The 143,744-nt window shown below is 42.0% G+C and overlaps 9 protein-coding genes across 9 annotated transcripts; 7 read left to right on the top strand and 2 right to left on the bottom strand.

Moving 5' to 3' along the window:
* Positions 1 to 16,112: 16,112 nt before the first annotated feature.
* On the top strand, positions 16,113 to 18,544 carry LOC134496905 (vomeronasal type-2 receptor 26-like). The gene is made up of 3 exons (XM_063302621.1): positions 16,113 to 16,181; positions 16,772 to 16,895; positions 17,634 to 18,544. Exons 1-3 carry the CDS (start codon positions 16,113 to 16,115, stop codon positions 18,542 to 18,544), a joined length of 1,104 nt encoding a protein of 367 aa, XP_063158691.1.
* A 3,333-nt stretch (positions 18,545 to 21,877) lies between these two features.
* On the bottom strand, positions 21,878 to 32,036 carry LOC134496904 (olfactory receptor 5AP2-like). The gene is made up of 4 exons (XM_063302620.1): positions 31,964 to 32,036; positions 29,385 to 29,428; positions 28,738 to 29,235; positions 21,878 to 22,819 (listed from the first exon to the last, which is right to left on the bottom strand). Exons 1-4 carry the CDS (start codon positions 32,034 to 32,036, stop codon positions 21,878 to 21,880), a joined length of 1,557 nt encoding a protein of 518 aa, XP_063158690.1.
* A 3,554-nt stretch (positions 32,037 to 35,590) lies between these two features.
* On the top strand, positions 35,591 to 39,267 carry LOC134496903 (vomeronasal type-2 receptor 26-like). Its single transcript, XM_063302619.1, has 3 exons — positions 35,591 to 36,022; positions 37,888 to 38,014; positions 38,357 to 39,267. The coding sequence occupies exons 1-3, from the start codon at positions 35,591 to 35,593 to the stop codon at positions 39,265 to 39,267; spliced, it is 1,470 nt and encodes a 489-aa protein (XP_063158689.1).
* A 10,618-nt stretch (positions 39,268 to 49,885) lies between these two features.
* On the top strand, positions 49,886 to 53,033 carry LOC134496902 (vomeronasal type-2 receptor 26-like). Its single transcript, XM_063302618.1, has 3 exons — positions 49,886 to 49,954; positions 50,585 to 50,711; positions 52,123 to 53,033. The coding sequence occupies exons 1-3, from the start codon at positions 49,886 to 49,888 to the stop codon at positions 53,031 to 53,033; spliced, it is 1,107 nt and encodes a 368-aa protein (XP_063158688.1).
* A 6,805-nt stretch (positions 53,034 to 59,838) lies between these two features.
* Positions 59,839 to 60,768, bottom strand: LOC134496901 (olfactory receptor 5AP2-like). The gene has a single exon (XM_063302617.1). It carries the CDS (start codon positions 60,766 to 60,768, stop codon positions 59,839 to 59,841), a length of 930 nt encoding a protein of 309 aa, XP_063158687.1.
* Positions 60,769 to 93,330: 32,562 nt separating this feature from the next.
* LOC134496900 (vomeronasal type-2 receptor 26-like) lies at positions 93,331 to 96,495 on the top strand. Its single transcript, XM_063302615.1, has 3 exons — positions 93,331 to 93,399; positions 94,031 to 94,157; positions 95,585 to 96,495. Exons 1-3 carry the CDS (start codon positions 93,331 to 93,333, stop codon positions 96,493 to 96,495), a joined length of 1,107 nt encoding a protein of 368 aa, XP_063158685.1.
* Positions 96,496 to 105,967: 9,472 nt separating this feature from the next.
* On the top strand, positions 105,968 to 114,190 carry LOC134496899 (vomeronasal type-2 receptor 26-like). Its single transcript, XM_063302614.1, has 3 exons — positions 105,968 to 106,186; positions 110,152 to 110,278; positions 113,280 to 114,190. Exons 1-3 carry the CDS (start codon positions 105,968 to 105,970, stop codon positions 114,188 to 114,190), a joined length of 1,257 nt encoding a protein of 418 aa, XP_063158684.1.
* Positions 114,191 to 119,683: 5,493 nt separating this feature from the next.
* On the top strand, positions 119,684 to 127,139 carry LOC134496898 (vomeronasal type-2 receptor 26-like). Its single transcript, XM_063302613.1, has 6 exons — positions 119,684 to 119,901; positions 120,534 to 120,825; positions 123,094 to 123,133; positions 123,497 to 123,834; positions 125,760 to 125,886; positions 126,229 to 127,139. Exons 1-6 carry the CDS (start codon positions 119,684 to 119,686, stop codon positions 127,137 to 127,139), a joined length of 1,926 nt encoding a protein of 641 aa, XP_063158683.1.
* A 12,640-nt stretch (positions 127,140 to 139,779) lies between these two features.
* On the top strand, positions 139,780 to 143,327 carry LOC134496896 (vomeronasal type-2 receptor 26-like). The gene is made up of 3 exons (XM_063302612.1): positions 139,780 to 139,848; positions 141,952 to 142,078; positions 142,417 to 143,327. Exons 1-3 carry the CDS (start codon positions 139,780 to 139,782, stop codon positions 143,325 to 143,327), a joined length of 1,107 nt encoding a protein of 368 aa, XP_063158682.1.
* Positions 143,328 to 143,744: the final 417 nt, after the last annotated feature.

Genomic DNA, 143,744 nt, shown 5'->3' with positions numbered 1-143,744 from the left:
AACTCAATTCTTGGTACAGTACATGACAGTAATATAATAATCAATTTATTAAGTAGAATCTTTAATATTTTCTTTAGTTGTTGGTCTAAATCGAATACCCTCTCTGACATCATGGAAGAAGTTATGCTCCGTTTTTTGGTCAAAATTCTTCTATATTTCTACTCTTTCTAGTTGGAAATTCTATTTAGAAAATAGTGGGACGGAAATATAATTTTAATCTTTATCACACAATAAACTTATTCTTTGAGGGAATGCCTGTTTGAAAAATGCAAGTAATTTTTAAAAATCCTTTGGCTCATAGGCACTAATATGTTAGATAGCCCTATTGCCAATCCAGTTTTTAAAACACCCCAGTTATTTCAAGATGAATTTTGATTGTCTAAAACTGTGCATTTCAGTATGTTGATCTGAACTATCTTCAGTCTCCCTATTTGCTATCTCAAACTCCCGAGTTACTATCAACACTGGAATGTGTTTTGGAGGTTTTAAACATAATTCAGTGACTCTTATCCTCTAAATGCATGAGTACCCTTTTAAAAATCAACAATAAGTGGCTTCATTTTCTGAAATTACTACCCAGAGGGATGGATACCAGAAGATTGTTGGGGCAAAATCATTTTCATAACCAGAAATTTACAAAGGGTATGAAAACCTCACTTATCACACTGCTCATTCAAATCAAAATGATTGCAATGCTATTTTATCACATTCACACGTAAAGATGTATATGATGCGACTTCTTTTCAACTGAATGACTGGTGACAGAGTATGTATTTCCCATTCCAGTGTCATGACTCCTGTCTACCAGCACATCTTGGCATTAGAATTTGCCATCAACGAGATCAATAGAAATCCCCATATTTTACCCAATCAGAGCCTTGGTTTTCAGATCTATAATACGTACTTGATTACAAGTTGGACATATCGTGCCTCACTGGAACTTTTCTCTCCAAAGGGCCAGTTCATCCCTAACTACAGCTGTGATATGCAGCACAGACCAATAGCAGTCATTGGAGGACCTACCTCTGATGTGTGTCTACACATGGCTACCATCCTGTCCATGTACAAGATGCCACAGGTATGAGCTTTGATGGGGCCCAGAACAAGTAGATAACCATCAAGGCACTGTTCCCTTCTTTTTATGGGAGTGTTTATCGCATAGGAAGGAGTTCTTTGTGCAGTAAAGAGATTATCCTAAACAAAACTGATGTCTTCTGGGGACCAGAAGGGAATTCTTAATCTTAATGGGAACTTTACACAATTAACATCTGATGCACTGTAGGAGGATGTCTTATTTAAGAGAAAATAATGACTAAAAATAAAGAGCATTCTCAGAACTATAAAAACAAAAATATTCTTGTATTCCCATGAAATACAAACTCTTAGGAAATTTTGGTACAACAATGTATCTTTGATCAAGTCTCCTGATGCAGCTCAGCCTTGGGAATGATGACTTAACAATAGCTTATGTGGCACACTCTGAAAATGTATGTGAAGTATAGGTGGATTCATAATATATGTGTTGTGTCTTAATTTCTGTGTTGTAAGCTGAAAGGCTAAATAATATAACTACACATTACCTTTAAAAAAAGGAGAGGATAAGTGTCTTGTTGCATATTTGCCTGTATTTTTCTCTTTTTTTAAGTTAATGTATGGTTCCACTACTGAAGGTAGTACAAAAAAAGAGGCTGTTCTATATCAACAAATGTTCCCAAATATGGACCGTCAATATCAGGGAATTTCTCTATTACTGCTGCATTTCAGATGGATGTGGATTGGGATCTTGTCTGTATATAATGAGAATGGTGAGAAGTTTATACAAGATGTGGTTCCCATATTTGCCCTGAGAGGGATCTGCTCAGCCTTCACTGAAACTTTTCCAATCATCGATGACTCAAGTAGCATTGCTGAGTTGGTAGAAATGGGACTTGAAATGTACATGGTGGTTATGAAAAGCACTGTTAATGTCGTAGTGGTTCATGGTGAAATTTATGGAATTATAATTCTGAGACTTCTTTCCAGCAATTTGAAAACTGAAGATGTACCATTATGGAGAAAGGGTAAAGTCTGGGTTATGACAGCTGAGATGGATTTCACCTCACTTCCCTTTCTAAGGAATAGTGACCTAGTCTTCCTCCACGGTGCTCTGTCTTTTGCAATTCACTCAGAGAAAGTGTTAGGATTCCAGCAATTTGTTCGGATGAGAAACCCTATCTTGGATAGAGAAGATATTTTTATCAAGCTCTTCTGGGAAAGTGCCTTTGAATGTTCCTTTTCCATCTCTGGAATGGAAGAGGAAAATGAGGATCGCTGCACTGGGAAGGAGAAACTGGAAGCTCTTCCTGCATCTGTGTTTGAAATGGACATGACTGGTCACAGCTACAGCATCTACAATGCCATCTATGTGGTGGCACATGCTTTGCATGACTTCCATTCATCGATGATGGAATACAGAGCTAGAGGACATGAAGCCAAAGTGAAACTTCTGGATCAAAAGCTCTGGAAGGTAACAGGTAACCCCTTGAGCAAACCAATTCCTAGCTGCTCACCATATCTGTAACCCTGATCCTAAACCTAAATTAAATTCATTATTTAAGGGGAATGTGTCTAAGGATATAGTTTTGCTAAATGTCATCTTCCCTCCAGCAGTAGTCCAAATAATGTGCCAGTCTCTACAATCAAATGTTTGGGGAAACATCTGATTGTGTTCGTCTGCAAAGGAACAGCCTGTTGACATGTGTCAGAAGAAGAGGGCATGGGGAAAATGTAACAGAGTGAAACGATTTTGTTTGGGTTTCAGATGGGAGTCAAGGACATTCTGTTGGAGAAATCTGTGGCTGGTAGTGTTGACCGTTGGAAGGAGGATGAGAAAGAAATACAGGGAGGGGAAATGCCTGTTATTGGAATGTTTTAATGGGGGATTTTGAGCAGGAATTTCCAATTGCAACTTTTTCTTTGTTCTGTGCACTTGTTCTCAATAAACCTGAATTCTGCTTAAGTCTATGGTGCATGAGTTAGGTGAATATTAGAACTGAGGGTGCCAGTTCTTACATAAAGCTGCAATTGACAAAAGTTGTGTCTTTACCCGGAGAGCCTCAAATCCTCCAAGGAAGGTTCATTGCACAGCCCTTCCATAGTCTGTTTACGACAGAATGGAGGGTGCAGCGGACAACACCAAGGAATCAGCGGCAGGTGACAGACAGGTACCTGGCCCCTCAGGAGAAACTGTCATTATCATGAGAAACAAGGGGGTGAAGCCCAAGACGGTGAGGGCATCAGATAAAGGAGTAAAAAAGAAAGCCAAGAAATTGAAAGGAAGCTGCCTGGTCTCCCCAGAGATGGAGGAGTTTTTGGAGAAGGACCTCCCCAGAGCAGCAAAGCCCAGGTTGTCCCTTGGAATTGGAGAAGGACAAGAGAGGACCCCAGTGAGGTGGGTGACCCTGCAGAAGGAAGCCTGTGGCCATGAGCTGATGAATGACCAGTGCCTAGCCAGGGTTGAGCTTGAAATTCAGCTCAGGATGGACAATGTGTCCAGTTTAGAGAAGCAGTGGAAGGTCTAATCAGCCACCTTCCCCAGAAGGAGCAGGAACCATGACCAGAGAGTACCCAATCCATGTCCGAAGAAGTTAAAGCCTTAGTCGAGTCCAGTTTGAGTGATGGGGAGGAATCGGCACCCACCAGAATTGAACCTGCCAAACAATGGGTCCATATCCAACCAGCCCCAAGAGTGGCAAGAACCAAAGAGGGGCCTATGGGAGTTTGTGAACTGAAGGTAAAGTTCAGGGGGGACCCAAGGTAACTGGCATGTTTCCTGATGCATGTGTATGGGTTCATGGAAGAGTTCGAGGGGTCCTTCCTTAATGATGAAACTAAGGTGAGATATGTGACAGCTTACCTGGAAAACGAGGCATCTGAATGGATGGTGGGATTACATGATTCTGATACTCCTGAACTCAGTGATTTTGATGAATTCACGAGTGCCCTGAGGGAAAGATTTGAAGACCCATTGGCCAAGATGAAAGCCAAAATGAGCCTTCAATATATCAACCAGGGAACACAATCAGTTTCTGAATATGCCATTGAGTTCAAAAGTTTGGTGGGGAAGCTACTTGACTGGCTGAGTTGTTAAAAGTGGAGTATTTCCAGATGGGGCTGCAACCCAAAATCTTAGAGGGATGCCTATCCAGAGGAGACCCAGAAACTTTGAAGGAGTGGATTTGTCTAGCCGGCATGGTGGAAACACCAAATTGTGCCTGGAAAAACAGAGGCATTTACAACTTCCCATCAAGAAAATGCCTCAGATGGCAACTGTGGGAGGAAAGCAACCCACCCAAAACTCTTGGGAAGAAGAAAGAGATCGATGCATGAAGAAGGGACTGTGTTTTAAATGCAGGAAAGAAGGTCATTGTGCAACCAGCTGCCCACACTCTGCTGCAACCACCCCTCCAAAACCAGGAATCAAACCAAGTAAGTCCCCATCCACCAAGTGTAAAGGTACTGTTGCCAGCAGGACAGTAAAGAAGGAAGAAGAGTCCTGTGTGTCATGGGGGGGCTCTACCAATGAGGCTTATTTGCTGGCAGGAAATGGTCAGTGCCTGCTTTGAAGGGTGCCAACAGGATCTGATGGTGAGTGAGGATTGTCCCACGTTAATGGTGGGGGCAATTAAAGACTTTAAAACCTGATCGGAGGGCTGATTTAGCAGCTATGTTAGACTCTGGGTGCACCAGATGCCTGATCCAGCAATAGTAACCAGACTTGGGCTAAACGTGAGGTTAAAGGAGACTAATTTTTACTCAGTTAAGATGGATCAGAAGCAAAAGAGGGTCCTGTGGAGTTTTATAAAGAAACAGTGGGAATGCAAGTGGGGACCCATCAAGAAACCTTAAGGTTCATAGTGGCTCCAATAGCTAATCATTCTTTGATTTTGGGACTGCCTTGGCTCAGGAACCAGAACCCTCAAATCGATTGGGTGTCTGGGAGCCTGAAATTTAATGATGGACTGTATCCTGGTTTTAAGAAGAATGGGGAGAAACCTGAATTGGGATTATTGGCAACTGTAGCTCAGGGAGATGAGCCAAAGAGAGGGCCTGATGAGGAATTGATTCCAGAACCATATTGTGACTTGAGAGATGTTTTTGGAGAAACTGAGTCTGACCAACCCCCCCACCCCCCACCCCCAGAAAACAGACTGTGCCATTGAGATTGAACCTGGGCCGAAATTGCCCAAACCAGAAATGTACTCCATGTCTCTCAGAGAACAGGAGGTTCTAAGTGAGTTCATTGATAAAAATTTGGCACAGGGTTTTATTTGACCTGCCAATTCACCAATGGCTGCACCTGTGTTGTTCAGAACAAAAAAGGATGGCTTAGTGCAATTGTGCACGAACTACTGACGATTAAATGCAATCTGCACAGCAAATCAGTATCCCGTTCTGCTAATGAAAGACATGTTAGCTCATCTATCCAAAGGGAAAATCTTCACAAAGTTAGATCTGAGAGAAGCTTACTTCCAAGTTTGTATTTGAGAAGAGGATGAATGGAAAACAGCTTTTAATTGCTCTCTGGGGTGTTATGAGTACTTTGTGATGCCCTTCAGATTGTGGGGAGGAGGGCAGGAGTGTTCATGCATTTGATTAATTAAGTGCTCCATGAACTTTTATATAAAGGTGTCTTAGTTTACCTAGACAATTTCCTAATCTGTTCAAAAAATGAGAAGGAATACATGAGTCTGGTCAGGAGGGTGTTAACCAAACTTAGAGATGCCCAATTATATGCCAAATTATCAAAATGCAAGTTCCATAATGAACAATTAAGACTATTTGGGCTACAGAGTATCCAGCAGAGGCATTGAGATGGATCCAGGGAAAATTCAGGACATTGTAGCATGGGAGCTGCCATGCACTCAGAGTTTCCTAGCATTTGCAAATTTCTATAGGCAATTTATTCCAAACTTTGCTCAGATTGCTCTTCCTCTGATGGACTTGTTGAAAACAAAGGGGAGGGGAGAGCTGAAGAAACCCAAAAGCCCTGGGGCATTGTTACAATGGATTGGAGAGTGCCAAACAGTGTTTGATAATTTGAAACTACTTTTCACTGCTGAACCCACCTTAAAACTCTCTGACCCATCAGAGCCCCTCATAATTCAAGATGACACCTCAGATGTTGTGGTGGGGGCTGTATTATTGCAAAAAGGCCAGAATGGGACATTGCACATAAGTTCACTGAAGCTGAGCGCTGGTGGCATATGTGGGAGAAGGAAGCATTTACGGTGACACTTATTGGAAGGGGCTCAGAAACTTTTTGAGGTTTGGACAGATCATAAAAACCTTGAGGCTTACAAAACCCCAAGGAAATTGAACACTAAATGGATTTGCTACGCTCAGTTTTCAGCGGTTTCAATTTCACTTTGAAATATCTGCCTGGGGAGAAAAAATTTCTGGCTGATGCTCTATCCCATTTACCAAAGCATAATAGTCCCTCTGGTGGGAGGAGATGAGTAGGCACAAATTTGATAAATAAATAAATAAATAGTCAGAGGGAGGAGGTGGTGGATACGGTGATCTCAACTAAGCAATTGGGGCTGGTCACAGTGATGTGGAGTCAGAAAATTGTGGAAAAGGCAGAGTCTCTGAGTGAGTTGCAGCAAGCTCTAAAATTAGAGTTACAAACTGACAAATGGCTACAAACTGATAAGGACTAATTATTGAAGAGAATGGACTGTGGTGGATGGGAAAACTATACTTCCCAGAAACTTTACAAAAAAGAATTTTGGAGCATTGTCATGATGCTAAGTCAGCTGGCCACTTTGGATTCATAAAAACTATGCACCTCCTATGTAGGCAATTTTGGTGGCCAACTATCAGGTGGGACTTAAAAGACTATGTGGCCAGTTGCCCTGTGTGTGCTATAGCAAAAAAGAAGGGGGGGAAACCCCAGGGTTTGTTGCAGCAGGTGGCCAAGCCCACAAAACCTTGGAAGCAAATTGCTATGGACTTTAGAGTTACCTGAAAGCAAAAAGAAAATGGTGGTTTGGGTTGTTACTTATTCTCAAAGCAACCACATTTTGTAATGCGCACTAGAATTCCTATGGCTAGCCAGCTTGCCAAGCTATTTATTCAACATATCTATCAATTACACGAAGTCCCTGATAGGGTGATCAGTGATCACAGAGTCCAGTTCACCTCTCAATTTTGGAAATCATTTTTAAAATTGATTGGTGCAGAGCAGGCTCTGAGTTCGAGTCATCACCCCCAGACAGACAGATTGAGTGAACAATTGTGTCATGAGTGCCGTTGAGCTAAAGTCATCAGCGCAATGGCACTCATGACAATGACAAGGAAATAGGTGAAGGGGTACAAGTTAAGTAGCCATCAACCTACAACGACTAACGGCCAACAAACAATAGCCAAAGGAATCACGGAGCCACCCAAACCATCAGCGGCAATACAACGGGGATCGCCCAGCTGAAAGCAATCAGCAGAAGAATGGAAACCTGATGATGGGCGATCCCGGAAACCCTCACCCACCGGCAGGGCAAAGCATGGGACAAAGGGGGGTGACGTGACCGTGAGCGAGGGGGCGCTGACCGGCGCGGGGTATTTAAACCCCGCACCGGCGCGCTCCTGTCACTCTCAGCTTTTTTCTACTAACACTGTACCTGCCCTGCAATAAACCAGAGCCTGATTCGCAAGCCAGTGTCTGATCGTTATTCAGGGGGAGGCAGCGCATGACATAAAGCTGAGAGTCATAAACTCAGCCTCGCCGAGCCCCACCGGACGACAACGAGCCGCGGGAGGAGTAGACGGCGAGAAGACCAGCAAGATGAGGCCGGAACGGCGCGGGCAAGGAGGGCGAGCCGCGCGGCAAGAGACAGAGGAGGACCGACCAAGGCCAGAGGCACCGCGGACTCCCGGAGCCATGGACGCCCACCCAACCCGACCCGAGCCTCAGCTCCAACCCCAAGGGGAGATGGCGACGGAGGCAACCCGACCGCGGGAGGGAGCAGCACGACTTCCGAAACCAGCGGAGGACCCCGCGCCCCACATCGCACCCCAGCAACGGGCGTGGAGCGACAGCCCCACGGCGCTCGACACGGAGGAGGACGACGGAGACACCCATCAGACGGCGGAGGAAGCGGACCCGCGGCAGAGGAACGATGAACCCCGCCGGCAACCCACCCCCGAGGACGCGCCAACGGAACCGGCCCCAGCGGCGGCGCGGGCTGTGGACGAGGAGGCACGAGCTGAACTCGCGGCCATGCGGGCTCAGCTGACGGAACTCCGGACCATGCTCCAGGCGCTTATGCCCCCCGCGCCACCCAACGACGTCCCCGCACAAGCCCACACCCCGAGCGAAGCATCGAACCCACACGGGCCAGCGGAGAGCCAGCAGACGGCACAGGCGGCCGACACCACACCCCGAGAAGCGAGAGGCGGGGCCGCACAAAACGCCCGGGCCCCAAAGGACTTCCCCATCTTCTTCGATGGGACCCCCACAAAACTCTCGTTTTTTGTGACCAACGCTAGGGAGTTCATGGGGAGGCACGGACACTCCTATGACTCCGAGGCCGACAAGATCGCCGCCGTGGCGATCAAACTCCAAGACAGGGTGGCGGACTGGTACGTCCAACTGTACGAGTCCAGCTCCCCCGCCCTCGCCACCTTCCCTGCTTTCATCAAAGAGATGAAAGACTACTTCGAAGACCCCCTAGCCAAAGTGCGGGCGAAAAGCGCACTCCAAAGACTTAAACAGGGCACCCGCACGGTCCCTGACTACGCCCTGGAGTTCAAAGCCCTCGCGGGGAAGGTCAGCGACTGGTCCGAGACCACCCTGCTGGAAATCTTCAAAAGGGGGCTCAACCGTGACGTTCTCCAATGGGCCCTCTACCGCGACGACCCAGAAACGTTACACGGGTGGATCCACCTCGCGGGGAAAGCCGAACACGCGCACCGCACCTTCCTCATGACAACCACGGAAGACACAAACGATGCCGGGAAAAAGGTACCCGCACCACACGGGGGGATGGCCGGCCCCATATACCCTAAAAAGAAGTTCAACCGGGAGCCCTGCGGGAGGTGTGGCAAATTAGGGCACAAGACGGCGGATTGCTTCGCCAACCGACCGCCGACCAGCGCGCCCAAGCCCACCCCGAAAATTAGCCCCAAACCACCCAACCCGGGGCCGCCGCCTCACCGCCGAATGACCGTAGCCACAGCGACACCGAAAGAGAGCTGGGACGCTTACTGGGGGGAAGAGGACAATACCGACCCCGATCAGCCGGCGGGAAATGCTCCCCGCCTGCTCTGAGACGCGTGGCGAGGCAGGCGGTGGGACAGCAACGCGGACCACCTCAACGAAACGACAAAAGCTCCGTAATATTGGCAGCAATTCAACTCTCCACCGGAAACGGAGCCACCACGGCCGCGGCACTAGTGGACTCGGGGTGCTCAAAAAACCTCATCCACCCCGACCTAGTCGCCAAACTCGACCTCCGCTGCTTCCCCCTCCCCACGCCGCTGGCATTCCACCAGCTGGACGGCTCTACAGCGGGAGGGAAACCAGCCACGCTACAAACCGAGCCGGTCACCCTGCAAATGGGCACTCACACTGAGCGCACATCGTTCGTAGTCACGCACATCGGACGGCCCATTGCAGTCCTGGGGATGCCATGGCTCGCGAAAAACAACCCGCGGATCAACTGGGCGACCCACACCTTCACATTCGGCGACGGCGAGTATCGAGCACCAGTTCCAGCCGGCAAAAGCAACCCCACGGTAGGACGAGCGGAGGCGACCACACAAGACAACGCCGCTAACCCAGCAGACCTACCAGAACAATACGCCGACTTCTCCGAGGTCTTCGGAGAGGCAGAGGCTGACCAACTACCCCCCCACCGCAAGACGGATTGCCGGATCGACCTACTGCCCGACGTCCCCTTACCTCGACCAAAAATCTATTCGATGACCCCGAAGGAGATGGCAACCCTCCGGGAGTTCATCGATAAAAACCTAGACAGGGGATTCATAGAGCCAGCATGCTCACCGGTCGGAGCCCCCGTCTTATTCCGGGAGAAGAAAGACGGGACCCTACGGCTCTGTACCGACTACCGGGGCCTAAACGCGGCTTCCCTGTCCAACAAATATCCCTTACCCCTGGTGAAGGACATGCTCGCCCACCTGTCCACGGGCAAAGTCTTTTCCAAATTGGACCTTCGCGAGGCGTACTATCGCATCCGAATCAGGGAGGGGGACGAATGGAAGACGGCGTTTAACTGCCCCCTAGGTGCTTTCCAGTACAAGGTACTGCCCTTCGGACTCGCGGGGGCCCCTGGGGTGTTCATGCAGCTCATCAATGAGGTACTGCATGAACATCTGTTTAAAGGGGTCCTGGTCTACATCGACGACGTCCTTATTTACACAAAAACACACGAGGAACACGTAACCTTAGTCAGGCAAGTCCTCGACAAGCTCAGAAGGGCGCAGCTCTATGCGAAGCCTACAAAGTGCGAGTTTCACAAAGAGCGCCTAGACTATTTGGGGTATCGAATCTCCGGGGACGGCATCGAAATGGACCCCGCAAAAGTCGAAGCGGTGCTAAACTGGGAGCGGCCCCGCAACAGACGGCAACTACAGAGCTTCCTGGGATTCGCGAATTTCTACAGGTCATTCGCCCGGGGGTTCGCTGAGATAGCCCTCCCCTTAACGGACCTCCTCAAAACCAAAGGGGTGGGGGACACCCGACGCGCCAAGAACCCAGGCACAGTGCTGAATTGGACTCCCGCGTGCCAGACCGCATTCGACAAGCTGAAAGCGCTGTTCACTACGGAGCCAATCCTCGCGCACCCGGACCCAGAACGGCCGTTCGTGGTCCAAGCCGACGCCTCAGACTTCTCCCTGGGAGCCATCCTACTACAGAAAGACTCCACGGGGCTCCTGAAACCATGCGCCTACCTGTCAAGGAAGTTCTCCGAGACAGAGAGGCGATGGCACGTCTGGGAGAAAGAAGCCTTCGCGGTGAAATCGGCACTAGAGACATGGCGACACCTACTCGAGGGAGCCACCCAACCATTCGAGGTCTGGACGGACCACCGGAACCTCGAGGCCCTACGAACGCCTAGACGCCTTAGCCCAAAACAGGTCCGATGGGCCCAATTCTTCAGCCGCTTTGATTTCCAGCTGAAGTTCATGCCGGGCAAGAAGAACTTCCTGGCCGACGCCCTCTCCCGACTGCCCCAAGACGAAGAGCCCGCCCCAGACACCATTGGGACGGTCCTATCCGCCTCGCAACTGGGGATGGCCGTGACCACCCGAAGCGGCGCACGGAGGCAGCTCGACGCTACGGCGCAGCCGACGGCGGGACAACCGGCGACGGAAAGAAGCCAACCACAACTACCAGGGGGAATGCGCACGGACCTCGCCGCCGCCCTCAAAACCGACCCCTGGTTCCTGGCGAACCCCGACAAGGTAACGATGGCGCAAGACCTGGCATGGGGGGAAGGCAGAATCTACGTCCCGGACTCGCAGCGCCAGGCGATCTTGCATAGGTCACACGACGCCAAGCAAGCGGGACACTTTGGGTTCCTCAAGACCCTACACCTAACACGGCGCCAATTCTGGTGGCCCGCGCTCAGGCGAGACGTAAAAACCTACGTGGCGTCCTGCCCAACGTGCGCTAGGGCCAAACGGGCACCAGGCAAACCCGCGGGGCTATTGCAACGGGTGGCAGAACCCTCCCGCCCATGGGAGGAAATCTCTATGGATTTTATAGTGGACCTCCCACCCAGCCAGAAGAAAACGGCCATTTGGGTGGTGAAGGACTACTTCTCAAAGCAGGCCCACTTCATCCCCTGCACGTCGGTCCCATCCTCACAACAACTAGCCAAACTCTTCCTCATCCACGTGTACAGGCTACACGGATGTCCCGCACGTGTGGTGACCGACAGGGGCACACAGTTCACCTCCAAATTCTGGCGGGCCTTCCTGAAGCTGACGGGGACCCAACAGGCCCTATCTACGGCTTGGCATCCGCAGACGGACGGAGCCACTGAGGTTCTTAATGCCACCTTAGAGCAATTTATACGATCATATACGAACTACCACCAAGACGACTGGGCTGAACTGCTCCCGTTCGCCGAAGTCGCATACAACAACGCCGTCCACACGAGCACGGGGAAAACTCCGTTCGAAGTAGTCTCGGGGCGCGACTTCGTCCCCATACCGGAGCTACCTCAACCCCCGGAACCACAGGTGGACGCCAGCGACTGGGGACGGAAGATCGCGGAAGCATGGCCAGTAATCACGGCGGCGCTGAACGAGGCACAGGCTGCTTACAAAGAGCAGGCCGACAAGCACCGGCGCCAACAACCGACGTTCCAGGCGGGGGATATGGCCTATCTATCCACCAAGTTCCTAAAGTCAACCCAACCCTCGAAAAAACTGGGGCCTAAGTACATCGGGCCGTTCCGAGTCACGCAAATAGTGAACCCGGTAGCAATACGCCTGGACCTGCCACACAACCTCCGGAGGCTCCACCCGGTGTTCCACACCAGCCTCCTAAAACCGGCAACCACCTCCCGATGGCACCCAAGCACGCCACAGCCCGCACCACTTATGATCGACGGGCAACACCACTTCGAGATAAGGGACATCCTCGACTCCTGCAAGCAACGAGGAACTCTACACTATCTGGTCAGGTGGAAACACTTCCCCCACCCGGAATGGGTGGCGGCGCACAACGTTAACGCGCCTGACCTGACCAGAGCATTTCACCGGGCATACCCCGACAAACCGCAACCAAGGTCAGCAAAACCAAACCCCCCCCCCCGCAGGCCTCCCCCCGCCTCCCGTGCCCCAAGGGAAAGGGCCCCCCCCAAGCCCGCGACTTGGGTGGACCTTCCCCCCCCGGGACTCACTCCCCCCGCCCCGGGCCCACGGGGTGGTGACAAACGATCGCCAGCACCCTCCCCCCGCCCCCCGGCCGCGGGGGAGTGGCAAGCAAGTCAACAGGGCAACCTGGGGGCAACGCCCAGGAGACACAACAAAGGCGACGCACTCTAAATAAGAAAAGAAGGGCCCTACCTGGAGCTGAGAAGCACCCGACCAGCCACGCCTCTCGCCTCGCCGAACTGAGCCAAACAAACAGGGTGTGGTTGGAGCATGCGCACGCCAGGTCAGAACCCGAGCATGCGCACCATGGACACACCCTGGGAAGGCACGTGGTAGAGGGAGGAGCAAAGGGAGGGGCGACAACTACTCCGGCGGGAACTTTGAAAAAAAAAAAAAAAAAAAAGTGGCGTTTTGACAGCTCCACGGGGAAAACCCAGAAACCCGAGGGAGAACACTATTCGGAAAGGGGGCAGTATGTCATGAGTGCCGTTGAGCTAAAGTCATCAGCGCAATGGCACTCATGACAATGACAAGGAAATAGGTGAAGGGGTACAAGTTAAGTAGCCATCAACCTACAACGACTAACGGCCAACAAACAATAGCCAAAGGAATCACGGAGCCACCCAAACCATCAGCGGCAATACAACGGGGATCGCCCAGCTGAAAGCAATCAGCAGAAGAATGGAAACCTGATGATGGGCGATCCCGGAAACCCTCACCCACCGGCAGGGCAAAGCATGGGACAAAGGGGGGTGACGTGACCATGAGCGAGGGGGCGCTGACCGGCGCGGGGTATTTAAACCCCGCACCGGCGCGCTCCTGTCACTCTCAGCTTTTTTCTACTAACGCTGTACCTGCCCTGCAATAAACCAGAGCCTGATTCGCAAGCCAGTGTCTGATCGTTATTCAGGGGGAGGCAGCGCATGACAAATTGAACTCCACACTTGAACAATTCCTAAGAAGTTACATTAATTACCAACAAAATGGGTAGACCTCTTGCCTTTTGCTGAAGTTGCTTACAACAACTCTGTGCATCAGAGTACCAGGTTCTCCCCATTTCAAGTTGTGAATGGCCAGGAATTCATGGCCATCCCTGAATTACCTCAGGGACAAGGTGGAACTAACTCACTGAATGATTGGATTAATCAAATAGCTGACACATGGCCTGTAATTCAAAAAGCCTTAACTGAGACGAGGGAAAGTTACAAAAAGTATGCAGATCACAAGCAAACTCAGGAGTGGCCTTTGAAAGTGGGAGAAAAAGTGTACCTATCCACTAAATTCCTTAAATCCATTCAGCCATCAAAGAAACTGGGGCCAAAATTTGTGGGACCTTTCCCTATCGTCAAAATAATCTCCCCAGTGACTATGCAATTACAACTTCCAAAAAATCTGAAAAGAATCCACCCTGTATTTCATTGCAGCCTCTTGAAACCACTACGAGAGTCATCTCGCTGGCATCCCAAGCCATCACCTCCAGTTCCCACCATGATAGGAGAACAATGTTTTGAAGGCAAAGAAATTTTAGATGCATGCAGGTTTAGAGAACTTCAGTATCTAATTCACTGGAAGCATTTTCTTGACAATGAATGGGTGGCTAGTCAACGTTTGTGCACCAGCATTAATTAAGCAATTCTGTGCCAAGTATCCTAACAAGCCTAGAGACTAATTTGCCTTTCTCTTCTTTCTTCACAGACTATCGTAATCATATTGTTCTGCATATGTATTTTGTTGCATTTTTTTTTCAAGGGGGGCAGTTAGTCAGTCTCCACAATCAAACGTTTAAGAAAATGTATGATTGTGTTCGTCTGCAAAGGGACAGCCAGTCGACACGTGTCAGAAGAAGAGAGGGGCGGGGGAAAATGCAAGAGTGTGAAACAATTTTGTTTGGGTTTCAGATGGGAGTCAAGGACATACTGTTGGAGACATCTGTGGCTGGCAGTGTTGGCCATTGGAAGGGAGATGAGAAAGAAGTAAGGCGAGGGGAAATGCCTGGTACTGGAATGTTTTAATGGGGGATTTTGAGCAGGAATTTCCAACTGCAGCTTTTTCTTTGTTCTGTGCACTTGTTCTCAATAAACCTGAATTCTGCATAAGTCTATAGTGCATGAGTTAGGTGAATATTAGAACTGAGGGTGCCAGGTCTTACATAATGTCTTTATAAATTATTATATCTGCATATTCATTAGAACAAGGTTTTACAATTTGCCATCCCCTTCATCTTTTATTAATGGCATTTTCTATGTCTTTTCTGAACTTCCACATTTCAATGACTTTCTCAGGTTGCAGCAGTTATTTCAGATGCAATTTGTTTCAAAGGAAGTCCATGAATTTTATTTGTGCAGTTGATGTCTGCAGTGCAGATATATGAAGGCTAAAGTCAAAAGGAGGGCTCTCATCATTAGATTCCTAACAAATTTTTGTTGCTGTAAGTTATTGAAGGACTCCATATAACTTGATATATCCTGCACACAGATTGTATAACTTGATATATTCCTGCAGACAGATTGACTCCACTTAATCACAGTGCCAGTTCTTGTTATAGACAGCAGAATCCTCCTTTTGATAAATGGAGGAAAAAAGACAAATTATTTCCACAGATTATCTTTCTGCCCTTTCCATCCTTGAAATGAAGCAAAAACTACCATCTGCCAGGTATGCAGAGGTATCATCTCAGGGCACCCATTCTGATAGAGAACCTTCTCTGAGGAATTTCTGATTTTGAATGGGAACTTGACATATTGATAATCCACAAAGCCTATATCGACACTACATCTAATCAGTTATTGCAATACCATTCAAATGTACAAAAAAAGATCTTTCATTTTCTCTTTCATTCTTCCTGATATTTGGGTCCGTTACACATTTTAATTGCTTTATTTTCTCTTGGTTTAATGGTTTATAAGATGAAGTATTTACTAATGCTATTATTGTATTGCCTACAATCCTCCTAGAAATTTTGAAAAAAAAATATTACTGATATCTTTGAAAGGGGGAATGAATCTTTTCACCTTGGGCTACCTGATATATAGTATATATCTCTTCTCCTGGCTTCTTTTCCAATGTAGCTCAACCAAATTATGAGAGGGGTCTCATTCAATAATAGTGCTGGACAAAAAATTTCTTTCCAACAAAATGGAGAATTTGAGACTGGTTTGGATATTATGAATTGGATCACATTCCCAAATCTATCTTTTCTGAGAGTCAGAGTTGGAGGGGTGGACCCCATGGGTTCCCAAGAAGCATTGTTCAGCATTGAAGAGGATGATATTGTATGGCCAGAGAGGTTTAACCAGGTATGGGCCAGTTCCATTTTGGCTTGTAACCAAATATCTTTCTGCCATTCTTGGAGTTCCCTTAAATCCAAAAATCTCACACAGCAATGACATTCAGGTATAGAATGTTTCAAATACTCTAAGATTCCTAAATGCTCTCCATACAGTCTCGGGACACTTGCAAAGTCACTCCACCTTATGAACACTTGGGTGTCTTCTAGGTTAGATGTGTGAATGGAGGGATGGTGGTATTTAAGAAAGCGAGCTGATGATTCTTGGCATACTTGATATAAAGGAGTATGTTTTCCCATTCAGTAAGAGCCACTCAGATGTGCAAAAGGAAGGATGTGCCAACGATATTGCAGACATTTTGGATTTTGTAGAAACACCAAAGAATAATGGTCTATCTAGCTTCTAAACATACCTGCTTACCTACCCCATAATACTTATTTAATGCTAGATAGTGCTGACTGATTTTATGGCTAAGCATTTTCTCTAACTGAAGTCATCCCTCTCTTTTGTCATTAAACTGAAGGCACAGAGGCAAAGCATTATGACACTCCTTAGTGCTGTGTAACAAATAAGTACAAATTCCTTTCCTTCATGAACAGCTCCAACCTGTATCTTGGTGTAATAGCAAATGCCAGTCAGGTTATACTAGAAGCAAGATAGAAGGGAAGCCGTTTTGTTGCTATGATTGTCTGCGATGTCCACATGGGAAGATTTCCAACCAAGGTGAGTCCTTGCATATGTTAGCCTCATCCTACCATTACTGTATAAATATTCAAGGCACCCAGGACAATTTTACACCTCCCTGCTGCTGTCAGATACCAACCCTGATACAACATACAATGTTGCCAGCTTTCGCACAGCTGCACTTAAAATTTGCCAGATGATGACCAATGCCATAAATGAGCATTTATTTTATCATACTAGTGTACTGTATTTTCAGATATAATAACCTTTATGCTCCCCTATACCCATCTAACGCTCCTATCCCTCTCTCTAGGTTTTTCTTTCTTTCTTTTCCTCTAGACATCTGTGTTTAACTTTATATATCTGATTTTAAAGTATCTTCTGTGCTTTTAACTGACTGTACCCCACCTTCCTTATGCTGGTCTTTGACTGTAATAAGGATTTGATTGATGGATACTAGAAAATATATCAAAATCAAATGGTGAGCCAGAGCCGCAATGGAAATTTTAGAATAATGCTCTAGATTAGTGGTTCCATGTGATCGAAGAATGTAGTAAAACATTGGAAATTGACCACCTTTCAGTTTATTGAATGGATTTCAACAGTGATACCAAGTAGTGTGTCTTGGAGCAAAGGGTGTTTCAAATAAAACTTGATTGGAAGACTACCAATGTATTTAATTTTCACATGTTAAACAAGAGGTCTTTTTTTCTTTATATGTAGTAATCAGTATTGATTAGTTCAATGCCTTTGGTAAGTTGCTCATTTATTTTCCAGACATGGATGATTGTTTTCCGTGTCCAGAAGATCAGTACGCAAACATGAACCACAATTTGTGTCTTCCAAAGATTGCAACATTTTTGATGTACGAAGAAACTCTGGGGATCGTTTTGGCCAGTTCTGCTCTTTTCTTCTCTTTGATCACCGTTGGAATCCTTGGGATCTTTATTAAGCATCAGGACACTCCCATAGTCAAAGCCAACAACCGGAATCTCACCTACACTCTCCTTGTTGCTCTCCTGTTGTCTTTTCTTTGTTCTTTGTTATTCCTTGGAAAACCAGGCAAGGTGACCTGTCTCCTTCGTCAAACTGCCTTTGGTATCATCTTCTCTGTGGCCATTTCTTGTGTGTTGGCCAAAACCATCATTGTGGTTCTGGCTTTCATGGCCACCAAGCCTGGGTCTAAGATATCCAAATGGGTGGGGAAAAGACTTGCTATTTTCATTGTTTTGGGCTGTTGCTTTATTCAAGGTATTATTTGTGCGATGTGGTTGACAACCTCTCCCCCATTCCCAGATGCTGACACAAATTCAATGGAAGGAGAAATCTTTCTGGAATGTAATGAAGGATCTGCCTCCATGTTCTACTGTGTCTTGGGCTATATGGGCCTCCTTGCCTTTATCAGCTTCTCGGTGGCTTTCTTAGCAAGAAAATTGCCTGATGTTTTCAACGAAGCCAAGTTTATCACCTTCAGCATGTTGGTCTTCTGCAGTGTTTGGGTGTCCTTTGTTCCAACATACCTGAGCACAAAGGGGAAGTATCTGGTTGCCGTGGAGATCTTCTCCATTATAGCTTCCAGTGTTGGGTTACTGATTTGTATTTTTTTCCCTAAATGCTACATCATTGTGTTTAGGCCTGCTCTAAACAACAAAGAACAGCTAAGAAGACAAAACCACAGAAAAACATAAAATTACATGTTTCATTATTTCAGATTATTTATCTTTCCATGTGATTATTGGCATTAACAGAAAATTATTCTCAAAAGTGTTTTGGAGTAAAGGGAGCTCTTGGAGTTCACTTTGGCCACTGATAAAACTCTTCTTTATCTCTATCTATCTATCCACATATAAAATATAAAAGAAATAAGTAGAAAAAGAAAAATGGTCTGAAAAAAAATGGGATTATAGTCCTGATAGTTTGTTTTCCAGCAATTTGAAGCCAGAAAATTAATTATAATAAAAGGTATTATCTAAATAATGCTTATTTAATTTTATCACAAATGAATCATACTGTTCTTATACCACAATTAAAATCCCCATGTCAATTATTAGGAGGCAGCAATGGCAAACCTCTTCTGAAAAGCCTTGCCATGAAACCTGCAGGGACTTTTCCAGGCAGTCTCCAAAAATTGGACATGATTGAACAGATTAAAAAAAAAAGTTAATTCTAGTGTATCTCAATCTGTGCTTTCCTATTGGAAGATAAAGAATCAATGTATTTCCACGTGAAATATTTCAGTATTTGGCAAACTCGTGAGGTTTGCTGATTAAAAAATAATCCTAATTAATGTTGAGGTTTAGTGAGTCCCAGATGGGATTTCACTAAATCTCATTTCTGTGCATTTGGTAGATGAAGTGCTTTCTTTGATGTAGGTTTTAACCAAGGAACCTTTTGAAGTGCTTCCTTGAAAAGACCTGACAACCTGCTTATAACAGGAGCTTCACGTGTCAACAGAAGTCCCAAAGCTACTACTGTCAAAGCAAAGCAGTTGACTGGGACATAGTGGTTCTGCCTAGACCCTTTCAAACAAGTGTGGAGTTACCCTCATTTTGCATCCATCATCTTGGTAGAGTAAAAGCAGCACGTTCAGGCATGTGGAAAGTGGATTTTTTAAGCTTTGTGAAACTGACAATATGCCTGAATGCATCTTGGTTGGAACTGGTTCCAAGCACTTGAAATGATTTAAGCGGGAATCATTGCTCAAAAGTGGTGTTAGATGTGTTGCAACCTGAACACCCACAAGTTGCTACCTTGTGTTCCTCATTGCCAGGATTGCAGAATCACCATTAGTAGACACTTATGCAATGCTGATTTTATTTGGGTCCTTACCAGAGTTATTTTGGTTCATGTTAGGCAATGAACTCAAACCTGATTAATTCCACAGGATTCCCATAATAACTTCTCTCTGAACTAGAATCTCAGTTAATAACATTAGCAGCAATTTCAATTTAAGTTTTGTGCCTTCCTGACTAACATTTGCTTCTGTCACCCTACTACTAACATACTAGCTTCAGAGCTGGTTTCTTGGACCTAAACATCTCACCATCTGCCTTCTTCCCTTCCATGAACTTTCTCTTTGAGTCTGAATCTAGCATAGATTTCCTTCTGTGAGCTCTATTTCAGAAAGAATAAATATATCCCTCTCCACTACCCACACACCAACACATATACAAATTTCTGTGTTTTTTTTCCTGGCTAGTGGTAGCCCAACTTTGGATGATCTCAAAAAGCTAAATACATGGACATATCAACGTCAAGCTCACCTCAAGAGAAATTTTATTACGGTATATATTTGCATATAAGCCCCTCCATGGATAAGACCCTCAAATTTTTAACCAAAATTCCATGAAAAATGTGCCACCTGCAGATAGGTTGACTCACATTTTTCATGGTATTTTGGTTCATTTTGGGGATCTGCTTATCTGTGGATGGGTTTATATCCAAGTATATATGGGAAATATGGGTACTTTAAAAGAAGTATTACTGTATATACTCTTGGATAAGCCCAACTGTGGATAAGCTGAACCCAATTTTCGGGGTGCATTTTGGCTCCTATAATTCTCAGCTTATCCATGAGTATACATATGTAGTAAGTCTATTTTTGAACCTAATTTAAAACAATATACTATACTACACTATTTTTAAAATACAACTTATACTGAGGTTCTGTTTTTACAGCATGATTAATCAGGTCAATGGAGGGTAGGGTGTTGTGGGAACATCAAAAAGGAGATAATTAAACTAGTTAGTGAATTCCTAGGAGATTACATTCAACTCAGAACAGTTAGTCATGCATAGCATTAAAGTGGCTTTACCTGATGGATTATGTTGTGAGAATATATGAAAGCAGCCAAGTGAATGTTTTTTACCACTAGCCCTCCAAGAGAAAAGGAGCATCTGGAAAATCAACTCATTCATTACAAAACTCACAGCTAAGATTTCACAGCACAAAGCACACTTCCTAAACCCTGATTGGTGCAGCAGCTCTGTCCTAACAGTCTGGAACCACGCTAAGATGAAGAATAAGTCTCTAGTGTTTTATTACTGCTACATTAGGCAGAAAATCCTAACAAACTGAAGAAGTGTGAGAAAACCCATACAGATAAACCCCAAAAGTCAAGGCAGGTCTGTTCTGTGTCTCTTTGAATGACTGCTCAACTCCTCACTACTACGCATGCATTTCCCCCCCTGGATAGGGGCCCCTTCCTGCTCACCATCAGTGCTCATGACAGGCTCACTCACACCTGTTGTCTGCTCAATAGGGAAGAGGCCATGAAGCCATGCTAGTGCAGGGGCTAATGTGATACCAGCTACCAGAGAGTAGTAGAGATTCTGAATCCTTGATATTTATTTATTTATTTGTCAAATTTCTCTGCCACCCATCTCCTGTACAACTCTATTACATATTACGTGATGTGGGAACATCAAAAAGGAGATAATTAAACTAGTTAGTGAATCCCCAGGAGATTACATTTAACTCAGAACAGTTAGTCATGCATAACATTAAAGTGGCTTTACCTGCTCAATTCTGTTGTAAGAATATATGAAAGCAGCCAAGTGAATGTTTTTTACTACCTAGCCCTCCAAGAGAAAAGGAGCGTTGTATCGTGTACAACAATATCTATTAATCCAGTTCCTATGACTCTGCTTTCAGAACCACAAGCCACCAGATCCATCTTGGTTAGAGGCTGAATTAAACCTGTTCTAGGAACAAGGCCATTATATAGAATCATTACAAAATACTATACCTAGGTTCCCCAGTTACGTGGAGGACTATGTCGTGTTAAGGTAGAAGCGAGTACAATGATTCAATCCAAGAAGACTGCAGGATGTAACCTTTCCTGAGGCACATGGAGTTATTCCCAGGCTGAAGAAACCTCACACTTTTTTAGAATTTCTGGGAGTTGAAGTCTCGAAACATCTGAAGGATACCAGGTGAAAGAAAATTGAACTAGATCAATTAAAACATTAACTGACTCTTGGTTTTTTGTTGTTGTTTTGTATTTGGTTTTCTCTTGTCCTCAGGGTCTTCTTTGTAGCATTTTGGCCACTGCCCTGTGGATATCCTTGTTCCTCAGCGTATAAATGATAGGGTTGAGCAGGGGGGTGACCACAGTGTAAAAGACAGCAATTTGTTTGTTACGATTGGGAGCTGCATCAGTCTGTGATTTCAGGTACATAGAGATGAGGGTGCCATAGAACAAGGTAACCACTGCCAAGTGGGAGGCACATGTGGAAAAAGCCTTCTGCCATCTAGCAGTTGACCTCATCTGGAACACCATGTATAGGATGAGTGCATAGGAGGTCAAGACAACTGAAAGGGGACCAAGGATAACCAGCACCGATGTCCAAAACAGAATAACTTCTGTTACATGGGTGTCACCACATGCAAGCTTCACTACCAAGGGCAGCTCACAGAAAAAGTGGTTGATATGGTTGGGGCCACAGAAGGAGTGCTGAAAAGTCAAACTTATATTCACAGCTGCAATTAGGAAACACACTGCCCAGGAAGCAGTTGTCAGCCTCCATTGGCGCCCCTTGTCCATAGTTATGGCATAGATCAAGGGATGACAGATGGCCAAGTAGCGGTCATAGGCCATGACGGCCAGCAGAAAGCATTCTGTGCCACCGAAGGTTGTGGTTATGTACACCTGGATTGCACAGCGGGTAGAGGAGATGGCTCCATTACCTGACAGGAGGTGAACCAACATTTGGGGCACAGTGCTGGAGGTGTAACAGATCTCCAGAAATGAGAGGTGGCTCAGAAAGAAGTACATCGGAGTGTGGAGGTTGGAGTTGACCCATACCAGCATGATGACTGCCAGATTCCCCCAAAGGGTAAGAGAATAGATGAGGAGGATTGTGGCAAAGAGCATCATCCGGGTTTTGTGGTGGGTGGAAAGGCCCAACAAGAGGAACTCCCTGATCAAGGTGAGATTCTCAACCTCCATCCTGACTCCTACCTGCACAAAAAAATACAACAAGGAGGAACAATGAGTGTGAGACAAGCCAAGGGCAAATCAGTCTTCGATCCATGAAAAGGCATTGTAAGCACCCACATGTAACCACCAAGCTCTTAGGTCATGTAGAAGCCAAAACTTCTCCTTGACTAATGAACATTCTGTTACCCCCAAAGAATTTACATGGGCATAAAAGACAGAAAATTAATTCTAGTAATAAAATTATTGTCTAAATAATAAAGCTTATTTAATTTGCTCACAGATGAATCAACCTGCTCTTATTTATTTATTTGCCAAATTTTTGTTCCCGTCCATCTCCCCCACTCGGGGGACCCTGGGCGGTTCACAATAAAACAGTGTAAAATTCAGTAAAATTATACCACAATTAAACTTCCCTAGTTAATTATAATGTAACTGTTTTTAGTAGCAATAATTCCTTCTGAATACGATAGATTCTTATGGAAAGTTATTGGACTGATAGTAACAACAGAAGACAACTGTGCCATAGCCTTTTTCTCAAATAACAGACATATTGAGAAAAAGGCTATGAAAAATCTCAACAAAATACAAAAGTGCAGTGGCATCACTCTGATAACAAAGGTACAGTACATAGTGTCACGGCTGTGGTTTTCCCATTTGTACTGTATGGCTGTGAAAGCCGGATCATCAGAAAAGCTGAACAAAGAACCATAGATGCTGTTGGATGGTGATGCTGGAGACAATGGTCAGAAATAACTCATCCAAAATTTTGGCAGTCTGAAGTAAAACCAGGTTGCTCAGTGGAAGCCCTAAAAATGAAGCTAGAGTTTAGATATTTTGGACACAGGATATGAAGGCTAGAGACATCAGAGGAGACTTGGAAAAATGGAACAAGAGGACAACCGGGGACAAGATGGCTAGATACTGTTACCGATGGTCCAAGCAGGACCTTCCAAGAACTCAAACAGTCATTAAGAGGCAATCCTGGTCTCCATCATTTCACAAAACTCAGAAGTGGTCAAATGACTGAAAAACAAAGGTTCCCAAGCTTACTAGATAAATTATAAGTTAAGCAATTCATTGGAATCTTCAGGCCTGTCTAGAGAAGGAGAAAATTGTAGGTGAGCAGAATGTTCTCCTATGGGCCAGGCCTTGCTTTTACAACATGTCACTGAAAATGACTCTAGTCCAATGGTCCTGATTTCTCTAACGATTTTTATGGAGTAAATTCAGGCTGAAAAGGGACTATATTGGCAAGTTGACTTATGTTCTCTCCCTAGAGTTTTGGCAGTTTTTGGCTATGATCAAGCGAGCCTGGATGCTGAATGGCAAAATGAGTTAAATCCAGTCTCCAGCAGCATTCACTTCTGAAGAATGAATCTGAACCTGCAGCCAGCTAAGTATTTTATTGCCTTGAAGCTGCCTAACCATTGCTTAACTTTCTCCCAAGCTTGATTGAACATCCTTCCATCTGCTCTCCTCTAAGGCACCTAGACCAAGACCCCAATGATGAGCATACCTACTCTTGGGTGGTTGAAATATTGTGGCATGTCCTGCTATATTATTAATTTTTATAGCAAAAGAGGTATTCTCCATTGCTAGTACACTTTCTGAGCCACCCATAATTCCCTCTCACCTGTTTACTTGCAGATGGGTAGCTTGTTATGGCCAGTAAGATAGGGAAACAAGGTGGAACAATAGCCTGTAGACTACAGCACAGCTACTGGGGAGATGTCAGAAAAGCTAGTAATGCATTCCTCTCTCCATCAATAGCATATAATCCACAGTTAATTTTCTGGTACTCTTCCTTTTCTTATGCATTGAATTATTGTCTCAATGTTTTGTTTTATAGCCTGTTTTATACTGCTGGCCTCTGGCTGGAGTAATGAATTTCTTACTTACAAGCTGTCATTCTTATCTCGACCGGCTGGAATGAAAATAATTCATAGAGCCTAATGCCAGCGAGATAATAACAGCTGGGGAAATCCAACATCCAAGCGGTCTCTCAACAGAAGGGATGGCACTTTTCTCCTTCTCCTTTCTGCTTTGTATCCTGATGTCCTGAAGATTGTCTGAAATTAGGGATGGGCTGTTGGAACCCAAGCACAGACGAAATACAGGGATGAGGTGTATTTATTAGCTCGCAACTTGCTATTTCCTTTCAGCACTAAAAGTTAGATTGTGCAGAAATGAGACAACAAAATCATGATCCTCAGAATTAGCTAAGAGGTTGGCTGACTCATATTCCAATCCATAAAACTCCGTAACACACGCAATCAGAAAAGAAGTAAAAAGTGTTCCTTGTTAAGATAAAATAAACTGTTGGGGGGGATTAAAAAGAGATTAGCTAAATTAAAAGAATTAAATAAATTCTCTTTCTTTTCTCTTTAATTTTTTTTTGTTTGTTTGTTAGTGATTATTTAAGGTTTTTTTGTTTTTGTTTTTCTTTTCAGGAATAATTCAATTAATATTATTATGAAGAAAAAACAAAACAAACATAGTATTTGTTTCTGTTATCAACTGTTTTTCAAGGAAATCTAACTTTTTTTTAAAAAAAATTCAAAAATAATGTTTTGAAAAGTTCCTTTTTAAAATTGCTTCTTGGGTGGCCATTTTATATTGCCTTCACTTGTTTTTATTGATGCATTTGATTATATACATATAACCATAGATTGATAGACTGGATCAGGAGGATTAACATAAATAAAAAGATGCATACAAGAATTTTTGCTAAAATATTATTAGGGATAAAAAAATGTTAAGACTAACAAGTCAGAATGATGTAAGAGTAAATGTAAAAATGAAAGTAAAAAGCTGAGGTAGACATCACCTTAGTATTATCTTTATTATCTCGAAAGAGATATTTTGGAGTTTCTGCACTGTTATATAGTTCTAGGGGATCAGTAGCTAAGTCACTACTAGCAAACTGGGAGCAAATTTGTAGAAAGTGTGTAGTAGCTAGCTGCTCTGTAACTAAATCATCATGTTGCATGGACTTTTTTCCTCTGCAAGACATACTGGTTGGAAAGATGTTACAATGCTCTGTTAGTTTGGTGGAGATCTGCTGTAATAAGGGTGGAAAGGTCCAGTAAGTGGAAAATGTTCATTTGCCACTTGAGGAGACACTTCAAAGCAGTCAAGGAACTGTAGCAGATTTTCAGTTCTCATTACATAATCTGGGAGATTATTTTGGGATTAAACTCTGGAGGATGGTCTGATTTGAGGGACCACTATGATAAGCTGAGCCTATTAGTCACTTGGGCCAAGCGCAGACCTGCACAGTTTGCTTCCAGGTTGTTTGATCCAGTTCTGGACTGACGTGGTGGAGATGATGTGTGTAGATGTGTGTTTTGTCATCAGGGCCAAATATGGAATTTTAGTCTCCCCCTATCAATATATATGCCAGCAGCGAGTAATCATTAAGAAAGCAGCCCACCGTTCTTGATTTCATACTTCCATTTCAATAAAAAAAGATTGTATGTTTGTGTATGTACGTGTGTGTGTGTGTGTATACACATACATACATACATATGTATGTATACATAGATATATACATACATACAGGCTACTATTAAGATTCAGGATCCTGACTGCCATTCTGTTTCTTTTTCCGTACATTATGGGGGCTTTAAAAAAAGAGAGGGCAGTTTTTTTAACCCCTTAATAACTGGGCAGAAAATGACAGATATCCAAATTTATGTGCCAGGGATGACAACCAGGCTGGGACAGTATTTAGGAAAAGAAAAAAACCCTTGAAGACTTCTGTTAGAATTTCCGGCAAGATGGCAGAGAGAGCAGGTGCCTGGAGGGTTTCTCCCCTCAGTTCAATGGTTGAATTACTTTCTTTTTGATCAGACTAAAGAGATTAGGGAAAACCCACAGATCAGCTAGATATGAGCTCACTAATATTCCTAAGGAATATGCAGTGGAGGTGAAGAATAGATTTAAGGGACTGGACTTAGTAGATAGGGTCCCGGAAGAACTATGGACAGAAGTTCGCAACATTGTTCAGGAGGCAGCAACAAAATACATCCCAAAGAAAGAGAAAACCAAGAAGGCAAAGTGGCTGTCTGCTGAGACACTAGAAGTAGCCCAAGAAAGAAGGAAAGCAAAAGGCAACAGTGATAGGGGGAGATATGCCTAATTAAATGCAAAATTCCAGTGGTTAGCCAGAAGAGATAAGGAATTATTTTTAAACAAACAATGCGTGGAAGTGGAAGAAGACAATAGAATAGGAAGGACAAGAGACCTCTTCCAGAAAATTAGAAACATTGGAGGTAAATTCCAGGCAAAAATGGGTATGATCAAAAACAAAGATGGCAAGGACCTAACAGAAGAAGAGATCAAGAAAAGGTGGCAAGAATATACAAAAGACCTGTATAGGAAGGATAACAATATCGGGCATAGCTTTGACGGTGTGGTCAGTGAGCTAGAGCCAGACATCCTGAAGAGTGAGGTTGAGTGGGCCTTAAGAAGCATTGCTAATAAGAAGGCAGCAGGAGACGACGGCATCCCAGCTGAACTGTTCAAAATCTTGCAAGATGATGCTGTCAAGGTAATGCATGCTATATACCAGCAGATTTGGAAAACACAAGAATGGCCATCAGACTGGAAAAAATCAACTTATATCTCCATACCAAAAAAGGGAAACAATAAAGAATGTTCAAACTATCGAACAGTGGCACTCATTTCACATGCCAGTAAGGTAATGCTCAAGATCCTGCAAGGTAGACTTCAGCAATTCAGGGAGCGAGAATTGCCAGATGTACAAGCTGGGTTTAGAAAAGGCAGGGGAACTAGGGACCAAATTGCCAATATCCACTGGATAATGGAAAAAGCCAGGGAGTTTCAGAAAAACATCTATTTCTGTTTTATTGACTATTCTAAAGCCTTTGACTGTGTGGACCATAACAAATTGTGGCAAGTTCTTAGCGGTATGGGGATACCAAGTCATCTTGTCTGCCTCCTGAAGAATCTGTATAACGACCAAGTAGCAACAGTAAGAACAGACAATGGAGCAACGGACTGGTTTAAGATTGGGAAAGGAGTATGGCAGGGCTGTATACTCTCACCCTACCTATTCAACTTGTACGCAGAACACATCATGAGACATGCTGGACTTGAGGAATCCAAGGCTGGAGTTAAAATCTCTGGAAGAAACATTAACAATCTCAGATATGCAGATGATACCACTTTGATGGCTGAAAGTGAAGAGGAACTGAGGAGCCTTATGATGAAGGTGAAAGAAGAAAGTGCAAAAGCTGGCCTGCAGCTAAACCTCAAAAAAACCAAGATTATGGCAACCAGCTCGATTGATAACTGGCAAATAGAGGGAGAAAACGTAAAGGCAGTGAAAGACTTTGTATTCCTAGGTGCAAAGATTACTGCAGATGCTGACTGCAGTCAGGAAATCAGAAGACGCTTAATCCTTGGGAGAAGAGCAATGACAAATCTCGATAAAATAGTTAAGAGCAGAGACCTCACACTGACAACAAAGGTCCGCATAGTTAAAGCAATGGTGTTCCCTGTAGTAACATGGCTGCGAGAGCTGGACCATAAGGAAGGCTGAGGGAAGGAAGATCGATGCTTTTGAACTGTGGTGTTGGAGGAAAATCCTGAGAGTGCCTTGGACTGCAAGAAGATCAAACCAGTCCATCCTCCAGGAAATAAAGCCAGACTGCTCACTTGAGGGAATGATATTAAAGGCAAAACTGAAATACTTTGGCCACACAATGAGAAGACAGGACACCCTGGAGAAGATGCTGATGCTGGGGAGAGTGGAGGGCAAAAGGAAGAGGGACCGACCAAGGGCAAGGTGGATGGATGATATTCTAGAGGTGACCGACTCATCCCTGGGGGAGCTGGGGGTGTTGGCGATCGACAGGAAGCTCTGAAGTCACGAAGAGTCGGAAGCGACTAAACGAATAAACGAACAACAACACCTGGACTGATGCCGGACTTGGACCTTCGCCTCTATTTTCCCTTTCTCGGAGGAGCTGCTGCTGTTGGCCGCGCCGGCGGCGTTCGCCCGCGGTTGTGGCGTTTCTCACGCCCACAGACCTGGTGCCGGCCGCGCTTGGGGTCGGGCGGCTGGAGGAGCGGGCCGGAGGATGCGCGTCTCCCTCTCTTTGGCTTGGAAGCTGGAGGGGTCGGAAGAGCCGGAGGACTCGGAGGGTGGCCCGCGTGCGCTGCCGGCCGCGTTCGCCCGTGATGGGGCGTTTATCGCGCCCATAGACCTGGCGCGGACCGCGCTTGGGGCTCGGAGGCTGAAGGAGCGAGCCGGAGGAGCGGGCAGGAGGAGGGGTCGGGGGAGAGGCCGGCCGGCTGCGTTTACAATTAAGGCCGCGCCGGCTCTGTTTGCCGTGCTGGGCGCTTCTGCGCCCTGGCGCCGTTTGTGCTGTCTGTAACTTGTCGCGCTTGTCGTGCCTGCGGGCCTGGCGCTAGCCGGAGAAGAAGCGGGCGGGGACTGGCTGCATTTACGGCCCTCTTGCTGCGTCTGCAGCCCGGCTTGCTGCCGGTTTCTCTATCTGCGTGAGCTTGTTGGCTGCTGCCAGGAACTGTCCGGAGCTACATTCTGGCAGCTTCTTACCTGAGAGGCCTGTTGGAACTCTGGAACTCTGGAGGTGGCGGCGGCTGTTGGGGTGGGGAGTGAAGGATAGCAGCAGAGAGGCAGACGACCGGACCCGCCCCGCTACAGAGACTATTCGCCTTTCCCTCAGCTACTGCCAGAGAGGGAGAAGACAGGCTCTTCTTGGCTGATTCCATCCGCTCCTTAGGTGCTTGACGGTGGGTTGTTGGTTTTCCCACTGAGTGCTGATCCCCTCCTCTGGGTGAGAGCCGGGGTGGGGTGGGGGATTGGTGAGGTTGGGTGCATGGAAGGGAACCCCGAAGAGAGGCTGGCCTCATCCTTTTTCACTTTTCCAGAAGTCCCTCAAGACCTGGTTATGTCGTCAAGCCTGGAGACCTCAAGGGACTGGTGAAAGACTGAGATGGCTCCAGTGTTATTAATACCTACTCTTTGCCTATTTTTGTTTTGTTTTGTGCCTTTTATAATTTTAAAATTAATAATAATAATAATACTTGTTTGTATACATAGTTTTTAGCTTTCTTGTACAGGCCCAGAGTCACTTGTCTGTGAGATGGGCAGCCATGTAAATATGATGAATGAATGAATGAATGAATGAATGAATGAATGAATGAATGAATGAATGATACAATTGTTGTAAACCGCCCAGAGTTCCTCTGGTGAGAGGAGATGGGCAGTGACAAATTTGATAAATAAATAAAAATAAATAAATTTCAGAAATGTCTGTCACAATGCACACTCCACACCTTTCTTACATGGATTGTGATGTTACATGCACTTGCAAAATTCCATGCTCAGTGCATCTATTCAGTCGTTTGCGTTGTCCAACTCTAAGCCTTCCTGGGAGGTATTGTTCTAAACTGGTTCATCTCCTTCCTCAGTGGATGGTTGCACTGTTACGGTGGGAGAAGAGAAGTCAGTTTGGTAGCCCTGACTTCCAGGGTGCCACAGTGATTGGTCCTCTTTCCCCTGCTCTTTAACTTCCATATGAAAGTGCTGGGGGAGAGGATCCAATAGTTTGGGGGGCAGTGACATCAGTATGCTGATGGTTCCCAGTTATACATCACCACCCAGGCTCTAGGGAACAAGCTGTCAATATTTCTTCCCAGTGCCAGGAGGCTGTAAGAAACTGGATGTGAGAACAGGCTAAAGTTGATCTCCAGCAAGACAGAGTTGGTTTCTATATTGGGGTGTGCCATCAATAGCAGTGTTGCCTCTGGATGGGCAGGCACTACTTGTGAAAAAGCAGGTTGGCCATTTGGAGGTCTTTCTGGACTCACGGCACCTGCTTCTGAACAGCAGGTAGAAACCACAACTAAAAAGGCCCAGCTTCAGCTGGTGCCCAACTGCAGCTTTACCTGACACAAGAGGACCTGGCCAGGGTAACTTAAAGGTACATCCTCATTATCACCTAGATAAACTACTGCAATGTTCTTTATATAGGGCTGCATTTAAAGACTATCCAGAAAATACAACTTGTCCAGAATGCAGCAATCTCTGTGTTAATGGATGCCTATAGAACCATCTATCTATAGCTGGTTTGAATTGACAACTTGAACCAAATCATAGTGTCTTCATGATTCAAAAGACAAATATTGGGGACAGCTTTCCCATCAAGCATTTAGCTGTCCCCTTTTGATTTCTGTCTTTAGGGAAGGGTGGGCAGTCAGAAGCTTCAAGACAAAGAAAAGAAATCAACAATGTTAGAAGGATCATCTACCAGAGGAGGAGGAGGAGGGCATCCCTTTTTTAGCTCTTCAACTATTTTTAGGTATTTTCTCTTACTTTCCATGTGATTCCAGACATTAACAGAGAATTATTCTCAAAAGGGACCGAAGGGCTTCCAAAATGGGTTTGACTTCACCTTGGCCCCTGATATAACCCTTCTGTGAATGAATATTAAGCTGTTTTTGTTTTAACATTTCAGGGGAATGAACTCTCTTCCTGGCCTTCTACAAATGCAGGAAAAGGTTATGAAGATCTCATTGCAGTTAGGATTCATCTCTTACTCTGAATAATTACAAGCATCTGTATCTCTTGCCACCACACTGTAGACTACTAAATCTCTACTAAGATGACAAAAACATGTTTTCTTGTTCAAGGTTTCCCAAGACTTTGATTCTGAAATTGTTGACTTTTCTACTGCAATTATCACTGCCTATATAATCATTGTAGCTTCACCTCTAAGTCCTGGGGGGGTGGCTGAGCCATTAGCTGCAGCTGAATTATACTTAATGAAAGAGAATGTTGGGTCAGAGAAATGTTGGTTTACAGAAAAAATGCCTGTGTTGAAAATGGTGATATCTGCAGTATTGGTTATTGTGCCTTTACCTCAAGTGCTATGCAAGATTTGCAGTGCTAAATGCAGCATCAGTGACCCTCTGCCTTTTCTTCACAAGAAACATCAGTCAGGAGACTTCATTGTTGTGAATATGCTCTCTCAGATCTATATCTTCCACACAATGATAGACTTCACCAGACGTCCCTCTAAGGAGCTCTTTGAGGACACTGTGTAAGATTTTACAGACAGAAAACAAATTAATTTGAACTGGGAGATATTTTCATATTCATATTAGCCTCACTTCTAATGATTGGCATGAAATCATTTTGGTGGATGGCACCATCTTCATCCTCCCCCTCATCCTCCTTTTCCATCATCATCATTTTCTCCTCCTGTTCCTTTTCATATTCCTCATCCACAATCCATAATAGTTATGTAATGATTATATCCTGCAGAAAAAAATGTTTTATGTTTGTTTTTAAGTTTTCCATAATTATGTGAAGGTATTCAAGTATTCCACACAAATAAAAAATTGTATTAAGGAACATACATAATACTAAAATGTGGAGAAAGGAGGAGGAAAATCTTAGCCAAGCTGTATGATGGAAAGGTATTCCTAGGGTAGAATGAACCTCATGTAGAATTTTTTCCAAGAAATGTTTGTAATATTCATATACTCCTGAAGTTGAAAGGGGTGATGTTCAATACTGAGTTGAGCTCCATGCTTAGTGTATGAATCCAGTCTCTTGCAGTGGTTACTTCCCTGGGAAATGGATCGTGGAATGTGTTTTGGAAGTTTTAAAGAAAATTGTATGACTTTTGTCCTCCAAAATACATCAGTACCATTTTGAAAATCAACAATACAAGTCCTCAGTTTCTGAAATTAATATCTAGAGGAATAGTGGAAGACTGTTTGGGGCAAAAAGTCATTTTTATAACCAATAGTTGTCAAAGCCTATGAAAACCTCACTTACGACACTGCTCATTAAAATCAAAACGGTTGCAATGCCATTTTATCACACACACTTGTAAGATGTGTATTATGTGCATTCTTTTGAATTGAATGTATGGTGATAAAATATGTAATTCCCATTCCAGGGTCATGACTCCAATCTATCAGCACATCTTGGCCTTAGAATTTGCCATCAAGGAAGTAAATAGTAATCCCTATGTTTTACCCAATCACACCCTCGGTTTTCAGATCTATAATACCTATTTCATGACAAGTTGGACGTATCGAGCCTCACTGGAACTTTTCTATGTGAAGGGCCAGTTCGTCCCTAACTACACCTGTGATAAGCAACACAGACCAATAGCAGTCATTGGAGGACCTACCACTGAAGTGTGCCTACACATGGCTACCATCCTGTCCGTGTACAAGATGCCACAGGTATGAGCTTTTTTTAAATAAGAATTTTATTAAGTTTCAAGCAATTGTAAAACCTACAGAAAAACAAAAATCTACAAAGAAAAAAAGAAAAACTAAAAGAGTGTAGAAACACAAGATATTTTTTTTTTTCCAAAATTACAAAAAGAAGTGACTTCCAACTTTTAACAGCAAGGATATACAACAATTTTCCATAATCAATCCCTTACTCTGTATTAAACCAAAATCACATTATTTCTGTATATCATTCCATTGGCACATTATAAAAATCATTAAATACAGTTGCTCCCTCCCCTTATATTAAAATAAAAGAAAAAAATATAAACCTTCTAATCAACTCCCCCGCAAAGATAACATTTATTTAATTATCTCCTTCCTACTACTATTCTATACATTCCTGTCTGCTATAATGAAGTTCAGACTAAAAAAAAACATATAAAATGTCTGCCATTGTACTTGATAATAGAACAATTTTAATAATCTAAATCATATTAAACCCCAAACCAGACATTTATTATTATTTTTATTATACCTTAATAATCTTAATCCAAATCATTAAAGATAAATTTAATCAGCCAAACTCTAAAAGCAATCCAGATAAATATTCTTAGACCCTTATCCCACTTCAAAGTAAAGCAGAGCATTTACATATCCCCACGATGTGCAACGATAGGTATGAACTTTGTTGGGGCCCTAACCAAGTAGATAACCATCAATGCGCTGTTCCCTTCTTTTTATGGAAGTATTTATGGCATAGGTGGGAAGGAGTTCTTGCAATAAAGAGATTTTCCTTAACAAAACTGATGTCTCCTGGGGACTACAAGGGAATTCTGCTGTATATCCCCAGTGTAAGGAATGCCTAAGACCAAATAAAAGACTCAGACTCTAAATCAAGTTTAAGCTCTGGCTTTTATTTAGAATAGGATGCACACCAGTAAAAAGCTGAGAGTGAGGGAAGCGCGCCAAAAGTTGAATTAAATAGTCTCACGCCAAACAGCGCTCCACCCCCACACTCCCCGGGTGTGCCCCATGAGTTCCACGGGGTGACAGGCCATCAAGACTTGATAGGTGAGAGGTCATCCAGCCCCATTCGCCCCGGGCATCGCCCTGTTTATCTTCCTGCGAGGTAATGGTCCATTACCGGGCGATTAGACCTCGATATTCCTCGAAAGCCCAGACGCGCCCTTCCGAACCTCGCCCTGATCCTTTCTTTATCAGGGGCGTCAATGGCCGATTACCAGGCGATGGGACCTTGTTTGTTCAGTAGATCTCCCAACCCCATTACCTACTTTGTCTGGTTTATCGCCCGCACCTCTCCAGCCATTGACACGCATCCGCGCTTTGTCATGCGAGCCGTTACGATGTCGCAAACATCGCAACGGTGATCATGACACCCAGGCCTGTGGCCGGAATTCTTCTGACCTTTTATTAGGACCTAAAAGACTAATTAGTATGCTATACCTTCCCAAGGATTAATTCTCCATGAATGCCTTATTTAAGAGAAGCAATGACTAAAAATATAGAGCGTTCTCAGAACTATAAAAACAGAAACAGCACTGTATTTTAAGGGGCAATCTAACAATTTATGGTTTCCGGTTCCACATACTGAAGGAAAAGATAGGACTGAGGGAGGAAGTGAGGAAAAGTAAATTATAGAAAATGACAGAAATTGGGGCAATTGAGATGGAGAAATGAGATTAATCCAGATGGGAATTTTACATCAATAACATCTGATATATTCTAGGAAAATGCCTTTATTAAGCGAAACAATGACTAAAAATATAGAGCATTCTCAACACTGTAACAACAGAAGAATACTTCTATTTCCATGAAGTACAAACTGTTTGGAAATTTTGGTACAATAATGTATCCTTGATTAAGTTTGCTGATTGAGCTCAGACTTTGGAATAATGACTTAAAAATCTCCATGTAGCATGCTCTGAAAATGTATGTAAAGTATAAGTGAATTCAATATATGAATTACGTGTTAAGCCTTAATATCTATGCTATATCTTAAAAGGGTAAGTTATATCACTACACACTGTCTTGAAAAAACATGAAGAGAATACTTGTCCTGTTGCTATTTGTCGGTATTTTCTTTTCTTTTTTAAGTTGATGTATGGTTCCACCACTGAAGGTAGTACAAAAAAAGAGGCTGTTCTATATCAACAAATGTTCCCAAATATGGACCGTCAATATCAGGGAATTTCTCTATTACTGCTGCATTTCAGATGGACGTGGATTGGGATCTTGTCCGTGAAAAATGAGAATGGTGAGAAGTTTATACAAGATGTGGTTCCCATATTTGCCCTGAGAGGGATCTGCTCAGCCTTCACTGAAACTTTTCCAATCATCGATGACTCAAGTAGCATTGCTGAGTTGGTAGAAATGGGGCTTGAAATGTACATGGTGGTTATGAAAAGCACTGTTAATGTCGTAGTGGTTCATGGTGAAATTTATGGAATTATAGTTTTGAGACTTCTTTCCAGCAATTTGAAAACTGAAGATGTACCATTATGGAGAAAGGGTAAAGTCTGGGTCATGACAGCTGTGATGGATTTTACGTCACTTCCCTTTCTAAGGAATAGTGACCTAGTCTTCCTCCACGGTGCTCTGTCTTTTGCAATTCACTCAGAGAAGGTGTTTGGATTCCGGCAATTTGTCCAGATGAGGAACCCTATCTTGGATAGAGAAGATATTTTTATCAAGCTCTTCTGGGAAAGTGCCTTTGAATGTTCCTTCCCCATCTCTGGAATGGAAGCAGAAAATGAGGATCCCTGCACTGGGAAGGAGAAACTGGAAGCTCTTCCTGCATCTGTGTTGGAAATGGACATGACTGGCCACAGCTACAGCATCTACAATGCCATCTATGTGGTGGCACATGCTTTGCATGACTTCCATTCATTGATGATGGTATACAGAGCTAGAGGGCATGAAGACAAACTGAAACGTCTGGATCAAAAGCTGTGGAAGGTAACCCCTCGAGCAGACCAATTCCTGGTGGCTTACTGTATCTGCAACCCCAATCTTAAACCTAAATTAAATTCTTTCTTCCAAGGGGAATGCATCTAAGCATATATTTTTGCTAAATGTCCTCTTCCTTCTAGCTGTAGTCCAAATAATTTATTTATGAATGACTATATCTGCATATTCATCAGGACAAGGGTGTACAATTTGTTATGCTTTTCATTTTATGCTAATGGAGTTCTTTATCTGGCCTCACAATATCTAGGATTTCTATATATTCCCTGAATTTCCAAATTTCAAGAACGTTCTCAGGTTGCAGCATTCATTTCAGATCCAGTTTGTTTCAAAGGAAGTCCATGAAGACTTATTTTATTTCTGTAATTGATGACTTTAGCATACATATATGAAGGCTGAAGTTAAAAGGTGACTCCTTGTCATTAGCATTTTAACAAATTTCTGTTGCTGTAAGTTATTGACGAACTCGATATAAATTGATGTTTCCTACAGCACAGAGTTCAGGTGTTGACTCCAGTTTAATCACAGATTTAGTTCTTCTTCTAGACATCAGAAACCTCCTTTTGATACATCAGGGAAATAAGACAAATTATTTCTGTGGATTATCTATCTGCCCTTTCCATCCTGAACTAAAACAAGGGCTATCATTTGCCAGCTCTGCAGAGGTATCATCTCAGGGCTCCCATTCTTATAGAAAACCTTCTCTACCTGAAGAATTTCTGACTTTGAAAGGGAACTGGAGATATTGATCAATCCAAAAACTAATATTAAAACTTATTGTTATACTTTCCAAATGTAATGAAAAAAATATTTTTCTTTTCTTTTCTATTTTATTCTTGCTGGTATTTGGGTCAGTTCTACATTTTAGTTGCTTAATTGTCTCTTTGTGCTCTAAAGAATGCATAAATTTAATGATGGTTTATAAGATGACATATTTACTAATGCTGTTATTCTATTCCCTACTCCCTACTCTCCTCGCTTAAACTTTGAAAAAATTACTATTGATATTTTTGAAATGGGGATGAATCTTATCACCCTGGGCTACCTGATTCTTCCCTCCCTCCCTCCCTCTCTCCCTTCGATGTTTTCCAATATAGCTGAACCAATTTATGAGAGGGGTCTCATTCAATAATAGTGCTGGACAAAAAATTTCTTTCAACCAAAATGGAGAATTGGACACTGGACTGGATATCATGAATTGGATCACATTCCCAAATCTATCTTTCCTGAGAGTCAGAGTTGGAGGGGTGGACCCCATGGGTTCCCAAGAAGCATTGTTCACCATTGATAAGGATGATATTGTATGGCCAGAGAGATTTAACCAGGTATGGGCCAGTTAGATTTTGCCTTGCAGCCAAGCATTTTTCTGCCATTCTTGGAGTTTTCTTAGATCCGAGATCCCACACAGTAATTCGATTCAGGCGCAGAATATGTCCATACTCCAATGCTCTCCTGACAAAACTCGGGACCCTTACAAGTCACTCCACTAGGTAAACCTTTGGGTGTTTTCTAAGTTAGAAGTGTTATTGGAGAGATGGGGGTATTTGGGAAGGTGAGTTGAGGTTTCTTGGCTTCTTGAAATTAAAGAGTATGTTTTCCAATTCAGTAAGTGCCACCCATTTCATGCCAAAGGAGGGATGTGCCAAGGATATTGCAGACATTGTACATTTTGTAGAAAAAAGAAATGTAATAATGGTCTATCTAGCTTTCAAATATACCTAACTACCAACCCTATCATCCTTCTTTAATGCTTCATAGTGCTGAATGGTTGTATGGATTATTATCCTTAGCACTTTGTAATCACTGAGTACAGATCTGTCAGAGGCAAAGCATTCTCTCCTTTCCTTCATGAACAGGTCCATCCTTTATCCTTGTGTAATAGCAAGTGTCTTTCAGGTTATAGTAAGAGCAAGATTGAAGGGAAGCCATTTTGTTGCTATGATTGTTTGCAGTGTCCACATGGGAAGATTTCCAACCAAGTAGGTGAGTTCTTGCATATGTTATCCTAGAGAACATACCTAAATCAAACTGTGAGTCAGAACAGCAATGAAAAATTTAGAATAATACTCTAGATTAATGCTTCCAATTGATAGAGGATAGAGTAAATCAGTGGAAATTGACCAGCATTCAGTTTATTTAATGGATTTCAACAGTGATACCATCTAGTGTGTCTTGGAGCAAAGGGTGTTTCAACTAAAACTTGATTGGAAGACTACCGATGTATTTAATTTTCACATGTTAAACAAGAGGTCTTTTTTTCTTTACATGTAGTAATCAGTATTGATTAGTTCGATGCCTTTGGTAAGTTGCTCATTTATTTTCCAGACATGGATGATTGCTGTCCATGTCCAGAAGATCAGTATGCAAACGTGAACCACAATTTGTGTCTTCCAAAGATTACAACATTTTTGATGTACGAAGAAACTTTGGGGATCGTTTTGGCCAGTTCTGCTCTTTTCTTCTCTTTGATCACCGTTGGAACCCTTGGGATCTTTATTAAGCATCAGGACACTCCCATAGTCAAAGCCAACAACCAGAATCTCACCTACACTCTCCTTGTTGCTCTCCTGTTGTCTTTTCTTTGTTCTTTGCTATTCCTTGGAAAACCAGGCAAGGTGACGTGTCTCCTTCGTCAAACTGCCTTTGGTATCATCTTCTCCATGGCCATTTCTTGCGTGTTGGCCAAAACCATCATTGTGGTTCTGGCTTTCATGGCCACCAAGCCTGGGTCTAAGATGTCCAAATGGGTGGGGAAAAGATTAGGCATGTCCATCGTGTTGGGCTGTTGCTTTATTCAAGGTATTATTTGTGTGATGTGGTTGACAACCTCCCCCCCATTCCCAGATGCTGACACAAATTCAGTGGCAGAAGAAATCTTTCTGGAGTGTAACGAAGGGTCTGCATTCATGTTCTACTGTGTCTTGGGCTATATGGGCCTCCTTGCCTTTATCAGCTTCTCGGTGGCTTTCTTAGCGAGAAAATTGCCTGATGTTTTCAATGAAGCCAAGTTCATCACATTCAGCATGTTGGTGTTCTGCAGTGTTTGGGTGTCCTTTGTTCCAACATACCTGAGCACAAAGGGAAAGTATATGGTTGCCGTGGAGATCTTCTCCATTATAGCTTCCAGTGTTGGGTTACTGATTTGTATTTTCTTCCCTAAATGCTACATCATTGTGTTGAGGCCTGCTCTAAACAACAGAGAACAGCTAAGAAGACAAAACCACAGAAAAACATAGAATTATGTTTTCTTTTTTAATTTCAGATTGTCTATAGGAAAACAGAATCATGTAAAGTTCTAGTCCAGTATCACTTACCTAGAATTAAGCCCTTTCAAATATTCAGGTTTCATTCTCAGTTTATATGTAAAATAAAATATTGCCATTTACATACCATCTATTTTATTTGTGTTGACCAGTCTTTTTTTTTTTCAAAAAAACCCCTCTTTGATTGAGATCTATGCCTCTGTTCCTTTATTTATCGCTTGCTCACATAGTAAGATTTCAACAGAGAAGGCATGTGTTCCAACCGTGACCTTGTCAGATGTGTGAATTGAGGAATGGGTGAGAGGCCATTAAGATTGGATTGGTAAAAATATATCCAAACATTCAAATTCCAAATAATCTTTTAGGACCCTAAACCCCTGCAGTTCATTTTTTTTTAAAAAAAATGGCATTATGGTAGGTTAGAATCCTGAATAATAATATGAGAGGATTGTAAGCAAAATGCTGGAGGCTTTGAATTGAACTATAGCAATTACTGAAGATATGGATCAGGGAGGTGAATCAAGATGGCACCAGTACAGCAGGGTTGGAACTCCTCAGACTGTAAGAGGCATTAGCTTTCTCTTGGGTCTTGCAACATATACACATTTTGATGCCCAAAACAAGTATGCTTGGTTGCCCAAAAGAGGCACACTTGGGTATGGATTTATCCTAAAGATGGCAGAGCTCATGCTACAGATCACATTGTATACATTCCAGATTCCAGAGAATCCCACGTTCTGTTCTAAGATGTCACCTGACTAACATCACATGCCTCTTTGCCCAATTGGCATCCAGATTGGAAGGACTAGGATTGATTTTATCTTCAGAGTAACTCAAGGAATCAAGCTGCGAACTCCCCTACTCTTTCCCAAACAAACCAAACCTTTAATGGCATTAAAAGAACAAGAGATACAAAACGCATTGACATATCATGAAATTAACCAAAGAGAAAGCCATGCTCATTGAGAGATTTGTTTACGTTTGCTTTTAAGTACTTCATCCAAGAATTTAGGAACAATTCTGGTAGTTTCAGGTACAACAACTCTCAATAGATATTGGCAAATCATACAGTATTTACAGAGTTTAGCAGATATTTACCCTGTAAACGTTTTAAAACTAATTCATAACAAAGGGACTCAAATAAGTGGCAGTTAAAAATTATGTGATTAATTGTATCAGGACTGCCCCAGGAACAAAGCCACTCATGGTTGGGAAAATGTTTATACCTTCCAAAAAGTGCCTCGGAAGGAAAAGAGTTTACTCTAGCTGAAAAGAAGGCCCTACACTGAGATGGAACCTCAAGATCATACAAATAATGTGCATGTTACCCAGATGATTTTGTATACCTAACATAGCAGGCAAACAAACACGGGGTTGAGCAGATGAATATACATAGATTTCATCTGATAAATATAAGTCATCAATCGCAATCCCAATTTGCCTAAGCTTAGACATAACTTGTCGAGACCAGAGCGAAATATAGTTATATCTTTTAAGATGTGATAACAGACTTCAAGGAGCAGCTCTAAATAAGCAGCTTTGGTTTCTATCAAACTTTGACCAGTTTCTAAGCACATTATAAAATAGGAGACACAGTTGGGGACCCCTAAAAGCTGCCTCAAAAAAGATGCCTGAATCCCCTCTACCTTGCAATTAAAAGCTCCCAACCAAATGGGGATACTAAATAATGTTTGAGAAAGAGGTTTGGCTTTAAATATTCTTATCGCTGCAGGTACAAATTGATTTCCTCTTGTAAAATAAAATTGTTTAATCTGAGCAGTTGAACAATTGGCTCAGGGAATTGTCTTATTGCGATAAGTAACCCAAGAGAGATTATAACTAAATGTGATGCCAAGATATTTAAAGGTTTTAACGTGTTCAATTTCTGTATTACCCATAAACCATCTCTGCAAGGACCGTCTTTTGCCTTTGATTTAGAAAAAAATGATACCCTTTCCCTAAAAGTCTTGGTGACGCTGAACAAAGCCACTGGGCAGAAACTGGAGACACAGTGTGAGCAGGGAAGTACACAGATCACAGATAGATTCAAATCTGTGCTTTTACCTGTCCTGAAATTCACAGGCATCTGTGAGGAAGTGAAGCTGGAACTGTTGTCTGCACTTGGGAGAAGCAGTTGTATCCAGGCAGAAATGCTTCTCACCCCTCTTCCCCAAGGCTCAGCAGAGATCATGTTTTTTCTCAAAGGGCTGTAAATGTTTGTTGCTATTGTTTATTTGTTTAGTCGCTTCCAACTCTTCGTGACTTCATGGACCAGCCCACGCCAGAGCTTCCTGTCGGTCGTCAATGCCCCCAGCTCCCCCAGGGATGAGTCCGTCACCTCTAGAATATCATCCATCCACCTTGCCCTTGGTCGGCCCCTCTTCCTTTTGCCTTCCACTCTCCCTAGCATCAGCATCTTCTCCAGGGTGTCCTGTCTTCTCATGATGTGGCCAAAGTATTTCAGTTTTGCCTTTAATATCATTCCCTCAAGTGAGCAGTCTGGCTTTATTTCCTGGAGGATGGACTGGTTTGATCTTCTTGCAGTCCAAGGCACTCTCAGAATTTTCCTCCAACATGTAAATGTTTAGAGCCTCAGAATCCTAAGAGATGGGCTCATTTTATTTATGTATTTATTTATTTTTCAAATTTAGTCACTGACCTTCTCACTCAATGACTCTGGGAAGTTTACAATAAATCAGAATAAATAGACATTAAAATGCAATAAAAACAATGTTCTTAAATAAAAAATATATAATCCAAGATATAGATGTTAAAAAGTTCTCAATTTAATTTATGGGAGCAGCTTCAGGGCACTAACCACCCTCAGAATTGGTTACCCTTTCACACCCCACACAAGATGGCAGAGCCAGGTCTTCACCCCCTTCTGGAAGAGTGGGATAATAGGGGCCTGCCTCACCTCTGGGAAAGAGTGTTCCATAGGGCAGGGGCAATGACAGAGAAGGCTCTCTTTCTGGGTCTTGCCAATCAACATTCTCTCATGGATGAGCTCCATAACATGCCCTCTCTGCCTGACTGGGTGGGACAGGTCTATGTAATTGGGGTGAAATGGTCCCTCAGGTAAGCTGGACCCATGCCATGTAGGGCTTTAAAGGTCATAACCAACACCTTGAATTTGACCTGGAAGCAAACTGGCACCCATTGCAGCTCCGGCAGCAAAGGTGTCACATGTGCCATCCTTGGGGCACCCAAAACTGCTCATGCAGCCACATTTTGAACCAATTGTAGCTTCTGGATGCTCTTCAAGGGTAGCCCCACGTACAGCGCATTGCAATAGTCTATATGGGAGATGATTAGGGCATGAGTGACTGATCAATCCAGGAAGGGGTGTAACTGGTGCAGAACACAAAGTTGAACAAAGGCCCTCCTAGCCACCACTGCCACCTGCTCCTCGAGCAGGAGTTGAGAGTCCAAAAGAACCCCCAGATTCTGCCCTGGAACTGAAAGGGGCAGTGCAAACCCATCCCAAACCAACGATGGTAAACTCCCAGCTACAGAGGAGCCCTCAACTTACAGCCACTCCATCTTGCCAGGGTTCAGCTGAAGCCTGCTGTTCCCCATCCAGATCCCTAAATCCTCCAGGCACTGAGAAAGGGTAGTCACAGCATCACTTAAATCACCCAGGATGGAGATGTATAATTGGCTATCATCTGCATATTGATGATACTTCATCCCATGGTGGCAGATGATCTCATCCAGTGGTTTCATGAAGAAGTTAAAAAGTAACAGGGAGAGTACCAAACCCTGTGGCACCCCACAAAGGAGGGGCCATGGGCCAGATCACTAGCTCCCTATCAACACTGATTGGGACTGGCCCCGGAGGAAGGAGGTGAACCAGCACAGAACATCCTAAGATGTCCCAAACCTAAGATATCCCAAAAGATACCATGGTCAATGGTATAGAAAACTTCTGAGAGGTCAAGAAGAGCAAGGATGGGTGCACTGTCCTCATCCTGCTCCCACCAGAAATCATCCAAAAGTATGACCAATGCTCTTTCCATCCCATATCTGGGCCTGAAACCCAGCTGAAAAGGGTCTGGCTAGAATATTGAGAATCTCTGTGTTAATGGATGTCTATAAAACCATCTATCTATAGTTGGCTTGAATTGTGTCAACTTGAACTAAAAGTTCAACTTTGAGAACTTGAACTAAATCATGGTGTTTTCATGATTCAAAAGATAAAAAAAAATGGAGCGAGCTTTCCCATCAAGCATTTACTGTAGCTATCCCCTTCTGATTTCTGTCTTTAGGGATGGGTGGACAGTCAGAAAAGCTTCAAGACATAGAAAAGAAATCAACAATACTAGCAGCAACATCTCCTGGAGGAGGAGGAGGAGGAGGAGGAGGAGGAGGAGGAGGAGGAGGAGGAATCCCTGTTTTTAGCTCCTCAACTATTTTTTAGGTCTTTTGTCTTACTTTCCATGTGATTCCAGGCATTAATAGAGAATTATTCTCAAAAGGGACTGAAGGGCTTCCAAAATGGGTTTTGGAGTAAAAGGAGCCCTTGGGCTTCACTTTGGCCCCTGATACAACTGTGAATGAGTATTAAGTTCTTTTTGTTTTAACATTTCAGAGAAATGAACTCTCTTCCTGGCCATCTACACATGCAGGAAAAAATTACAAAGTTCTCACTGCAATTAGTATTTGTCTCTTACTCTGAGTAATTACAAGCATCTGTATCTCTTGCTACCACACTGTAGACTACTAAAATTGATCTCTACTAAGATGAGAATAACATCTTTTCTTCTTCAGGGTTTCCCAAGACTTTGATTCTGAAACTGTTGACTTTTCTAGTGCAATTATCAATCCCTATATAATTATTACAACTTCACCTCTAGGTCCTGGGGGGGTGGCTGAGCCATTAGCTGCAGCTGAATTATACTTAATGAAAGAGAATGTTGGGTCAGAGAAATTGGCTTACAGAAAAAATGCCTGTGTTGAAGATGGTGATATTTGAGGTATTGGTTATTGTGCTTTTACCTCAAGTGGTGTGCAAGATTTGCAGTGCTAAATGCGTCATCAGTGACCCTCTACCTTTTCTTCACAAGAAATATCAGTCAGGAGACTTCATTGTTGTGAATATCCTCTCTCAGATCTATCTCTTCCAGACAATGATAGACTTCACCAGACGTCCCTCTAAGGAGCTCTTTGAGGACACTGTGTAAGATTTTACACACAGAAAACAATTTAATTTCAACTGGGAGGTCTTTTCATATTCATATTAGCCTCACGTCTAATGATTGGCATCAAATCTTCTTTGGTGGATGGCACCATTTTTATCCTCCCCCTCTTCCTCCTTTCCCATCATCATCTTCTCCTGTTCCTTTTCATAATCATTATGCATAATGTATTATTGTTATGTGTTGATTATATCCTGCAGGGAAAGAAATCTTTCCTGTTAGTTTTTGAATTTCCCCATAATTATGTGAAAATATTAAAGCATTCCAAACAAATAGATATTTGTATTAGGGAAAAAAAAAATATATAATACCAAATATGAGAAAAGAGGGAGAAAACCTTAGCCAAGCTTTATGATGGGAAGGTATTACTAGGGTACAATGACCCTCAAGTAAATCCTTTTCCAAGGAATGGTTGGAATATTCATATACTCCTGAAGTTGAAAAGGATGAGGTTCACTACTGAGTTGAGCTCCATGCTTAGTGCGTGAATCAGGTCTTTTGCTGGGGGTAACTCTAAGTGCTTCTCTGGGAAATGGAGGGGTTAAGATGTGTTCGCTCTTGCTCAGGTATGAGTAGGATTTTGCAAAGGGGGTGTTTTAGCAGACTGCACATTGGGTCATCCTGTGTTGTCCTAGAAGCCTTGCAGCTTCTCCAACAGTTTGTGTTTCCACTTACTGTGCATGCAGTGATTGAGGGTCTTTATAGGAACCTTCCTGAGAGTCATTGTCTCAAAATAATTTACACATAGAAAAGAAGGTATCCTGTCCTTCTCTGGATTTTTTAATTGAACAACCAAGTTCCCAAATAATAAATTATTGAAGTCTGAAATGTTTACATTAAAAAAAATTGAGGATTTCTTTTTCAAAGGTTTTCATGAACATTTTTCACTTCACTTTCATTCCAGCATTAAAAAAATTGCTAATTTTTACATACTCAGTTGTTGGTATAGTATCAGTATTAACCAATAACAGTTTATTAAGTAGAATCTTAAAGAGTTTCTTCTTTAATTATCAGATTAAATTAAATGCCCACTCTAACATCATGGAAGAAGTTATGCTCCATTTATTGATCAAAATTCTTCTGTATTTCTACTATTTCTACTTGCAAGTTTTATTTAGAAAATAGTGGGATGGAAGTATAATTTTAATCTTTATCACACAATAAACTTATTCTTTGAGGGAATGCCTGTTTGAAAAATGCAAGTAATTTTTAAAAAACCCTTTGGCTCATAGGCACTTATATGTTAGATCACACTATTGCCAATCCAGTTTTTTAAAAAACCCGAGTTATTCCAAGGTGAATTTGGATTGTCTAAACATGTGCATTATCAGTATATTGAGCTAAATCATCTTCTGTTTCCCTATTTGCTATAGCGCCATCAATACTGTCTCTAACTCCCAAATTACTATCCACAGAGGAATGTGTTTTGGAAGTTTTAGAGAAAATTGTGTGATTTGTATCCTCCAAAATGCATCCGTATGAATTAAAATCAACAATATGCGACCTCAGTTTCTGAAATTATTATCTGCAGGAATGAATACTGGAAGATTGTTGGGGCAAAAATAATTTTCATAACCAATGTTTTTCAAAGGCAATGAAAACCTCACTTATGACACTGCTCATTAAAATCAAAGTGGTTGCAGTGCAATTTTATCACATTCTCTTGTAAAGAGGAATATGATGTGCCTTCTTTTCAACTGAATGCATGATGATAGACTATGTAATTCCCATTCCAGGGTCATGACTCCAATCTACCAGCACATCTTGGCCTTAGAATTTGCCATCAAGGAGATCAATAGAAATCCCCATGTTTTGCCCAATCTCACCCTTGGTTTTCAGATCTATAATACTTACTTCATGCCCAGTTGGACGTATCGTGCCTCACTGGAAGTTTTCTCTACAAAGGGTCATCTAAACCCTAACTACAACTGTGATATGCAGCACAGACCAATAGCAGTCATTGGAGGACCTACCACTGAAGTGTGTCTACAGATAGCTACAATCCTGTCCATGTACAAAATGCCACAGGTATGATCTTTTCTTGAGGCCAAATCAAGTTGATAACCTTCAGTGCACTCTTCCTTTTATGGGAATGAAGGAAGGGATTCTCCTTCGAATAAAGACATTACCCTGAACAAACCTGTTGCCTCCTGGGGACTACAAGGGTATTCTGCTGTTGTGTATTAATGTCCCTGGGATTGTGACCATGATTCTTCTTAGCTTTTATTGTTTGAAGGAGCTAAAAGATTAACGAGTATACAACGCCTACCCAAGGATTAATTCTCCAACTTTCTGCCTTATTTAAGAGAAACAATTACTAAAACTGTAGGGAATTCTCAGAAATATAAAAATAGAAAAAGTATTTCAAGGAGCAGTCTTCCAATTTGCATTTCTCAGTTCTGGTTAATGATACTGAAGGAAAAGAAAGGCATGAAAGAGGAATTTGGTAAAATAAATTATAGAAAACTATAGCAATTGGGGCAACAGAGAGAGAGAAATGAGATCTCATGTACTATGGGAAAAAATCTTGTATTGTCTGCTCATATATAAATTACATCTCATTTCCATAAAATATAAAATGTTATGAAATTCTGGTTCAGCAATCTGTCTTTGATCAATTTTGCTGATGTTGCTTAGACTTTGGAATCATGGCATAGCGTGCTCTGAATATGTATGTGAGATATTGGTGGATGCAAAATATGAAATATGTAGTGAGTCTAAATAGCGACAGTATGTTGTAGCCTAAAAGGAGAGATTATGTTAGTAAACACAACATTTAAAAATAAATGTTTTGTTGCTAATTTCTGTGTATTTTTCTTTTTTTCTTTTCTTAAAGTTAATATATGGCTCCATTTCAGAAAGTTATACAAAAAAAGAGATTGATTTATATCAACAAATGTTCCCAAATATGGACCATCAGTATAAAGGAATTTTTAAAATACTGTTGCATTTCCAATGGACATGGATTGGAATCTTGTCTGGAAGTAATGTTAATGATGAGAAGTTTGTAGAAAATGTGGTTTCCATGTTTGCAGAGAGAGGGATTTGCTCAGCCTTCATTGAAAGATTTCCAATTGTTGAGTATTCAAACAGCATTGTTGAGCTGGTGGAAATGGGACTTGAAATGTACATGGTGGTTATGAATAGCACTGTTAATGTTGTAGTAGTTCATGGTGAAATTCATGATATTATGGTCCTGAGACTTCTTTCTAGCAATTTGAAATCTGAAGATTTATCGTTATGGAGAAAAGGTAAAGTCTGGGTCATGACAGCTGCGATGGATTTTACATCACTTCCCTTTCAAAGGAATAGTGACCTAGTCTTCCTCCATGGTGCACTATCTTTTGCAACTCACTCAGAGAAGGTGTTTGGATTCCAGCAATTTGTCCAGATGAGGAACCCTATCTTGGATAGAGAAGATATTTTTATCAAGCTCTTCTGGGAAAGTGCCTTTGAATGTTCCTTCCCCATCTCTGGAATGGAAGTGGAAAATGAGGTTCCCTGCAGTGGGAAGGAGAAACTGGAAGCTCTTCCTGCATCTGTGTTGGAAATGGACATGACTGGCCAAAGCTACAGCATCTACAATGCCATCTATGTGGTGGCACATGCTTTGCATGACTTCCATTCATCGATTGTGGAGTACAGAGCTAGAGGACATGAAGACAAACTGAAACGTCTGCATCAAAATCTATGGAAGGTAACCCCTCGAGCAAACCAATTCCTGGTGGCTCAGCATATCTGCAACCCCAATCTTAAACCTAAATTAAATTCTTTCTTCCAAGGGGAATGCATCTAAGCATGTACTTTTGCTAAATGTCCTCTTCCTTCTAGCTGTAGTCCAAATAATCTCTTTATAAATTATTATATCTGCATATTCATTAGGACAAGGATGTACAATTTGTTATGCTTTTCATTTTATGTTAACGGAGTTCTGTTTTTGGCCTTACAATATCTAGGTTGTCTATGTATTCCCTGAACTTTCATATTTCAAGAACATTCTCAGGTTGCAGCATTCATTTCAGATCCACTTCGCTTTAAAGGAAGTCCATGAAGACAGATTTTATTTCTGTAACTGACGACTTTAGTATACGTATATGAAGGCTAAAGATACCTCTTGTCATTAGCATTTTAACAAGTTTCCGTTGCTGTAAGTTATTGAAGGACTCTGTATAACTTGATGTTTCCTTTCTTTAATAAGAATGTTATTAACTTTCAAGCAAAGATAAAAGCTACAGAAAAGCAAAAAGCTACAAAGGAAAAAAAAAGGAAAACTAAAGAAGTATAGAAACACAAGAGAAAAATGTTCAAGATTACAAAAAGAGGTGACTTCTGACTTTTAACAGCAAGGATATACAACAATTTTCCATAATCAATCCCTTACTGTATATTAAACCAAAATCACATTATTTCTATAAATCATTCCATTGGCACATTATAAAAGTCACTAAACACAGTTGCTCCCTCCCCCAAATAGAGTTGACAGTTCTGCCCACTGAGCCGACGGGCACAGCTGTTCAGTCTGCCATGTCCCCACCAGAAGGCTAGATGTTTCCTACAGCACAGAGTTCAGTTGTTGACTCCAGCTTAATCAGAGATTCAGTTCTTCTTCTAGACATCAGAAACCTCCTTTTGATACATCAGGGAAATCAGACAAATTATTTCTATGGATTATCTATCTGCCCTTTCCATCCTGAACTAAAACAAGGGCTATCATTTGCCAGCTCTGCAGACGTACTATCTCAGGGCCCCCATTCTTATAGAAAACCTTCTCTAGCTGAAGAATTTCTGACTCTGAAAGGGAACTGGAGATATTGATCAATCCAAAAACTAATATTAAAACTTATTGCAATACTTTCCAAAATGTATGAAAAAAGTATTTTTCTTTTCTTTTCTATTTTATTCTTGCTGGTATTTGGGTCAGTTCTACATTTTAGTTGCTTAATTGTCTCTTTGTGCTCTAAAGGATGCATCATTATAATGATGGTTTACAAGTCGATGTATTTACCAATTTATTTATTTATTTTAAAAAATATTATATAGCTGCCCATCTCAGGATGACCTATTTACTAATGCTGTTATTCTATTTCCAACTATCCTCCCTTAAACTCAAAAAAATATTCATATTTGTGAAAAGGTGATGAATCTTATCACCTTGGGCTACCTGATATCTGTCTGCTGTCTGTCTGTCTGTTTGTCTGTGTATCTATCTTCTCTTGGCTTCTTTTCCAATGTAGCTCAAACAATTAATGAGAGGGGTCTCATTCAATAATAGCGCTGGACAAAAAATTTATTTCAACCAAAATGGAGAATTGGAGACTGGATTCGATATTATGAATTGGATCATATTCCCAAATCTATCTTTCCTGAGAGTCAGAGTTGGAGGGGTGGACCCCATGGGTTCCCAAGAAGCACTGTTCACCATTGAAGAGGATGATATTGTATGGCCAGAGAGGTTTAACCAGGTATGGGCCGGTTCCATTTTGGCTTGTAATCAAATATCTTTCTGCCATTCATGGAGTTCCCTTAAATCCAAAAATCTCACACAGCAATTACATTCAGGTACAGAATATTTTAAATACTCCAAGATTCCTAAATGCTCTCCATACACTCTCGGGACACTTGCAAAGTCACTCCACCTTATGAACACTTGGGTGTCTTCTAGGTTAGATGTGTGAATGGAGGGATGGTGGTATTTAAGAAAGCGAGCTGATGATTCTTGGCATACTTGATATAAAGGAATATGTTTTCCCATTCAGTAAGAACCACCCAGATGTGCAAAAAGAAGGATGTGCCAAGGATATTGCAGACATTTTGGATTTTGTAGAAAAACCATAGTTAATACAGGTCTATCTTTCAAACAGACCTACCTACCTACCTACCTTATAATCATTATTTAATACTACATATAACTCAATGGTTGTAGAGCTTAGCATTTTCTCCAATTGAAATCACCTTCTCTCTCATGATTAAACAAAAACAAAAGCTAACAACGTGCAAAAGAAGCAAAGCATGACGACATTCCTTAGTGCTGCGCAACCACTAAGTACAAATTTGTCAGAAGCAAAGCATTCTCTCCTTTCCTTCATGAACAGGTACAGCCTCTATCTTTGTGTAATAGCAAATGCCATTCAGGTTATAGCAGGAGCAAGATAGAAGGGAAGCCATTTTGTTGCTATCATTGTCTTCAATGTCCACATGGGAAGATTTCTAACCAGGAAGGTGAGTTTTTGCATATGTTATCCTAGAAAATATACCTAAATCAAACTGTGGATCACAACAACAGGTATCCTGCATCCCCTATGACATATTTAATGGAATTTGAAGGACCTAGCCATCGGAGGTGTCAGACTCTCTGATCAAAGGTTCACAGAACCCTCTTATCAGAGCATCTTCCATCTTTCTCTCACCGGTGTGAAGAGACTTCGTGTTGCCAGATGTGAGGGGGTGCCAGATTGGAGTGTGAACTGAATTGTTATGGCTAAGGGCTTATTGCATCAACCACCCCAAGGCCATGAAAGCAGGAAACATCAGAAGGGCCAACTGGCATGGGGAGAGGGGTGGCATGCTTTATTGGGAAGAGGGGTAGAGGGCAATTTAGAGAATGTAGTTTTAAATGTTAGTTTGAGCCAGAATTGGGCATTCAAAGCTTTCTTCTTGTGCCGGTCATTTCACTTCATTGAAGCAGTAGAAAGAGCCTGGTCTCCTGACTGTCATTGAATGAATGCTTGAATGTGCCAGTGCTTACAGGAGGGCCTTTACTCTGGCTCGATGTCACGCCCTCCCCTCAGCTGTCCTTGAAGTCTGATACAGGAAGATTCCCTACCTGGAGAGACAATGCCCCTGTGACTTTGGTCACACAGAAACAACAGAACTTGTGCTCCTCCAGTGCCTGTATTACAGAGACATTCACACTAGCCTCATCCTACCATTACTGTACAAATATCCAGGGCGCCCAGGACAATTTTACACCTCCGTGCTGCTGTCAGATACGAACCCTGCTACAACATACAACGTTGCCAGCTTTCGCACAGCTGCGCTTAAAATTCGCCAGATGATGACCAATGCCATATATGAGCATTTATTTTATCATACTAGCATACTGTATTTTCAGATATAATAACCTTTATGCTCCTCTATACCCATCTAATGCTCCTATCCCTCTCTCTAGATTTTTTCCTTTCTTTTCCTCTAGACATCTGTGTTTAACTTTTTATATCAGATTTTAAAGTATCTTCTGTGCTTTTAACTGACTGTACGCCACCTTCCTTATGCTGGTCTTTGACTGTAATAAGGATTTGATTGATGGATACTAGAAAATATACCAAAATCAAATGGTGAGCCAGAGCCGCAATGGAAATTTTAGAATAATGCTCTAGATTAGTGGTTCCATGTGATCGAAGAATGTAGTAAAACATTGGAAATTGACCACCTTTCAGTTTATTGAATGGATTTCAACAGTGATACCAAGTAGTGTGTCTTGGAGCAAAGGGTGTTTCAAATAAAACTTGATTGGAAGACTACCGATGTATTTAATTTTCACATGTTAAACAAGAGGTCTTTTTTTCTTTACATGTAGTAATCAGTATTGATTAGTTCAATGCCTTTGGTAAATTGTTCATTTATTTTCCAGACATGGATGATTGTTTTCTGTGTCCAGAAGATCAGTACGCAAACATGAACCACAATTTGTGTCTTCCAAAGATTGCAACATTTTTGATGTATGAAGAAACTTTGGGGATCGTTTTGGCCAGTTCTGCTCTTTTCTTTTCTTTGATCACCATTGGAACCCTTGGGATCTTTATTAAGCATCAGGACACTCCCATAGTCAAAGCCAACAACCGGAATCTCACCTACGCTCTCCTTGTTGCTCTCCTGTTGTCTTTTCTTTGTTCTTTGTTATTCCTTGGAAAACCAGGCAAGGTGACCTGTCTCCTTCGTCAAACTGCCTTTGGTATCATCTTCTCTGTGGCCATTTCTTGTGTGTTGGCCAAAACCATCATTGTGGTTCTGGCTTTCATGGCCACCAAGCCTGGGTCTAAGATGTCCAAATGGGTGGGGAAAAGACTTGCTATTTTCATTGTTTTGGGCTGTTGCTTTATTCAAGGTATTATTTGTGTGATGTGGTTGACAACCTCTCCCCCATTCCCAGATGCTGACACAAAGTCAGTGGAAGGAGAAATCTTTCTGGAATGTAATGAAGGATCTGCCTTCACATTCTACTGTGTCTTGGGCTATATGGGCCTCCTTGCCTTTGTTAGCTTCACGGTGGCTTTTCTAGCGAGAAAATTGCCTGATGTTTTCAACGAAGCCAAGTTTATCACCTTCAGCATGTTGGTCTTCTGCAGTGTTTGGGTGTCCTTTGTTCCAACATACCTGAGTACAAAGGGGAAGTATATGGTTGCTGTGGAGATCTTCTCCATTATAGCTTCCAGTGTTGGGTTACTGATTTGTATTTTCTTCCCTAAATGCTACATCATTGTGCTGAGGCCTGCCCTAAACAAGAAAGAACAGCTAAGAAGAGAAAAGCACAGAAAAACATAGAATTATATGTCTCTTTATTTCAGATTATCTATAGGAAAACAGAATCATGTAAATTTCTAATCCAGTATCACTTACCTAGAATTAAGCCCTTTCAAATATTCAGGTTTCATTCTCAGTTTATATGTAAAAGTATTGTATTGCCATTTACATATCATCTATTTCATTTGTGTTGACCAGTCTTTTTTTTTTAAATTGATTGAGATCTATGCCTCTATCCCTTTATTTATTGCTTGCTCACACAGTATGATTTCAACAGAGGAGGCATGTATTCCAACCATTACCTTGTCATAGGCCATTAAGATTGGATTGGTAAAAGCATATTCAAACATTCAAATTCCAAATAAAATTTTCAGTTTTGCCCCTAAACCTCTGCAATTTTAATTTAAAAAAATGGCATTAGGGTAGGTTAGAAACCTGAATAATACTGTTGGTGGATTCTATGCAAAATGGTAAATGCTGGACTATGGAGAAGGCACTAACAGAGCTATGGCAATTACAGAAGATATGGATCAGGGAGGTGAATCATGATGTACAGCAGGATGTCATCTCATATGTTGCTAGATCCAAGAGAGGCATTACCCTTCTCCTGGATCTAGCAACATATACACACTGTGATGCCCAAAACAGGCATACTTGGGTAAGGATCTATCCTAGAGATGGCAGAGCTCCTGCTACAGATCATGTTGTGTACATCCCAGATTCCAAAGAATCCCAACTTATGTTCTAAGATGTCACGGGACTCACCTCACATGCCTCTTTGCCCAATTGGCATCTGGAGTGGAAGGACTAGGATTGATTTTATGTGCAGAGGAACTCACGGAAAAGAGCTGTGAACTCTCCTGCCCTTTCCCAACAGTCTGGGTGCCACTGAACAAAGCCACTGGGCAGAAACTGGAGACACAGCATGAGCAGGGAAGTACAATAAGAACAATGTTCTTAAATAAAAAAAAAATATAATCCGAGATATAGATGTTAAAAAGTTCTTAATTTAATTTATGGGAGCAGCTTCAGGGCACTAACCACCCTCAGAATTGGATACCCTTTCACACCCCACGCAAGATGGCAGAGCCAGGTCTTCACCCCTTTCTGGAAGGCCAGGATAATGGGGGCCTGCTTCACCTCTGGGGAAGAGTGTTCCATAGGGTGGGGGCAATATCAGAGAAGGGTCTCTTCCTGGGCCCTGCCAATCAACATTCTTTCATGGATGGGGTCCGTAACATGGCCTCTCTGCCTGATCAGGTGGGATGTTTTGATGTAATGGGGTGAGACATGTGGCAGAGTGCTGGAAAGAGTTTGGTCCAAGAGATCAGAAACAACACACACCAGGCATTTCTATAAAAATAAATGAATTTACAGAAAGCATAAAACATAAGCAGGTTTCCATATCCAGAAATTCTGGATAGGCACAAAAAGCTTCTTGCATAAACATATTTACAAGCTCATGCATTCACACACAGAGCTGGGAGAATGTCATGAGTACTGATGGTGAGCAGGAGGGGGCCCCTATCCAGGGGGGAAAATGCATGCATAGTAGAGAGAGTTTGAGCTGTCATTCAAAGAGAATCAGAACAGACCCGCCTTGACTTTTGGGGTTTATCTGTCTGGGTTTTCCCATGCTTCTTCAATTTGGTAGGATTTTCTGTCTACTGCAGCAGTAATAAAACACTAGAAACTTATTCCTCGTCTTAGCGTAGTTCCTGCTAGTCAGGACAGAGAATGAGCTGCTGCTGGGCTAAAACAGAAACTAAAACCTTTCAGGTGGCAAGCTTCCCCCCAGGCAAATCAGCAGCTTTATCTTATATGGCCATCTTTTCACACCCCCAGATTCCACACCAGGTCTGTCTGGAGCAGTGCAACCCCATCCCAAACCAACGATGGTAAACTCCCAGATACAGAGGAGCCCTCCACCCACAGCCATTCCATCTTACCAGGGTTCAGCTGAAGCCTGTTGTTCCCCATCCAGATCCCTAAATCCTCCAGGCACCGAAAAAGGGCAGTCACCGCATCACTTACCTCACCCGGGATGGAGATGTATAATTGGGTATCATCTGCATATTGATGATACCTCATTCCATGGTGGCAGATGATCTCACCCAGTGGTTTCATGTAGAAGTTGAAAAGGAACAGGGAGAGTACCAAATCCTGTGGCACCCCACAAAGGGGGGGCCACCGGCCGGATCTCTTGCTCCCTATCAACACTGATTGGGACTGGCCCCGGAGGAAGGAGGTGAACCAGCACAGAACATCCTAAGATGTCCCAAACCTAAGATGTCCCAAAAGATACCATGGTCAATGGTATAGAAAACAGCTGAGTTGTCAAGAAGAGCAAGGATGGGTGCACTGTCCCCATCCTGCTCCCACCAGAAATCATCCAAAAGTGTGACCAATGCTCTTTCCATCCCATATCTGGGCCTGAGACCCAGGTGAAAAGGGTCCAGATTATCCGTTTCATCCAGATCCTCTGAAGCTGCAGTGCCACCTCTTTCTCAACCACCCTCCCTAAAAAGGGGAGGTGGGAGACAGAACAAAAGTTGTCTAGTACAGTGGGATCCAGCAATGGTTTCTTGAGGAGGGGGTGCACCAGTGCACCTTTCAAGGCAGCTGGGAACACTGCCTCTCTCAAGGATGAATTCACCATCGCCTGGACACACCCATACATCACTTCCTGAGCTGCCTTCACCAGCCAGGAGGGACATGGATCTACTGGTAGCATTTACAGTGCAGAGGACCCTGTCCACTTCCTTAGGCCCAAGAGGATCAAACCGTTCCCTCATAACAGGGTAAGTCCCCAAGCATCTCCACAGGCCATGCCACATGCTTGGAATCCAACTTGGAATGGGTCCAATCGATTTTATCCTCCAGATGTTCAGGAAACTCCTCAGCAAAGCTCTGTAGGTGGGTCAATGGGCTCCTTTTCCCCAAAGGAACTGAGTGATCTTAAACAGGGCCGCTGGGTGGCATTCTGCAGATGAAGTAAGAAATATTGATGTTTCGCTGCTCTTACTGCCACAAGATAGGCCTTAATAGTGGACCTCTGGTTCTCTGGTTAGTGGTCCCTCCATCCAGTCATGCATCAATAAACCACAGGGGGGGGGGTGGGCTCCCTAGCACTTCAGCTTCTGCTCTCAGTGCTATTGTAACCCAACCATCACCCCCACATCCACTGTGCCCCCTTCAATGGCCTCTCTCACTAGTTGGCAGGGGGCACTCCACCCACTTCTCCCTCCTTGATTCTCAGTCAAGGAGCAAGCGTCCTCACATGCACTCACACATCCACCCTTGGACTCCCCTCCCTGTCTCACCCCAGGGAGGGAATGCCCCACTCACAACACAAGAGGGAGACCAGCACAACTCTGCCCTCTCTAGCCAGGCCTCTCCATAGTCCATTTTGCTCACTGTGCTGCTCACTACAGCCTAGTCCTTACTGCACCACTTGCCACAGCCCAGAAGTCTCCTCAGGCCTTTCCTTGGGCCACTCGCATTGCGCCAAACAACCACACTGCTCACCACATCCCAGGGCCCTCCATGGGCTTCTCCACAGGACACTCACTGCTCGCTGCTCACTGTGCCGCCACTGTGGTTGTTCGGCTGCTCACTGGCCACCTGCCACGGGGGCCCTTCAGGTTGCTCGCCATCTGCTGCACCACTTGGCTCCTCATGGCACCACTCGCAGTGCCATTCAGCCACTTGCCACTGGGCTGCCCTGGGGGCTCACCAGTCCAGGGGGGCTTGCCGGCCACCCACTGCCAGGCTGTTCCAGGGGCTTGCCACCAGCCTTGCCACTTGGCTCCTTGCTGCTCTGGGCAGCTCGACATCTGCCATGCTGCTTGGCTGCCACACTGTGCCACTGTGCCACTCGCCACTGGGCTGCTCCAGGGAGCTCCACCCAGCTCCACCAGCCCCCACTGATGCATGCATGCATGCATTCATGCATGCATTCATTTACTCCCAAATTGACTCACAAGCATCCACTCCAGCTTTCCAGCTGCCTGGTTAATTAAGCCACCCCCTGGCACTTTTGTGGATGTGCCAATGTCCAGAGGCAGCCTCAGCCCACCCAGGCCCTTAGCTTACAAAAGCAAATGCTAAGAAGAGTGTGGGGGTGCATGTAGAAGAAAAAGAGATAAGAAAACAGCAAGCAGACAGGGAAGCGGAGGCAACATCTGGAGATTGACAGCTATTACAGGCAGGCAAGAGGACTATCAGTCAACTGCCAGGACCACAAGCTAGAGTAAGCACAATATGCTGGTAGGATTCCTGCCTGGAGCTTGGCTTGGGAGTGCAGCTGGAGTGCTCAGAAGCAACACTGCTTAAGAGCAAAGCTTGGAGCTTGGCCTGTTTGGCAGCAAATAGAAATGGAACAACCACACTGAGGCAGCACCAAATCCCAGCTAGTGCAAAACTTTGGAAGAAGGCAAAGGTTGTACGCTACTTTATAGATTCTGAGACTTTTGTTTGGACTGAGTATTACAAGACTGAGTATAAAGGACTGAGTATTAAAGATGCATTTATGTGGCAACAGCATCTTGCAAATCCTAGAAGGGTCGAGTTCACTCAGAGCAATAGCCTGTTGTTCAGGAAGGTGTATGTCACACTAAAGCATTTGCATACCTCAGATATGGCGTGGTGTGTCCAGTCCTTAGAAAGTAAAGAATCCTCTCAGCATTTTCTACTTCCTTTATTTCTCTTATCTCCTTTGAACACCAGGAAGATTTCATATATTGCTGAATTACATCTCCTGGGATCCTCCTCTGAAGATGTACAATATCTGAGAGGGAAGATGTTGGTGAATCCATGACTTAAAGTAATAGTGTAAGGTCTTTCTAATTTCCAGTCATGTTATAACAATTCAGGAAATAACAACAGATATGGCCTGGGGAGATGGACCAAGAGGGTCAGCAGTATTTCTGGATTCCTTATTCTTTTTATTTCCCTCAAATCAAACAGATCAACTTTTGTTCATTTGGAAGAGTTAATCTTTGGAGTTTCAGTCTAGGATATTTTTCCTGAATCCTTCAAAGCCCTTTGTGGCTGACCAGAGCCCTGCCTTTTGCATACAATTGTGTTTTAGAACTTTTTGAAAGTTCCTTCATTTCAGGAAAGAGAACCTGCCAGAACTGAGGCAAGTAATCTTTCACCCTGATAAAAGATTTGATGCTTTTTCCACCATTCCTGGCATGTTGAGATTTTCATTCCATATCTGGAAGGCTGGAAGAGGGTTGTCTAATGAGATGAATTCTCTGATGTTGACATGAGTAACTGGCCAATGAATTTGAGCAATATATTAAACTATGTGATAATCTAAGCAGTTCTGAGTACAATGCTAACTTTTCTTTTGATTACTTATAATAGTGGAATCCAACAAAAATAAGTTCAAGTCTGGTTAGAATATTCAGAAGAATGAACAAAATGAAGTTGGGGGAGGTTGTCACTTTGGAGTCCTTGACTTGGGGGTGGAGTAATGTTCCACATAGCTGCATTCCTTGACCATCACTTCAACAGTCCTGCTCACACAGAGCCAAATGGGAACTGTTGTAGAAAAGTGGCCAAGTGGATAATCCCCTAGGGAAGGGGCAGTACAGTGTCTGGTAAAGGTGGCCAACAGGGCTAGGTGATCCTACCTCATACCCATATTTCCCATATATACTTGCATATAAGCCCATCTGTGGATAAGCAGACCTTTGAATTTCTAACCAAGATACCATGAAAAACATGCCATCCACAGATAAGCTGACTCACATTTTTCATGGGAAATATACGCACATCTAAAAATTATTACACTATATACTTGTGGATAAGCCCATCTGCAGATAAGCTGAACCCAATTTGTTTGGTTGGATTTTGGCCCCTAAAATTCTCAGCTTATCTGTGAGTATATACAATAAGACTATTTTTAACATAGTTGAAAACAATATACTATGCTACACTATTTTTAAAGTACAATTTTACTAAGGCTCTGTTGGTCAATGGGAGGGTAGGGTGATGTGGAAACATCAAAAAGGGGGTAATTAAACCAGTTCATGAATCCCCAGGAGATTACCTTTAACTCAGAACAGTTAGTCATGCATAGCATTAAAGTCGCTTTACCTGCTGAATTCTGTTGTGAGAATGTATGAAACAGCTAAGTGATTTTTTTTTTTTTTGACTACCTAGCACTCTAAGAGAAAGGAGTATCTGGAAAAGCAACTCATTCATTACAAAATTCACAGCTAATATTTCACAGCACAGAACACACTTCCTAAACCCTGATTGGTGCAGTGGCTCACTCACACCTGTTGTCTGCTTGATAGGGAAGAGGCCATGAAGCCTTGCTGGTTCAGGAGCTAATGGGATACCAGCTACCAGAGAGGAGTAGAGGATTCTGAATCCTTGATATCTACTGACCCAGTTCCTATGGCTCTGCTTCCAGAGCCACAAGCCACCATATCCAGTTGGGTTAGAGGCTGAATTAAGCCTGTTCTAGGAATAAGACCAAGAAGGCCATTAAATGCAATCATCACAAAATACTGTACCTAGGTTCCCCAGTTACTTGAGGGACTACGATGTGTTAAGGTAGAAGCGAGTACAACTTCTGTTCAGAAAGAATGATTCAATCCAAGAAGACCACAGGTGTAGAAGATGTATCCTTTCCTGAGGCACATGGAGTTATGCCCAGGCTGGAGAAACCTCACACTTTTTGAGAATGTCTGGGAGTTGGTCTCGAGACATCTGAAGGATACCAGGTAGAGACTATTGAACTAGATCAATTAAAGTCATTAGGAATACCTCTCTTGTTTTTTTCTTTGTTTTTTGTTTTGTTTTGTCCTCAGAGCCTCCTTTGTAGCATTTTGGCCACCACCCTGTGGATATCCTTGTTCCTCAGTGTATAAATGATAGGGTTGAGCAGGGGAGTAACCACAATGTAAAAGACAGCAACTTGTTTGTCCCGATTGGGAGCTGCATCAGTCTGTGGTTTCAGGTACATAAAGATGAGGGTGCCATAGAACAAGGTAACCACTGCCAAGTGGGAGACACATGTGGAAAAGGCCTTCTGCCATCTAGCAGTTGACCTCATCCGGAACACCATGAACAGGATGAGTGCATAGGAGGCCAAGACAACTGAAAGGGGACCAAGGAGAACCAGCACCGATGTCCAAAACAGAATAACTTCTGTTACATGGGTGTCATCACATGCAAGCTTCACTACCAAAGGCAGCTCACAGAAAAAGTGGTTGATATGGTTGGGGCCACAGAAGGAGTGCTGAAAAGTCAAACTTATATTCACAGCTGCAATTAGGAAACACACTGCCCAGGAAGCAGTTGTCAGCCTCCATTGGCGCCCCTTGTCCATAGTTATGGCATAGATCAAGGGATGACAGATGGCCAAGTAGCGGTCATAGGCCATGACGGCCAGCAGAAAGCATTCTATGCCACCGAAGGTCATGGTTGTGTACATCTGGATTGCACAGCAGGTCGAGGAGATGGCTCCATTACCTGACAGGAGGTGAGCCAACATTTGGGGCACAGTGCTGGAGGTGTAGCAGATCTCCAGGAATGAGAGGTGGCTCAGAAAGAAGTACATCGGAGTGTGGAGGCTGGAGTTGACCCGTACCAGCATGATGACTGCCAGATTCCCCAAAAGGGTAAGAGAATAGATGAGGAGGATTGTGGCAAAGAGCATCATCCGGGTTTTGTGGTGGGTGGAAAGGCCCAACAAGAGGAACTCCCTGATCGAGGTGAGATTCTCAACCTCCATCCTGACTCCTACCTGCACAAAAAAATACAACAAGGAGGAACAGTGAGTGTGAGACAACCTAGGGCAAATCAGTCTTCGATCCATGAAAAGGCATTTTAAGCACCCACATGTAACCACCCAGCTCTGAGGTCATGTAGAAGCCAAAACTTCTCCTTGACTAACGAACATTCTGTTACCCAAAGAATTTACCTGGGCATAAAAGCCAGAAAATTAATCCTAGTCACAAAATACATTATAGCTTATTTAATCTGCTCACAGACGAATCAACCTGCTCTTATACCACAATTAAAATCCCCTAGTTAATTATAATGTAACTTTTTTTAGTAGCAGTAATGCTTCAGAATATGATAGATTCTTATGGAAAGTTTGAGAGCCAGTATGGCCTAGTGGTTAAGCCACAAGGCTAGAAACCAGGAGACTGTGAGTTCTAGTCCTGCCTGAGGCATGAAAGTGAGCTGGGTGACTTTGGGCCAGTCAGTCACTGTCTCTCAGCCCAACTCACCTCACAGGGTTGTTGTCATGGGGAAAATAGGAGGAAGGAGTATTAGTTATCTTCCCTGCCTCAACTTATTTGAAAAATAATAATGGCGGGATAACAAAATCTACAAAAATGTTATTTGACTGATAGTAACATCAGAAGACAACTGTGTCATGGTCTATATGGGGTATCAAAAGGGATTTTCCCACATTGGCTATGATGGAATTAAAACTTCAGATATGCTGATTGTTGACAGTGAAAGAAGAGAACACAAAAGCTTATGTTAACAGACAGGCTATGTCCAAAGACATTGCTAATCTTGTGCAAATGTCTTTGGACATAGTCTGTCATGTGTTGAGTTGCTTGTTGAGATGGGTGGCTATGGAAATCAAATAAATAAATAAATGGGCAGAGAAGAAGCTGAAGCAATAGCAGGTTTCCTCTTCCTAAGCTCAGTGATTCTCTATGAACTTGAGGCTGATTGAGTACAGAGTGGATGGGAAGATCTTCAACTGTAGGAGACTTTAAGCTATTACCAAAGTGAAGAAAATTGTTCTGAAAGACTTTCTCTTTGCTTATGACTACGCCCTGAATAGCAACGGTAAGAATAGACCACAGAACAACAGACTGGTTTAAGATTGGGAAAGGAGTACAGCAGGGTTGTATCCTCTCACCCTACTATTCAACTTGTATGCAGAACACATCATGCGACAAGCTGGGCTTGAGGAATCCAAGGCTGGGGTCAAAATCTCTGGAAGAAACATTAACAATCTCAGATATGCAGATGATACCACTTTGATGGCTGAAAGTGAAGAGGAGCTGAGGAGCCTTATGATGAAGGTGAAAGAAGAAAGTGCAAAAGCTGGCTTGCAGCTAAACCTCAAAAAAACCAAGATTATGGCAACCATCTTGATTGATAACTGGCAAATAGAGGGAGAAAATGTAGAGGCAATGAAAGACTTTGTATTTCTAGGTGCGAAGATTACTGAAGATGCTGAATGCAGTCAGGAAATCAGAAGACGTTTAATCCTTGGGAGACGAGCAATGACAAATCTCAATAAAATAGTTAAGAGCAGAGACATCACACTGACAACATAGGTCCACATAGTTAAAGCAATGGTGTTCCCCGTAGTAACATATGGCTGCCAGAGCTGGACCATAAGGAAGGCTGAGAGAAGGAAGATCGATGCTTTGGAACTGTGGTGTTGGAGGAAAATTCTGAGAGTGCCTTGGACTGCGAGAAGATCAAACCAGTCCATTCTCCAGGAAATAAAGCCAGACTGCTCCCTTGAGGGAATGATATTAAAGGCAAAACTGAAATATTTTGGCCACATAATGAGAAGACAGGACACCCTGGAGAAGATGCTGATGCTAGGGAAAGTGGAAGGCAAAAGGGAGAGGGGCCGACCAAGGGCAAGATGGATAGAAGATATTCTAGAGGTGACGGACTCGACCCTGGGGGAGCTGAGGGTGTTGACGACTGACAGGAAGCTCTGGCGTGGGCTGGTCCATGAAGTCACGAAGAGTTGGAAGCAACTGAATGAATAAACAACAACACGCCCTGAATGCGGGCTCAGAGCCAGAGATGCAAATACTTATGGAGACAACTTTGGATTCACCATCAGTATTCAAAATACAAGCCTGCTCCTCATGCACCTTACACAGAACCCAAAATCACAATCAAAGGGCAGAAACTACAGGCAGTGGACCAGTTCAATTACCTTGGCAGCACCCTCTCCTGAGTAGTGACCATTGATACGGAAGTTAACTGCAGCATAGCAAAGGCAAGTTCTGCTTTCAGCAGACTGCACTCTGCTGTGTGGGGGCATTGAGGTATTAGTCCAGCAACCAAACTGAAGGTCTGCAGAGCTGTGGTACTCACTACCCTTCTGTATGCCTGTGAAACGTGGACTGTGTAGCAAAGGCAAGCAAGACAGCTTAATCATTTCCACATGACTTGTCTTTGCAGACCGTTAGGCATCAGAATGCTGGATAAAGTACCAGACACTGAAGTTCTCTCTAGAGCAAGTCTACCATCAGTCCACACACTCCTGATGAGAGCACAGACCCAATGGGCATGTCACTTCATCTGCATGCCGGACGAGCGCATACCCAAGCAGCTCTTTTTGGGGGGGCTGGAGAATGCTCACATGGAGGGCGGAAGAAACATTACAAAGATATATTAAAGGCCTCCCTGAAGTTGCTTGACATAGACACAACCACCTGGGAAATGCTGGCACAAAATCACTCTACCTGGCATAGCCTCATCCATAAGGGCTGTCAAGCTTACTCTGTAAGGCGCACTGCGGAAGCACAACATAAGCATGAGCTGTGCAAGTCTAGAGCCATCAGTGCAACAACTTCAGTGTGTACACATCTTTGCCCAAAATGCTCCAGGACATTCCATGCCTGAATTGGCCTGACCAGTCATCGTTGGACACACCACATTTAGTTTTAAAGTGACTAATGGTGTTGAGGTATTCATCAACAACAATGGACAAACAACAATTCTCTATCATGACTGTAGCCATCAGATAAAGATATGTCTGCTCTTTGAGAAAAAAGCTATGGCAAATCTCAACAAAAGTTCAGTGGCATCACTCTGTTCACAAAGGTACATGTTGTCATGGCCATGGTTTTCCCATTTATAGCAGGTGGCTGTGAAAGCTGGATCATCAGAAAAGCTGAACAAAGAACCATAGATGCTGTTGGATGGTGATGCTGGAGACAATGGTCGGAAATAACTCATCCAAAATTTTGGCAGTCTGAAGTAAAACCAGGTTGCTCAGTGGAAGCCCTAAAAATGAAGCTGGAGTTTAGATATTTTGGACACAGGATATGAAGGCTAGAGACATCAGAGGAGACTTGGAGAAATGGAAAAAGAGGACAACCGGGGACAAGATGGCTAGATACTGTTACTGATGATCCAAGCAGGAGCTTCCAAGAACTCAAACAGCCATTAAGAGGCAATCCTGGTCTCCATAATTTCACAAAACTCAGAAGTGGCTAAATGACTGAAAAACAAAGGTTCCCAAGCTTACTAGATAAATTATAAAATAATTTGTAGATAAACAGAATCAGAATGTAAGGGTGAATTCCCAGATAGACTTGTAGTGATTTAATTAAGGAGGCTTGGATGGTGCTGCCTCTTCTCACATAAACTTCTCCCCTGCTTTTTTCCCCACTGTTATTCACAGGAGAAAGGATCCTTGCTCAGCATTCTATCAATAATAATTCTTTGATGACTAAGCAGAAGATGGATATACATTTCTGCCCATATCTTCAAGATAAGGATTTTCAAAAGCCAGGACACCATTATCAAGCAGATAAAATGCTTTAAGTAACAGCAGCAGCAGCAGCAGCAGCAGCAGGAGGGCCCCCAACCTATTTGAGCTGAAATTGCTGAAATGACTCTTAGATGGAGCTCCGTTATGTCCATTCTCCCTTTTTTCCCCCTGAGAAACAGTGCAATCCATATTCCTGAGGGCAATATATCAGCTCTCTGAGTGCATTCTATCACTGACTCAAAGTGGAGATGGGCTTGGCTGGAGACCATTCATCTCTGAATCTTGTCCAATGGTCCTGATTCCTGTAATGATTTTCATGGAGTAAATTCAGGCTGAGAAAGGACTCTATTGGACAAGATGACTTATGTTCTCTCCCTAGAGTTTTGGCAGTTTTTGGCTATGATCAAGTGAGCCTGGATGCTGAATGGCAAAATGAGTTAAATCCAGTCTCCAGCAGCGTTCACTTCTGAAGAATGAATCTGAACCTGCAGCCAGCTAAGTATTTTATTGCCTTGAAGCTGCCTAACCATTGCTTAACTTTCTCCCAAGCTTGATTGAACATCCTTCCATCTGCTCTCCTCTAAGGCACCTAGACCAAGACCCCAATGATGAGCATACCTACTCTTGGGTGGTTGAAATATTGTGGCATGTCCTGCTATATTATTAATTTTTATAGCAAAAGAGGTATTCTCCATTGCTAGTACACTTTCTGAGCCACCCATAATTCCCTCTCACCTGTTTACTTGCAGATGGGTAGCTTGTTATGGCCAGTAAGATAGGGAAACAAGGTGGAACAATAGCCTGTAGACTACAGCACAGCTACTGGGGAGATGTCAGAAAAGCTAGTAATGCATTCCTCTCTCCATCAATAGCATATAATCCACAGTTAATTTTCTGGTACTCTTTCTTTTCTTATACATTGAATTATTGTCTCAATGTTTTGTTTTATAGCCTGTTTTATACTGCTGGCCTCTGGCTGGAGTAATGAATTTCTTACTTACAAGCTGTCATTCTTATCTCGACCGGCTGGAATGAAAATAATTCATAGAGCCTAATGCCAGCGAGATAATAACAGCTGGGGAAATCCAACATCCAAGCAGTCTCTCAACAGAAGGGATGGCACTTTTCTCCTTCTCCTTTCTGCTTTGTATCCTGATGTCCTGAAGATTGTCTGAAATTAAGGATGGGCTGTTGGAACCCAAGCACAGACGAAATACAGGGATGAGGTGTATTTATTAGCTCGCAACTTGCTATTTCCTTTCAGCACTCAAAGTTAGATTGTGCAGAAATGAGACAACAAAATCATGATCCTCAGAATTAGCTAAGAGGTTGGCTGACTCATATTCCAATCCATAAAACTCCATAACACACGCAATCAGAAAAGAAGTAAAAAGTGTTCCTTGTTAAGATAAAATAAACTGTTGCGGGGGGTGGGGGGAATTAAAAAGAGGCAGTTTTTTACCTGCCCTCCTGGGAACGCCGAGCTTCATTTAGGCAAAACACACTCTGTGTTACTGAACCTGGTGCCTTAGTCTTTTGATGGGTTCTCCTCTAAATGAATATGATCTGCTTTGTTCAACTGCTTAACTGTTCTCTCCACCAGAAGATAGATAAATTTCCTTCCACCCCTAGTGACTTGCCAAAGCTTTGAGATTTGACAATATCATAAGAGAATAAAAAGCTAGGAATTGTCTACAGAGGTTATCTCAAACCCTCTGGGTCATTAGTTTCTTATTTGTTGGCTCCATTCTCTTCAGTGTTTGGAGATATGAATATAATATAGCAGATCTAAAAAAAATTAAACTGATAAACAAGAATGGAAGGCACAAGAAGAATTAACTATCATTTGGCCCAATTCCTCCTGGCTTTTAAGGAAGTTTTTCAAAGTATTAATATTTCAAAATAACATTACCATTCTACAGTTGAACACTTGTAATTACATTTTAATACGAATTTTAACTATTTTTCTCTTTCTCTTTTTCTCATTCTTTTCTCTCTTTTTTTCTTTTTAATGATATTTCTTTTTCTTTTTTAGTGTGTTTTGAAGTTGCTGTTGTTTGATTTTTCTTTTTAGGCATAATTTATTTCACATTATTCTGAAGAAAAAAAGTAGCATTTGTTACTGTTTTCAATAGGTGCTGTTTTTCGAGTTTTGAAAGCTCCTTTTTAATATTGCTTCTTGGGTGAAGGCCATTTTGTATTGCTTTTAATTGTTTTTATTGATGTATTTGAATATATGAGGCACATATAATCATAGACAGGCTGGATCAGAAGAATTAACATCAATAAATAGATACATAAAAGAAATTTTAGATAAAATACTAGTAGGAATAAAAAAAATGTTAAGACTAACAAGTCAGAATGATGTAAGAATAAACGTAAAAATAAAAGAAAAAAGCTGAAGTAGATGTCACCTTAGTATTATTTCGAAAGAGTTATTTTGGAGTTTCTGCACTGTTATATAGTTCTAGAGGATCAGTGGCTAAATCACTAGTAGCAAACTGGGAGCAAATTTGTAGAAAGTGTGTAGTAGTGAGTTGCTTTAGTTATTTATTTATTTTTCAAATTTCTATCACCGCCCATCTCTCCTGAAAAGGGGACTCTGGGTGGTTTATAATAAAATCACAATTAAAACATATAAACCACAATATAAATAGATCAGTAAAAAGATAAAATAGATATAAAATATAAAATCTAAGCAGTGCAGATCTTATTTGTTGGGGAGAGATCTACGATACTAGCCACCCCCAAGATGAACTGGTGCCCCTCCCACCCCAAGAGAGGCTGCAGAACCAGGTTTTCAGGTTCTTCCGGAAGACCGGGAGTGAAGGGGCCTGTCTCACCTCTGGGGGCAGAATGTTCCAGAGGGTGAGTGCCACTGCAGAGAAGGCCCACCTCTTGAACCCTGCCAGGTGGAATTCCCTTACTGGAGGGGTTCATAGTATGCCCTCTCTGCATGACCAGGTGGGATGGGTTGATGTTAGGGGGATGAGGTGGTCCCTCAGGTAACCTGGCCCCATGCCATGTAGGGCTTTAAAGGTCATAACCAACATCATGAATTGGACCCGGAAACAGACTGGCATCCAGTGCAGCTCACGCAGCAGTGGTTCACATGTGCCGATCTTGGGGCACCAATAACTGCTTGTGCAGCCACATTCTGGACCAGTTGAAGCTTCTGGATACTTTTCAAGGGTAGCCCCATGTAGAGCACATTGCAATAGTCTATGTGGGAGATGACCAGGTCATGAGTGACTGTTCGGAGGGCCTCTCGATCCAGGAAAGGGCGTAACTGGCACACAACACAAAGTTGCACAAAGGCCCTTCTGGCCACGACTGCCACCTGCTCTTCGAGCAGGAGTCGTGAGTCCAGGAGGACCCCCAAGTTACAGACCAGGTCTGAATGGGGCAGTGCAACTCCATCCAGAACTAAAGATGGTAACTTCCCAGATACAGAGGAGCCATCAACCCACAGCCACTCTATATTACAAAGGTTCAGTTGAAGCCTGTTGTTCCCCATCCAGACCCCCACAGCCCCCAGGCATTGAGAGAGGGCAGCTACCACATCTCTTACCTCACCTGGGATGGAGATATATAATTGAGTATCATCGGCATATTGATGATACCTCATCCCGTGGTGATGGATGATCTCACCCAGTGGTTTCATTTAGATGTTGAATAGGAGAGGAGAGAGAACTGAACCCTGCAGCACCCCGCAATGGAGGGGTGAAGGGGCAGATCTCTCCTCTCCTATCACCACTGATTGGAACTGGCCCTGGAAGAAGGAGATGAACCAGCGTAAGACTACGCCACCCACCCCCAACTCCCTGCGCTGACCCAAAAGGATACCATGGTCCATGGTATCGAAAGTGTCATGATCACCATTGTGATGCTCGTGACATCGCAACGGCTCGCATGACAATGCAGGGAAATGGGTACCGGGCGGATTAAGGGAAAAGGCAACTAGCTAACAAAAGAGAGCAGCAGGTGCTGGCAACAAAGTATCAACTCTAGCCAGAGGTGCAGAAGAGAGAGATACAATGTTGCAAAGAAGGTAATTGACAAGACCAGAACACGAGGCCCGCCCGAGCTGTCAAAGAGATTACGAACCTGATCACCCGGCAATAAACCATCACCGGCCAGGGAAGCAATTAAGGAAACACCCAGAGCATAGGAGGGGCTCCACGACCCCTCACCTACCAGCAACAGAACCAACAGGGCTCGGGGCACACCCGAAGTAAGAAGGGGTGGAGCGCTGACCAGCGCAGGCTATTTAAATCCTCTCACTCTCAGCTTTTCTTAAAGGGCACGCATACTGTTACTCAAATAAAACCAGAACCTAAGCCTACACTAGCGTCTGCGTTTTTACTGGGTAGAAGGCAGAGCCTGACATAAAGCTGAGAGTCACCAAACCAAAGTCACCAAGCTCCACTGGATGAAAATTTTCCACGGGAGAGATCGACTGGTGAAAACGGAACCGGGGACAGCAATGGAGCCAGCACTTCGCACCAGAGGCGTGAAGGACAGCCTGCAAGAGGCAGAGGCAACCCGACAGCTGCTGGAGGCGGCGCACCCAGAATGGGACACGGACACCCTCCCTGCCCACACCGCACCCCAGTTCCAGACCTGGAGCTCCAGCCCAGACGGGAGAGCCCTGACGGAAGACGAAGTCGGGGACCAGCAACTCCTCACATGGGCCGGTGGAGCAGGACCCTAGATGGGAACACCCTACTCCACATGGAGGCTCCGCTACCCCCAAATGCCTGAGCAGGAAGGCGCAAGACTACAGACCGGACAGTATCTGGCAGCACCGACGTCGGACGACCAGGGCATGCCAGACAGGGTCACGGCCCTGGAAGCCAGGGTACAATACCTTGAACACCTGTTCCTGTCTCCAACATCGGCAGACCGGAGCATGCCAGACAAGGACACGGCCCTGGAAGCCAAGGTACGAGACCTGGAACATATGCTCCAGTCCCTGGCAATGATCGTAGGTGAGCGCTCCAAGACTGAGGCGGCACAGGGGGCAAGAGGGGATCGAGGCACCATACCCACTCCGCCAACAACCCCAAGCGGAAGGGGCCAAGCACGAGACTCTGTCGCAGGGCTTCATGGCCCCAGGCCAGTGGGAGCCATCCCTCACCACCCACAGGTAGGGGACCCGCAAATTGGGAAGTTCGCCAAAGACTTCCCTGTACAATTTGATGGGAACCTTACGAAACTGTCCTTCTTCCTAACAAATGCATGGCCCAATACGGCCATTACTTCAGCACAGAAGCCACAAAAATCTCGGCAGTGGCCACCAAGCTCCAAGATAGGGCCGTGGACTGGTACATACAGATGTCTGAGTCCGGAGCCCCAGCCTTGGCCAATTTCCACAACTTCCTAGCCAAGCTGAAGCATTACTTTGAGGACCCCCTGGCGAAGGAAAGGGCCAAGTGCACACTTCAAGCGCTGCGCCAGGGAAGAAAAATGGTGGCCGACTACACCCTTGAGTTCAGGGTCCTCACAGGCAAAATCACAGAATGGTCTGAGGCCACCCTGATTGACATGTTCAAGCATGGCCTCAACCGGGAGGTGCTACAATGGGCACTCTACAGGGATGACCCAGCCTCCCTTCACGGGTGGATTTGCCTAGCTGGAAAAGCGGAGCACGCTCAGCGCACATTCCTGCTTGCAACTGCAGAGGACAAAATTCCTCCCAGCACCAGAGGACCAGTCCCACAGTCGGACCCGACCTGGCATGCAGACCAACAACGGAGGCTTGCCCGTGGGCAGTGTACCAGGTGTGGGACGATGGGCCACTGAGCGGTGGACTGTTACAAAAACAGGACAATGGATCACCCACCCAGACCCACACCGAAGACGCCGCACAAGCCATCCAACCCCCCCAGACACCTGACAGGAGCGTTAGCAACCCTGGCCGAGGACACGGACACCTACCTCACAGGGGATGCGATCGATGCCCAAGAACAGCTGGTGGAAAATGCTCCCCACCTGCTCTAAGCAGTGCCACTGGGCAGGTGGTGAAGAAGGGGCGCAACAACCCCAGGGTGAGTGACGATTGCTCCATCCTGGCAGGGACAATTAAACTCTCTTATGGCCCTAGAGCCATTACAGTCGAAGCTCTGGTGGATTCTGGGTGCTCCAGAAATCTGATCCACCCGGACATGGTCGCCGCACTAAAACTGCCCTGTTCCCCCCTCCCTAAACCACTGGCATTCCAACAACTAGATGGCTCTACAGCCGGGGGGGGGGGGGACCGGCCACCCAGAGGACCGGAATGGTCACCCTGACAATGGGCACCCACAAGGAATCCATAGACTTTGTGGAAACCCAGATAGGGAAACCCATAGTAGTGCTGGGGATCCCCTGGCTAGCACGCAACAACCCACACATAGACTGGAGGACACGCTCCATCAAGTTCAAAGATGGGGTCTACCAGGCACCGACACTGGACAAACCATCTGCTCCGACGGTGGGGAGGGCAGAAGTCGTCGACCATACCCACGACCCCCCCCCCCCAAGGACTGCCGGAGCAATATGCAGACTTTGCAGATGTCTTCGGAGAAGAGGAGGCGGACCAATTACCCCCCCACCGCAAGACAGATTGCACAATTGAACTGCTCCCAGATGTCCCATTACTCAAGCCCAAGATCTACCCCATGACCCAGAGAGAATTAGCGGTGCTGTGGGAATTCTTGGACAAAAACCTCTCCAGAGGCTTCATAGAACCAGAGAACTCGCCGGTTGGAGCACCTGCCCTATTTCGGGAAAAGAAGGACGGCACCCTGAGACTATGCACCAATTACCATGGATTAAATTCCGCTTCCCTATCCAACAAATACCCCCTACCCCTCGTAAAGGACATGCTAGCGCACCTGTCAAAGGGAAGGGTGTTTTCCAAACTCGACCTCCATGAGGCGTATTACAGAATTCGCATCAGGGAGGGGGACAAGTGGAAAATGGCATTCAACTGCCCCTTGGGCTCCTTCCAATACAAGGTACTGCCATTTGGTCTTGCGGGGGCCCCGGGGGTCTTCATGCAACTCATCAACGAGGTACTGCATGAACACCTATTCAAGGGCGTACTGGTTTACCTGGATGATGTCCTCATCTACACAAGGACACAGAGGGAACATGAGAGGTTAGTGAGGCAAGGCCTCACTAAGCTCTGGAAAGCCAAACTCTATGCTAAGCTGTCCAAGTGTGAATTCCACAAGTCACGCTTGGACTACCTAGGGTACAGAATCTCTGACAAAGGCATAGAGATGGACCCCACGAAGGTTCAGGCAGTCTTGAGCTGGGAACGCCCACGCACCAGGTGCCAGCTTCAAAGCTTCCTCGGGTTCGCGAATTTCTATAGGTCCTTTGCGAGGAAATCGCCCTACCCTTAACCGATTTGCTCAAGACCAAAGGGGTCAGGGAGATGCACAAGGTAAAACACCCGGGGGCTGTACTTAATTGGACTCCTGCCTGTCAAACCGCATTTGACAGGCTAAAAGCGCTGTTCACAGCGGAGCCAATTCTAGCTCATTCGGACCCCGAACAGCCTTTTGTGGTGCAGGTGGACGCCTCTGACTTCTCAATAGGTGCCATCCTGCTGCAAAAGGATTCCACTGGAATCCTGAAGCCATGCGCCTATCTCTCGAGGAAATTCTCGGAGACAGAGAGGCGCTGGCACGTGTGGGAAAAGGAAGCATTTTCAGTTAAAGCAGCACTGGAGGCTTGGTGTCACCTTTTGGAAGGGACGACTTGCCCATTTGAGGTCTGGACAGACCACCGCAACCTCGAGGCACTCCGTAACCCCAGCGCCTCAGTCCCAAGCAAATACGTTGGGCTCAGTTCTTCAGCTGGTTCAACTTCCAGCTGAAGTTCATAACAGGCAAAAAGAACTTCCTGGCAGACGCACTCTCCTGACTGCCTCAGGATGCGGAGCCTATCTCCGACATTGTAGGGATGGTGCTTTCTGATTCCCAGCTGGGTATGGCAGCGGTCACCCGGGGTCATGCTCAGGGACAGCCTGCCCCCCCCTCGCAAACAACTATGACGCAACCCACCCCTAGACGCAGGCAACCTCAAATGCCAGGTGGGCTACGGGCAGATTTCATAACGGCATTAAAATCTGACCCCTGGCTCCTCGCCAACCCCAACAAGGTCACTATGGACCAGGACCTAGCATGGGCAGAGGGAAGGTTATATGTACCCGACTCACAACGGCAGGCGATCCTCAACAGATCGCATGACAGCAAACAGGCTGGTCACTTCAGGTTCTTGAAAACCCTACACCTGACTCTGAGACAGTTTTGGTGGCCCTCGCTGAGGAAGGATGCCAAGACGTATGTGGCGTCCTGCCCAGTGTGCGCTATGGCTAAGCGACTGGCTGGCAAACCCCAGGGGCTGCTGCAACCTGTGGCTGAACCCTCCCGCCCTTGGGATGAGATCTCAATGGACTTCATAGTCAACTTACTGCCCAGCCAAAAGAAAATGGTCATTTGGGTGGTAAAAGACTACTTTTCAAAACAAGCACATTTTATCCCCTGCGCCTTGATCCCATCAGCCCAACAGCTGGCGAAACTGTTCCTAGTCCACATGTACCGCCTACACAGCTGCCCCTCCCGCTTGGTGACCGATAGGGGCACACAATTTACCTCGAGGTTTTGGCGGGCTTTTTTGAAACTGATAGGTACCCAGCAAGCCCTGTTGTCATGTTCTCATTTCAATGTCTGGTTAACATTGTAACGTTTCACATGTCTTTTTCTGTTCCGTGTTCCTTCACCCGGGGTTTTTCCATTCCTTTGCCCTTCATTGTTTTCAGGGCTTGGAATGCATGTTTGGGTTTGCGCTCCTGTTCAAGGTTACTTTCCCAGGCGCGTCTAACGGATTCTCGCACCTGGGAGGGGGAGCGTCCTGACGGGCGATGGGGCGGGACTTGATCGCAAGCAAGGCTTTTAAGTTTGTATTTGGCGCGCTTTTGCTCATTCTCAGCTTTCTCTGTATTTGCGTACTATTCCTTTTAATAAATCAGTTATCTTTAAGCCCGAGCTTGTGAGACTGAGTATTTGGGATTAGGCAATCATTACATAAAGCTGAGAATCATTTTATCCATTTGCCGCTAGCCCCATCCAATCCTTGGATAAGAGGGAACGCTAGCGATGACAGAACCTCAACTTCGCGCAAGTGAGGGAAGCGAAGAGGAGCGGGAGGCGGCCAAAAGCCGGCCAGCGCTAACATCGAGAGCGCAAAGAGCAGCTCGTCGGGAGTTGCGAGATATCCAATTGGACGAGCTGCTAATATCCATGCAGGAGAGTCTCAGGAGTGAACATAGAACTGTCATGGAAAGAGCACCGGGGAGGGGGTCTCCACAATTGTCCTGGGAGCACGAAGTCCCCTTGTCACCGAGGGTGGTGGTAACCAACCAACCCCAGGAGGAGCCGGTCACTCCGGCCCGTATGAGGGCATTGGAAGATAAAATGGATTTAATAGTGACGATCCTCAAGGATCTACCCAGAGAGGATCTACCCAGAGAAGCAGAGCCCACCCCGGAGGATTGGGAAGAAGAGCCGTCACAGTACCCCAGGCACAGTACCATGTCGACCCGGGGGAGAAGCAAGACTCGATCAGCACGTCAAGGGGGGGAGCGAGAGGCAAGACCCCCTAGGGATCGACCACCCATGGGGGCTCGGCGTACGCTGACATTCGCGGCACCGCCACAGCCAGCTGAGCCGGCAAGAACCTTCCCACCATTTGGAGTGAAGTTCGATGGGGATCCCACAACGCTCTCCTTCTTTATTACTAATGCCAAACATTACATAGAAGATTGGGGTCGAAACTTTCGGTCTGAACATGGCAAGATCAATTTCATTGCCAACAAGCTGAGAGGAAGGGCAGCGGATTGGTATGTGCAACTATGCCAAGCAGAGGCAAATGAGTTAGAGGACTTCGATGACTTTTTGTGGGCACTTAAGGAGCATTTCGAAGACCCCCTAGCTCAAGAAACGGCCAAAAATGACCTGCGGAAACTCTACCAAGGGTCCCTCTCAGTGGCCAAATATGCGTTGGAGTTTAAAGCTTTGGCAGGCAAAGTGGAAGACTGGTCTGAGCCAACAATCATCGAATTGTTCAAGCAGGGGCTAGAACCCGAAATCCTTCGATGGGCACTAGGCAGAGATGATCCCAAAACGCTATATGGGTGGATTCAGTTGGCGGGAAGCGCAGAAAATGCCCTACAAACCTATGCACATACCAAAGAGCTTAGACAAACACGTCTTGCTAGAGGAGCGCGCACATCTGGACTTGCCAGCCGCCCCAAACCAAAAACCTGGGAAGAGGAGAGGGAGCGACGGTTCTCCAAGGGTCAGTGCCTCAGATGTGGGAAAGAGGGGCATCGAGCCACGTCGTGCCCGAGACGCCGTCCAGAGGAACGACAGACGAAACCCACGGTAAAGTCGCCTGCTCCTGCTCCACCGCGAAAACTGAAGGCAGCCCTCGCGGAACTGGACCCTCCAGACCTACCCTTCGGAGAGGAGGAAGAAGAGTTGCAATTCGAGCAGCCGGCGGGAAAAGCCTACCACAAGCCCGAGCTTGTGAGACTGAGTATTTGGGATTAGGCAATCATTACACCTGTCAACCTCCTGGCATCCCCAGACGGACGGATCCACAGAGATCCTTAATGCCACACTGGAGCAATTCCTCTGCTCCTACTTCAACTATCACCAAGACGACTGGGTGGACCTCCTCCCATTTTCAGAGGTCACATACAACAACGCGATACACCAAAGCATGGGAAAAAACACGCTTTGGGGTGGTGTCGGATCGGGAGTTCGTCCCCATCCCTGAACTACCTCAGCCTCCATCCCCAACAGTGCCTCCATCCCCAACAGTGGCCGCCTGTGATTGGGGTGAGAAACTCGCAGATTCCTGGCCGGTCATCAAGGATGTGCTTAAAGAGGCACAAACGGTGTACAAATTACAAGCGGACAAACACCGGCGCCAGCAACCAACATTTCAGGTGGGGGACATGGTCTATCTATCCACCAAATTCATAAAATCACCGCAACCGTCGAAGAAGCTGGCCCCCAAGTTCATTGGACCATTCCAGGTGACACAAATCATGAACCCAGTCACGGTGCACTTGGACCTCCCCCATAATTTAAAGAGACTGCACCCGGTATTTCACTGCAGCTTACTCAAGCCGGCAAGTGATCCCTCCCAGTGGCACCCACGCACGCCCCCCCCCTCCACCAGTGATGATAGATGGGCAGGAACACTTTGAAGTAAAGGAGGTACTTGACTCCTGCAAGTGGCATGGCTCCCTCCAATACCTCGTAAAGTGGAAACACTTGGTACCCTTGGGGGCAGTATGTCATGATCACTGTTGCGATGCTTGTGACATCGCAATGGCTCACATGACAATGCAGGGAAATGGGTACCAGGCGGATTAAGGGAAAAGGCAACTAGCTAACAAAAGAGAGCAACAGGTGCTGGCAACAAAGTATCAACTCTAGCCAGAGGCGTGGAAGACAGAGATACAATGTTGCAAAGAAGGTAATTGACAAGACCAGACCACGAGGCGTGCCCAAGCTGTCAAAGAGATTACGAACCTGATCGCCCGGCAATGAACCATCACTGGCCAGGGAAGCAATCAAGGAAATGTCCGGAGCACAGGAGGGGCTCCACGACCCCTCACCTACAGCAACAGAACCGACGGGGCTCGGGGCGCACCCGAAGTAAGAAGGGGTGGAGTGCTGACCGGCGCGGGCTATTTAAATCCCGTTCCGGCATGCTCCACTCACTCTCAGCTTTTCTTAAAGGGCACGCATACTGTTACTCAAATAAAACCAGAACCTAAGCCTACACTAGCGTCTGCGTTTTTACTGGGTAGCAGGCAGAGCCTGACAGAAAGCCACTGAGAAGTCAAGAAGAGCCAGGATGGATGCACTCCCTCCATCCCACTCTCACCAGAGATCATTCATAAGTGCTACCAATGCAGCCTCTGTCCCATATCCTGGCCTGAAACCTGACAGGAAGGGGTCCAGATAATCCGTTTCCTCCAGAATCCTCTGGAGCTGCAATGCAACCACTTTCTCAACCACCTTTCCCAAAAAGGGAAGGTGGGAGTCAGGGCAAAAATTGCCCAGTATAGTAGGGTCCAGGGACAGCTTCTTGAGGAGAGGGTGTACCAGTGCCTCCTTGAAGGCAGCCGGCAACTTCCCCTCCCTCAAGGATGTATTAACCATCACCTGGACCCAATCACAAATCACCTCCCAGGCTGATTTTACCAGCCAGGAGAGGCAAGGGTCAAGATGGCATGTAGTTGCATTTGCAGTCCAGAGGATCCTGTCCACTTCCGCAGGCCCAACAGGATCAAACCGTTCCCAGATAACAGGGTAAGTACATCCCCTTGGCATCTCCCCAGACTGTGCCTCACACTTAGAGACCAACTCAGAATGAATCTGAGCGATTTTATCCTGCAGATGCTCAGAAAACTCCTCCACATGGCCCTGTAAGTGGATCACTGAATCCCCCTTACTCAAGAGGGACCTGGTAGTCCTAAACAGGGCCATCAGGCAGCATTCTGCATATGTAATAAGAGCAGAGAAATATTGAAGTTTTGCTGCTCTTACTGCCACAAGGTAGGCTTTAATAGCGGCTCTAGCTTGTGTTTGGTCAGATTCGGTCCTTGTCTTCCTCCAGTGGTGCTCTAGATGTCTCTTGATCCTCTTCAGAACCTGCAGCGCCTCCATAAACCATGGGAGGTGCTGGGTCAGATGAGGCAAGAGATGTTGCAAAGGCGCAATCCTGGCCAAGGCCCCGGCCGCCTCCCTATTCCAGGCTCTGGCTAGGGCCTCTGCTGGGCCATACAGTAGATCCTCAGGTATAACCCCTAGCTCTCTCTGAAACCCTACCAGGTCCATCAGTCGCCAGGGGCAGACCAATCGAATGGGTCCTGCCTCCCTGCGAAGTGGGGCAGCACCAGAGAATCTCAAGGCCACCAGGGCATGATCTGACCATGACAATGGGGACAGGTCTAACTCTCCCCTCAGATCACATTGCCAGTGCTCCGACAAGAAAACCAAGTCTGGGGTGAGGCCACTGTCTCGAGTCGGGTCCCGAATAATCTGGGATAGGCCCATGGCCGCCATGGTGGCAATGAACTCCCAAGCCACCTCTGAGGCACACCCCAGGGATGGCAGATTGAAGTCCCCCAGAACCATAATCCTGGGGTACTCCACCGCCAGCCCCGAGACTGCCTCCAGCAGCTCAGGCAAGGAGGTTGCCACGCAGCAGGGAGGCTGGTACAGCAGCAACACTCCCAACTGCTCTTGGGCACCCAACTTGAAGAACAGGATCTCACAACCGGCCACTTGTGGAGCAGGGCCCCTGAAGGCCGCTAGAGACTCTCAGATCACAACTGCTACCGCTTCTCCCCTGCCCCAGCATCTCAGCTGATGCCACACCTGAAACCCTGCTGGGCACATTTCTGAAAGGGGCACCCCCACTTCTGGGCCCAGCCAGGTCTCAGTAATACACGCCAGATTGGCCCCCTCCTCTGTGATTAAATCACACATGAGGGGGGCGTTGTTGTTAACTGACCTGGCGTTAAGCATCAACAGCCAGAAGCTCGGGCCTTCAAGGATCTGCTGACCAGGACCTGGGTCTGAATGCAGAGGGTCAGAACAAGCCACCGGTAACAAACACTGGGGGCTCCTTCCCTGAAGATGGCCTGCCCTCCAGTTCCTGCCATAGCATCCCTGGCCTGTTACCACCTTGATAGATGACCCACCCTACAGCCCCCAGAGTTTCCAAGCCCAGTTGCCTCCATTCCTGGACCTCCAGAAACCCTGTATTAAAACAAGGGCCCACTCCCCCGCACCCATCCTCCCCCACACAATCAGCCTCAAGTGATGGCAGGCCCTCCCAGCACACCAGCTCTCGCTCTTGGCACTGTTTGGGCCTAGACACCACACATACACATATACACACACTCACTGTGCCCCCCAACCTCTCTCACTGCTCACAGGGGCACCCCACCCACTCCTACCCACCCCTATCTCTCACTGAGTGGGGATACTCTTGCACAAATAAGAAACAATCCCAGGCTCCCCCCACATCTCTCACCTGATGGGGAGTACCCCACTCACACCAAGGGGACCCTAAAACCCTCTGCCCACCCAGTGATTGGGGGAGCAACCAGTCCTCCACTATAACTTTTGTTGAAAAGTCCATCATGCTACCATGCCCCACTCCTCAATGCTGGGACCCGACCATGTTGCATGGTCCTTTTTCCTCTGCAGGACATACTGGCTGGAAAGATGTTACAGTGCTCTGTTACTTTGGTGGAGATCTGCTGTAATAGGGGTGGAAAGGTCCAGTAAGTGGAAAATGTTCATTTGCCACTTGAGGAGAAACTTCAAAGCAGTCAAGGAACTGTAGCCAATTTTCAGTTCTCATTACATAATCTGGAAGATTATTTTGGGATTAAGCTCTGCAGAATGGTCTGATTTGAGGGACCACTATGATAGGCAGAGCCTATTAGTCACTTGGGCCAAGCGCAGACCTGCACAGTTTGCTTTCAGGTTCTTTGATTGCCATATGCATGGCAGGAGATCCAGTTCTGGACTGGCATGGTAGAGATGATGAGCATAGGCATGTGTTTTGTCATCAGGGCCAAATGTGGAATTAGAGTCTCCCTCTATCAATATATGTGCCAGCAGTGAGTAATCAATTAGAAAGCAGTCCAGCTTCTTTCATAAGTTCTTGATTCCGTGCTTCCATTTGAATAATAAAAGATTATACTTCCATTTCAATAAAAAAAGATCATATGTGTGAGTGTGTGTGTGTGTGTGTGTACAGTATATTCACATGTATGCTTGAGGGAGCTGGGCTGAGAGAAAGAAACTGGCCCAAGGTCACTCATCTGGCTTTCATCCCCAAGGCAGGACTAGAACTCACGGTCTCCTGGTTTCTACTGTAGTCTGTTGCCTTGACCACTAGACCAAACTAATCTAGTCATGCAGAGAGGGCATGTTATGGACCCCATCTGTAAGAGAACTTCATTTGGCGTGGTCCAGGAAGCGGGCCTTCTCTGCAGTAGCACCCACCCTGTGGAACATGCTGCCCTCACAGGTGAGATTAGCCCCATTGCTCCTGGCCTTCTGGAGAAGGCTGAAGACCTGGCTCTGCCACCTCAATTGAGGCAGAGAGGTAAGTAGTTCCACATGGGGATTGCTGGTATCTTAGACCACTCCTCTGCCACTTGGATTTTACTCTGATTTTTATTTTTACTCTTATTTTTATATCTATTTATTAAGAGTAATTATATATTTATATATTGTATTTTATATTATATGTTTGTTGTTTTAACTCATTATTTATTGTAAACCACCCAGAGTCCCCTGATGGGAGGAGATGGGCAGGGGAAAATTACTTAAATAAATAAATAAATAAATAAATAAATAAATAAATAAATAAATAAACTGGCTCTCACAATTTTGTTGTTTATTCGTTCAGTCGCTTCCGACTCTTCGTGACTTCATGGACCAGCCCACGCCAGAGCTTCCTGCCAGTCGTCAACACCCCCAGCTCCCCCAGGGACGGGTCCGTCACCCCTAGAATATCATCTATTCATCTTGCCCTTGGTCGGCCCCTCTTCCTTTTGTCTTCTACTCCCCCTAGCATCAGCATCTTCTCCAGGGTGTCCTGTCTTCTCATTATGTGGCCAAAGTATTTCAGTTTTGCCTTTAATATCATTCCCCCAAGTGAGCAGTCTGGCTTTATTTCCTGGAGGATGGACTGGTTTGATCTTCTTGCAGTCCAAGGCACTCTCAGAATTTTCCTCCAACACCACAGTTCAAAAGCATTGATCTTCCTTCTCTCAGCCTTCCTTATGGTCCAGCTCTCACAGCCATATGTTACTACGGGGAAGACCATTGCTTTAACTATGCGGACCTTTGTTGTCAGTGTAATGTCTCTGCTCTTAACTATTTTATTGAGATTTGTCATTGCTCTTCTCCCAAGGATTAAGTATCTTCTGATTTCCTGACTGCAGTCAGCATCTGCAGTAATCTTCGCACCTAGAAATACAAAGTTTTTCACTGCCTCTACATTTTATCCCTCTATTTGCCAGTTATCAATCAAGCTGGTTGCCATAATCTTGGTTTTTTTGAGGTTTAGCTGCAAGCCAGCTCTTGCACTTTCTTCTTTCACCTTCATCATAAGGCTCCTCAGTTCCTCTTCACTTTCAGCCATCAAAGTGGTATCATCTGCATATCTGAGATTGTTAATGTTTCTTCCAGTGATTTTAACACCAGCCTTGGATTCCTCAGGCCCAGCATGTCGCATGATGTGTTCTGCATACAAGTTGAATAGGTAGGGTGAGAGTATACAGCCCTGCAGTACTCCTTTCCGAATCTTAAACCAGTCCGTTGTTCCGTGGTCTGTTCTTACTGTTGCTACTTGGTCGTAATACAGATTCTTTAGGAGGCAGACAAGATGACTTGGTATCCCCATACCGCTAAGAATTTGCCACAATTTGTTATGGTCCACACAGTCAAAGGCTTTAGAATAGTCAATAAAACAGAAATAGATGTTTTTCTGAAACTCCCTGGCTTTTTCCATTATCCAGCGGATATTGGCAATTTGGTCCCTAGTTCCTCTGCCTTTTCTAAATCCAGCTTGAACATCTGGCAATTCTCACTCCATGAATTACTGAAGTCTACCTTGCAGGATCTGGAGCATTACCTTACTGGCATGTGAAATGAGTGCCACTGTTCGATAGTTTGAACATTCTTTAGTGTTTCCCTTTTTTGGTATGGGGATATAAGTTGATTTTTTCCAGTCTGATGGCCATTCTTGTGTTTTCCAAATTTTCTGGCATATAGCATGCATTACCTTGACAGCATCATCTTGCCAGATTTTGAACAGTTCAGCTGGGATGCCGTCGTCTCCTGCTGCCTTGTTATTACCAAGGCTTCTTAAGGCCCATTCAACCTCACTCTTCCGGATGTCTGGCTCTAGCTCACTGACCACATGGCCAAACTATTCCCAATATTGTAATCCTTCCTATACAGGTCTTCTGTATATTCTTGCCACCTTTTCTTGATCTCTTCTTCTTCTGTTAGGTCTTTGCCATCTTTGGTTTTGATCATACCCATTTTGGCCTGGAATTTACCTCCGATGTTTCTAATTTTCTGGAAGAGGTCTCTTGTCCTTCCTATTCTATTGTCTTCTTCCACCTCTGTGCATTGCTTGTTTAACAATAATTCCTTATCTCTTCTGGCTAACCTCTGGAATTTTGCATTTAATTGGGCATATCTCCCCCTATCACTGTTGCCTTTTGCTTTCCTTCTTTCTTGGGCTACTTCTAGTGTCTCAGCAGACAGCCATTTTGCCTTCTTGGTGTTCTCTTTCTTTGGGATGTATTTTGTTGCCGCCTCCTGAACAATGTTGCGAACTTCTGTCCACAGTTCTTCTGGGACCATATCTACTAAGTCCAGTCCCTTAAATCTATTCTTCACCTCCACTGCATATTCCTTAGGAATATTAGTGAGCTCATATCTAGCTGATCTGTGGGTCTTCCCTGATCTCTTTAGTCTGATCCTAAATTGTGCAAGAAGAAGTTCGTGATCTGAACTACAGTCAGCTCCAGGTCTTGTTTTTACCGACTGTATAGATGTCCGCCATCTTTGGCTGCAAAGGATGTCATCAGCTTGATTTCATTGTTGTCCATCTGGTGAAGTCCATGTATAAAGGCGTCTCTTAGGTTGTTGGAAGAGAGTGTTTGTTCTGCAGAGTGAGTTGTCTTTGCAAAATTCTATCAGCCTATGTCCTGCTTCACTTTGTTCTCCCAGGCCATGCTTACCTGTAATTCCAGGTGTCATTTGACTGCCCACCTTAGCATTCCAGTCTCCTGTGATGAAAAGAACATCTCTTTTAGATGTGTTGTCCAGTAGGTGCTCAGATCCTCACAGAACTGCTCTACTTCAGCTTCTTCAGCATCTGTGGTTGGAGTGTATATTTGGATCACTGTGATGTTAGCTGGCTTGCCCTGAATTCGAATTGAGATCATTCTGTCGTTTTTGGGATTGTATCCAAGCACTGCTTTAGCCACTTTACTATTAATTATGAAGGCTACTCCATTTCTTCTGTGGTCCTCTTGTCCACAGTAGTAGATCTGGTGGTCATTTGATGTGAAGTGGCCCATTCCAGTCCATTTCAGTTCACTGACGCCCAAAATGTCGATCTTTAATCTTGACATCTCACCAATAACCACATCCAATTTGCCCTGGCTCATAGATCTTACATTCCAGGTTCCAATGGTGTGTTGATCCTTAGAACATCGGATTCGCCGTTCACCACCAGCACCGTCGGCCACTGGCCGTCCTTTCGGCTTTGAACTAGCTGCGTCATCACGTCTGGGGCTAGTTGAACTCATCCTCTGTTCCTCCCCAGTAGCATTTTGACCATCTTCCGACCTGGGGGTCTCATCTTCCGATGGTATACCGACATATCTCTGGTTGTACTGATCCATTTAGTTTTCACAACAAGAATACTGGGGTGGGTTGCCATTACCTTCCCCAGGGATCGCATTTAGTCTGACTTCTCTGTCATGACCTTCCTGTCTTGGGTGGCCCTTCACCATTTAGCTCATGGCATCATTGAGGTGCTCAAGCTCCAGCACCATGACAAGGTAACATATACACAATACAATACACAGAAAGGGAAAGAGAGAAAGAAAAAGAATGGCAGTCAGGATCCTGAATCTTAATAGTAGCCTGTGTGTGTGTGTGTCTGTGTGTGTGTGTGCATACACACACACATATATAATATAGTATAGTATAGTATAGTATAGTATAGTATAGTATAGTATAGTATAGTATAGTATAGTATAGTATAGTATAATATAATATAATATAATATAATAATATATACGTATACATATACATACATACATACATAGTACTATTAAGATTCAGGATCCTGACTGGCATTCTATTTGTTTTTCTGTACATTATGGGGGCTTTGAAAAAAGACAGGGCTATTTTTTTAACCCCTTAATAACTGGGCAGAAAATGACACATATCCAAATGTATGTGCTTAGGATGACAACCAGGTTCGTACAGTATTTATCCTCATTTATGTCCATCACCATGCAAACTCCACACCTCTTCTTCAAGCATTGTGATGTTGCATGCACTGAAAACAATTCTATACTCAGTGCATACATTTAAACTTTTCCACTATGTAACTCTTAACAGTTTTCCTGGGAAATGGATAAATTATGCTACATCAGCGATTGCTCAGGAGTGTGTCAGAAAAAATGCCTGGAGTGCTGTTGGGAAAAGTCTAATGGTGAATCTAACCAAGCACAGATAGGTGTTCAAGTTCAAGCCTACATTCTGGCAATAACTTATGTGAAGCAAGCTTACTTCTCTCCCCACCACCTCCACCTTCAATTCATTGGTGGGCAGCCTTGTTTAGGGTAACCAATTCATCCAGCAGCCTTGTTTAGCGTAACCAATTCTCTTTTAGGGAGCAATTATAGAGATCTCTTTCCTGGATGCTATGATTAATTTGCACAGCATTTTCCTGACCAAATTACTCAGATTCACCACAGTTTTGACTCTTTATGGGCAGTCTTTGAGGATAACTAGTACACTCTCTTGAATATTATCTGGGACTCCTTTTGGGGTGTTACCTAGGAGAAAGTAGACATGGTACTGTTTGGATGGCCTTCTGCCACCCATACTTTGAACCTTGACCATCGTGGCTGCAGTGAAACCCAAGTGGAAAAGTGACCAGCTGGATCTGTGAGACTGTGAATGCCTCTCTACATGAGGGGGAACTGCCAGGAGCTCTGAAGGAGACTGTGATGTGCCCCCTTCTGGAAAAAAACATCTATGCATCCTGTGGTCCTGGATAACTATCAGCCAGTCTCCAAACTCCCCTTCTTGGAGATAAGACATTAAGAGAGTGCTGGAAGATGAGCTATGCTGCTCCCTAAAAGAAATGGATTATCTGGACTCATTTCAGTGAGGGTCCAGACTTGGGCGTATGATTAAGACAGCTTTGGTTAGTTTCTTGGGTGACTTTGTGAAGACCCAAATGGAGATAGTGCACCATTCTTGATCCTTTTAGACCTCCTGGTGGCTTCGAACTATGGTATCTTCCTGGGCTGCTGCAAAGGCTAGGGATAGAAGATACTGTTTTAAAGTGGTCCCTGTTCTTCCTCAGCGGATGGTCGCAGTGTTGTTGTGGGAGAAGGGGAGTGAATTTGGTAGCCCTGACTTCCAGGGTGCCACAGTGATTGGTCCTCTTTCCCCTGCTCTTTAACACCTATAGGAATCTTCTGGGGGAGATCATGCAATCGTTTGGGGTGCAGTGTCACCATTATGCTGATGTTTCCCAGTTATCCATCACCAGGCTCTAGGGGAGAAACTGTCAATCTTCTATCCCTGCACCAGGAGGCTGTAAGAATCTGCATGGGGGAAATGGCTAAATTATTGGGGTGTGTCATCAATAGCAGTGTTGCCTTTGGATGGGCAGGCACTACCTGTGAAAAAGCAGGTGGGCAATTTGGGTGTCTTTCTGGACTCACGGCACCTGGTTCGGAGCAGCAGGTAGAAACCATGACTAAAGTGGCCCAGCCTCAGTTAGTGCCCAACTGCAACTTTGCCTGGTGCAAGAGGACCTGGCCACAGTAACTTACAGGTAAATCCACGTTATTACCTAGATAAGCTACTGCATCTATAGTTGGCTTGAATTGTGTCAACCTGTCTTTGAGAATTTGAATCAAATCATCATGTTTTCAAGATTCAAACGATAAAAATTGGGGAGCGCTTCCCTCCCAATCATTTAGCTGTCTCCTTTTGATTCTTTTCTGTAGAGAATGGTGGATAGTCAGAGAAGCTTCAAAGCATAGAAAAGAAATCAACAATACTAGCAGGACCATCTAGAGGGGGAGGAGGTTGAGGAGGAGGAGGAGGAGGAGGAGGAAGTGGTTCTCCCTGTTTTTAGCTCTCTTCAAATATCTTCAAAACCGCACCTGGTTCGGAGCAGCAGGTAGAAACCATGACTAAAATGGCCCAGCCTCAGCTAGTGCCCAACTGCAGCTTTTTCTAGTGCAAGAGGACCTGGCCACAGTAACTTACAGGTAAATCCTCATTATCACTAGATAAGCTGCTGCAATTAAAGACTGTCTGGAAAATACAACTTGTCCAGAATGCAGCAGTCTCTGTGTTAATGGACGCCTATAGGACCACCTGATGGGACGCGGTGGCGCTGCGGGTTAAACCGCTGAGCTGTCGATCGGAAGGTCGGCGGTTCGAAACCGCGCGGCGGGGTGAGCTCCCGTTGCTCGTCCCAGCTTCTGCACACCAAGCAGTTCGAAAACATGCAAATGTGAGTAGATTAATTGGTACCGCTTCGGCGGGAAGGTAACGGCGTTCCGTGAGTCATACTGGCCACATGACCCGGAAGTGTCTATGACAACGCCGGCTCCAAGGCTTTGAAACGGAGATGAGCACCGCCCCCTAGAGTCGGACACGACTGGACTTTACGTCAAGGGAAACCTTTACCTTTACCTATAGGACCACCTATCTATAGTTGGCTTGAATTGCATCAACCTCTCTTTGAGAAGTTCAACCAAATCATGGTGTTTTCATAATTCAAAAGATAAATGTTGGGGAGAGCTTTTCCCCCAATCATTTCGCTGCCCCCTTTTGATTCCTTTATATAGGGAAGGGTGGGTAGTCAGAGAAGGTTCAAGATAAGACCAAAAAAGAAATCAATAATACTAGCAGGATCATCTAGAGGAGGAGGAGGAGGAGGTGGAGGAGGAGGAGGAAGCTGCCTCTTTCTGTGGGAAGCAAACTCTCAAGAATTTGCAAAAGAAAATGCTGAAATGTTGAACAAACTCTTGTTCCATCAACAATGTTGGGATGGGCTATTGTGTACTACAGCAGCCTTGTGTGAATACAGCAATAATCTGATACTGAAATCAGTCTGCAATGACTTTGATTAGACTTTTATCCAAAAATAGAGTGTGTTTTGGGGAAAGGGCATCCGTGTTTTTGCTCTCTTCAACAGTTTTCTGGGACTTTTGTCATACTTCCCATGTGATTCCAGGCATTAACAGAATTATTCTCAGAAGGGGCTGAAGGGCTTCCGGAATGGGTTTTGGAGTAAAAGAAGCCCTTTGGCTTCACTTTGGCCCCTGATATAACCCTTCTGTGAATGAATATTAAGCTTTTTTTTAATGTTTCAGAGAAATGAACTCTCTCCCTGGCCTTCTACAAATGCAGGAAAAGATTATGAAGTTCTCATTAGAGTTAGGATTCTTCTCTTACTCTGAATAATTACAAGCATCTGTATCTCTTGCCACCACACTGTAGACTACTAAAATTAATCTCTACTAAGATGACAAAAATATGTTTTCTTGTTCAAGGTTTCCCAAGACTTTGATTCTGAAACTGTTGACTTTTCTACTGCACTTATCAATCCCTATATAATTATTAGAACTTCAGCTCTAAGTCCTGGGGGGTGGCTGAGCCATTAGCTGCAGCTGAATTATACTTAATGAAAGGGAATGTTGGGTCAGAGAAATTGCTTACAGAAAAAAATGCTTCTGTTGAAGATGGTGATATTTGCAGTATTGGTTATTGTGCCTTTACCTCAAGTGGTGTGCAGGATTCACAGGGCTAAATGCAGCATCAGTGACCCTCTGCCTTTACTTCACAAGAAATATCAGTCAGGAGACTTCATTGTTGTGAATTTACTCTCTCAGATCTATGTCTTCCAAACAATGATAGACTTCACCAGACGTCCCTCTAAGGAGGTCCTCGAAGACAGTGTGTAAGATTTTCTACACAGAAAACAAACTAATTTGTACTGGGAAGTCTTTTCAGAATCATATTAGCCTCACTTCCAATGACTGACATAACATCTTTGGTGGATGGCATCACATTCATCCTCCCACTCTTCCTCCTTTTCATCATCATCTTCTCCTTCTCTTCCTTTACATAATCCTCAACCACAATCCATAATCGTTATCTGATTATTATAATCTACAGAAAAAAAATTATTTAGATTTTTTTTTTTCAAATGTAGAAAAAGGAGGAGGAAAAGCTTAGCCAAACTGTATGATGGAAGATATTACTAGGGTAGAATGAATCTCATGGGGAATACCTTTCCAAGGAATGGTTGGAATATTCATATACTCCTGAAGTTGAAAGGCTGAGTTTAGCTCCATGCTTAGGGCATGAATCTGGTCCCTTGCAGTGGGTAGCTCTAAGTGCTTTCCTGGCATATGGTTGGTTTACAATTTATTAGCTCTTGCTCAGGTGTGAGTTGGATTTTGCAAAGGGGATGTTTTAGCAAACTGCACAATGGGTCATTGTCCTAGAAGACTTAAAGCTTCTCCAACTGTTTTTGTTTCCACTCTTTATGCATACACTGATTGAGATTCTTTATAGGAATTTTCCTGTGAGTCCTCATCTCCAAATCATTTATGCACAGAAGAGAAAGTATCATGTCCATCTGTGGATTCTTTATTGAACAGACTTACTGAAGTACTTTTTTTTTTTTTAACTGCGGGTTTCTTTTTCAAAATTGTCACAGGAAGTTTCACTTTGCCTTTGTTCCAGCATTAAAAAATTGCTAGTTTTTACAAACTCAATTCCTGGTACAGTACATGACTGTAATATAATAACCAATTTATTAAGTAGAATCTTAAATGTTTTATTCTTTATTTATCAGACTAAATTAAATGCCCTCTCTGACATCATGGAAGAAGTTATGCTCCTTTTACTGGTCAAAATTCTTCTATATTTCTACTGTTTATAGTTGGAAGTTCTACTGTGGAAATAGTAAGATGGAAGTATAATCTGATCTTTATCACATAATAAATGTATGGTTTGGGAAAATGGCTGTTTGAAAACTGGAAATTTTTTCTTTTAGTCCATCAGCTAATCAGTAACAATATGTTAGATCACCCTATTGCCAATCCAGTTTTTAAAACACCAAAGTTATTTCAAGATGAATTGAGCTAAACTATCTTTTGTTTCCCTATTTGCTGTACAGCCATCCATATTGTCTCAACCTCCCAAATTACTATCAACAGTAGAATGGGTTTTGGAGGTTTTAAAGAAAATTGAGTGACTCTTTAAAATGTATCAGTGCCTTTTTGAAAATCAACAATAAGTGACTTCCACTTCTTAAATTATTTCCCAGAGGGTTGAATACTGAAAGAATGTTGAGGCAAAAATAATTTTCATAATATATTTCAAAGGCTATGAAAACCTCACTTATGACACTGCTCATTAAAATCAAAATGGTTGCAATGCTATTTTATCATACTCACTTGTAAAGAAGTATATGATGTGCCTTCTTTTCAATGGAATGCTGGTAATAGAGTATGTATTTCCCATTCCAGGGTCATGACTCCAATCTATCAGCACATCTTGGCCTTAGAATTTGCCATCAAGGAGATCAATAGAAATCCCCATCTTTTATCCAATCACACCCTTGGTTTTCAGATCTATAATACCTACTTCATGCCAAGTTGGACTTATCATGCCTCACTGGAAGTTTTCTCTCCAAAGGGCCAGTTCATCCCTAACTACAGCTGTGATATGCAGCACAGACCAATAGCAGTCATTGGAGGACCTATCACTGAAGTGTGTCTACATATAGCTACCATCCTGTCCAGGTACAAGATGCCACAGGTATGAGCTTTGATGGAGCCCAGATCAAGTCATCTTTTCCCTTGTTTTTATAGGAGTGTTTATGGCATAGAAAGGAAGGGATTCTTCTTCCAATAAAGAGATAAACTGAACAAACCTGTTGTCTTCTGGGGAATATGAGGGAATTATGCTGTGGTATGCTAATGTCCCTGGGATTGTGACCATAATTCTTCTGACCTTTTTTTCTTTGGAAGAGCTAAAGGATTAATGAATGTACAATGGCTACCCAAGGATTAATTTTCCAACTTTATGCTTTAAGAGAAACAATGACTAAAACAGTAGATAATTCTCAGAAATAGAAAAATAGAAAAAGTATTCTAAGGAGCAGTCTTCCAATTTATAGATTCTAGTTCTCCTTAATGATACTGAAAGAAAAGAAAGGAATGAGAGACGAATTAGGAAAAATAAGCTATAGAAAATGACAGTAATTGGGGCAACAGAGTGAGAGAAAGATCTCATGTACTGTAAGACAACTTCTTGTATTGTCTGTTGGAATATTAAATCATGTCTCATTTTGATAAAATACAAACTGTTAAGAAGTTCTGGTGCAACAATTTGTCTGATCAATTTTGCTGATATAGCTCAATCTTCGGAATTATGATATAGTAGCCATCATATGGCATGCTCTGTATATGTAGGTGAATTCAAACTATGAAATATGTGTTGAGCCTTAATATCTCTGTTGTAGCCTAAAAGGATAAATTGTATCACTAAATACAACCTTTAAAAAAATAAATAAGTGGTTTCTTGCTAATTCTTTTAATTTTCTTTTTTAAAAGTTGATATATGGTTCCATTACGGAAAGTTATACAAAAAAGGAGATTGCTTTATATCAACAAATGTTCCCAAATATGGACCATCAATATAAAGGGATTTTAAAATTACTGTTGCATTTCCAATGGACATGGATTGGGATCTTGTCTGGAAGTAATGATAATGATGAGAAGTTTTTACTAAATGTGGTTCCCAGGTTTGCCCAGAGGGGGGTCTGCTCAGCCTTCATTAAAAGATTTCCGATCATGGATTATTCAAACAGCATTGTTGAGCTGGTGGAAATGGGACTTGAGATGTACAAGGTGGTTATGAAAAGCACTGTTAATGTTGTAGTAGTTCATGGTGAAATTCATGATATTATGGTTCTGAGACTTCTTTCCAGCAATTTGAAATCTGAAGATTTATCGTTATGGAGAAAAGGTAAAGTCTGGGTTATGACAGCTAAGATGGATTTCACGTCACTTCCCTTTCTAAGAAATGGTGATTTAGTCTTCCTCCATGGTGCTCTATCTTTTGCAATTCACTCAGAGAAGGTGTTAGGATTCCAGCAATTTGTCCAGTTGAGGAACCCTATTTTGGAAAAGGCAGATAGTTTTATTAAGATCTTCTGGGAAAGTGCCTTTGAATGTTCCTTCTCCATCTCTGGAATGGAGGCAGAAAATGAGGTTGCCTGCACTGGAAAGGAGAAACTGGAAGCTCTTCCTACATCTGTGTTGGAAATGGACATGACTGGCCACAGCTACAGCATCTACAATGCCATCTATGTGGTGGCACATGCTTTGCATGACTTCCATTCATTGATGATGGAATATAGAGCTAGAGGGCATGAAGACAAAGTGAAGCTTCTGGATCAAAAGCTGTGGAAGGTAAACCCTTGAGCAAACCGATTCCTGGCTGTTCACAAAATCTGCAACCCTCAACCCTCAACCTAAACTGAATTCATTCTTCCAAGCGGGATTTATCTAAGCATGTTGTTTTGCAGAATGTCATCTTCTCTCTAGCTGTAGTCCAAATAATGCCTTTATACATTATTACAATATCTGCAAATTCATTAGGACAAGGGTATACAATTTGTTATGCCCTTCATTTTACATTAATGGAGTTCTTTATTTGACCTTACAGTATCTAGGTTTTCTGTGGGTTCCCTGAACTTTCACATTTCAAGAACTTTCTCAGGTTGCAGCATTTATTCCAGATACAATTTATTTCAAAAGAAGTCCTTGAAGACTGATGTTATTTTTTAATTGATGTGTTTAGTACTTACGTGAAGAAGATAAAAGCAAGGATCTTGTCATTAGCATTTTAACAAGCTTCTGTTTTTTGTAAGTTATTGAAGGACACCCTATAACTCGATGTTTCCTACAGCACAGAGTTCAGTTGTTGACTCCAGCTTAATCACAGGTCCAGTTCCTGTTCTAGACATCAGAATCCTCCTTTTGATACATGGAAGAAAAAAGACAAATTCTTTCTGTGGATTATCTATCTGCCTTTTCCATCCTTGAAATAAAATGAGGGCCCTCATCTGCCAGGTCTGCAGAGGTTTCATCTCAGGGCACCCATTCTGATAGAAAACATTCCCTGACTGAACAATTTCCGACTTGGAAAAGGAATTTGACATATTGGTCAACAACCAAACCTTATATTTTTTTCCCCATTTGTTAAACTTTATGAATTTTTTTTCATATAGTTAAAACTAAAAATCATGAACCACAAAAACCTACAAAGAAAAGAGGAGAAAACTGAAATGTGTAAAAACACAAAGAAGTCTACTACAGAGTGACTTCCAAGTTTCTAGAGCAAAGCTATACAGAAATCAATATCAATCTCTTACTCCAATTTAAACTAAAGAAACATTATTTCTATATGGCATTTCAATTCTCAAAACAACTTTCCATTCTAAAACAAATTCTCCTTCCCACTTAGAAAACATAAAAAGTCCCCTTCAAATGTAGTTTTTCACATAATATGCAAATATTATCCTTCTTCACTATAATTTAGTCCTATCTGTCAACTAAACTAACAAAAAAATCTTATTACAAATATATATAAAAAACAGTAACTTTATTAATACCCTTTTACCAAAAATAAAAGTGTTATCCAAAAAAACAAAAACATCCCTCTAAACCCTTAAAAAGCCATCCTGATAAACATATTTAAACAAGTATCAAAGTAGACCAAAGTATTTTAATTAACATAAAAGAACATGCCAACATCTTATTACTGTTATATATTTAAAAAAGCAACTTTGTTTATCAAAAATGAAAGTGTTATCGAAAAAGCCAAAGCATCCATCTAAACCCTTAAAAAACCATCCTGATAAACACATCTTTAATTCTCAGCGCTACACTTTGTATATAAGGAAAACCAAATTTCCAAATTAATAAATCCCCAAAATAAAGAAAATCACCAAGACATTCTGCATTTCTTTGTTGTAGAAATCCTCTCTTATGTAACCAACATACAAAGAAAACTGAAAACCCTTGGGTTTTTAGAAATGGGGTGGCCAGATTTAGTTTCTGTTTTCCAGCATCGGCACAGCCCCAGACTTGATGACAGCCCTGCCTCCCAGCAGTCTTAGTCATGGATTGATGGCAGGAACTCCGTTCCATGACTACCCCCTACCAGAAACTGCTATCTGGAGAACAAAACGGGTAATTTCCTGGATTCACCTTACCCCCAGAGAATTCTTCGGGCTTCAGGGGTCCAGCCTGCACCCAGAAAATGCTGTATTACCATCACTGCTTAAAAATGCAGTACCCATCAGTCTGCCATATGCCACCGGAAGTCAACCAAAATTGACATCAATACTTCATACAATCACTTATTTCAATAATTCCCAAATATAAATAAAGGTTTTCTTTTATTTTCCATTTATTCTTCCTGGTATTTGGGTCAGTTATGCATTTTATTTGCTTTATTGTCTCTTGGTGCTCTATATAATGCATCCATATAATGATGGTTTACAAGATGAATTCTTTACTAATGCTGTTATGGCATGGCCTACTATCCTCCCTTAAGCTTTGAAAAAGAAATATTACTGATATCTCTGAAAGGGGGAATGAAGCTTATCACCATGAGCTAGCTGATATACATATCTATTATCTTGGCTTCTTTTCCAATGTAGCTCAACCAATTTATGAGAGGGGTCTTATTCAATAATAGTGCTGGACAAAAAATTTCTTTCAGCCAAAATGGAGAATTGGAGACTGGATTGGACATTATGAATTGGATCACATTCCCAAATCTATCTTTCCTGAGAGTCAGAGTTGGAGGGGTGGACCCCATGGGTTCCCAAGAAGCATTGTTCACCATTGAAGAGGATGATATTGTATGGCCAGAGAGGTTTAACCAGGTATGGGCCAGTTCCATTTTGGCTTGTAGACTAATGTCTTTCCACCATTCTTGGAGTTCTCTTAGATCCAAAATCCCACACAGCAATTACATTCAGGTACAGAATATGTCAAATACTCCAAGATTCCTTTATGCTCTCCAGACAAACCTGGGGACCTTACAAAGTCCCTATACCTGGTGAACCCTTGGGTGACTAGTAAGTTAGATGTGTGACTGGAGGAATGTAGGTATTTAAGAAGGGAGCTGATGTTTCTTGCATATTGACATAAAGGAGTATTTTCTTCCATGTACTAAGAGCCACCCAGATGTGCAAAGTAACAATGTGCTGAGGATATTGCAGACATTTTGTCTTTTATAGAATACCAGAGGTAATAATGGGAATGGTCTATCTAGCTTTCAAACATACTTATCCACCCACAGTATAATTCTTATTCAATACTATATAGTGCTGAATGGTTGTATGGCTGAGCACTTTCTCCAACTGAAATCATCCTTCTGAATTGTGATTAAACTAAACAGAAGCTAACCACATATGAAGGCAGAGTAGCAAAGCATTATTATCCTTAGCACTTTGTAATCACTAAGTACAGATCTGTCAAAGGCAAAGCATTATCTCCTTTTTTCATCAACAGGTCCAACCTCTATCTTTGTGTAATAGCAAGTGCCAATCCGGTTATACAAGGAGCAAGGTAGAAGGGAAGCCATTTTGCTGCTATGATTGTCTACGATGTCCACATGGGAAAATTTCCAACCAAGAAGGTGAGTTCTTCCCTATGTTATCCTAGAACAGCAATCAAAGTATTTGAAACCAAGCCAATAGCACAACTCCCTATGGTGCCTGACTTGGCCCTTTTTCCAATTTTGTACCACTGGAACTTGTGCAGTCCAAATTTCTAAGATCAGCCCTTCAAGTCTCAAAATGTGTGATATCACCCTGAGACTAGAGACAGGCCTCATGAAAACGAAGGCTAGGGTGTGGGTGGTGATACTCAACTATTGGCTCAGATTATCCATTTTTCCCCCTGGCCTTGCCCCATTAACAATGAGGGATGATTTTCAGTCTATATGGAAGCAGGCAGTGGCATCTAAAATCTCCTCCCTGGGCTTCTCTGCAGGTCTGCTCTTCAGCAGGGGTTATGATCAAGCCAAAGCACTCATTAAACAGCAGACATAGAGCAACCCATCCTTTATTGTCAGTGAATCCAGCAGGTATCCTGCCTCACCTATGACATACTTAATGGAACTCGAGGCACCTAACCATTGGAGGGCCTTTAGTCTGACACAATGTCACACCCTCCCCTCAGCTGTCCTTGAAGGCCAATACAGGAAGATACAGCTGTCCTTGAAGGCTGATACTCTCCTTACCTGGAGAGACAATGCCCCTGTGACTCTGGCCACATAGAAACAACAGAGCATGTGCTCCTCCAGTGCCTGTATTACAGAGTCATTCACACTAGCCTCGTCCTTCCATTACTGTATAAATACCCAGGGCGCCCAGGACAATTTTACAACTCCCTTCTGCTGTCAGATAACAACCCTGCTTCAACATGCAATGTTGCCGGCTTCCGCACAGCAGGCCTTAAAATTTGCCATTTCATGACCAGTGTAATAAATGAAACATAATGAACATCTAATTCATCACATTAGAGTACTGTATTTACAGATATACCATTCTTTATGCTCCTCTACATCCATCTAATGTCCCTACCTGCCCTTTAGATTTTTTTTTCCTTTTCCTTTAGATGCATTTGGTATCTCTATTTCTATCTCTATCATCTGTCTATCATCTCTTTATATTAGATTTAATGTATTTTCTATGCTTTTAACTGACCGTACCCCACTCTCCTTATGCTGGACTTTGACTGTAATAAAGATTTGATGGATGGAATACTAGAAAACATACCAAAATTAAATGGTGAGTCAGAATAGCAATGGAAATTTTAGGATAATGCTCTACATTAATGGTTCCATGTGACTGATGGATGTAGTAAAACATTGGAAATTGAACAATGGATTTCAACAATGATACCAAGTAGAGTGTCTTGGAGGAAAGGGTTTGTCAAATATCACTGTAAAGGTGGTCTACTGGCATATTAAATTTTCACATGCTAAACTTTTTTCTTAAGATGTAGTGTCCAGTTTTGATTCATTCAATGACCTTGGTAAGTTGCTAATTTATTTTCCAGACATGGATGATTGTTTTCAGTGTCCAGAAGATCAGTACACAAATGTGAACCAGGATTTGTGTCTTCCAAAGATTGCAACATTTTTGATGTACGAAGAAACTTTGGGGGTTGTTTTGGCCAGCTCTGCTCTTTTCTTCTCTTTGATCACTGTTGGAACCCTTGGGATCTTTATTAAGCATCAGGACACTCCCATAGTCAAAGCCAACAACCGGAATCTCACCTACACTCTCCTTGTTGCTCTCCTGTTGTCTTTTCTTTGTTCTTTGTTATTCCTTGGAAAACCTGACAAGGTGACCTGTCTCCTTCGTCAAACTGCCTTTGGTATCATCTTCTGTATGGCCATTTCTTGTGTGTTGGCCAAAACCATCATTGTGATTCTGGCTTTCATGGCCACCAAGCCTGGGTCTAAGATGACCAAATGGGTGGGGAAAAGATTAGGCATGTCCATTGTGTTGGGCTGCTCCTTAATTCAAGGAATTATTTGTGCAATGTGGTTGACAACCTCTCCCCCATTCCCAGATGCTTACAGAAATTCAGTGGCAGAAGAAATCTTTCTGGAATGTAATGAAGGATCTGTCTTCATGTTCTACTGTGTCTTAGGCTATATGGGCTTCCTTGCTATAATCAGCTTCATGGTGGCTTTCCTAGCGAGAAAATTGCCTGATGTTTTCAATGAAGCCAAATTTATCACCTTCAGCATGTTGGTCTTCTGCAGTGTTTGGTTGTCCTTTGTTCCAACATACCTGAGCACAAAGGGAAAATACATGGTTGCCGTGGAGATCTTCTCCATTATAGCTTCCAGTGTTGGGTTACTGATTTGTATTTTCTTCCCTAAATGCTACATTATTGTGTTGAGGCCTGCTCTAAACAACAAGGAACAGCTAAGAAGACAAAACCATAGAAAAACATAGAATTATATATATTTTTATTTTTGATTATCTGTAAGAAAACAGAATCATGTAAAGTTATTATCCAGTATCATTTATCTAGAGTTAAGCCTTTTCCAGTATTCAGGTTTAATACTCAGTTTTTAGGTAAAATAATGTATTGCCATTTGCATATCTTCTGTTTATTTGTGTTAACCCATGATTTTTTTCAAAGAATCTTTGATTGAAAATTATGTTAATATTCCATTTTCTTATTGCTTGCAAACATAGTGAGATTTCAACAGAGAAGACATATATTCCAACCATGACACTGTCAGAGGCCATTAATATTGGTTTGGTAAAAGCATATTCAGAAATTCAAATAGCAAATCATCATTTAAATTTTGCCCCTAAACCTCTGCAGTTCAAATAAAAAATGGCATCAAGGTAGGTTACAAAGCTGAAATAATATTATGAGTGGATTCTAAATGGAATGGCATAAGCTGGACTATGGAGAATGCCTTGAATTGAACTGTGACAATTACTGAAGAAAATGGATTTCCAGGTGAGGTTCTGTAGCACAGCAGTTGAATTCTTTCCCCGAGAAACTGAAATCTTGTACAATATCACAGTACACAATAATTAGAAAATCTTCCAGTCATGGTTGGAAACATGTGGCCATCTTACCCTTTCCTGTCACCCATGCTCAGGGTGATTCTGGAGTTTCAGTATCATGTGGGCAAGTTATGTTTTTATTCATGTTTAAGGTGATAGGGTGTTATCTCATTTCGAGTCATTCTTTCAACATGTAGGAAATCAACTGAAGATAGAGATCAGGGAGGTGAATCAAGATGGCACCAGTACAGCAAGGTGGCATCTCATCTCACCCTAAGAGGCATTAGCCATCTCTTGGATCCAGCAACATATGCACACTTAGATTCCCAAAACAGGCATACTTGGGTAGGGATCTATCCTAGAGATGGCAGAGCTCATGCTACAGACCACCTTGAATACATCCCAGATTCCAAAGCCCAAAGGAATCCCAACTCATGTTGCAAAATGTCACCTGACTCACCTCACTTGCCCCTTGCCCAATTGGCATCTAGAATGGAAGGACTAGGATTGATTTTATCTACAGAGGAACTCATGGAACAGACTTGTGAACTCTCCCACCTTTTCCTTAAGAGTCTGGGTGACTCTGATCAAAGCAACTAGGCAGAAACTGGAGCCACAGCATGAGCAGACAAGTACACAGATGACAACTTGAAAGACCTGAATCTGTGCTTATACCTGTCCTCAAATTCACTAGGCATCTTTCTACTTCCTTCATTTCCCTTATCTCATCTAGGAAGATTCCATAGATTGCTGAATTATATCTCCTGGCATCATTCTCTGGAAGGTCTGCTGATATTTTGACTCAGCAATATCTGAGGGGAAAGATGTTGGTGAATCCATGCCTTAAAATGATAGTTTCTTTCTGATTTCCAATCACCTTATAACAATTCAGAAAAAAGCAAAAGATATGGCCTGGGGAGATAGATCAAAAGGGTCAGAAATATTTCTGGATTCTTTATTCTTTTGATTTCCATCAAATCAATCAGATCACTTTTTGCTCATTTAGAAGAGTTAGACTTTGGAGTTCTATTCTAGGATATTTTTCTTGAATCCTTCAAAGCCCTTTGTGGCTGCCCAGAGTCTGTGTTTTATATGTGGTTAAGTTTTGGACTTGCTTGAAGAATCTTTCAGTTCAGGAATGAGAATCTGGCACAGCTGAAACTCTGGCAGTACAGTTTCATCTATCATGCATCAGACCATGCTTAGAAAGTGAAGCAGAGAACTGCTATAAAGCAGATGTCTTCAAAGAACTCTGACATCTTTCTCTCTGATAAAAGATTTGATGTTTTTTCCACCATCCTTGGGGTACTGAGACTTTCATTCCATACCTGCATCCTGCTGGAAGAGGGTTGACTAATGAGATTAATTCTCTGATGTTGATGTGAGTAAGTGGCCAATGAATTTGATCAACAGATTAAATTAAGAGAATATCTTGGCAGTTCTGAGTTCAATGCAACCAAAATGGGTTCAAGACTGGCTACCATACTCAGAAGAATAAAGAAAATGAAGTCAAGAGAGGTGGTCACTTTGGAGCCCTCTGACTTGGGTGTGGGGTCAAATTCCATCTAGCCGCATTTCTTGCCCACCACAGAGCCAACTAGGGAACTCTTGTAGAAAACTGGCAAAGTGGAAAATCCCTAGGACTGGAGGGAAGGGGCATGAGAGTATCTGGTAGAGGTGGACAGTAGGACTAGAGGATCATAGCTCATAGGAGATCAGACTGTGCCATTAGGAGAAGCACATCACTTACACAGTCTGTCAAAATCTCATTGCTTGATGCCTGCTTTATTGTTGGAACTTTTAAGTGTCATTTTATACTATTCTTGGGGACAGGAAGAAGTGCTTGTGTCATGTTCACTGTTTCAATGTATTTCAAACATTGTAACATTTCTCAAGCCATGGCTCTGAGGCGTGTTTCTGTTTGGGAGGGAGCTGCTGTGAAACCTTGTACCAAGCTCAGGAGAATGGAATGTGTCTGGGTTATTTTCTCTGTTCAAGGGTTTTTTCTGCAGACCATCAGAAACGTTAGGAGCACCCAGGATTGTGGACTTGAGAAGATTCTAAGGGGGGAGGGATTTCGTTTGCACCGAGGGTTTTTAGTTTGAACTTGCCGCGCTTTCACCATTCCCAGCTTTCTTTGTGATGCTGCATGCTGTTCTTCAATAAATCAGATATCTTTGAATTCCTGCTTATGAGTCTGATGTATATTAGAATAGGCAATCATTACAGCTTGGGGACAGGAGGAAGTGCTAAGTCAAGGGGACATATGAGAAAAACATGGTTGCCTGGGTTAGGCACAAGGGGTAAAGGCCCATAGAGTTGGGGAAAAGGAGTAAAAGGTTTTGGAGTAAAAGCAGCTTTAATTTCATTTTGGCCCCTGATATAACTCTTCTGTGAATCAATATCAATCTATTCTTGTTTTAATATTTGGGAGTCATGAACTCTCTTCCTGGCCTTCTGCAAATGCAGGAAAGGTTTAAAAGTTCTGATTAGAGTTAGGATTCTTCTGTTGCTCTGAATAATTACAAACTTCTGTATCTCTTGCCACTACACTGTAGAAATTATCTCTACTGAGATGGCAAAAACATGTTTTCTTTTTCAAGATTTCCCAAGACTTTGATTCTTAAACTGTTGACTTTTCTACTGCAATTATCAATCCCTATATAATTATTACAACTTCACCTCTAAGTCCTGTGTGTGAAGGAGAATTATACTTAATGAAAAAGAATGTTTGGACAGAGTAATTGTCTTACAGAAAAAATGCTTCTCTTGAAGATGGTGATATTTGCAGTATTGGTTATTGTACCTTTACCTCAAATGATGTGCAAGATTCGCAGTGACCCTCTGCCTTTTCTTCACAAGAAACATCAGTCAGGAGACTTCATTGTTGTGAATATCCTCTCTCAGATCTATCTCTTCCAGACAATGATAGACTTCACCAGACGTCCCTCTAAGGAGCCCTTTGAGGACACTGTGTAAGATTTTACACACAGAAAACAAATTAATTTGTACTGGGAAGTCTTTTCAGATTCATATTAGCCTCACTTCCAATGATTGGTATAAAATCTTCTTTGGTGGAGGGCACCATCTTCACCCTCCCACTCTTCCTCCTTTTCCATCATGATCTTCCCCTTCTCTTCCTGTTCATAATCCTCATCCTCAATCCATAATAATTACCTGATGATTATAACCTACAGGTTTTTCAAATCTTCTCATAATTATGTGACAAAAATCAAGCTTTCCACTTAAGCAGAAATTTGTGTTAGGGAAAAAAAAAACAAAATGGGTAAAGGAGGAGGAAAAGCTTTGTCAAGCTGTATGATGTGGTCGGTGAGCTAGAGCCAGACATCCTGAAGAGTGAGGTTGAGTGGGCCTTAAGAAGCATTGCTAATAACAAGGCAACAGGAGACGACGGCATCCCAGCTGAACTGTTCAAAATCTTGCAAGATGATGCTGTCAAGGTAATGCATGCTATATGCCAGCAAATTTGGAAAACACAAGAATGGCCATCAGACTGGAAAAAATCAACTTATATCCCCATACCAAAAAAGGGAAACACTAAAGAATGTTCAAACTATCGAACAGTGGCACTCATTTCACATGCCAGTAAGGTAATGCTCAAGATCCTGCAAGGTAGACTTCAGCAGTTCATGGAGCGAGAATTGCCAGACGTACAAGCTGGGTTTAGAAAAGGCAGAGGAACTAGAGACCAAATTGCCAATATCCGCTGGATAATGGAAAAAGCCAGGGAGTTTCAGAAAAACATCTATTTCTGTTTTATTGACTATTCTAAAGCCTTTGACTGTGTGGACCATAACAAATTGTGGCAAGTTCTTAGTGGTATGGGGATACCAAGTCATCTTGTATGCCTCCTGAAGAATCTGTATAACGACCAAGTAGCAACAGTAAGAACAGACCACGGAACAACAGACTGGTTTAAGATTGGGAAAGGAGTACGGCAGGGCTGTATACTCTCACCCTACCTATTCAACTTGTATGCAGAACACATCATGCGACAAGCTGGCCTTGAGGAATCCAAGGCTGGAGTTAAAATCTCTGGAAGAAACATTAACAATCTCAGATATGCAGATGATACCACTTTGATGGCTGAAAGTGAAGAGGAACTGAGGAGCCTTATGATGAAGGTGAAAGAAGAAAGTGCAAAAGCTGGTTTGCAGCTAAACCTCAAAAAAACCAAGATTATGGCAACCAGCTTGATTGATAACTGGCAAATAGAGGGAGAAAATGTAGAAGCAGTGAAAGACTTTGTATTCCTAGGTGCAAAGATTACTGCAGATGCTGACTGCAGTCAGGAAATCAGAAGACGCTTAATCTTGGGGAGAAGAGCAATGACAAATCTCGATAAAATAGTTAAGAGCAGAGACATCACACTGACAACAAAGGCCCGCATAGTTAAAGCAATGGTGTTCCCTGTAGTAACATATGGCTGCGAGAGCTGGACCATAAGGAAGGCTGAGCGAAGGAAGATCGATGCTTTTGAACTGTGGTGTTGGAGGAAAATTCTGAGAGTGCCTTGGACTGCAAGAAGATCCAACCAGTCCATCCTCCAGGAAATAAAGCCAGACTGCTCACTTGAGGGAATGATATTAAAGGCAAAACTGAAATACTTTGGCCACATAATGAGAAGACAGGACACCCTGGAGAAGATGCTGATGCTAGGGAGAGTGGAAGGCAAAAGGAAGAGGGGCCGACCAAGGGCAAGATGGATGGATGATATTCTAGAGGTGACGGACTCGTCCCTGGGGGAGCTGGGGGTGTTGACGACCGACAGGAAGCTCTGGCGTGGGCTGGTCCATGAAGTCACGAAGAGTCGGAAGCGACTAAACGAATAAACAACAACAACAAATGATGGGAATGTACTTCCGGTATAGAATGTATGTACCTCAAGTAAAATCCCTTTCCAAGAAAAGGTTGGAATATTCATGTACTCCTGAAGATGAAAAGGGTGAGGTTCACTACTGAGTTGAGCTCCATGCTTAGTGCGTGAATCCAGTCTCTTGCAGTGGGTAACTCTAAATGCTTTCCTGGGAAATGGATGAGTAATGGTGTTGCTGAGCTCCTGCTCAGGTGTCATGCGCTGCCTGCCTCTGAATAAGGCTCAGACACTGGTTCGATGGAGCAGGCTCTGATTTATTCACAGCGCAGTTACAGCGTCGGAAGAAAAAAGCTGAGAGTGACAGGAGCGCGCCGGTGCGGGGTTTAAATACCCCGCGCCGGTCAGCGCCCCCTCACTCGCGGTCACGTCACCCCCCTTTGTCCAATACGTTGCCCTGCCTGTGGGTGAGGGGTTGTGAGGCCCCGCTGGCGTTCCGGGATCGCCCATCATCGGGTTTTCTATTCATCCGGTGATTGCTGTCAGCTGGGCGATCTCCGTTGTATTGGCGCTGATGGCTTGGGTGTGCTCCGTGATCCGTTTAGTTATTGTTTGTTGGCCGTTAGTCGTTGTGAGTTGATGGCTACTTATCTTGAGCCCCTTCTCCTGTTTCCTTGCTATTGTCATGTGTGCCATTGCACTGATGACTTCAGCTCAACGGCACTCATGACATCAGGTCTGAGTTGGATTTTGCAAAGGGGATGTTTTAGCAGACTGCACATTGGGTCATCCTGTGTTGTCCTAGAAGCCTTACAGCTTCTCCAACAGTTTGTGTTTCCACTTGTTATCCATGCATGGATTGAAGTTAATTATAGGATTCTTCCTAAGAGTCCTCATCTCAAAATAATTTACACATAGAAGAGAAAGTATCATGTCCTTCTCTGGATTCTTTATTGAACAGCCAAGTTCCCACATAATCCATTGCTGAAGTCTGAAACATTTACCTTTTTTAAATTGAGAATTTCTTTTTCAAAGTTGTCATGAGAATTTTTCACTTTGCCTTCATTCCAACATTAAAAAAAATGTTAGTTTTTGCAAACTCAATTCATGGTACAGAACATGACATCAGTATAATAACCAATTTATTAAGTAGAATCTTAAAGCTTTTCTTCTTTAATGATCAGATTAACTTAAATGCCGTCTCTGACATGATGGAAGAAGTAATGCTCCTTTTTGGAGGTCAATTTTTGTCTATATTTCTACTTGTCTCTAGTTGCAAGTTCCATTTAGAAAATACTGGGATGGAAGTGTAAGTTTGATCTTTATCAGGTAATAAATCTATGGTTTGGGAAAATGCCTGTTTGAAAAATGCAAGATTTTTTTTTAATCTATTGGCAAATAGGTACCAATATGTTAGATCACACTATTCCCAATCCAGTGTTTAAAGAACCCAAGTTATTTCAAGATGAATTTGGATTGTCTAAACCTGTGCACTGTTAGTCTATTGAACTAAACCTTCTGTTTCCCTATTTGCTATAGAGCCATCCATATTATCTCAAACTCCCAAATTACTATCAACACTGGAATGTGTTTTGGAGGTTTTAAAGAAAATTGAGTGTCTTTTATCCTCCAAAATGCATCAGTGCCCTACTGAAAATCAACAATAAGTGACTTCAGTTTCTGAAATTATTACCCAGAGCAGGGTTTCTCAACCAGGGTTCCATGGAAACCCAGGGTTCCATGAGAAGTCACTAGGAGTTCCATGGGTGATCACAATTTATTTAAAACATTGTTTCAAATTTGGCCAACTTCACAATAAAGAGGTAAGTTTCATTCTTTATTTTTAGTTTAAGAGCACTGTTAACCCATATACTGTATACAGGCCTATCCATGAAACGAATATAATAATTTTGTAACTTCTGGCCTATATTTGAGCCTGAATGCGTAGGAGTTCCCAGAGGCCTGAAAAATATTTCAAGTGTTCCTCTAGGGTCAAAAGGTTGAGAAATGCTGACCCAGTGGGATGAATACTAGAACATTGTTGGGGCAAAAATCATTTTCATAACCAGTATTTTTCAAAGTCTATGAAAACCTTACTTATGACACTGCTCATTAATAACAAAATGGTTGTAATGCTATTTTATCACACTCATTTGTAAAGATGTATCTGATGTGGCTTCTTTTCAACTGAATGTCTGGTGATAAGAGTATGTATTTCCCATTCCAGGGTCATGACTCCAATCTACCAGCACATCTTAGCCTTAGAATTTGCCATCAAGGAGATCAACAGAAATATCCAACTTTTACCCAATCACACCCTCGGCTTTCAGATCTATAATACCTATTTCAGAACAAGTTGGACATATCGTGCCTCACTGGAACTTTTCTCTACAAAGGGCCAGTTCATCCCTAACTACAGCTGTGATATGCAGCACAGACCAATAGCAGTCGTTGGAGGACCTACCTCTGATGTGTGTCTACACATGGCTACCATCCTGTCCATGTACAAGATGCCACAGGTATGAGCTTTGATGGGGCCCAGACTAAGTAGATAATCATCCATGCACTCTTACCTTGTTTTTATGGGAGCATTTATGGCATAGGAAGGAAGGGATTCTTCTGGAAATAAGGAAATTATTCTTAACAAAACAGATGACCTCTGTGGACTACAAGGGAATGCTGCTTTGGCATCCTAATGTCTCCAGACTTGTGGACCAAATTCTTCTGACATGTAATTCTTTGAAAGACCTAAAATTTAATGAGTGTGCTATACCTTCCCAAGGATTAATTCTTAGTGTATGCCTTATTTAAGAGAAAAAAATGACTAAAAATATAGAGCATTCTCCGAAGTATAAACCAAGAAAAAGTGTTTTAATGGCCAATCTACCAATTTATGATTTCCAAACCCCTTAATTGTATTAAAGGAAAGGATAGAAATGAGGGAGGAATTGGAGAAAAATAAGTTACAGAAAATGACCACAACTGAGGGAATTGGAGATGCAGAAATGAGTTTCAACTAAATGGGAATTTCACATCAATAGCATCTGGGAAATTCTTGTATTGTCTCTTGCAATATAAAATTAGAAAACCAAGCAGCAACATGTTATAAGCATTGTTTCAGGAATAAAACACTCTAAGTCTCATTTCCATGAAATACAAACCGTTAGGAAATTTTGGTGCAACCACGTGTCTTTGATCAAGTTTGCTGATGCCGCTCAGACTCGGGAATAATAACTTAACCATCTCCACGTAGCAGGATCTGAATATGTTTGTTAAGAATAGGTGGCTTCAAATATGAAATATGTGTGAGCCTTAATATCTATGATGTAGCTTAGAAGGGTAAGTAATTTAGATAAAGAAGAAGAAGAAGAGGAAGAGAAGTGTCTTGTTGCCTATTTGCCGGTATTTTTCTTTTTTTTTTTTAAGTTAATGTATGGTCCCACTACCGAAAGTAGTACAAAAGAAGAGGCTATTTTAGATCAACAAATGTTTCCAAATATGGACCTTCAATATAAGGCAATTTTTCTATTACTCCTGCAATTCAAATGGACATGGATTGGGATCTTGTCCGCGAAAGATGACAGTGGTGAGAAGTTTCTACAAAATGTGATTCCCATATTTGCCCAAAGAGGGATCTGCTCAGCCTTCATTGAAACATTTCCAGCCATTGATTACTCAAGTAGCATTGCTGAGTTGGTGGAAGTGGGACTTGAAATGTACATGGTAGTTATGAAAAGCGCTGTTAATGTCATAGTTGTTCATGGTGAAATTTATGGAATTATACTTCTGAGACTTCTTTCCACCAATTTGAAATCGGAAGATGTACCATTATGGAGAAAAGGTAAAGTCTGGGTTATGACAGCTGAGATGGATTTTATGTCACTTCCCTTTCTAAGAAATGGTGACCTAGTCTTCCTCCACGGTGCTCTATCTTTTGCAATTCACTCAGAGAAGGTGTTCGGATTCCAGAAGTTTGTTCAGATGAAGAACCCTATCTTGGAAAAGGAAGATAGTTTTCTCAAGGTCTTCTGGGAAAATGCCTTTGAATGTTCCTTCTCCATCTCTGGAATGGAAGAGGAAAATGATGTTCCCTGCACAGGAAAGGAGAAACTGGAAGCTCTTCCTGCATCTGTGTTTGAAATGGACATGACTGGCCACAGCTACAACATCTACAATGCCATGTATGTGGTGGCACATGCTTTGCATGACTTCCATTCATCAGTAATAGAATATAGAGCTAGAGGGCATGAAGACAAAGTGAAGCTTCTGGATCAAAAGCTGTGGAAGGTAAACCCTTGAGCAAACCAATTCCTGGCTGTTCGCAAAATCTGCAACCCTCAACCCTCAACCTAAACTGAATTCATTTTTCCAAGGGAGATTTATCTAAGAATCTAGTTTTGCTAAATGTCATCTTCTCTCTAGCTGTAGTCCAAATAATGTATTTTATACATTATTATGATATCTGCATATTCATTAGGACAAAAGGGTATAGTTTGTTATGCCCTTCCTTGTATGTTAATGGTATTCTTTATTTTGCCTTACAATTTCAAGAATTTCTATAGGTTTCCTTGAACTTCCACACTTCCACACTTTCTCAGGTTTCAGAATTTATTTCAGATCCAATTTGTTTCAAAGAAAGGCCATGAAGACTGGTTTTATATCTGTAATGGATGTCCTGCATGCATGCATGCATGCATGCATACATACATACATACTGTACATACAGAATATAAAAGGAAGGATCTTCTTGTTAGCATTTTAATAAGTTTCCATTGCCATAAGTTATTGAAGGACTCCATATAACTTGGTGTTTTCTACAGCACAGAGTTCAGAATCCTCCTTTTGATACATGGAGGAAAAAGTACAAATTCTTTCTGTGGATTATCTATCTGCCCTTTCCATCCTTGAAATAAAACGAGGACTATCATCTGCTAGGTCTGCAGAGGTTTCATCTCAGGACAGCCATTCTGATAGAAAACCTTCTCTGACAGAAGAATTTCTGACCCTGAAAGGGAAGTTGAGGTATTGATCAACCCCAAAACTTACAGTATATCAATTCTTTATCTAGGCAGTTATTTCAATAGTTTCCAAATGTAGAAAAATGATTTCTCTTTTAATTTCAATTTTATTCTTCCTGGTATTTGGGTCTGTTACACATTTTAGTTATTCATTGTCTCTTTCTGCTCTACATGATGCATCATTATAATGATGGTTTGCAAGATGAAGTATTTAATAATGCTGTGATTAGATTGCCTACTATCCTCCCTTCAAGTTTGAAAAAAATACTACTGATATCTTTGAAAGGGGGAATGAATCTTATCACCTTGGGCTACCTGATATATAGTATATATCTCTTCTCCTGGCTTCTTTTCCAATGTAGCTCAACCAAATTATGAGAGGGGTCTCATTCAATAATAGTGCTGGACAAAAAATTTCTTTCAGCCAAAATGGAGAATTTGAGACTGGTTTGGATATTATGAATTGGATCACATTCCCAAATCTATCTTTTCTGAGAGTCAGAGTTGGAGGGGTGGACCCCATGGATTCCGAAGAAGCATTGTTCACCATTGAAGAGGATGATATTGTATGGCCAGAGAGGTTTAACCAGGTATGGGCCAGCTCCATTTTGCCTTGAAGCCAAATATATTTCTGCCATTCTTGGCATTTTCTTAGATCCAAAATCCCAAACAGTAATTTGATTCAGCTACAGAATATTTCAAATTCTCCAAGATTCGTAAATCTATCCTGACAAAACTGGAGACTGTTACATAGTCACTCCAGCGGGTGATCTTTTGCCTATTTTCTAAGTTAGATGTGTGAATGGAGGGATGGAGGTATTTGAGAAGGACAGCTGATGTTTCTTGGCATCTTGACATAAAAATGTATGTTTCCCATTCAGTAAGAGCTACCCAGATGTCCAAAAGTACAGATGGGCCAAGGATATTGCAAACAAGTTGGATTTTGTAGAAAAAACAAAGGTAATAATGGTCTAGTTTGCTTTCATACCTATCTACTGATCTACCTACCTACATACCTACCTTATAATCATTGTCTAATACTGCTGTTTGTATGCCTCAGCAATTTCTCCAACTGAAATCATTCTTCTCTCTTGTGATTAAACTAAAACAAAAGCTAACCACATATGAAGGCAGAGAAGCAAAGCATGATGACAATCCTTAGTGCTCTGCAACCACTAAGTACAGATTTGTCAGAAAGCAGAGCATCCAACATCACACACAGCAATTATGTTCAGGTACAGAATTTTGTAAATTAAACTTTATTAAAATTTTGAGATAAAATGATAGTAGGTAACAAGAAATGAAAAAAGTAAAGTAGGAAATCAAATTAGAAAAAAGAACAAAGTCAAAAGTGCAGAAAAAGAAAAGGAAAAGAAGGAAAGAAAATACCGAAAAAGAATGACTTCTGACTGTCTTTGCTACAGATATAAATATACATTTCCATTAAACTCTTGCTCTAATCTTACAACATAGCTTTTGTTAATTCTATTATCCATTGTTATTTCTATAGGTCAGATCCATATATCTTTATTTTATTTTATTTTTGTTTCACTCACAAAATCCAAAAGAGGTTTCCAGGTAACATTAAAATTAGTCAATGTCTTTTCTCTGATCAAAGCTGTCAATTTCACCATCTCAGCCAACTCCATCAACTTCCCCATCCATTGTTCCATTGTAGATAAGGTTGAATCCTTCCACCTTTGGGGCATATAAATTGTTGCTGCTGTTACCAAGTAAAAAAAAAAAAAATCCTTGAGTTTTTTTCTGCTCTTACCATATACAAAAGCAAAGTTCCATGAGTTCGTTCTAACTGTCCATAAGTCCCAAAAGAAAAGTCTCCAGTTTCAACTGAGTATTATTTTTTGCATGTCCACCAGAGATGATAAGTCCCCTCTTGTTGTTCACACTTCCAACATACATTTGAAGATCCTTTGTACCTTTTAGACAATTTATCTGGTGACAAATACCTACAAAACCCCAAAGTGTTTAGCCCATTTTATCATACAATCTTTAATGTGTTCATCTTCTGTTTCTAATTTCCCAAAAAAGTTGATACAACTTAGTGATAACATGTTCATCATTTGTACAGAGTTCAACTTCAAACTCAGTTTTACCGTATTCAAAATAAAAAAAATCCTTTTATCTGCTTTAAATCTTTATAGTAAGTGAATATATGGAAACCATTGGCATGTGTACCATTCAGCTATTAAATATTCTCTTGATTTTAACTTTAAATCCCTCTGTGAAAAAACCAATATGTCACCACAAGTTAACCATTTATGTTTAGTTATCATTTCTTTTCCATAAAATGCTCCTTGTGATGACAGCCATGAAGGAAGATTTGGAGACAACCTAGCTTTACATCTATTCCATAACCTCAATGTGCCACATGTAATAAAATGAATCTTAAAATCTACACTAACATTAACTTTATCATACCATAAATAGCCATGCCATCCAAAACTCAAATCATGCCCTTCTGATTCCAATATTATTCTGTTTCCCAAAGTCATGCATTCTTTCATCCATGCTAAGAAACAAGCTGCAAAGTACAATTTCAAATCTGGTAAACCTAAACCTCCTCTTTCTTTAGCATCTTGTAACAGTTTGTACTTACTTTTTGGATTTTGTACCTTGCACAAAACTTTGGAAATATCTTTCTGCCATTGTTTAAATGGTATATCAGTCCTCAAGGTGCAGAATATTTCAAATACTACAAGATTCCTAAATGCTCTCCAGACAAATCTGGGGAGCTTTACAAAGTCACTCCACCTGGTGAACCCTTGGGTGACTACTAAGTTAGATGTGTGAATGGAGATATGGGGGTATTTAAGAAGGAGAGCTGAGGTTTCTTGGCATATAGACATAAAGGAGTATGTTTCCCCATTCTGTAAGAGACACACAGAAATGCAAAAGGAAGGATGTGCCAAGGATATTGCAAACATTTTGGATTTTGTAGAAAAACCAAAGGTAATAATAGTCTTTCTAGCTTTCAAACATACCTACCTACCCACCTTACAATCCTTATTTAATGCTCCGTAGTGCTGAACGGTCATATGGCTGATCATTTTCTCCAACGAAAATCATCCTTCTCACTTGGGATTAAACTAAACAAAAAAAGCTAACCACATACGATCACAGAGAAACAATTCATTATGACACTCCTTAGTGCTGTGCAACCACTAAGTACAGATTTGTTAAAGGCAAACCATTATCTCCTTCTTTCATCAACAGGTCCAACCTCTATCCTTGTGTAATAGCAAGTGCCAATCAGGTTATACAAGGAGCAAGATAGAAGGGAAACCATTCTGTTGCTATGATTGTCTACGATGTCCACATGGGAAAATTTCCAATCAAGAAGGTGAGCTTTTGCATATATTATGTGAGAAACTATGTATAAATGGAGTAGCCTTCATAATTAATAGTAAAGTGGCTAAAGCAGTGCTTGGATACAACCCAAAAAATGATAGAATGATCTCAATTCGAATTCAGGGCAAGCCATCTAACATCACAGTGATCCAAATATACGCCCCAACCACAAATGCTGAAGAAGCTGAAGTAGAGCAGTTCTATGAGGATCTGCAGCACCTACTGGACAACACGCCTAAAAGAGATGTTATTTTCATCACAGGAGACTGGAATGCTAAGGTGGGCAGTCAAATGACACCTCGAATTACAGGTAACTATGGCCTGGGAGAACAAAACGAAGCAGGACACAGGCTGATAGAATTTTGCCAAGACAATTCACTCTGCATAACAAACACTCTCTTCCAACAACCTAAGAGACGGCTTTATACATGGACTTCACCAGATGGACAACACCGAAATCAGATTGATTACATCCTTTGCAGCCAAAGGTGGCGGACATCTGTACAGTCGGTAAAAACAAGGCCTGGAGCTGACTGTAGTTCAGATCACGAACTTCTTCTTGCACAATTTAGGATCAGACTAAAGAGATTAGGGAAGACCCACAGATCAGCTAGATATGAGCTCACTAATATTCCTAAGGAATATGCAGTGGAGGTGAAGAATAGATTTAAGGGACTGGACTTAGTAGATAGGGTCCCGGAAGAACTCTGGACAGAAGTTGGCAGCATTGTTCAGGAGGCGGCAACAAAATACATCCCAAAGAAAGAGAAAACCAAGAAGGCAAAATGGCTGTCTGCTGAGACACTAGAAGTAGCCCAAGAAAGAAGGAAAGCAAAAGGCAACAGTGATAGGGGGAGATATGCCCAATTAAATGCAAAATTCCAGAGGTTAGCCAGAAGAGATAAGGAATTATTTTTAAACAAGCAATGCGCGGAAGTGGAAGAAGACAATAGAATAGGAAGGACAAGAGACCTCTTCCAGAAAATTAGAAACATTGGAGGTAAATTCCAGGCAAAAATGGGTATGATCAAAAACAAAGATGGCAAGGACCTAACAGAAGAAGAAGAGATCAAGAAAAGGTGGCAAGAATATACAGAAAACCTGTATAGGAAGGATAACAATATCGGGGATAGCTTTGACAGTGTGGTCGGTGAGCTAGAGCCAGACATCCTGAAGAGTGAGGTTGAGTGGGCCTTAAGAAGCATTGCTAATAACAAGGCAACAGGAGACGACGGCATCCCAGCTGAACTGTTCAAAATCTTGCAAGATGATGCTGTCAAGGTAATGCATGCTATATGCCAGCAAATTTGGAAAACACAAGAATGGCCATCAGACTGGAAAAAATCAACTTATATCCCCATACCAAAAAAGGGAAACACTAAAGAATGTTCAAACTATCGAACAGTGGCACTCATTTCACATGCCAGTAAGGTAATGCTCAAGATCCTGCAAGGTAGACTTCAGCAGTTCATGGAGCGAGAATTGCCAGACGTACAAGCTGGGTTTAGAAAAGGCAGAGGAACTAGAGACCAAATTGCCAATATCCGCTGGATAATGGAAAAAGCCAGGGAGTTTCAGAAAAACATCTATTTCTGTTTTATTGACTATTCTAAAGCCTTTGACTGTGTGGACCATAACAAATTGTGGCAAGTTCTTAGTGGTATGGGGATACCAAGTCATCTTGTATGCCTCCTGAAGAATCTGTATAACAACCAAGTAGCAACAGTAAGAACAGACCACGGAACAACAGACTGGTTTAAGATTGGGAAAGGAGTACGGCAGGGCTGTATACTCTCACCCTACCTATTCAACTTGTATGCAGAACACATCATGCAACAAGCTGGCCTTGAGGAATCCAAGGCTGGAGTTAAAATCTCTGGAAGAAACATTAACAATCTCAGATATGCAGATGATACCACTTTGATGGCTGAAAGTGAAGAGGAACTGAGGAGCCTTATGATGAAGGTGAAAGAAGAAAGTGCAAAAGCTGGTTTGCAGCTAAACCTCAAAAAAACCAAGATTATGGCAACCAGCTTGATTGATAACTGGCAAATAGAGGGAGAAAATGTAGAAGCAGTGAAAGACTTTGTATTCCTAGGTGCAAAGATTACTGCAGATGCTGACTGCAGTCAGGAAATCAGAAGACGCTTAATCCTTGGAAGAAGAGCAATGACCAATCTCGATAAAATAGTTAAGAGCAGAGACATCACACTGACAACAAAGGCCCGCATAGTTAAAGCAATGGTGTTCCCTGTAGTAACATATGGTTGCGAGAGCTGGACCATAAGGAAGGCTGAGCGAAGGAAGATCGATGCTTTTGAACTGTGGTGTTGGAGGAAAATTCTGAGAGTGCCTTGGACTGCAAGAAGATCCAACCAGTCCATCCTCCAGGAAATCAAGCCAGACTGCTCACTTGAGGGAATGATATTCAAGGCAAAACTGAAATACTTTGGCCACATCATGAGAAGACAGGACACCCTGGAGAAGATGCTGATGCTAGGGAGAGTGGAAGGCAAAAGGAAGAGGGGCCGACCAAGGGCAAGATGGATGGATGATATTCTAGAGGTGACGGACTCGTCCCTGGGGGAGCTGGGGGTGTTGACGACCGACAGGAAGCTCTGGCGTGGGCTGGTCCGTGAAGTCACGAAGAGTCGGAAGCGACTAAACGAATAAACAACAACAACATGTATAAATCAAACAGTTAGAGCTTCAGTGGAGATTTCAGAATAATGCTCTACATTAATGGTTCCACTTGACAGATGGATGTAGTAAAACATCAGAAATTGACCAGCATTCAGTTTATCAAATAGATTTCAAGAGGGATAACAAGAAGTGTGTTCTGGAGCAAAGGGTTTTTTTAAAATATAACTTTATTGTAAGTCTAGTGATGTATTTGAATTTGACATGTTAAACAAAAAGTCTTTTTTCTTAACATGTAGTGTTCAGTTTTGATTCATTCAATGCCATTGGTAAGTTGCTAATTTATGTTCTAGACATGGATGATTGTTTTCAGTGTCCAGAAGATCAGTACGCAAATGTGAACCAGGATTTGTGTCTTCCAAAGATTACAACATTTTTGATGTATCAAGAAACTTTGGGGATTGTTTCGACCAGTTCTGCTCTTTTCTTTTCTTTGGTCACCGTTGGAATCCTTGGGATCTTTATTAAGCATCAGGACACTCCCATAGTCAAAGCCAACAACCGGAATCTCACCTATGCTCTCCTTGTTGCTCTCCTGTTGTCTTTTCTTTGTTCTTTGTTATTCCTTGGAAAACCTGACAAGGTGACCTGTCTCCTTCGTCAAACTGCTTTTGGTATCATCTTCTCCATGGCCATTTCTTGTGTGTTGGCCAAAACCATCATTGTGGTTCTGGCTTTCATGGCCACTAAGCCTGGGTCTTGGGTGACCAAATGGGTGGGGAAAAGATTCACCATGTCCATTATGTTGGGCTGCACCTTAATCCAAGGAATTATTTGCACTATATGGCTGACAACCTCTCCCCCATTCCCAGATATTGAGACAAATTCAGTGGCAGAAGAAAACTTTCTGCAGTGTAATGAAGGATCTGCCTTTATGTTCTACTGTGTCTTGGGCTATATGGGCTTCCTTGCCTTTATCAGTTTCATGGTGGCTTTCCTAGCAAGAAAATTGCCTGATGTTTTCAATGAAGCCAAATTTATCACCTTCAGCATGTTGGTCTTCTGCAGTGTTTGGTTGTCCTTTGTTCCAACATACCTGAGCACAAAGGGAAAGTATATGGTTGCCATGGAGATCTTCTCCATTATAGCTTCCAGCGTTGGGTTACTGATTTGTATTTTTTTCCCTAAATGCTACATCATTGTGTTGAGGCCTGCTCTAAACAACAAAGAATGGCTAAGAAGGCAAAACCACAGAAAAAGATAGAATTATATGTGGTTAAGGCACCAGGCTAGAAACCAGGAGACTGTGAGTTGTAGTCCTGCCTTAGGCATGAAAGACAGCTGGGTGACATTTGGCCAATCACTCTCTCGCAGCCCAATCCACCTCACAGGTTTGTTGTTGTGGGGAAAATAGGAGGAGGAAGGAGTATTAAGTATGTTCCTTGCCTTGAGTAATTTATAAAAACGATAACGGTGGGATAAATTTTTTTAAAAAATAATGTTTAATGTTTAATTTAATGTTTAATTTAATGTTCTATTCCAGTATCACTGATCTAGAATTAAGCTCTTTCTAATCTTCAGGTTTAATTCTCATTTTATCGGTAAGGTAAAGTACCCTTGTTTACATACCTTTAATTTCATTTGTGTTGATCATTTTCTCAAAACATCCATGACTGAAGTCTATGCTACAATTCATTATTTATTGCTTGCTTACATAGTGAAATTTCAACAGAGGAGGCATATGTTCCAACTGTGATATTGTCCGAGGCCATTAAGATTTAATTCATAAAAGCATATCCAAAAATTTAAATTCCAAATCATTGTTTCAATTTTGCCCCTAAGCCTCTGCAGGTCAAATTTAAAAAATGGCATTAGGGTTGATTACAAGGCTGAAATAATATAATGGGTGGATTCTAAGCAGAATGGAAAAGCTGGAGAAAGCCTTGAAGTGACCTACAACAATTACTGAAGAAAATGAATTATCAGGTCAGGTTCTGTAGCACAGCAATTGCATTCCTTCCTTGAGGAACTGAGTTCCAGTACAATACCACAATATGCAATAAGTAGAAAAACTTCCATTCAAATTATGGGTGGAAACATATGGCCATGTTATTCTGCTGAATCATGTCATCATTTCCCTTTGCTATCAGCCATGCTCAGGGTGTTTCTGAAGTTTCAGTATCATCTACAGAACATATGTAACACAGGTAAGTTTATAAACCGATATTTTTTCACCCAAAATATTTTTGTAGAATAAAAGGGATTGAAAATGTTTTCACTAAAATAGTGCTTCAGATTTGGAAGAGTAAATACACAGTTTTGATAAAGAATACTTCCCCTTTCACTCCTCTAATAGCATATATCGATCAGGATAATTATTATGGTTTGGCTAAAATGAAATCTTTGAGAGAATATAGTCTTTATAGACTAAGAAATGTTTCTAGTAATCAGGAGTCAAGATCAGATTGAGCAACAAATAGGTGAAAAGCTACCATGGCTATTTTGGTATTAACTCCAATCTCTTTTGGGCAATAGAAATATTAGAACTTCAGCAACAAGACCCTATACCAATTTCGAGAATTTTAAACTTTATTATTTAGAACAAGCAAAAGGAATAATTTCAAAAATTTATAGGTCATTTTTTGCAATCGGAAATAGGAGATCCACCATATGGTTTAAAGGGAGCTTCGGATACTGATCTTGGTAATCCCATACAGGAGACAAATGGGCAGACATTATGGAAACCAGGTGGATTCACTTCAGCTGCAGTGCAAGAAATGCAGTGGAAGATTATACTTGTCTCCACTTAGATTAGCACATATATATCAAAATTATTCTTCCAAATGTTGGAGAGGTTGTTAAAAAAAACGTCACTGTTTCATTTGTGGTGGTCATGCAATAAAATTACACCCTTTGGGTGTAAAATCTTTGTGGAGATAAGTACTATCACTAATCAAGGAATTGAATGCTCCCCAGAGCTAGGCTTACTGCATTTATTAACAGGACCAAACCATAAGCTTAAAAATAAAGAACTTATTATTTACTTAACCATAGCAACCAAAATAATAATTGTGCAAGACTGGAAAACTCTAGATACATAACAATTGAGTTCTGAATTAACAAGTCCTCTTCAGTTGGTACATTAGAAAAAGTCACAGGCAAAGCTACATTAATGAGACATCAGAGTCAGCAACCACAATTTTATCAGACTTGGATGGATTTTTTGGTTTATCTCGGTAGCAATAGACTATAATCTGCTGTATTTTATATACATGGCAAATGTTCATATAGATGGTACCTATCCCTTTATTCTCATTGGAGTAGATCTCTTTTGTGTTTTCTATATTTTTTTTTCCTTTTTTCTCCTTTTCTGTGTATATATCTTGGATTTATGTTAATGTAGTTAACATAAATCCAAGATATATGATATTGTTTGTTAAAAACTAATAAAAATATTTTTTTTAAAAAAATGAAGCACATCAGTTACAGTGTCTGCCAAAGTCTCATTTTTTCCTCCCTGTTTTATAATCAGGACATTTAAGGGTGATTTTAAATTCTGCAAAGGACAGGAAGAAGTGAAGGTCAAGAGGACATAGGAGAAAAACATGGTTTCCAGGTTAGGCACATGGGGGAAAAGCCCACAGAGTTGGAGAAAAGACCCAACTCTCTTGCTGGAGAGTTTAAAGGTTGCTGTGCTCTCCTTTCATCATCCTTCCATGTCTGCTTTCAAAGAGGGGATGTCCTAACAGCCAGGAAACATGCTGAGACAAGGAACTGGTCTCTAATGTTTATTGCTAGTACATAACAGGAATCCTAACAAACTGAAGAAGCGTGGGAAAAACCCAGACATATAAACCCCAAAGGTTAAGGTGGTCCCGATCTGTGTCTCTTTGAATGGCTGACCAATTCCTCAGTGCTACGCATGCGCTTAACAGTCTGGATGGGAGTCCCCTGCTCGCCATCCTTACTCATGACATGGGCAAGGGGTATTACCAGCATTTATAGGGGACACACCTTGAAGATAGTCATAGAAAATAAAGCAACAATACTAAGAGTACCATCTGGAGGAGGGGGGGGGAGCCATTAGTGGACAGCTAGGACCACTGAACGGGAGCAGAGCTTAACACAGTGAAAGATGCATACAGAAAAAGAATATGATCTAAAGTAGCATTAATGAGCACATTAGAGAAATATAGGTTATTGATCTTACACGCTTAGCCCACCCAAGCATAAAGAATTACACACTTAGACAAAGTAGGTTAAGAAGTAAGTACAAGAGTCTTACTCATTTATTTGGTCCAGTTACATCCATTCAGAAGAAAAATGATGATTCTTGTTCTTCTTTCTTTTCCCTAAACTGAATTGACCCTCAGCACTCATTGCTGCTGAAGGCTGCATGGGGAAAAGGGGGAACCTCCTGATTCAAGGCCCATTGCATGGCCCAAGATGGAGAGAGCTGCAAAGCATGCTTCTTCCCAGATGGTAGAGAAGGAGGAAGAGGAAGTGAGGAATGTGGGAAGGGAAACAAACAGCTTCCTCCAGAAGCACATGGAGAATCTGCATCCTAAAATGAACTCAACCACATGCTAATGAGTCATGCTGATTTGATGATACCTCCAACAAGGAAGAGGAGGAAACTTCCTCCCAAGACATTGCAAGAGGAAATGCAGAGACACATTCTGTTTTGGAAAATGGATGAATTACGAATGGTTGTACAGCCAAGAGTGTTGGGATAGGTTACTGTGTTTGTGTCCCACAACCATCTTGTGTGTATTCAGCAATAATCTGATACTGAAATTAGCCTGGAAATATGGAAGACAGGCCTCCATATAGTTCTAGGGGATAAGTGGTGAAGTCACTCCTAGCAAAGTTGGAGCAAATTTGTAGCGAGTGTGTAGTAACTAGTCAGGGTTCTGTTTGGATGTTTCTCTACCATACCTGGTTTGAACCTTGATCAACCTGGCTGTTGTGAAGAGCAAGTGGAAAAGTGACCAGTTGGATCTGTGAGACTGTGAATGCCTCTCTACATGAGGGGGAACTGCCAGAAGCCCTGAAGGAGGCTGTGATGTGTCTCCTTCTGGAAAAAAATGTCTATGGATCCTGCGGTCCTGGATAACTATCAGCCAGTCTCCAAACTCCCCTTCTTGGAGATAAGACATTAAGAGACTGCTGGAAGATGAGCTATGCTGCTCCCTAAAAGAAATGGATTATCTGGACTCATTTCAGTGAGGGTCCAGACTTGGGCGTATGATTAAGACAGCTTTGGTTAGTTTCTTGGGTGACTTTGTGACGACCCAAATGGAGATAGTGCACCATTCTTGGTCCTTTTAGACCTCCTGGTGGCTTCTAACTATGGTATCTTCCTGGGCCGCTGCAAAGGCTAGGGATAGAAGATACTGTTTTAAAGCGGTCCCTGTTCTTCCTCAGTGGATGGTCGCAGTGTTGTTGTGGGAGAAGGGGAGTGAATTTGGTAGCCCTGACTTCCAGGGTGCCACAGTGATTGGTCCTCTTTCCCCTGCTCTTTAACACCTATAGGAATCTTCTGGGGGAGATCATGCAATCGTTTGGGGTGCAGTGTCACCATTATGCTGATGTTTCCCAGTTATCCATCACCAGGCTCTAGGGGAGAAACTGTCAATCTTCTATCCCTGCACCAGGAGGCTGTAAGAATCTGCATGGGGGAAATGGCTAAATTATTGGGGTGTGTCATCAATAGCAGTGTTGCCTTTGGATGGGCAGGCACTGCCTGTGAAAAAGCAGGTGGGCAATTTGGGTGTCTTTCTGGACTCACGGCACCTGGTTCGGAGCAGCAGGTAGAAACCATGACTAAAGTGGCCCAGCCTCAGCTAGTGCCCAACTGCAACTTTGCCTGGTGCAAGAGGACCTGGCCACAGTAACTTACAGGTAAATCCACGTTATTACCTAGATAAGCTACTGCATCTATAGTTGGCTTGAATTGTGTCAACCTGTCTTTGAGAATTTGGATCAAATCATTATGTTTTCAAGATTCAAAAGATAAAAATTGGGGAGCGCTTCCCTCCCAATCATTTAGCTGTCTCCTTTTGATTCTTTTCTGTAGAGAATGGTGGATAGTCAGAGAAGCTTCAAAGCATAGAAAAGAAATCAACAATACTAGCAGGACCATCTAGAGGGGGAGGAGGTTGAGGAGGAGGAGGAGGAGGAGGAGGAGGAGGAAGTGGTTCTCCCTGTTTTTAGCTCTCTTCAAATATTTTAGGTCTTTTTTCATACTTTCCATGTGATTCCAGGCATTAACAAAGAATTATTCTCAGAAGGGGCTGAAGGGCTTCCAAAATGGGTTTTGGAGTAAAAACTGCCCTTTAACTTCACTTTGGCCCTTGATATAACTCTTCCCTGAATAAACATTAAACTATTTTTGAACTCCATTTCTGTCTTCCTACAAATGCAGGAAATGTTTATGAAGTTCTCATTAGAGTTAGGATTCTGATGCTCTTAACGATTACAAGCATCTGTATCCCTTGCCACCACACTGGCGAATACTGAAAGTGATAACTACTGAGATGGCAAAAACATGTTTTCTTCTTCAAGGTTTCCCATGACTTTGATTTTGAAATTGTTGACTTTTCTACTGCAATTATCAATCCCTATATAATTATTTCAACTTCACCTCTAACTCCTGGGGTATGGCTAAGCCATTATCTGAAGCTGAATTATACTTAATAAAAGAGCATCTTGGGACAGAGAAATTGGCTTACAGGAGAAAATGCTTCTGATGAAGATGGTGATATTTGCAGTATTGGTTATTGTGCCTTTACCTCAAGTGGTGTGCAAGATTCGCAGTGCTAAATGCAGCATCAGTGACCCTCTGCCTTTTCTTCACAAGAAACATCAGTCAGGAGACTTCATTGTTGTGAATATCCTCTCTCAGATCTATCTCTTCCAGACAATGATAGACTTCACCAGACGTCCCTCTAAGGAGCTCTTTGAGGACACTGTGTAAGATTTTACACACAGAAACCAAATTAATTTGAACTGGGAGGTCTTTTCATATTCATATTAGCCTCACTTCCAATGATTGGCATCAAATCTTCTTTGGTGGAGGGCACCATCTACATCCTGTCCCTCTTCCTCCTTTTCCATCATCATCATCATCTTCTCCTCCTCTTCCTTTTAATATTCCTCCATCACAATCCATAATTGTTATGTGATGACTATATCCTGAAGAAAAAAGAATGTTCATTTTTTCAAATTTTCTGATAATTATGAGAAAATAATCAAGCATTCCACACAAATTGAAACTGTATTAGGGAAAATATATATAATACCAAATATGGGAAAAGGAGGAGGAAAAGCTTAGCCAAACTGTATGATGGGAAGATATTACTAGGGTAGAATGAATCTCATGGGGAATACCTTTTGAAGGAATGGTTGGAATATTGATATACTTCTGAAGTTGAAAGGGGTGATGTTCCCTAGTATTTTTCAAAGACTAACCTTGCTTATGACACTGCTAATTAAAATCAAAACGGCTGCAACTCTATTTTGTCACAGTGACTTGTAAAGAAGTATATAATATGGCTTCTTTTCAACTAAATTCATGGAGATAGACTATGTATTTCCCATTCCAGGGTCATGACTCCGATCTACCAGCACATCTTGGCCTTAGAATTTGCCATCAAGGAGATCGATAGAAATATCCAACTTTTACCCAATCACACTCTTGGTTTTCAGATCTATAATACCTACTTCATGACAGGTTGGACGTATCGTGCCTCACTGGAGCTTTTCTCTACAAAGGGCCAGTTCATCCCTAACTACAGCTGTGATATGCAGCACAGACCAATAGCAGTCGTTGGAGGACCTACCTCTGAGGTGTGTCTACACATGGCTACCATCCTGTCCATGTACAAGATGCCACAGGTAAAAGCTTTGATGGAGCCCAGACTAAGTAGATAACCATCAATACACTTTTCCCTTCTTTTTATGGGAGCATTCATGGCCTAGGAAAGAAGGGGTTCTTCTTGAAATAAAGAGATTATTCATAACAAAACATTTTTTAAGATTAGATCTTTATTAATATTTTTCAAAGTATAATTAAAATACAAAACACATAAATAAAGCAGAATACAGATCTAGAAAGAAACAAGAAAAACTAAAACAGTGCAGGAATAGATAGAAGAATATAAAAGACGAGTTACCTCTGGCCTCCTTCATCACAGATATAAAAGCATATGAAAAAGTTAATCTCTTACTCTTAATTAAACTTTTACTAACTTTATTTCTCTAACATCAAACCATTTAACTATCAAAACTCAAAACCAAAACTTTTCTGTTACAGACAAATAGTCCAAAAGTGGTTTCCAAGTAGAAACAAACCTAGTCCAAAAGTGGTTTCCAAGTAGAAACAAATCTACTTACGGTATTTTCTTTTATCAGTGCTGAATGTCTGGCCATTTCCATGAGTTCCATTAATTTAATCATCCAGTCCTCCATTGAAGGAATTTGTAAGTCCTTCCATCTTTGAGCATATAAGAATCTTGCTGCTCTTATCATATGTAAAAACAGAACCTGTTTGATCCATCAGACCCAAGAGAAACAGCTCTGGTTTCAGTTGTAAGTCCTCTTTGAGAACCTTTTGAATAATAATACATATTTGATTCCCGAATTTTTGGCTTTTCCACAAGTCCAACATAAATGATATAAATTTCCTTCATCCTGTAAACAGTTCCAACAAACATTTGATACCCCATTGTACATTTTTACAACTTATCAGGAGTTAAATACCAATGGTAGATCATTTTATAAAAAATCTCTTTCAAATTATAATTCAAAGTAAATTTCAAACCTTTAGTCCACATATTCTCCCATTGTTCACGCATAATATTATATTCAAAATTCTTAGCCCATTTAATCATACAATCTTTGAAATATTCATCTTCTACATTCAATTACAACAACATTTAAAACATTTTCTTAATCAGATGGACGTCATATATACAAAGTTCCATTTCAAACTGTGTGTTTTCATTAACAAAATTATATACCTTCTTGTCCAAATTCAACCATTCTGACAGTTGTACAAAATTAAATCAGTGACAGTTATGGTCTTCCAATTCTAGATGTTCCCTTGTTTAAAATTTAGGGTTTAAATTCCTCAAAATTCGACAGGTCTTCATATCTTAATCTCAATCAACTTGATTTGCTTGCCATCTCTCTTCTTAAAAAAGCTTCTTGAGTGGACAACCACATAGGTACATTAGGAGACAGTACTGGTTTATATTTGTTCCAAATCCTCAATATAGCACACCTTACAAAATGATTTCAAAAATCTTTATTAACAAAACTGATGAAATCTGTGTACCATAAGGGAGTCTGACTGTGGCGTACTCATGTCCCCAGTCTCGGGGCCATAATTCTTCTGAAGTTTTATTATTCAGAAGACATAAAAGATTAATGAGTGTGCTATACTTTCCCAAGGATTAATTCTCTATGAATGCCTTATTTAAGAGAAAAAAAATCATTAAACATGAGCATTCTCAGCACTATAAAAACAGGAGAAGTATTTTATGGGGTAATCATTCAATTTGCAATTCCTTCTTCTCCTTAACGATAATGAAGGAAGAGAAAGGAATGAGAGAAATGTGCAAAAATAAATTATCGAAATTGACAGCAATTGAGGCAATAGAGACAGATGGAAAAATGACATGAAACTTAATGGGAATTTAGCATCAATAGCATCTGATGTACTGGAGCACAAATTCTTGTATTGCTGGTTGAAATAGAAAATTATATCTAGCTTCCATGAAATACAAACTGTTATGAAATTCTAGTACAACAATTTTGCTGATGTCACTCAGTATTTGGAATTATGATATAGTGATCCCCACATAGCCCATTCTGAATATATGTGTGAAGTACAGGTAGATTCAAAACATGAAATATGTGTTGAGCCTAAATATCCATACTGTAGCCTAAAAAGATAAATTATATCACTAAATGCAACCTTTTAAAAGAATCATTGTTTTATTGCTAATTTCCCTGTATTTTTCTTTCATCTTTTTTTTAAAGTTTACATATGGTTCCATTACAGAAAGTTATACAAAAAAAGAGATTGATTTATATCAGAAAATGTTCCTGAATATGGACCATCAATATAAAGGCATTTTTCAATTACTTTTGCATTTCCAGTGGACCTGGATTGGCATCTTGTCTGTGAATAATGAGAATGGTAAGAAGTTTGTACAAAATGTGGTTCCCCTGTTTGCCCAGAGCGGGATCTGCTCAGCCTTCACTGAAACATTTCCAATCATTGATTATTCCGATAGTATTGTTGAGTTGGTGGAAATGGGACTTAAAATGTACATGGTAGTTATGAAAAGTGATGTCAATGTAGTAGTAGTTCATGGTGAAATTTATGGAATTATGGTTCTGAGACTTCTTTCCACCAATTTGAAATCTGAAGATGTACCATTATGGAGAAAGGGTAAAGTCTGGGTTATGACAGCTGAGATGGACTTCACCTCACTTCCGCATCTAAGCAATACTGACCTAGTCTTCCTCCACGGTGCTCTATCTTTTGCAATTCACTCAGAGAAGGTGGTAGGATTCCGGCAATTTGTTCAGATGAGGAACCCTATCTTGGAAAAAGAGGACAGTTTTCTCAAGGTCTTCTGGGAAAATGCCTTTGAATGTTCCTTCACCATCTCTGGCATGGAAGCAGAAAATGATGTTCCCTGCACTGGGAAGGAGAAACTGGAAGGTCTTCCTTCATCTGTGTTGGAAATGGACATGACTGGCCACAGCTACAGCATCTACAATGCCATCTATGTGATGGCACATGCTTTGCATGACTTCCATTCATCAATGGTGGAATACAGAGCTCAAGGGCATGAAGCCAAAGTGAAACTTCTGGATCAAAAGCTTTGGAAGGTAAACCCTTAAGCAAACCTATTACTGGCTGCTCAGAATATCTGCAACCCTGATCCTAAACCTAAATGAAGTTCATTCTTCCCAGTGGAATGTATGTAAGCATGTAGTTTTGTTAAAGGTCATCTTCCCTCTAAGTGTAGTAAAAATAATGTCTTTATAAATTATTATGACATCTGCATAATCATTAGGACAAGAGTGGACAATTTTTATGCCCTTCATTTTAGGGGAAAGATGTTCTTTATTTGACCTTACAATATCTAGGTTTTCTCGGGGTTCCCTTAACTTCACCTTTTCAAGAATTTTCTCAGGTTGCAGCAGTTATTCCAGATACAATTTGTTTCAAAAGAAGTCCATGAAGACTGATTTTATTTCTGTAATTGATGTCATTAGTACAGCTATATGAAGGCTAAAGATAAAATGAGGGCTTTCATCATGACCATTCTAACACATTTCTGTTGCTGTAAGTAGTTGAAGGACTCCATATAACTTTATGCAGCACAGATTTCAATTGTTTTCTCCAGTTTATTAACAGGTCTAGTATTTGTTCTACACATCATAATCCCCCTTTTGATACATGGAGAAAAAAGACAAATTATTTCTGTATATAACCTATCTGCCATCCTTGAAATAAAATGAGGACTATCATCTCCCAGGTCTGCAGAGTTTTCCACTCAGGGCACCCATTCTGATAGAAGACCTTCTCTGACTGAAGAATTTCTGACTTTGAAAGGGAACCTGATCAAGACCAAAACTTATATCAATAGCTCATCCAGTATGTTATTGCAATAGTTTCCAAATGTACAAAACATTATCTTTATTTTATGTATTTTTTCTTCCTGGTATTTAGGCTCATTATATATTTTAGTTGCTTTATTACCTCTTTGTGCTCTGAAGCATGCATGATTATAATGATGATTTACAAGATGAAGTATTTAATAATGCTGTTACTGTATTGCCTAGTATCCTCCTTTAAACTATGAAAAATATTATTGATATCTTTGAAAGGGGGAATGAAACTTATCACATTGGTCTACCTGATCTTTCTATTACCTATCTATCTATTGTTCTTTCTTTCTTTCTTTCTTTCTTTCTTTCTTTCTTTCTTTCTTTCTTTCTTTCTTTCTTTCTTTCTTTCATCATTTTCCTGGCTTCTATTCTAATGTAGCTGAACCAATTTATGAGAGGGGTCTCATTCAATAATAGTGCTGGACAAAAAATTTCTTTCAACCAAAATGGAGAATTGGACACTCGACTGGATATCATGAATTGGATCACATTCCCAAATCTATCTTTCCTGAGAGTCAGAGTTGGAGGGGTGGACCCCATGGGTTCCCAAGAAGCATTGTTCACCATTGATAAGGATGATATTGTATGGCCAGAGAGATTTAACCAGGTATGGGCCAGTTAGATTTTGCCTTGCAGCCAGGTATTTTTCTGCCATTCTTGGAGTTTTCTTAGATCCGAGATCCCACAGAGTAATTCGATTCAGGTGCAGAATATGTCCATACTCCAATGCTCTCCTGACAAAACTCGGGACCCTTACAAAGTCACTCCACTAGGTAAAGCTTTGGGTGTTTTCTAAGTTAGAAGTGTTATTGGAGAGATGGGGGTATTTGAGAAGGCAAGTTGAGGTTTCTTGGCTTCTTGAGATTAAAGAGTATGTTTTCCAGTTCAGTAAGTGCCACCCATTTCATGCCAAAGGAGGGATGTGCCAAGGATATTGCAGACATTGTACATTTTGTAGAAAAAAGAAATGTAATAATGGTCTATCTAGCTTTCAAATATACCTAACTACCAACCCTATCATCCTTCTTTAATGCTTCATAGTGCTGAATGGTTGTATGGATTACTATCCTTAGCACTTTGTAATCACCGAGTACAGATCTGTCAGAGGCAAAGCATTCTCTCCTTTCCTTCATGAACAGGTCCAGCCTCTATCCTGGTGTAATAGCAAGTGTCTTTCAGGTTATAGTAAGAGCAAGATTGAAGGGAAGCCATTTTGTTGCTATGATTGTCTGCAGTGTCCACATGGGAAGATTTCCAACCAAGTAGGTGAGTTCTTGCATATGTTATCCTAGAGAACATACCTAAATCAAACTGTGAGTCAGAACAGCAATGAAAAATTTAGAATAATACTCTAGATTAATGCTTCCAATTGATAGAGGATAGAGTATATCAGTGGAAATTGACCAGCATTCAGTTTATTGCATATATTTCAACAATGATAACAAGCAGTGTGTTCTGGAACAAATGTTTTTTTTCAAATATCTGTTTATTGGAAGTCTACTGGTATATTTGATTTTCACATGTTAAACACAAGGTCTTTTTTCTTAACATGTAGTGTTCAGTTTGATTCTTTCAATGTTATTTTAAAGTTGCTAATTTATTTTCTAGACATGGATTATTGTTTTCAGTGTCCAGAAGATCAGTACACAAATGTGAACCAGGATTTGTGTCTTCCAAAGTTTACAACATTTTTGATGTACGAAGAAACTTTGGGGATCGTTTTGGCCAGTTCTGCTCTTTTCTTTTCTTTGGTCACCGCTGGAATCCTTGGGATCTTTATTAAGCATCAGGACACTCCCATAGTCAAAGCCAACAACCGGAATCTCACCTATGCTCTCCTTGTTGCTCTCCTGTTGTCTTTTCTTTGTTCTTTGTTATTCCTTGGAAAACCAGGCAAGGTGACCTGTCTCCTTCGTCAAACTGCCTTCGGTATCATCTTCTGCATGGCCATTTCTTGTGTGTTGGCCAAAACCATCATTGTGGTTCTGGCATTCATGGCCACTAAGCCTGGGTCTAAGATGACCAAATGGGTGGGGAAAAGATTAGGCATGTCCATCGTGTTGGGCTGCTCCTTTGTTCAAGCTGTGATATGCACTGTGTGGTTGACAACCTCTCCCCCATTCCCAGATGCTGACTTGACTTCAGTGGCAGAAGAAATAGTTCTGGAATGTAACGAAGGTTCCAACTTCATGTTCTACTGTGTCCTGGGCTACCTGGGCTTCCTTGCCTTTGTTAGCTTCACGGTGGCTTTTCTAGCGAGAAATTTGCCTGATGTTTTCAATGAGGCCAAGTATATCACCTTCAGCATGTTGGTCTTCTGCAGTGTTTGGGTGTCCTTTGTTCCAACATACCTGAGCACAAAGGGAAAATATATGGTTGTCGTGGAGATCTTCTCCATTATAGCTTCTAGTGTTGGGTTACTGATTTGTATTTTTTTCCCTAAATGCTATATCATTTTGTTGAGGCCTGCTCTGAACAATAAAGAACAGCTAAGAAGACAAAACCACAGAAAAACATAAAATTATACCTTACATTATTTCAGATTATCTGTAGGAAAAGAGAATTATGTAAAGTTCTTATCTAGTGTTCTTTACCTAGAGTTAAGCCCTTTCCAATCTTCAGGTTTAATTCTCAGGTTATAGGTAAAAGAAAGTATTGCTATTTACATACCTTTTATTTCCTTTGTATTGACCAGTCATTAAAAAAAAAATCTTCGATTGAAATCTACAGTATTATTTCATTATTTATTACTTGCTAAGATATTTGGATTTCAACAGAGGAGGTATGAGGTATTCCAACCATGAGATTTTCAGAGGCCATTAATATTGGATTGGTAAAAGCATATCCAAAAATTCAAATTCCAAGTCATCTTTTCAATGCTGCCCCTAAAACTTTTCCATTCAAATAAAAAAATGTTATTAGGGTAGGCTAGGCAGCTGAAATAATATAACGGGTGGATTCTGAGCAGAATGGCAGAAGCTGGTCTATGGAGAAGGCCTTGAATTGAACTATAGCAATTACTGAAAAAAATGAATTTTCGGGTGAGGTTCTGTAGCACAGCAGTTGCATTCTTTCTTTGAGAAAATGAATTCCTGTACAATACCAAAGTACGCAATAATTAAAAAAAACTTTTCATTCAAGTCATGAGTGGAAAAATGTAGCCATGTTATTCTGCTGAACCTCATAACCATTAGCCTTTGCTATCAGCCTTACTCAAAGTTTCAGTATCATCCAGAGATGATACTGTTGTGAATTTATGTTTAAGGTGATAAGATAAGAGTTTTCCCATTTCTAGACATTCTTTCAACATGTAGGAAATCAACTTTAGATAGAGGTGAATCAAGATGGCACCAATACAGCAGGGTGGCATCTCAAATGACCCCAAGGGGCCTTAGCCATCTCTTGGATCCAGTAACATGTATACACTTGGATGCCAAAAACAAGAAACCTTGAGTATGGGTTTACCCAAGAGATGGTAAAATCCCAAGTCATGTTGCAACATGTTAACTGACACACCGCACATGCCCCTTGCCCATTTGGCATCTAGAATGGAAGAGCTTGGATTGATTTTATTTGCAGAGGATCTCACAGAACAGACTTGTGAACTCTCCCACTCTTTTCCTAAAAGTCTGGGTGACACTGAAAAAAGCCACTGGGCAGAAACTGGGCATCTTTCTACTTCCTTCTTGTCTTATCTTATCTTATCTCCTTTGAACACCAGGAAGAATCCATAGATTGCTCAATTACATCTCCCAGCATCTTTCTCTCAAAGGACTGCTAAAATTTTGAGTTAGCCACATCTGAGGGGGAAGATGTTTGTGAAGACATGCAAGTTCTTTCTACTTTCCAATCATGTTTTAACAATTCAAGAAATAACAAAAGATATGGCCTGGGGAGATGGATGAATGTGGTCAGCAGTATTTCTGGATTCTTTATTCTTTTTTTTAAAATGAATTTTATTACATTTCAAGAGAAAAGTAAAACTACACAAAAAATTACAAAGAAAGAAAAAAAAAACTAAAAAAGTGCAGAATAAAGAATTTTTCTCTTGCGTTTCTGATTCTTTATTCTTTTGATTTCCCTCAAATCAACCAGATCAGTTTTTGTTCAGTGGGAAGATTTAATCTTTGAAATTTCAATCTTGGATATTTTTTCCTGAATCCTTCAAAGCCCTTTGTGGATGACCAGAGTCCTACCTCTTGTATACCACTGGGTTTTGAAGGGTCCTTCAGTTCAGGAAAGAACCTGCCAGAGCTGAAGCTCTGGTTATAGGATTTCATCAATCATGCATCAGAGCATGCTTAGAAACTGAAGCAGAAACCTGCTAGAAAGCAGATGTCTTCAAGGAACTCTGACATCTTTCTCCCTGATAAAAGATTTGATATTTTTTCCACCATTACTGGGGTTTTGAGATTTTTGTTCCATATCTGCATCTGTCTGAAGAGGGTTGACTAATGGGATGAGTCCTCTGATGTTCACATGAGTAACTGGCCAATGAATTTGACCAACACATTAAGCTACAGTATATGATTGAAATCAAATCAAATCAAATTTCTTTATTATGGTCTTTGACCAGACTTTACAGTAGAAAAAGAAGTAGTTTAGTACAACCATTCATTATCAGGGGAAAAAAGAAACAAGAAATCAGTAAAACAACATATCTACTTAAATGTTTTGTGTAATTGTATGACTACTTAAAGTTATTTGGCCACCTGGTGTGTGCATGTAGAGTTAGCATCCCTTAAAAAGTAATCAACATAAAATCTATAAGGATGACCCTCAAATTTGGAGATGATTGGGGAGATCAAAGTAAGTCTTGGGGCATCATAAAAAGGACACGGTATGAGGACATGGGCAAGAGTTTCTATCTCCCTTGATCCACAAGAGCAAAGTCTCTGTAAATAAGGAGTCCCATGAAATCTTCCCACCAGCTGTGTGGAAGTGTGGGCATCAAAGTACACTCTGGAAAAGTCCCATCTATATTTGCTCAGTGTTAGATTGTACAGGAAGTCTTCACTTAATGACCATAATTGAGCCCAGATTTTTGGTTGTAAGTCATAACAGTTGTTGAGTCCAGACTTGTTTTTGCAAACTTTTTTTTACTGCAGTTATTAAGTGAGTCATAGTGGTCATTAAGTGATTCAAGTTCAGGGCTTATGGTTTTGTTTGGTTGTGAAGTGAACGAAACGGTTGTTAAGTGAACCAGGAATTACTTTGCAGTACTGTGGGGGGCAGAGTGTGATAGTCATATGTTTTCCACCAAAACGTGACTATGGAAATTCTTCTGTGGCTACAGTAGTATTGTTTTCAGTTAATACTACGGTTATTTTCAACTTATATTACTTGATTATTAGTCTTCATTGGAATCTTTGTTCTACAATACAGCACTAAACAGGTTTAAAGGTACTTTACAGTATTGTGATTTTTTTTTCCTGCTGTAGTAAATTCTGCAGCTTTTGGTACTGTACAGTACCCTATGCAAATCTGATTTTTATAAAAACAACTGTTTTAAAAACAGTAAACCAGCATTCAGTATTGTTAAATATAATTAAAAATTATATAGGCAGAGGATGAAACATGCATAAAGGTAAAGGTAAAGGTTTCCCTTGACGTAAAGTCCAGTCGTGTCTGACTCTAGGGGGCGGTGCTCATCTCCGTTTCTAAGCCGTTAGAGCCGGCGTTGTCCGTAGACCCATCCGTGGTCATGTGGCCGGCATGACGACACGGAACGCCGTTACCTTCCCGCCAAAGCGGTACCTATTGATCTACTCACATTTGCATGTTTTCGAACTGCTAGGTGAGCAGGGGCTGGGACTAGCAATGGGAGTTCACCACGTCGCACGGATTCGAACCGCCAACCTTCCGATCGGCAAGCTCAGCAGTGCAGCGGTTTAACCTGCAGCGCCACCGCGTCCCCATGCCACCATACAAATCTCTACTTAAGTTAAACAAAAACTGGGAAAAAATTAAAGGCAAGCATAAGTCAATACAGTAGTGTATGGAAAAAATTACATACCTTTCCTGTACAGTAAGGCACACAGAAGGTTCCCTCTGCCAGCTGCTAAATCACAGGAAGTAGTGTAACCATGTGACTGGGCCTGCTGCCTCAGAATTCCAGCATCGTCAGCCTGGAGGACCTCCTGGTTCCAAAGTGTGATCATGTGACTCAAAATGGCCACAGTTTCTGGGATGGCCAAATCCAGGTCACGTGATCACCGAGGCCTTATGAGGGTTGTAATTTTGGGCCCATCAAAAATCTCTTTTGGGGTACCATTGTAACTTTGAATGGCCTTTAAGTGCCCAGTCAGTAAGTGAAGAGTACACGTATAGGTACCCCAAAATTGAGGGTTTGCGTCTATCTAACATTTGGCAATAGAATTCAGGAGCCCTGGTGATACTGATCAGTGTCCCTAATTCTTTCTTCTACTATTGATTTGGCCTTCTCCAGGGTTGATTGGCCTAAATATTCAGGAGGCCAGGACTGCAAAGTTCTTCTATATAGATACAGTGCCAATGAGATTGGTGGCTCTTTGACAAAAGGAGAGGAATCAGGCCAGGAGTGTCAAATAAGATTCTGAGTTCTAAGATTAGAATGCTGATCCAGGTTGATAATATAATAATAAAAGTGATCTCTACTGAGATGGCAAAAACATGTTTTCTTCTTCAAAGTTTCCCATGACTTTGATTTTGAAATTGTTGACTTTTCTACTGCAATTATCAATCCCTATATAATTATTTCAACTTCAGCTCTAACTCCTGGGGTATGGCTAAGCCATTAGCTGAAGCTGAATTATACTTAATGAAAGAGCATCTTGGGACAGAGAAATTGGCTTACAGGAGAAAATGCTTCTGATGAAGATGGTGATATTTGCAGTATTGGTTATTGTGCCTTTACCTCAAGTGGTGTGCAAGATTCGCAGTGCTAAATGCAGCATCAGTGACCCTCTGCCTTTTCTTCACAAGAAACATCAGTCAGGAGACCTCATCGTTGTGAATATCCTCTCTCAGATCTATCTCTTCCAGACAATGATAGACTTCACCAGACGTCCCTCTAAGGAGCTCTTTGAGGACACTGTGTAAGATTTTACACACAGAAACCAAATTAATTTGAACTGGGAGGTCTTTTCATATTCATATTAGCCTCACTTCCAATGATTGGCATCAAATCTTCTTTGGTGGAGGGCACCATCTACATCCTGTCCCTCTTCCTCCTTTTCCATCATCATCATCATCTTCTCCTCCTCTTCCTTTTAATATTCCTCCATCACAATCCATAATTGTTATGTGATGACTATATCCTGAAGAAAAAAGAATGTTCATTTTTTCACATTTTCTGATACTTATGAGAAAATAAGCAAGCATTCCACACAAATTGAAACTGTATTAGGGAAAATATATATAATACCAAATATGGGAAAAGGAGGAGGAAAAGCTTAGCCAAACTGTATGATGGGAAGATATTACTAGGGTAGAATGAATCTCATGGGGAATACCTTTCCAAGGAATGGTTGGAATATTGATATACTTCTGAAGTTGAAAGGGGTGATGTTCCCTATTGAGTTGAGCTCCATGCTTAGTGCCTGAATCCAGTCTCTTGCAGTGGGTAACTCTAAGTGCTTTCCTGGGAAATGGAGGGGTTAAGATGTGTTCGCTCTTGCTCAGGTGTGAGTTGGATTTTGCAAAGAGAATGTTTTAGCAAACTGCACATTGAGTCATCCTATGTTGTCCTAGAAGCCTTAGAGCTTCTCCAACAGTTCTTGTTTCCACTTGTTATGCACAAACAGATTGAGATTCTTTATAGGAACCTTCCTTAGAGTACTTGTCTCAAAACAATTTACACACAGAAGAGAAAGTATCATGTCCTTCTGTAGATTCTTTACTGAAAAGCTCAGTTCCCAAATAATCCATTACTGAAGTCTGAAATGTTTGCCTTTTTTCTCTACTGAGGATTTCTTTTTCAAAGCCTGTCATAAAACATTTTCACCTCACCTTTGTTGTTTATTCATTTAGTCACTTCCGACTCTTTGTGACTTCATGGACCAGCCCACGCCAGAGCTTCCTGTCGGTCGTCAACACCCCCAGCTCCCCCAGGGAAGAGTCCGTCACCTCTAGAATATCATCCATCCACCTTGCCCTTGGTCGGCCCCTCTTCCTTTTGCCCTCCACTCTCCCTAGCATCAGCATCTTCTCCAGGGTGTCCTGTCTTCTCATGATGTGGCCAAAGTATTTCAGTTTGGCCTTTAATATCGTTCCCTCAAGTGAGCAGTCTGGCTTTATTTCCTGGAGGATGGACTGGTTTGATCTTTTTGCAGTCCAAGGCACTCTCAGAATTTTCCTCCAACACCACAGTTCAAAAGCATCGATCTTCCTTCTCTCAGCCTTCCTTATGGTCCAGCTCTCGCAGCCATATGTTACTACGGGGAACACCATTGCTTTAACTATGCGGGCCTTTGTTGTCAGTGTGATGTCTCTGCTCTTAACTATTTTATTGAGATTTGTCATTGCTCTTCTCCCAAGGATTAAGCGTCTTCTGATTTCCTGACTGCAGTCAGCATCTGCAGTCATCTTTGCACCTAGGAATACAAAGTTTTTCACTGCTTCTACATTTTCTCCCTCTATTTGCCAGTTATCAATCAAGCTGGTTACCATAATCTTGGTTTTTTTGAGGTTTAGCTGCAAGCCAGTTTTTGCACTTTCTTCTTTCACCTTCATCATAAGGCTCCTGAGCTCCTCTTCACTTTCAGCCATCAAAGTGGTATCATCTGCATATCTGAGATTGTTAATGTTTCTTCCAGAGATTTTAACTCCAGCCTTGGATTCCTCAAGCCCAGCATGTCGCATGATGTGTTCTGCATGCAAGTTGAATAGGTAGGGTGAGAGTATACAGCCCTGCCATACTCCTTTCCCAATCTTAAACCAGTCCGTTGTTCCATGGTCTGTTCTTACTGTCGCTACCTGGTCTTTATACAGATTCTTCAGGAGGCATACAAGATGGCTTGGTATCCCCATACCACTCAGAACTTGCCACAATTTGTTATGGTCCACACAGTCAAAGGCTTTAGAATAGTCAATAAAACAGAAATAGATGTTTTTCTGAAACTCCCTGGCTTTTTCCATTATCCAGCGGATATTGGCAATTTGGTCTCTAGTTCCTCTGCCTTTTCTAAACCCAGCTTGTACATCTGGTAATTCTCGCTCCATGAACTGCTGAAGTCTACCTTGCAGGATCTTGAGCATTACCTTACTGGCATGTGAAATGAGTGCCACTGTTTGATAGTTTGAACATTCTTTAGTGTTCCCCTTTTTTGGTATGGGGATATAAGTTGATTTTTTCCAATCTGATGGCCATTCTTGTGTTTTCCAAATTTGCTGGCATATAGCATGCATTACCTTGACAGCATCATCTTGCACGATTTTGAACAGTTCAGCTGGGATGCTGTCGTCTCCTGCTGCCTTGTTATTAGCAATGCTTCTTAAGGCCCATTTAACCTCACTCTTCAGGATGTCTGGCTCTAGCTCACTGACCGCACCATCAAAGCTATCCCCGATATTGTTATCCTTCCTATACAGGTCTTCCGTATATTCTTGCCACCTTTTCTTGATCTCTTCGTCTTCTGTTAGGTCCTTGCCATCTTTGTTTTTGATCATACCCATTTTGGCCTGGAATTTACCTCCGATGTTTCTAATTTTCTGGAAGAGGTCTCTTGTCCGTCCTATTCTATTGTCTTCTTCCACTTCCGCACATTGCTTGTTTAAAAATAATTCCTTATCTCTTCTGGCTAACCTCTGGAATTTTGCATTTAATTGGGCATATCTCCCCCTATCACCATTGCCTTTTGCTTTCCTTCTTTCTTGGGCTACTTCTAGTGTCTCAGCAGGCAGCCATTTTGCCTTCTTGGTTTTCTCTTTCTTTGGGATGTATTTTGTTGCCGCCTCCTGAACAATGCTGCGAACTTCTGTCCAGAGTTCTTCCAGGACCCTATCAACTAAGTCCAGTCCCTTAAATCTATTCTTCACCTCCACTGCATATTCCTTAGGAATATTAGTGAGCTCATATCTAGCTGATCTGTGGGTCTTCCCTAATCTCTTGAGTTTGATCCTAAATTGTGCAAGAAGAAGTTCGTGATCGGAACTACAGTCAGCTCCAGGTCTTGTTTTTACCGACTGTACAGATGTCTGCCACCTTTGGCTGCAAAGGATGTAGTCAATCTGATTTCGGTGTTGTCCATCTGGTGAAGTCCATGTATAAAGCCGTCTCTTAGGTTGTTGGAAGAGAGTGTTTGTTATGCAGAGTGAATTGTCTTGGCAAAATTCTATCAGCCTATGTCCTGTTTCGTGTTGTTCTCCCAGGCCATACTTACCTGTAATTCGAGGTGTCATTTGACTGCCCACCTTAGCATTCCAGTCTCCTGTGATGAAAATAACATCTCTTTTAGGTGTGTTGTCCAGTAGGTGCTGCAGATCCTCATAGAACTGCTCTACTTCAGCTTCTTCAGCATTTGTGGTTGGGGCGTATATTTGGATCACTGTGATGTTAGATGGCTTGCCCTGAATTCGAATTGAGATCATTCTGTCGTTTTTTGGATTGTATCCAAGCACTGCTTTAGCCACTTGACTATTAATTATGAAGGCTACTCCATTTCTTCTGTGGTCCTCTTGTCCACAGTAGTAGATCTGGTGGTCATCTGATGTGAAGTGGCCCATTCCAGTCCATTTCAGTTCACTGACGCCCAAAATGTCTATCTTTAATCTTGACATCTCACCAATAACCACATCCAATTTGCCCTGGCTCATAGATCTTACATTCCAGGTTCCAATGGTGTGTTGATCCTTAGAATATCGGATTTGCCGTTCACCACCAGCACCGTCGGCTGCTAGCCGTCCTTTCGGCTTTGAGCTAGCTGCGTCATCACATCTGGGGCTAGTTGAACTCATCCTCTGTTCCTCCCCAGTAGCATTTTGACCATCTTCCGACCTGGGGGTCTCATCTTCCAATGGTATACCGACATATTTCTGGTTGTACTGATCCATTTAGTTTTCATGGTAGGAATACTGGGGTGGGTTGCCATTACCTTCCCCAGGGATCGCATTTTGTCTGACCTCTCTGTCATGACCTTCCCGTCTTGGGTGGCCCTTCACGGTTTAGCTCATGGCATCATTGAGGTGCTCAAGCTCCAGCACCACGACAAGGTAACGATTCTTTGCTGAAGCACCTCACCTTTATTCCAGCATTAAAAAATTGCTAGTTTTTACAAGTTCAGTCCTTGGTACAGTATATGACATCAGCATAATAACTAATTTATTAAATAGAATCTTAATGATTTTCTTTTTTAATTATCAGTCTAAATTGAATGCCCTCTCTGACATCATGGAAGAAGGTATACTCCATTTTTTGGTCAAAATTCTTCAATATGTCTACTCTTACGAGCTATAAGTTCTATGTGTTTTGGAGGTTTTAAAGAAAATTGAGTGTCTTTTATCCTTCAAACTGCATCAGTACCATATTGAAAATCATATAAGTGACTTCAGTTTCTGAAATTATTACCCAGAGCAGGGTTTCTCAACCAGCGTTCCATGGAAATGCATGGTTTCCTGAGGGTTCACTAGGGGTTCTCTGGGAGATCACAATTTATTTATAAAAATTATTTCAAATTTGGGCCACCTCACATTAAAGAGGTATGTTTATTCTTTATTTTTTAGTTTAAGAACACTGTTAATGCATATAGACAGGCCCACACATAAAACAAATATAATTTTGTAACTTGTGGCCTATATTTGAGCATGTATGTGCAGGGGTTCCCTGAGGCCTGAAAAATATTTCAAGGGTTCCTCCTGGGTCAAAAGGTTGAGAAGCGCTGACCCAGAGGGATGAATACTGGAAGACTGTTCATCATTTTCATAACTAGTATTTTTCAAAGACTAACCTCACTTATGACACTGCTCATTAAAATCAAAACAGTTGCAACTCTATTTTGTCACAGTGACTTGTAAAGAAGTATATAATATGCCTTCTTTTCAACTGAATTCATGGAGATAGACTATGTAATTCCCATTCCAGGGTCATGACTCCAATCTACCAGCACATCTTGGCCTTAGAATTTGCCATCAAAGAGATCAATAGAAATCTCCAACTTTTACCCAATCACACCCTTGGTTTTCAGATCTATAATACCTACTTCATGCCAAGTTGGACATATCGTGCCTCATTGGAACTTTTCTCTACAAAGGGCCAGTTCATCCCTAACTACAAGTGTGATATGCAGCACAGGCCAATAGCAGTTATAGGAGGACCTACCTCTGATGTGTGTCTACACATGGACACCATCCTGTCCATGTACAAGATGCCACAGGTATGAGCTTTAATGGGGCCCAGACCAAGTAGATAATCATCCATGCACTCTTACCTTGTTTTTATGGGAGCATTTATGGCATAGGAAGGAAGGGGTTATTCTGGAAATAAGGAAATTATTCTTAACAAAACAGATGACTTCTGTGGACTACAAGGGAATGCTGCTTTGGCATCCTAATATCCCCAGGCTTGTGGCTGTAATTCTTCTGAGCTTTTACTGTTTGAAAGACCCAAAAGATTAACAAGGGTGGTTTGCCTTCCCAAAGATAAATTCTCCATTAATGCATTATTTAAGAGAAATAATCTATAAAAATATAGAGTGTTCTCAAAACCATAAAAACAGAAAAAGTATTTTAAGGGGCAATCTTCCAGTTTATAATTCCCAGTTCTTCTTAATGATATTGAAGGAAAGGTATGGAATAAGAGAGGAATTGGGGAAAAATAAATTATAGAAAATGACAGCAATTGGGGCAACAGAGATGTAGAAATGAGATGAATCTTAATAGAAATTTTGCATCAATAATTACTCATGTACTGTAGGACAAATTATTGTAAGTGTAAGTGTAGGTGAACTCAAAATATGAAATATTTGTTGAGCCTTAATATCTATGTTGTAGCGTAAAAAGAGTCACTAAATACATTTAGAAAAATCACTCTTTTGTTGCTAATTTGTATTTTTCTTTTTTTTAAAGTTCATATATGGTTTCCTTACAGAAAGTTATACAAAAAAAGAGATTGATTTATATCAACAAATGTTCCCAAATATGGACCATCAATATAAAGGCATTTTTCAATTACTTTTGCATTTCCAGTGGACCTGGATTGGCATCTTGTCTGTGAATAATGAGAACGGTGAGAAGTTTGTACAAAATCTGGTTCCCCTGTTTGCCCAGAGAGGGATCTGCTCAGCCTTCATTGAAACATTTCCAATCATTGAGTATTCAAATAGTATTGCTGAGTTGGTAGAAATGGGACTTGAAATGTACATGGTAGTTATGAGAAGTGCTGTTAATGTAGTACTAATTCATGGTGAAATTTATGGAATTATAGCTCTGAGACTTCTTTCTAGCAATTTGAAATCTGAAGATTTATCGTTATGGAGAAAAGGTAAAGTCTGGGTTATGACAGCTGAGATGGACTTCACCTCACTTCCGCATCTAAGCAATACTGACCTAGTCTTCCTCCACGGTGCTCTATCTTTTGCAATTCACTCAGAGAAGGTGTTAGGATTCCAGCAATTTGTTCAGATGAGGAACCCTATCTTGGAAAAAGAGGACAGTTTTCTTAAGGTCTTCTGGGAAAATGCCTTTGAATGTTCCTTCTCCATCTCTGGAATAGAAGCGGGAAATGATGTTCCCTGCACTGGGAAGGAGAAACTGGAAGCTCTTCCAGCCTCTGTGTTGGAAATGGACATGACTGGCCACAGCTATAGCATCTACAATGCCATCTATGTGGTGGCACATGCTTTGCATGACTTCCATTCATTGGTGGTAGAATACAGAACTAGAGGTCCTGAAACCAAAGTGAATCCTCTGGATCAAAACCTATGGAAGGTAAACCCTTGAGCAAACCTATTTCAGGCTGCTCACCATATCTGTAACCCTGATCCAAAACCTAAATTAAATTCATTATCCAAGGGGAGCGTATCTAAGCATGTAGGTTTGCTAAACTTCATCTTCTTTCTACCTGTACTCAAAATAATGTCTTTATAAATTATTATATCTGCATATTCATTAGGACAAGGATATACAATTTGTTATGCCCTTCATTTTATGTTAATGGAGTTCTTTATTTTTCCTTACTATCTCTAGGTTTTCTATGTCTCTCCTAAACTTCAATATCTGAAGACCTTTCTCAGGTTGCAGCATTTATTTCCAATCCAATTTGTTTCAAAGGAAGTCCATGACGACTGACTTTATTTCTATAATTGATGTTTTAGTACAGATATATGAAGGTTAAAGATAAAAGCGGGGCTTGTCATTCGCATTTTACCAAAGTTCTGTTGCTATAAGTTATTGAAGGACTCCATATAATGTGTTGTTTCTACAGCACAGAATTTAGTTGTTGTCTCAAGTTTAACTGTAGGTCTAGTTCCTGTTCTAGACATCAGAATCCTCCTTTTAATACATGGAGTAAAAAAGACAAATTATTTCGGTGGATTATCTTTCTGCCCTTTCCATCCTTGAAATAAACTGAGGATTATCATCTCCCAGGTCTGCAGGGTTTTCCACTCAGGGGAGCCATTCTGATAGCCAACCTTCTCTAACAGAAAAAATTCAGACTTTGAAAGGGAACTTGACATATTGATCAACCCCAAAACTTATATCAATATGTCATCCAATCATTAATTGCAATACTTTCCAAATGTAGAAAAATGATTTCTCTTTCATTTTCTCTTTTATTCTTCCTGGTATTTGGGTCAGTTATGCATTTTATTTGCTTTATTGTCTCTTTGTGCTCTACAGAATGCATCAGTATAATGATGGTTTACAAGATGAATTCTTTACTAATGCTGTTATGGCATGGCCTACTATCCTCCCTTAAGCTTTGAAAAAGAAATATTACTGATATCTTTGAAAGGGGGAATGAAGCTTATCACCGTGAGCTAGCTGATATACATATCTATTATCTTGGCTTCTTTTCCAATGTAGCTCAACCAATTTATGAGAGGGATCTTATTCAATAATAGCGCTGGACAAAAAATTTCTTTCAGCCAAAATGGAGAATTGGAGACTGGATTGGATATTATGAATTGGATCACATTCCCAAATCTATCTTTTCTGAGAGTCAGAGTTGGAGGGGTGGACCCCATGGATTCCGAAGAAGCATTGTTCACCATTGAAGAGGATGATATTGTATGGCCAGAGAGGTTTAACCAGGTATGGGCCAGTTCCATTTGGGCTTCTAGCCAAACGTCTTTCTGCCATTCTTGGAGTTCTCTTAGATCCAATATTGCATACAGCAATTACATGCAGGTACAGAATTTTTTAAATTGAACGTGAAGAAAATAAAACAAAGTCAAAAGTGCAGAAAAAGAAAAAGAAAATACAGAAAAAGAATGACTTCTGACTTTTTTGCTACAGATATAAATATACATTTACATTAAACTCGTTCTCTAAACTTGCAACATAGCTTTTGTTAATTCTATTATCCATTGTTATTTCTATAGATCAGATCCAGATATCTTGAATTCATTTTTTTTTTTTGCTTCACCCACAAAATCCAAGAGGTTTCCAGGTAACATTAAAATTAATTAATGTCTTTTCTCTAATCAAAGCTGTCAATTTCACCATCTCAGCCAACTCCATCAACTTCACCATCCATTGTTCCATTATAGTTAAGGTTGAATGTTTCCACTTTGGGGCATATAAATTGTTGCTGCTGTTACCAAGTAAAAAAAAAACAAACCCATGAGTTTTTTTCTGCTTATCTATTAGTCCCAGAAGAAAAATCTCTGGTTTCAATTGTATATTAATCTTTAAGATCTTCTAAATTAAAATATGTATTTGATTCCAAAATTTCTTAGCTTTTCTCAAATCCACCAAAGATGATACAAATTCCCCTGCTGTTGTTTATACTTCCAACATACATTTGAAGACCCTTTGTACATTTTAGTCAATTTATCTGGTGGCAAATACCAACAATACATCATTTTATATAAATTCTCTTTGAGATTATAACACAATGTAAATTTCAATCCTTTCATCCACACATTCTCCCATTGTTCTATTTCTATATTATACCCAAAGCTTTTAGTCCATTTTATCATACAATCTTTAACATGTTCATCTGTTTCTAATTTCAATAAATGTTTATACATCTTAGCAATAACATGTTCATCATTTGTACAGAGTTCAACTTCAAATTCAGTTTTACCATATTCAAAATCAAAAGTCTTTTTATCTCCTTTAAATCTTTATAGTAACTGAACATGTGGAAACCATTTACATGTGTAACCTTCATCTTCCAAATCTTCTCCTAAATTTAACTTTAAATCCCCTGTGAAAAAAACAGTAAGTTAACCATTTATGTTTAGTTATCATTTCTTTTCCATAAGATGCATCTTGTGGTGACAATCATAAAGGAATTTTTGGAGGCAATATAGTTTTGTGTCTAGTCCATAACTTCAATATTCCAAATCTAATAAAATGATTCTTAAAATCTACACTAACTATAACTTTATCATACCATAAATAGCCATTCCATCCAAAATTTAAATCATGCCCTTCTAATACCAATAATCTCCTGTTTCCCAAAGTCATGCATTCTTTCATCCATGCTAAGAAACAAGCTGCAAAGTACAATTTCAAATCTGGTAAACCTAAACCTCCTCTTTCTTTAGCATCTTGTAACAGTTTGTACTTACTTTTTGGATTTTGTACCTTGCACAAAACTTTGGAAATATCTTTCTGCCATTGTTTAAATAGTATATCAGTCGTCAAGGTGCAGAATATTTCAAATACTACAAGATTCCTAAATGCTCTCCAGACAAATCTGGGGACCTTTACAAAATCACTCCACCTGGTGAACCCTTGGGTGACTACTAAGTTAGATGTGTGAATGGAGATATGGGGGTATTTAAGAAGGAGAGCTGAGGTTTCTTGGCATATAGACATAAAGGAGTATGTTTTTCCATTCTGTAAGAGACACACAGATGTGCAAAAGGAAGGATGTGCCAAGGATATTGCAAACATTTTGGATTTTGTAGAAAAACCAAAGGTAATAATGGTCTAGCTAGCTTTCAAACATACCTACCTACCTACCTTCTAATCCTTATTTAATGCTATGGAGTGCTGAAACATTATATGCTTGAGCACTTTGTCTAACTAAAATCATCCTTCTCTCTTGTGATTAAATTAAAACAAAAGCTAACCACACATGAAGGCTGAGAAGGAAAGCATTATGACACTCCTTAGCACTGTGTAAAAGCTAAGTACAAATTTGTCAGAGGCAAAGCATTCTCTCTTTTCCTTCATGAACAGGTCCAACCTCTATCTTTGTGCAATAGCAAGTGCCATTCAGGTTATAGTAGGAGCAAGATTGAAGGGAAGCCATTTTGTTGCTATGATTGTCTGAGATGTCCACATGGGAAGATTTCCAACCAAGAAGGTGAGTTCTTGCATATGTTATCCTAGAAAATATACCTAAATCAAACTGTGAGTCACAACAGCAATGGAAATTTTAGAATAATGCTCTAGATTAATAGTTCCACTTGACAAACGGATGTGATAAACCATTGGAAATTGAACAGCATTCAGTTTATTGAATGGATTTCAACAGTGATACCAAGTAGTGTGTCTTGGAACAAAGGGTTTTGAAATATAATTTTGTTGGAAATCTACTGGTGTATTAAATTTTCACATGTTAAACAGGTCTTTCTTCTTAATGTGTAATGTTCAGTTTGGATTGTTTCAATACCATTGGTAAGTTGCTAATTTATGTTCTAGACATGGATGATTGTTTTCCGTGTCCAGAAGATCAGTACGCAAACATGAACCACAATTTGTGTCTTCCAAAGATTGCGACATTTTTGATGTACGAAGAAACTTTGGGGATCGTTTTGGCCAGTTCTGCTCTTTTCTTCTCTTTGATCACCGTTGGAATCCTTGGGATCTTTATTAAGCATCAGGACACTCCCATAGTCAAAGCCAACAACCGGAATCTCACCTACGCTCTCCTTGTTGCTCTCCTGTTGTCTTTTCTTTGTTCTTTGTTATTCCTTGGAAAACCAGGCAAGGTGACCTGTCTCCTTCGTCAAACTGCCTTTGGTATCATCTTCTGCATGGCCATTTCTTGTGTGTTGGCCAAAACCATCATTGTGGTTCTGGCTTTCATGGCCACTAAGCCTGGGTCTTGGGTGACCAAATGGGTGGGAAAAAGATTTGCTATTTTCATTGTGTTGGGCTGCTCCTTAATTCAAGGAATTATTTGTGCGATGTGGTTGACAACCTCTCCCCCATTCCCAGATGCTGACACAAATTCAGTGGAAGGAGAAATCTTTCTGGAATGTAAGGAAGGGTCTGCCTTCATGTTCTACTCTGTCTTGGGCTATATGGGCTTCCTTGCCTTTGTTAGCTTCACGGTGGCTTTTCTAGCGAGAAAATTGCCTGATGTTTTCAATGAAGCCAAATTTATCACATTCAGCATGTTGGTGTTCTGCAGTGTTTGGGTATCCTTTGTTCCAACGTACCTGAGCACAAAGGGGAAGTATATGGTTGCTGTGGAGATCTTCTCCATTATAGCTTCCAGTGTTGGGTTACTGATTTGTATTTTTTTCCCTAAATGCTACATCATTGTGTTGAGGCCTGCTCTAAACAACAAAGAACAGCTAAGAAGACAAAACCACAAAAACACATAAAATTATATGTCTCTTTATTTCAGATTATCTATAGGAAAACAGAATCATTTAATGTTCTAATCCAGTATCACGTACCTAGAATTACGCCCTTTCAAAGCTTTAATTGTCAGTTATAGGTAAAATAAAGTATTCCCATTTACATATGTTCTATTTCATTTGTGCTGACCATTTTTCTTTTAAATCACTGATTGAAATCTACACTACTCTTTCATTAATCATTGTTTGCTAAAGTAGTGAGATTTCAGCAACTGATGTTTTCCAACTGTGAAATTGTCAAAGACAATTGAGATTGGATTGGTAAACGCATATCCAGAAATTCAAATTCCAAATCATCTTTTCAATTTTGCCCCTAAACCTCTGCAGTTCAAATTTTAAAAAATGGCATTAGGGTAGGTTACAAAGCTAAAATAATAAAAT

The sequence above is a fragment of the Candoia aspera genome, chromosome 4 (genome assembly GCF_035149785.1).
Source record: "Candoia aspera isolate rCanAsp1 chromosome 4, rCanAsp1.hap2, whole genome shotgun sequence".
NCBI lineage: Eukaryota > Metazoa > Chordata > Lepidosauria > Squamata > Boidae > Candoia > Candoia aspera.
Note: the sequence above shows the minus strand (reverse complement) of the source record. Positions and strands in the feature narration are given on the sequence as shown.

Coding starts and splice junctions, on each gene's coding strand:
- LOC134496902 (XM_063302618.1), top strand. CDS start 49,886: ATGGGTTCCCAAGAAGCACTGTTCACCATTGAAGAGGATGATATTGTA. Junction 49,955..50,584: donor GGCCAGAGAGGTTTAACCAG/GTATGGGCCGGT, acceptor CTTCATGAACAG/GTACAGCCTCTATCTTTGTG. Junction 50,712..52,122: donor GAAGATTTCTAACCAGGAAG/GTGAGTTTTTGC, acceptor TTTATTTTCCAG/ACATGGATGATTGTTTTCTG.
- LOC134496900 (XM_063302615.1), top strand. CDS start 93,331: ATGGGTTCCCAAGAAGCATTGTTCACCATTGAAGAGGATGATATTGTA. Junction 93,400..94,030: donor GGCCAGAGAGGTTTAACCAG/GTATGGGCCAGT, acceptor TTTCATCAACAG/GTCCAACCTCTATCTTTGTG. Junction 94,158..95,584: donor GAAAATTTCCAACCAAGAAG/GTGAGTTCTTCC, acceptor TTTATTTTCCAG/ACATGGATGATTGTTTTCAG.
- LOC134496904 (XM_063302620.1), bottom strand. CDS start 32,036: ATGGAAAAGGAGGATGAGGGGGAGGATGAAGATGGTGCCATCCACCAA. Junction 29,429..31,963: donor TTTCATGCCAATCATTAGAA/GTGAGGCTAATA, acceptor CCACCCCAACAG/CCGCCGCCACCTCCAGAGTT. Junction 22,820..28,737: donor CAAGTCCGGCATCAGTCCAG/GTGTTGTTGTTC, acceptor TTTTTTGTGCAG/GTAGGAGTCAGGATGGAGGT.
- LOC134496899 (XM_063302614.1), top strand. CDS start 105,968: ATGGAAGAGGAAAATGATGTTCCCTGCACAGGAAAGGAGAAACTGGAA. Junction 106,187..110,151: donor TGGATCAAAAGCTGTGGAAG/GTAAACCCTTGA, acceptor TTTCATCAACAG/GTCCAACCTCTATCCTTGTG. Junction 110,279..113,279: donor GAAAATTTCCAATCAAGAAG/GTGAGCTTTTGC, acceptor TTTATGTTCTAG/ACATGGATGATTGTTTTCAG.
- LOC134496901 (XM_063302617.1), bottom strand. CDS start 60,768: ATGGAGGTTGAGAATCTCACCTCGATCAGGGAGTTCCTCTTGTTGGGC.
- LOC134496905 (XM_063302621.1), top strand. CDS start 16,113: ATGGGTTCCCAAGAAGCATTGTTCAGCATTGAAGAGGATGATATTGTA. Junction 16,182..16,771: donor GGCCAGAGAGGTTTAACCAG/GTATGGGCCAGT, acceptor CTTCATGAACAG/CTCCAACCTGTATCTTGGTG. Junction 16,896..17,633: donor TGGGAAGATTTCCAACCAAG/GTGAGTCCTTGC, acceptor TTTATTTTCCAG/ACATGGATGATTGTTTTCCG.
- LOC134496903 (XM_063302619.1), top strand. CDS start 35,591: ATGACAGCTGTGATGGATTTTACGTCACTTCCCTTTCTAAGGAATAGT. Junction 36,023..37,887: donor TGGATCAAAAGCTGTGGAAG/GTAACCCCTCGA, acceptor CTTCATGAACAG/GTCCATCCTTTATCCTTGTG. Junction 38,015..38,356: donor GAAGATTTCCAACCAAGTAG/GTGAGTTCTTGC, acceptor TTTATTTTCCAG/ACATGGATGATTGCTGTCCA.
- LOC134496896 (XM_063302612.1), top strand. CDS start 139,780: ATGGATTCCGAAGAAGCATTGTTCACCATTGAAGAGGATGATATTGTA. Junction 139,849..141,951: donor GGCCAGAGAGGTTTAACCAG/GTATGGGCCAGT, acceptor CTTCATGAACAG/GTCCAACCTCTATCTTTGTG. Junction 142,079..142,416: donor GAAGATTTCCAACCAAGAAG/GTGAGTTCTTGC, acceptor TTTATGTTCTAG/ACATGGATGATTGTTTTCCG.
- LOC134496898 (XM_063302613.1), top strand. CDS start 119,684: ATGGTGATATTTGCAGTATTGGTTATTGTGCCTTTACCTCAAGTGGTG. Junction 119,902..120,533: donor GAGCTCTTTGAGGACACTGT/GTAAGATTTTAC, acceptor TTCCCATTCCAG/GGTCATGACTCCGATCTACC. Junction 125,887..126,228: donor GAAGATTTCCAACCAAGTAG/GTGAGTTCTTGC, acceptor TTTATTTTCTAG/ACATGGATTATTGTTTTCAG.